Genomic DNA, 122477 nt, shown 5'->3' on the forward strand with positions numbered 1-122477 from the left:
GGATGAATTAGACATAACGTAGATTAAGAGAAAAGATAAATGCAAAACGAATAGAAATAATAATACAAATATACATATGTTTGGTTGGAGGAATATAAATATATAATAAATTTATTTCTTGAATAATTTAGTGATTTTTTATTTTTAAAAAACATGAAAAAAACAGAAACACGTTGTCTCTCTCAATTTCAATTGAATTTATTTTTGTGTGTCATGAAATAATAACCCAATGCTGGCTATTAATTATTTTTCGAATTTTAGAAGCATGAACAATCACACTTTGCAAATGATCCACTCAGAAAGACACCAAATACATGGTAGAGATGAGAATAGCATCTTTTCCGGTAGATAAGCAATGAAAAAAAAAATTCCTCTTGCCCTGTACTTTTGGTTAATTAACAAAAAAACTAATTCTTGTGGTGATTTTATTGTATCAACTTTTTGCTTTTTACGTGGATTGGAATAGTTTGGATTTTTTTATTTTTCATTTTGGTTTTCAAATATTTTTTTTCTTTCAATTTACTTTTTTTAAAGCCAAATTAAAGTTCAATTGCTTTTAATTTGTTAAAGAAAGGGAAGATTAAAAAATAGAGGATCAAAATAAAAAAATAGGTAAAATAAGTGGCATCTTTGAATTTTTTTTGGGAGTTCAATTTAATCCCTCTTCTTTTCAATATATAAAAGATCAGTCATTTTAGTTGTTAAAAATTCAATTTTAATATTAAACTTTATTTTCTTCATTTTTAGTCTCTTACTTTTAGTTCTTTTTGCTAGAGAAGAGAAAGAGAGTTGTCAAATTATAGTATAGAGAAAGATTATCATTATTTACACTAATTACAACTATAAAAATGATTAATTTTAACGTCAATTAATTCCATTTGATATACAATTAAAGTTTCATCTAGATACTATTTTTCTTTTTTCTTTTTTATTTTAGAAGGTAAATTTGTCTATGAGAAGATTTTTTATTTAAGGTTTTAAGTTGTTTTTTTGATTTTTTAAGTCTATAAAAAAGTTTATGATATGGTTTTGAGTATCTTGGGTAAAAAAAAAAAAATAAGTTGAAAAATAATATTTTTAACTAAAAAAACCAAAACCTTGACTACCTAAACCATTCTACAAAGTACAAATAAAAAATAACACATAACCTAATATTTTATATAAAAAAATACATGTCATTTATCTTTTTAAAAAATATATAAAACTAGACGTTGACAAGCGAGCTTCCCATCAAACTAGTAAAAGGGTATTTGAGAGTATAACATCGGTTATTTTTTAAAGTGATTTTTACTTAGAAATGCATCAAAATAATATTATTTTATTTTTAAAAAATTATTTTTGACATCAGCATATCAAAATAATTTAAAAACATTAAAAATTTATTAATTTAAAATAAAAAAAATTAAAAAATAATTTGTTTTTAAAATACTTTTAAATAGTAAAGACAAACATTCTCTGAGAGTAAAACCTGTTGTTGGTGCGCTTAATGAAAAGTAGCCCAAACTATGCATGGTCCACAGTCCACACAACACTTCAGTTTCTCATCAAAGCTAAGCTTCATTTGTTTTTCTTTTCAAAGCAGTTATGATGACGAACCAAACAAGTCCTTCACCTAAACAGTAGAAGCTGACTCAGACAAACCTTGGAGGAAATTCTTCGAGCCAATAAGACACAGCCAGGTAACCAGTGACCGGATTAGGATTCACCTCCGCCACATGTTTGTTGAATGTACAGACAGCTATTCTGATCCCTTCATGCGTGGCCTATGGGTCCACACATGAAAAGTCACACAATCACTTGCTGCTAAGAATGATGTGCTGCTGTCCTTCGCCCTGACCATTAGTACTTGGCCTCAGATTGTTCAGCTCCACTCGCTGCCCTGTGTCCTTGTCAATTTCTTGTCATGATTGAGCAACACTAAGATGTGGGCTCACGAGAGTGAGAGAGACACAACCAGTCCTGATGAGTTCAAAGATTCAACATGTTTAGTAATAAGAATGATTTTGTTGGATAATTAATTAATTTATTATTTTCAGTAATCTGATTTAACATTTTTTAGTTAGAGTGTTTAGTGATTTAATATAAAAAGCCTAAAAAGTTGGTAATCGATAGCAAGTAATTACCTGGGAAGCCATGTGATCAATAGTTGTTACTTGTAAAACCTTTTTTTTAATGAATATAAGGATTCTTTGATGGTAAAATTAGTAATTTTATAAAGAGATAAAATGTAATGATATTTTAGAAAAATAAACTCTGAAAATACATATATTGAAAATATTAAGAATGAAGAAATTGTAAACCTTTGACTTGAAGGATTTATGGTGTATTTATAACCCATGAATCTTGTCATTTTGTTAAGAGGAGAAGCTGAAGTGTAATTTTACTCTTGTGACATTTTGAATTGTATTCTAACTAAAAAAAACATATGTATTAGATCAGTATAAAATATTGAGTGACCCGTGTAGGGTTTCAGAAAAATTTATCGTGAGTGTTGAACTTGAGCTCATTATAGATGAAAAATTGATTCAGGTGCGCTGCTTGGACCCAAACATATTGGGCTTGGGGTGTACTCTTGAACTTGAGTATGTTGGTCTCAGGCATGGAAGCCCGAGCCCACAAGGGTGCTAGGGTGCACACCCAACAAGGTGTGCTCTATTTTGGGTGTAGTACACTATGCATGCCCAACATGGGCTCGAGCTTCTTGCCCAAGCCCATACCCTTTAGAGAGTTGGGCTTGGGCTACCACGTCTAAGCCCACTTTTCTTGGGCCCCTGCTGTATATTGGGCTTAGGCTACCAAGCCTGGGCTCAAGGGTTGTCTTTTTTTCCATATCTTGGCATATTTTTTTGGTCCATTTTATTTGGATCCATCAACTCTAAATTTAATTACTCCAAAATCATAATCAAACATTCTAAATCACGTAGTGTGTATATCATAAGGGAAAAAAACATTTTATCAAATTTTAAAATTAGTCTTACATTATAGAGAATTATTTCATTTGATGAAAACTAGATATCAATAATTCTTAACTTGTTCAAAAAATAAAACATGAAATTGTTATAGTAGTAGTTAAACCAAACGAACTCTAGTTAACCTGAAAAACCTGCGACATAGATCATGAGACCATGATACTCCTATAAAAAGCAAAAAAAAAAAAAAACTAAGTTCACAATAAATCAACTATTTAAGGATGAAAAAAAAAGATATTAAACTAAAAAAAGACAAATAAAAACACCTTGAGTTAACCAATCAAACTTATGACATTAATAATAAGAACATGATTACTTATACAGAGAAAGTTAAAAAAAAAAGGCAAAACCAAAAAAGAAAATTTTCCAAAGAAAATGAAAAAAAACACTTTAAGTCAACTAAGGTTAACCCGACAAATTTATGACCTAAATCGTGAGACTAAAATAATTTAATAAAGAGAAAATTAAAAAAAAATCATGAAGCATAATTAATAACCAACTAAATGTTTATGGTTGAAAATGATTAAAAAAATAAAAAAAATATAAAAAAATAACTCAAGTTAATTCAAGCTAACCCTCAAAACTCGTAATTCGGGTTATGAGAACAGAATTACCTTAAAAACAAATGAAAAAAAATATAAAAGATTAATGATTGAAATTGATAATAAGAAAAAAAAAATGATAAGACATGGCACAAAACTTGAGAGAAAGAAAGAGAAAAGAGATGGTTGCTAGCAACACACCATCTATTTATTGTCGACAACTCACCACATCACTATGTAGCACTCACCATGCCGCTTCAATTAACACTACATAACATCATTTTTTGTGGTGGAATGAGGCCAAACACGCCTCCTTATCTTGACAGTTATTTTCTATATGCAATACACTTTTTTTTTAAAATTTTTTATATATTAAAATATCAAATTATCCCTAGCACCGGCTAGGTAAAATATTTTCTTGCATTTAAAGACAATGTAATTGATGTACTATGTAAAAAAATATAAAATAACCAGTTGGCTTAGATAATTCTAGAATAAACAATGAATCCTGTAAAAATATTTTTTTATCACTGCTTGGCAACCTGATTTTTTTGTCCAAAAAAGTAAATTTATTATTTTACTATTGTAATTTACAGTAAATTACAACTTGTCTATAATTTGCCACACCAAATTAGGTTGTGTATATACAAGGCCAAAGCCTCGAATTCCCAACCAAACTTTATAAGGATGTTCAATTGAGTTTCCAAACAACGTTTCTGTCTTAATGTAATTCCCAAATGTTCAGAAAATTCTCAATTGAGTCCTTTCATTCACATTTTTAATAGCTTGTATCCAAATTTTACGTTTATGTATATAAAAAAACTATTCTTTTTTGGTGAGATCTAAATGTAATCTCTTAAAAACTTTTTACCCATTTGGATGAAAAACTTTGTTGTGAATTATTGGAAACTTTGGAGATCAATTAAGACAAAAAAAAATGTTTTGGGAATCTGATTATGATATGCATAGCCAGCCATTTGAGGCCTAACTTTAAGGTTTTCCAAAAAAGGGAAGTAGGCCCTTGGGAATCGAGTGATGCATCATGTAAAAGTGAGGGGAAATAACGTCTGTATACATCTTACCTCAGGAGCACGTATGGCAGCGAATATGCCTAGCCATTGACATGGCAAAGCTTATTACTGAATTGAAAACTCAGCTTTGAGCATGCAATTGCCAATTTGTAGTGGTAGGCGATAAGCATTGAGGGAAAATGTCTGGTTATGCATAAAAGATTGATCACATCCATTGTGATCTTCTGATTTTGATGCGTGGAAATGGAGAGGAAAAGAGAAATACGGCCATTCGAAAATGGATAGGTTTGATTTTGATATGTCATTTCATGGAAGAACTTGCCGGAAAATCTTGTTGGATAAGCTCGGAGAGATTGAATCTTGAAGATTTTTCTAGTTCTTCATGATGTTTATTTTCTTGCCTGGTCCGACCCCAGGAACAAGATGGTTAGATCATTTGTTCTATTTGATTCAAATCAATTTATGTGGAGTCTACTTGTTTATATATATATATATATATATATATATATATATATATATATATATATATATATATATATATCTCTTTGTCTGTTATATCCAAATCTATCAAATAAATTTCTTTTCAAAACCTTTTCTCTTTCAAACTCAATTCTCTTGAAGTATTTCTTTAGTTGAAATAATTTGATTTCTAATCATGAATGAATTCTTGGTTTAGTTTATTGTTTTACTTTAAGTGATGGTTTTGGGTTAAGATTAAACAAGAAAATTTTTAATATAAAAAATCTTAAACTCCTTTAAATAAATGTTAAAAATATATTATTAAATGATTTTATCATGAGAAATATTTTTATATACCTATATTAACATTTATGAATGTCCTATATATTGGTGAATTTAAGCAGGTAATACACAAGTCAGTGGCAAGCATGTTGCTGCGAAGATATTTTTTTGACAATATTATTAAATTCAATCAAATTCATAAGATCAACATGATGATTCATAGTGATTCATAGACTTAACATTTAGATGAAGCCAGGTTTCAAAGTAAAGTGAGTAAGTAGGATCTTGTCTAGTGTAATCCTAGCTCACATACCGACCAAGTCAATTTAACCAAAACTTTGTTTGATCTTTTGGGTTAAAAAATAAAATGATGTTGATTTAATGTTTTGTTTTATAAAAAATATTGAAAAATAATGTTTTGGATAAACCTGTGTTAAATCAAGTTAATCCACCCAATTCATAACGTGAATTATGACCCTGACCAATTTTATTAACCATGTTATTTGAAATCTATTTTGTATTTACTTAAATGATTATAAAAATATATATTTATAGGAAAGACAATAAATAAAATTATCAAGGAAGAATATATTTTATCAACCTAAACTCTATTTTCTTATTAATGCCCCTCTTGATTGTGTGAAAGAAAGTGTGTGTGTTATATTGTAAGCATTTTTTTTTTAAAAATAAAAATTTATAATGATTTTAAAAGTAGGTTTTCAAAAACAAATCTCAATATTTAGTATGTAATTGAGGAAAAAAATTACCAAATGTGATAAAATATTGTAAGAAATAATAAAAGATTAAAGAAAAAAAATTATTTTCAACGAACATTTGTCAACAATCTTTTATTTTTTACTTTTCCATATTAGGCACATAGTATTTGAAAAGAATTATTAACATTCCCATAAAACCTATAACATCATCTAAGAATCATGGTAAAATCGACAGTAATTTTAACATCATGGTACGCCTTTTTTTCTTTCACAATGTGTTCCAATGGAAAAAAGAATGGTGAGTGCACGTAGACTTAGTTTTTTTTTATCTCTCTCAAGAGCAGACAAAATGTCATTGCACTTTTATTTTTTATTTTTAAAACAAAATAAATGATGTCTCGTCAACCGTGTACGAAAAATAACACATCATCTGTTAAGATAAATAATATATGAGCAAAAGATAAATAATATATGAGCAAAAAAATAAGTTGGGTTTTTTTTTTGACAAAATACATGAAAAAAAAATTTCTTACTTTTTCAACAATATAAAAATTAAAAAAAATCTCCATGATATTTTTTTTATGAAAAGAAATCTTGACAACCGATCATTTTTTTTTCTTCGTTGTTTTTCAACGTCTCTCTCTCCTCTCTTAATCTCAAAGGCTTAAATGTAAATAAAATGAAGTTTTGGATCAAATTATAAAAGTTTTAAAAAGGGATCAAAATTAAAATTCAAAAAATTCTATAAGTTTTTTTTTTAAAAAAAGAAGGTGTTGGATGGATAGTATCAAAAAAGAAAAAACCCTGATTTATTTCCTAATTGTCAATACTGGTACTGAATTTTCAATTTCTAACTAGCAATAAAATCAATTTTTTTAATGTAAAATTGAGTATCAACTCAAAGTCAAGATGTTTGATAATATCGTGATTATCATATAGAAAGAAAATCAAACTAAATTATCTAATTCAATTCTAAATCAATACAACATGAAAAAAAAATTAATTCATAAATTTAAAAAAAATAAAAAATTAAAGAAATAACAACATGTTGGATTAACCAGAAACACGCTGTTTGCTTCTTTTTTTTTAAAAAATCAACAAGCAACATGTCGCGTGTTGCTGTTTGGAATTCAACAACCGTTGTGATGATTGAAAAATCGAGGGAGTTTTGACCTAAAAATCTACTTTTACATCAATTTTCACCAAAATACCTTAAAAATACCCTTAGAACCCAAAACAAGCTAATTTAATCACTAAAACATCTCAAAACAATCCAAAAATACAAAATCAAATCGATAAATAATTTCCTCTCTTGATGCTTATCTACTTTTTTACACAAGATCAAGGTTAAAAACCACCACCATCAAGCTCATCTCATCTAATAGAATCCATTGATATAAAAAATGAAGAGTTCTATCCCTAAAAATGGAGAAATTGATAACTTTATCTCTCATCGCTCGAATTAAGAGACTTAAATGAAAAAAAACTTTTTTTCCTAAATTTTGTTTTATACTTTTTTCATTTAAAAAAAAATTCATATCTAGCTAACAAATTTTGAAAATTTTGTCATGAAATTGTGCAGGAAAAAAAAAACTAAATGTAAAAAATAAAGTTTGTTGACGGAATTAAAAATAAAGCATACTGCTCACTGAGTCACTGGTATAGTGAATTCCTTGACCACATTAGTTTTTGCTATGATATAATTATAATATAATATTATCACTGATTTTTCTTCCGCCTTATTTATCATTATCATTTATAGATTTTGAAGCTTAAAATTAGAGGCAAAAGCTATCACTCAATCAATTTACTACCATATATAATTGTTATTAAGATGCTAGATTTACATCCGCATACTAAAAAGATATAAATGAAACACCATTTTAATCCCTAATGTTTAACCTTATTTATAGTTTCATCCTAAAAATCAATTAATTTTATCAATTCCATTCCAAATTTGTTCGATTGTGGACAATGTTGTGCTTCTTCAACCACAACACTAGCCAAGAAGGCAAAAACAAATGGTGGTTCTTAATGGAGGGGCAACATTAGCTAAATTCGTATCAAATTAGGATGAAAGTAAAAAAAAAAAAATTTGTCTAGGATGAGTTTGAAAAATACATAATATGTGAGGGAAGAAAATAGATTCTTTTAAAAGGATACAACCAAGTTCCAAAATTATAATAATTTTTCGGACATAAAACATCGATAAGAGGTGTACTAGATAAATGTCACTCTATGATGCTAGCTGAGTTAATTTTTTGTCAATGTAAAAAAAAATGTTCATGCAATATCAATGTTTAAAAAAAAATAAAAAAAATCTAAAAATTTAGTAACTGAAAGAAGTCGAACATGCTGTTAAAGTAGTAATCTAGAAAACAAACAAAAATAAAACAATATGAATCGAGCATTTCATGCTTACTCTCATGCAAATAATTTAATTTAATTAAAAAAAAATTCCTTTCTAAAAAGCTAGATTCAACAAAGATAAAAAAAAATTGAGTTGACTACTTTTACTTTCAAAACCACAGAAAAATCCCATAGATATCAAATAAAAAAAATTACAAAATGTACTCTTGTTACTTTCATAACCATAGAAAAATCCCATAGAAATCAAATAAAAAATAACAAAAATATTAGTGGATGAAACAAAAAAAATAAATTTTAAAAAAAGAAAAAAACCAAATAAACCTAGGTGAACCGTATAAACCGAGATTAATCTTTCAAACTCGTAATCCGTTAAATTATAGATCTGAAATAAACTAACAAGCTCAACACCCACTACATTAAATGATGGAGGATTAAATCAATAAATTTAATTTAATTTTTTTATAATCCTTTTAAAAAAGCTAAACTTAACAAAGACAAAAAAAAAAAAAAAAAAACTCGAGGCAATCATTGTTATTTTAAAAATAAAGATAAATCTCATAGAAAGCGAATAAAAAGAATCTTGAAAGATGAAATCGTAAAAAAAAAGATTAAAAAAGGGAAAAAAACTAAGAAAGCTTAAATGAACCTTGTAAACTTAGGTTAAACTTTTAAAGCTGCAATCTGTTAAATTCTCAACCCCAACTTAACCCAGAAGTGCAACACTAGAAGAATTAAATGTTGGAGAATGAAATTAATTAATTTAATTTAATTTAAAAACAAAAATCCTTTAAAAAACTAAATTTGATAAAGATAAAAAAACGAGCTAACTTGAGTTATTTTTAAAAAAACTAAAATATCTTATAAAAAGTGAATAAAATATGATAAAAAGCTGCAGGATGAAAAATGTAACAATCTTAGTAATTTTCCTAGAATAAAAACATAAATTCTTTTATATTAATATAAATTTAATGCTCTGCCATAATTTCTATTGAACTTTCGATAAAATTTCCTTTATAATAAGAGGTTTCAAGTTATAACTTACACTTATTTAACATCTACACAAAAACTAAATCATTGATCCCTTTTTCCTGAAACGTAAATCACATAAAATAATGTTTTCCAATCATTTATATTCATTCAAAAAAATCAAATAAGGTCATATAATGCAATAAATTCAATCCTTAAGAATTCAATATAATATTCAACATATATAGATATTATAGAAATTTTAGTTTAAGTAACTACAACAATAAAAGATGAACATTTATGTTTACGTACTAAAATAAAATAATATTACAAATCAAAATACAAATATTAAGCATAGTCTATATGATCAAAAGATGTAAAGTGAATCTACTACTAGCATGATTGTAATGATCTTGAAATCAAATACAACATTTAATATATCATCTAAGAAATAAACAAGTGAATAGTTAAATATAATTAATATTATAAATAAATTCCTTTTTATTTAATGTGATTTCTATTTCCTTGGTTACATCAATCATCACAATACCATTAATTCTACAATTACATAGGCCTACTAAGTAGGGCTAATATCAATTTCAAATTGATATTTCTAATCATTATTTTGAAAATAATTAGATTAGAATATGTCAATATCAATACCTATTATTAATATCATTAGTCTTCCATTTTAGGAATGACTAAACAAATTTAGTTAATGCCAATATGACTATCATTGATATGATTAATTTTTCAATTCCGGAAATAACTAATCAAGTTTAGGTAATCCTAACATCAATGACTATCATTAACTAATCAAATTCAAATAATGTCAATATCAATGATTCTTCTTGATATCATTAGTTTTTCAATTCTAGAAATAACTAATCAAATTCAGGTAATACCAATATCAATAACTCTCATTGATATTATTAGTCTCTCACTTCCAAGAATAACTAATCAAATTTATAATTTATAATTTCATTTCTTTCTTTATCCACCAACTCATTTATGATTTCACACACATTTTATATAATTTTCCTCCCCGTCCTTTTTATGGTCCAATGTAGCTTAAATATGCAATAAAAGAACCATAAGTTCCCTTTTGTTTTTCTTCAACCTTTTGCATTAATTTATCATTGTTAGGTACTAGAACAACCTACACTACAATTTATTTTTCAATTTAGAAAACTATTCTCCCCTTCCCATTATATTTCCTTGGCTGAACCTATGACTAATAAGGGAGGCAAGATTTTTTCTTCATTTTGCCTCAAATTGATACTATACCCATTATTTATTTACTCTAATAAACATGTTTCAAGCATTAAATTAGTCATTAAAACAATCAATTCATATAATTAAATTTTTCTATAATGCAAAACAATACATAATCCCATAAATTCATGCTAAAACTTTAAGTTAAGCTTTGATTAGGATTCTCACCTTTTAACCACAATTTCTTAGGAAGAACATGACAAGAAAACAAGTTTTTTTTCTTCCCCTCTCTCCTCCTTCCTTTTCTTCTCCAAACCGTCTCCTCTCAAGCAATCATTCCTATAGTTTTTCCTTCGCTTTCCTAAATAAATCTCCTTCTAAACTCTTCTGATCTTTTATTTCAAGTATTTGCTTTGGATTTTTAAAGAAAAATTAAAGAAATTTCTCCCCGATAACTGGCCACTCTTGGCTTCTTTAAGAAGCCAAGAGTTTATTTATATCACCTATATACTATGATTTACAAACCTTTTCTTTTAAATTTAGGTGTTTTTCTTTTAACTAGTTATCTTATCTTGTTGATGTTCTTAAAAATAAATCACGTTCAAAAGTTTTAATCCTTAAAACCTCATTTCTAAATTAACTATTCTATTATCATTTTATTTGTTTTTTTATTTTAATCGGGCATATACAAAACAAAAAAGCTTAAAAAATGAGAAAAAACCAAGGAAGCTCGTGTCAACTTCGTAAACCAAGGTAAATCTCTTAAATCTACAATCCGTTAAATTTTAGATTTAGACTGAACTAAAAAGCTAAACACTCGGTCAATTAAATGTTGGAGGATGGAATAATAATAAAAAAATCAATCTAAAAAATCTTGCAAGGTCAAAAATAACAATAAAAAAGGATTTGATTTGATAGGAAAAAAACTTAAGAATGATGAAATTGTAAGAAAAAAAAAATTTTAAAAATCATATAAAATAAAACAAATAGTAATAAAAAGAAAGAATCAAATCTAACAAATAAAAAATTATATTGGGGTGAAATTGATTTTTTTTTAATTTCATAAATTATTTTAAATAAAAAATTATATTAAAGAGAATAGGGACTAGATCTTAAGAACAACAAACTTAAGGGTTTAATTAATTTTTTTTAAGGTCAGCATTAAAAAGAAAAAAAAAACAAAAAGCCACATATACTAATCCACAACAATTAAACCACACACGCTGCTTGTACGTGGAGGGGAGACCAAGATGCTTTGGTCACAACCTTGGAAGTAAGGTTTTGGTCATTGAAAAGCGATGCGTAGGCCGTCTAAACTTGACAAACATTGTTCATCCGCTTCCGGTTGTTTTTTTATTTTTTTTTCTTACTTATGAAATTATCTTTTTTGTTTTAATGATATACAATGACTATCAAATAATCAAATGGAAAAGATAAAATAACCCTAAATCAAAGGTAATTTTTTTTAAAATTTTTAAAGGCAATGATGTAATCTAACTGATTTAAAATTAAATCAAAGAAAAAAAAACTCATTTAAAAGTTTAATGTTATTTTGACGTCAACAGTAATAAAATAATTATACGATACAATACTTTTTATAAAAAAACTATTTAACCCTAATTATTATTATAATGATTAATGGGTTCCATAAAAAATACCTATTTCTCTTGAAACAAAAAAGCTAAATAATTTTGCGAACTAAGGGCAAAATAGTAGTTTACAGTTGACAATGCATAGTAAAACCTGAGCTCTTGTTATAATTTTGGATCGATGCCATATTTTTAGACGGAAAACCCCTCTCTTGAACACGGGTCCACACTCTGGCATACAGACAGAAACAAGGACGCTATTGCAATCCTGTGGACACCATCTCCGGTCACCATCTTCTTACAAGGGTGACATCTCAATCTTCTCTTCTCTTCTCGTTTTATGGTTAAAAAAATATGCTTATTGGCTAAATTTTAGTTTCTTGATTTAGTAAGATGAAATCGTGTCGCTGTTGTATTGAGTTTTGATAGATAAGGAAGCTAAAAGTTTGTGTTTTGATCATCTGTTTAATTGGCTTGAGCTTGAATTTGATTTTGTGGAAGAATTGTAGGAAAGACTGTTTGTTTGTTAAGGAAACGAAGGAAAATAAATGGGCTGTGATATTTGGAGTTTTTATCATAAATTTTTGCTTTGTTTCAAGTAACAAGATCATTTGCATAAATAGAACCAAAAGGCAAACAATCTAGGTTTTCCTCTGAAATCTAAAATAATCTGAATTTGTTTCTTTTTATCTGCTCGCTTTTTAGTGATTTGCCAATAAATTTGAAACCCCATGAAGCTTCTCTATGCTTGTGAACTGGCAAGAGAACACCAGTGATAATGGTATTGGTTGCGGTAGTTGCATACCAGTAATGCATTAATACAGGTGCGGTCAGTCTCATACATTGATGCACCACACATGTATGCAATTCATGCACTATTGGGATGCCAAGCAAAATGCGTGATGGTCCCCAGCGTTGGTCTAAATCGACTGCCGCTTGTTTGGTTGTTTTTTATATTACCCCTCGAAGAGTTATGTTTTTTCCTTGTTTGGTCCCTATGGAGAGAAGTTACCTTATGCAGCAAGTGTGTTGTTTCAAATTCCTTTTTGGGGTTTAGTTTTATGGATTATGGATTGTTGAGGTAAAATGGTATTTTAATTAGGATAAATGTGATAAACCAGCTCAGATGTGTCCTAGTATGAGTTTCAAGAATTTTGCAACCATGCGATTCAACAAAGGCGGTATGTTTATTTTCTCTTTATCTGCTCATCATTTAGTAATTTACCGATTACATGGAAACTCCAAGAATCTCCTCTGTGCTTATGAACTGATTGGAGAACACCAGTGATAGAGGTGCTTGTTGCCATTGTTGCATCCCAGCTATGGATGTAATACAATTGCTGTGCGTTTGTATGTTGACATACTACACATGTATGCAACGCATGTATGTCTGGGATGTGAAGCAAATCAGTTGTTTATCCCCTGCATTGGTTTTAATTGATTGCCGGTTGTTCAGTTCTTTTTAAATCCCCCCCCTAAAAAAAAGGGGTTTTGTTTCTTCCTTGTTTGGTCCTCCTGACCAGCAATTACTTTGTGTTTTTTAAGTGTGATGTTTCTGCTTTCATTACTTAAGGTACTTCGGGTTTGGTTCTATGGATCACAGATTACATTGCTAGGTGAAATAGCCTATTAATTAGGATAAATGTGATAAACCAGCTCAGATGTGTCCTGGCATGAGTTTCAAGAATTTTTTGATTTTGTTTTTCTGCAGAGATATATGTGATCAAAGACTTTCTCAATTGATCTCACTTACAATTTCCTGCCATTATTTTTCCCTAGATGACATGTAAATAAATTTTTTATGAAGATAGTTATGATGATTGTTGGTTATTGTCACTGAGATGTTAAACATACAATACAACTTTATCGGTGAGTATTTAGACATTTTCGGAGGTAAAAAATCTCTTATTTTTTTTTAAAATAAATTTGTGCGCGCGCGCGCGCGTGCCTTTGGAAGATTATGTTTTTAGCTGATACAAATTGAGTAATTTTCATTTTTGTTCTATTAATCTACACTTACAACTTACAGCTCTTGGTTGAGAATGTATTCTACAATCTATAGATGATACTGATATAGTATTTATTTATGTAACCAAGTGAATTTCACGTGCTTCCTCCTAGGCGCATGCTAGCTGCTAGCACATGTGATTTAATGAAGGGTGTTTTTTTCCTGCTTAGATCAGTTATTTCTGTTTAAACTTCATAATTTACCTATTAATAGTGATGTTATCATTCTTATTATATTTCTGTTACCTAATCAGTTTGGCTTTATTTGTTGCTATGTTTGTGGTGATTTTAATGCACATGTGTTTTGCAGGTTATCATGCTCATTGTTAGATATGTTAAATTTAGCTGAAGAACTTACAAAAAAGATAATGAAGAAACATGAGAATCTTGCTGAGACGGAAAAGCAACTAGAGATTGATAGGATCAGCAATCTGCCATGGGATGTATTGGATACCATCCTTGTGTGCTTGCCTCTTAGAGATGCTGCAAGGACTAGTATACTATCCAGTAAGTGGAGATATAAGTGGACTAATCTTTCACAGTTCATTTTGGATGATAAATGCATCCACTATTCTATATCAGACAAAACATCCAGATGGATAGAGATTAGGAAAATCATCGATCATGTTCACTCCAATCACAATGGACCAATAGAGAAGTTCAAGCTTGCGGCTTATTGCTGTCCAAACTATTCCGATTTAGACCAATGGATAAGGTTTTTAACAGAGAAAGGTATCAAGGAGTTAATTATCCAGGAGTTCAGTGTCATTAAGCATTTTAAGCTGCCTGATTCTGTTTTCTGTGGTCCAAAACTCAGTCACTTGGAGCTATATGGTTGCATATTAAGGCTTCCTTCATCATTCAAAGGATTTGATTGCCTTAAAATCCTTCAGCTCAATCATGTTTTCATAATAAGCGATACACTGGAACATTTAATCCGTAACTGCCCTGTTCTTGAGAAGCTGACACTGTTGAACCTTCATCATCTGGCTTGCGTAAGGATATATAACCCAAACCTGAAATATGTGAAAATAGATTCTGCATTTGAAGATATCTGTCTGGGAGATAGCTTGCTTCTAGCCAGTGTTGATATTCGTATGTTACCTATGAATGGGGGGATCACACGTCAGCCTCCCGAACAAGGGAAAGTTTGCACTTTATTCAGAGTTTTTGGTTATCTGCATGGTATAAACAGGCTAAGCTTATCCAATCAATTTCTTGAGGTATGCAGTTCTCTGTTTTTTTTCTAGAACTTGAAGTGGACAAACAGTTTTAAGCTTATCTGTTGTTTTCTCATGCATTTTTTTCCCAGTTTCTTGCCAATAAAGATGTGCCAGAAAGACTCCCTGCTCCATTCAACAGCCTCTTGGCCCTTGAACTAAAAGAAATAAGATTTGCTAGTTTAAAAGGCATAGCGGCTTCCATTTCTATACTCAGAAGCTCCCCAAATTTGGAAGATCTTCTTGTTACTGTGAGTTACTTGACAAAATAATTGTAAACATTTATATACCAATTTTTCAGTCTATGGAATAGAAAATCGAGTTACTTAAATTGATATTCTTATAGGAATTCTCTTGTTGGCATGCTTAGGTTTACCCATGTGATGATATTTCCAAACCTGTCATGGATTTGGTGACAGCACAGCTCCAGAGTGACTTTTATTTTAACCAACTCAAAGTGGTGAAGATCCGAGGCATTATTGGCACAAGAATCGAGTGGGAATTTCTCAGACTCATACTTGCTCATTCACCGGTGCTCGAGTCAATGACTATTGTAAAATTCAAAGGTGAGAGAATTTCTGAATCATTCTTGCAGGAAGTTGAGCGAGCTTCAAAACATGTCAAGTTTATTAGTTTAGCTCTATAAGTTTTTTTTCTCATGATGGCATTGCCAAGTTTGCTGTTGATGTTGTGTTCTTCACATTTTCCATTGTAAATTTTAATGTAAAGGTTATTAAACTAGTTAAACTTATCCACGGTTCTGAACTTGGTTATAGTCATCTTTCCTTTGAATACAAAATTTACAGACTTGGTTCAAGGTACATTTTTGTTATTTTGGACGTGGGCTTTTCATGCTGAAGGGGCTAAGGCATGTCAGCTCTTGATCCTTTAATTGCAGGTAAAAATATTTTGCTAACAGTGAACAGGTCAATTCTGTGAGCTATAACCAGGAGATTTTGGTTGCGTTCTGCATTTTCCACTGTGAAATGTAATATTTTCCTCAGCATATTGCTGGTATACATCTTAGTTGTGAATACGAATGGTCTGCAAAATAAGTTTTTTGAGTGTTGGGTTTTGATAGATGATTTCTACTGGTAAGAACATGTACACCTGGGAAAGGGGAAGGCAGAGATAGATCAGACTTCGACAATATGCTAGAAGGTGAAGAACCTACCCCCATTTATAACACTAGTGTGGTACAGCAATTGAACCTATGGATTTAAAGTGGATTTGGGCCAAGAAAATGTAGCTAAGTTTCTCTATAGCTCAACGCTTGCTTGCTCTAACAATGTGTCAGTGACAATACGAAAAGCTAATTGGAGAGGCATTTTTACTTGGCTCACGAGTGAAATCACTATTTATTGGAAGTGATGATTTCACGGTGTTGTTTCTTCACTTAAAAAACTTAACACTAGTTTTTAAAAATATTTTAATTTTTTTACAAGGTATATTAGTTATTAATTAACCAAAAAAAATATTTTTTTTTCATTTTAAATGAACAATAAAAAAATTAAAATATCATTGGAAAAAAAAAACTAAAATTGATGTCAATGGGCAGATTTTTTTTTTCATTTTGTTCAATTAATTTTTCTTTTTAATTTCATCTTTTAATTAAAAATAATATTTATTTTATATTTTAATTTTGATCCATAATTTTTTAATTGTTATTTTTTGTTTTGGATTTTTTTATGTAATTTATATTATTTTTTCAAATTAATCCTTCAATATTTAAAATTCACAAATTTCTCAACCAATAACGGTGCTATTGATAAAAAAAAAAAAAGAGAGTGCTCATGTGTGATTAATAAGAAAAGTTGATGTACTCTAAGAATATAGGTTAATGGAAGATAACCATTTCTCAAGAAAAGTAATGTTGTATTGACAATTCATGTGTAAATATCTTAATTTTGCATTGTGAACTGTGTCAATTGCTAGACCTCTAGGAATTTGCACGGAATTGGGATTCGGTCTGAGGATTGTTGGTTTGAGTCTACTTGAACCGGAGAGCAGTCCGCTTGATGATTTGTTGTCGCCGGCCAAAAATTTAACGGACAGCGCCTCTGTGCAAAAAGGGGACAGATTGCTTTAAGTTTGGGCCTCAAACGGACAGCCCTTATGTTTTTTTCATCATCATCATAGCCATGCACAAATTTCTTCTATCCACTTGTTCAACTAACCTGTTTCATTTTTTAATTATTATTATTTTACGCAATCAAGGTGGAGAATTTCCCATTTCGAACTCCAACAACTGCTGCTGTGGAAGAAGCAGACCATTGCTTGAAGGCTCTGCAAGCACTTGATTGCACAGGAAAACCGACACTCCTGGGAAAGGCCATGATTCGTTATCCCATGAGTCCTCGCCACTCTCGATTTCTCCTTACTGTTATCCAAATGATGAGGAAACAGAATAAGAAAAATCATGCGAGACCAACTGTTACTCTAGGACATGCAGTTGCAACAGCTGCAGCAGCGAAGCTTGCCTAATCCTTTTCTCATGTGTTTTGGAGGAGTTTGAGATGGACCGAAAATCTGCTACATATACTTCTTCGAGTAGACTTTATAAAAGATGTAAATTTGTCTGAGTAGGATTAATTATGGACTCATGGAACCATGGAGGATCTAGAGCAAGCTTGGAGGGATTTGTCCCGTGAGAGCTCTTCGAAAAGAATCTAAAAGACAACGAGGAAGGGTCTAACGTGAAGCTCTCTGTGCTGGCTGGATAGATAGGGTTGCCAAACGCATCAGAGGAAATTCAAGGTCAATGGAAGGACATAGGAAAGCAAAGGCAGTTCGGTATCAAGCTTGCATGGTTGATGAAATTGTATTTCTCAACCGTCGGTCCTCTCTTTATCATGCAGCTCCTGAGTTTTTAGTGTGCTCTGAATTGCTGCATACAAAATGGCCATACATTCATGGACCAAAAAGGGGTGAAACCTGAATGGCTTGCCAATTATGGCGAGTCTTCGTGTGATTTTTCTGAAGTAGAACACCATAAACCTTTTTATCATCCTAAACTGACCAAGCATTTCATGCGATTGTTCCATTTTTTACGCTTCGTCTGTGGGAGCTTCTGCAATGTTATTTGCCATTTAGAAGGTTAAACTTTTGAAGGTATTTGCAAATTTCCAGAACTGATCCAATCTTTGTTCTCGGCAAAAGAATCGGACATGGAGTGCTACGACTTCTACAAAGGACGTGGACTTTTTTGTAGGCTAGAAAGGTTTTTTTTCTTTCTTAATCCTCTTTAGAATTGTTGTTCTCTAGTTTGCTTGCTACTATACCAAAGTTTTAGCTGAAGAACACTTCTTGACACACCAACACATACTGCTCATATTATTTCGAAGTCAATGATTTGGCTCAGAAAATAGTAGTCCACGATCATCAAGGCTAAGGAGCATTATTTTTACAGGAGATGTGATCACTTCGAATTGCGAAAACTGAAGTCTAAGTATATCGAACACATTGGCTCTCAAAGTAAATTGGATCCTCATAGAATTGTCACTCAGTAGGAATACAAATAAAAGGATTTTTAAGTACTGTCAGTTTCTCAAAACAGGATCTGTACAATTTGATGAAAACATCAAGTCCTTTGGAGCCTAGATTATACCACTATTATACATCAAAAGAAACCTCAATCATGAAAACACTATCACAAAACAGCTTCACCTATAATGATTTTCTATTATTCTAAATCTCTTTAAATGAAGAAAAAAAGAAGAGAAAATATATTGAATTTTTGTAAGGAAATTCACCTTGGGCCAGAGAGCTCCATTGCTTGGACTAGTAATGATGAGTCATCGGTGAGATCAGAATATCGATCTGACGAGGAGAACTCGTGGGGTTTGGACTTGGTTGCTTCTGCTCTTTGAGAAGCTTCCCAGCTTTCCGCTAGCCCATCTCCTTCAAGCATTTTAACTACTTCATACATTTTAGGTCTTTGGCTTGGAAGGTATTGGGTGCACAAGAGGGCAACTTGTACCATCTCCTCAAGCTCAATTCTATCATAATTTCCCTTTAGATCCTTGTCTACAAGCATTTCAAGCTTTTTCTCTTGATGAATCTTCTTTACCTGCAATTATAATCAACAGATATCAGAGAACTGAACTGCAGACTATAGAGCAAAGATTTCTAAAGCATTTATAGGCAGAATTGATATAAAGTAGATTGTAATCACCCAATCTAGCATGGCTCCTTTCTGATTGGCTGCCTTGCCAAACTCTAGTGCTCTTTGGCCTGTGATTAATTCAAGAAGCAGGATACCAAATCCAAAAACATCTGTTTTATCTGAGGATTGACCAGTTGAAAGATATTCAGGTGCTATATGCCCGACAGTGCCTCTCACGGCAGTAGTGACATGTGAATCTTGATGATCCAAAAGCTTTGCCAACCCAAAATCACCAACCACAGCTTCACAATAATCATCAAGCAATATATTTGCAGCCTTAACATCCCTGTGGATTATCTTTGGATCACACTGCTCATGGAGGTACAATAGTCCCCTCGCAGCTCCTAAGGCAATTCTCTTCCTGGTGCCCCAATCCAAGACTGGTTTCCCTTCCAAAAATAATACAGGATCATCAGTTTAGCTACTCAAAATATGCATTTTGCCATTTTAGGCTAACGATACTGACAATCATAGCAATAGAAATCAAACTCGACTACCTTTGAGACGTGAAGCGACGCTGCCATTGGACATGTATGGATAAACTAGAAGTCTTTCTGTTGGTGTCATACAAAATCCATAGAGCCTAAGGAGGTTCCGGTGCACTGCTAAGCTGATCATCTCAACTTCTGTTTGGAATTGAATCTCTCCTCCACTGGCACTGCCATCTTTAAGCCTCTTGACAGCTACAACAGTCCCATCATGGAGAATCCCTTTGTACACATTGCCAAAACCTCCTTTTCCTAGTATGTTCTTATTGCTGAAGTTGTTTGTCGAAATCTGAAGTTCTCTAAACTGAAATTTCCTCAAGTTTCCAAGAGAAACTTCCTCGTGTTGGCGATCTGACGAGTCACAGAATTGCACCATCATATTTACTATAAGATTAGCTACCATAGCAAGTATTTAGTAAAATTAAAGGGTTATATATGTTACACACCTTTAACATCAAAAAATGTAGGTTGATTGTTCCTTTGTCTCCACCACAAAAATAATCCAAACACAAGAATAAGAAGTGAGACAGAACCAACGCTTGAGCCAAATGCAAGAGCTATTTGGTGACTCTTCGGTCTTTCTGCAGGTTGGGCTGCTAAAGATGTGATGAGATTACTATCATTATCAATCCAAAGCAAGTTGTAAATTGTGAATCGAATTATTAAATTAGGATAGCACATTCCATTTTCCTTACTTGGTGTGTTATTCAAGTTCATGGATATTGGCATTAGGGTTGTCCCATAGCATTCTGGTTCAGAACCTGTTGGACAGATTAGAGGGTTTCCAGAAATGCTGCAAGAATAAGAAATGCAACAGAAGATTCATTTAAAGTTGGCCTTCCAATTCACTATTCAGAGAAAGAGAGAGGAAGAGGAGAGAGATTTACCTGAATGTTTTGGTAGGAAATCTTGGTACAGGGCCACTCAGGTTATTGAATGACAAGTCACTGAAATCCACAGACAAAAAATCTTTTAATAACACATTTTAATCAGGTTATAAATCTTTGATTTACAAGAATAGGATCAAGAGACATACAGTAACACAAGCTGGGTCATGTTAGCCAATGACATTGGGAATTCTCCAGAGAGACTGTTATTATTTAGCCTCCTAATCCAGATCAAAGAACCCAAGTCAAAATTAGACCCAAAGGAGAGAGATTCTTTAGGATGCAACAACAAAGTACTTCGAGCTTAATATTGTAACTGCAAAATTTCAAGCTCACATGTATTCTAGATTCCTCAGATGGCCTAAAGAGGAAGGAATTTTCCCAGTAAAGAAGTTATTAGAAAGATCAAGTGTGTGAAGCTTTGAGAGCTTTCCTATCTCCGCAGGAATTGGTCCTGTAATATTATTGCTCTGCAGGAGCCTGAAAATACATGTAACATCCCAAATGTTAAGACTTAATACAAGTAACATAGAAGGAACTTTCTCTCTTCAAAACTGTAGAACTGTCCGTTTGTTTCTTGAATACTTACACAGTCTGAAGATTTGTCAAGTTGCCAATAGTTGGAGAAAGAGTTCCAGATAAATTCTGGCTAGGAGTTCCCCTGCAACAAGGCCATTTCAGCATCCTCAATAAATGATCATTTCTTGTTCCTAAATTACTAGCAATCCATATCGGTTTCATGACATGCAGTCTATGTTTTGAGATTTTTGTCCATGAAATATGAGATTGTAGAAGACTTACAGGCCGATGACAAGACTCTCAGAAGAGCAAGTGACCATAGTCCAGCTACATGGATCAACAGCATCTCCATCCCAATTCTCAAGAACCCCATGAGGGTCATCTAAAGAAGCTTTTATTCCCATTAAAGCTTGAACTGAAAAATGAACACCCATGTCAGAAAAGGCCTTCCATTTTTCTTCATATTAATTTGAAGCCAAGGGAAAGGAAAGAATTTTGAAGTTACCTTCATAGTTTACTCCTTTAGGAGTCAGCAATCCATTTACAGTAGTCAGAAGCCACAAGCAAGCCACAAAATAGAGACCAACTTCTCTTCTCCTCATTGCCATTGCAGTCATGAAGTGTACAAGAACCACAGAACAAAACAAGAAATGCTAAATTTTTCTGCAAATGGCAACTGTTTTAGCTACTAGAGAAATCACCTTTGAAATGGATTACTTTTGTATAACGTAATACTTAGATTTGAACCCACGTCTTGCCTTACAGGCCAGAAATCCATTCACCAAAATCTTTTCTGTGTCAGACCCAAGAAAAGAACCAATGTTTTGGCTGTATAATAAAGGGAACTAGCATTAGCATGCCTGTCATTTAGTCAGTATAGGTTAAAGAAAAGAATAATATATATAGCCATACTATATTGTATACGGACTTAATCTTAAAAGCACCAAAAGTAAATAAATCTAGGCAATATTCTTAATCCAAGGAGAGAATTGGAAATTCCCATTTCTGAGTTAATCATGCATTGCCCCAGAAAGCATATTTTTTACCTGTAGCTGTGAATTTTATATTACTCGCCACAGTAGTGACAAACAAAAGGCAACTAGGCATGAAAATTATAATAATTACAAAATATTAAGATAGTTTAAATTATCTGTATGCATAGAGTGAATCAAAATTCTTTCTGGGTTTGTGAGTCATCAGTCTTCTTGTTATAGACATGGAGATAGGTTATGCATATGTTGTTGTTGTTGTACTACTTTGTACCAAAAAAAAATACAACAACATGAGGATTATTGTCATGTCTGTGTGTACTTTTCCAGGATGTGCATGGTTATCACTAAAGGTAGTGTCTCTGTGATGAGATCAAAATGCATTGCTTGAGGCAGAGGAATCCAACATTCTCTTGAGTTTGGCCATACAGCAAAAAGACCCAAACCCCATTTTTCTAAATTTTAATTTTTAACCTTTTACTCTTTATTTTTTTGAGAATGTGAGGATCTCGAGGCAGAAAAACTTGAGGCTCGAGATTGATGATGGTGGATTTGGTCACCCACTATCTTAGGACCATGACACCATGAGTATCTTTGTTGGCATTAAACATTTTTATATTACTATATGCTCTTGCCATTGTTTGTATATGTAGTCACTTTTGTGCTGTAAAATGTTGGGGGATTGCTTTTATAGATTCCATACAGCCAACCACTACCAGCTAACTGTCACACACAGAGAGTCTTCTTTTCTTCGACAGACAGTCGTTCCAACCCAAAAAGAAAAACTTTTAAAAGCAAAAGCTGCAGTATAATAGCGTGTTTTTACATGAAATAATAATGGTTGCAATTTCAAATAAATTTTTATTTTAAAATATATCAAATTAACAACCGCGTTCCTCTCTCTCAAATTACTAAAGCACTTCGATACATAACGGTATCATCGAGCATGAGCAGTTCAAAAGAAGAAAGAAAGAAGGAAGAAAGCATCATTGGCTGCGTGCATTACAGCATGCTTGTAAAAATGGTGGAATTAAAGGCTTTTGTAGGACTGCTAGAGATCTGTGATCATTTGGGAATCCAGACTTTGAGCATGTTCATCTGTCTTGTTGCAATAATTATGTGAACTTATGACAGATTAATTAAAAACCCACATCCAAAACAAGCTGATTTTCAGCCCTAGAAGAAGCCTTAATTAATGTGGTCGTTGTTGTTGCTTCTGGTAAGAAAAGGGGCTGTCATGTATTTGATTGTGCCATAAGTATCGAAATTTGTCATATGTCAATGTCACATGCATCAAATTAAGCACTTGGCCGAATAAATAATGTCTAGTGGCATTTAGCTCTCATTAGATGTGTAGCTGCTAGCGAGAGGCGGGGTTATTTTTTTTATTTTATAAATAAAATAAAATAAAACCAAGTAGATTAAATAAATTAGTTTTATTTTAATCAAATAATTAAAAAAATAAACAATAATAGATAGGTTAAATAAAAAAAATGATCATAATGATATGGGAAAAAACTTTTTTTTAATAAATATAATTTAATTCTTAGTCAATTAAATACGTAGGACAAAATTAGATTAAAAAAAACAAAATAAGAGCTCGAGTTTACCTGAGTTAGCATTACAAACCTATAACCTAAGCAATAAATGGCAAGCTAACCCAAGTTAGCATGCAAACCTACAACCCAGGTCATGAGATCGGGATAATCTGATAGAAAAGAAAACAAAGAAAATCACAAAGCAATTCTTTTTTAAAAAGCCAATATCGAATGATGAAATCGTAAAAGAAAATAAGTAAAAGAAATTGATGTTAACCTGTGTTAACTTTTCAAACTTATAACCCGGGTCATTAGACTAAAAACACCATATATGAAAAAAAATCACAAAACTCAATCCTTAAGCAATCAAATATTAAATGATAAAATTAAAAAAAAAATTATACAAAAGGATCCAAAACCAAAAATAGCAATAAAAACAATGAGGATCAAAATATAAATAAAAAACAAATTAGAGGACATCAATAATTTTTTTTATTAAAGGGTGAAATTGAAAAAATGAGGACCATATTGAAAAAAATATCATAGATTGAGTTTAAAGGATGAAATTAAAAATAAATAAAAAAATTACAAGAGGGTTAAGAATAAGAATTAGAAATAAAAAAAAATAATGATCAAAATTGAAATATAAATAGCTATAAGGAAAACTCCGAGTTTTTGAATGGCCAGTAAGAATTTCAAAGGAAAAAAAGAGACAAGAGAGGGGGAAAAAAGAAAAGAGACCACCAAGGACAAACCATCTCACCTCCCTAACACGTGCAACTCCAGTACAAAAAAAGATGTTGTGATGATTCCAACGACTAATGGAAGGGAGATTTTGGCTGCCAAGAGAAGCTGCATGCACCACCAAAAGATCATAAGTATCTCCCACTAGTGTGTGTGCTATACGCGCTAGCCACTTTGTCATTTAAATAATATTTTATTTTTAGCAAAAAACAAACTGTCCTCGTTCATGTTAATGATAACAAAAAGGCCATAATAAAAGGAGAAAAAACCCTTAAATACAAGTTTTAAAAATTTCACTTTTAATAGCGACTAAGTCATTGTATTGTGCATTACAATATGAAAAAATAAAAAAGACCAAACATGTCAGTTTTAATTTTTTTAAAGGGTAAATTAATAATTTTATCGTGCTTTACAGAATGAAAAGAATATTATGATAATGATCGATAAGCCTTGAAAAAGACCAAAATACCCCTAAAATAAAGGCCATTCAATTTTTTTTTGGAAAGAGAAAAATAATAATTATACCATCTAGTTAATGAATCGTGGAATATGTGCAGGTGTACAGTGAATCTCCCTATAGTTTTGGCTTTCTTTTGATTTTAATTGTCATAAATTTCAGGCGAATACAAAGATTCTAGCTAGCAACCATAAGATGTGCTTTGAATTGTATGTTGGCTGAGATTGCATTTAGTTTTGGACTAATCGACCATTATAGAAGATAAAGACAACAAATATTTATCTGAACAGGATTAATTGAACATCTAATGATAGCCAAATTAAAAAATAAAACAGTACTCACGAGTGATTTTTGAGCTCATGTGAGGGTGAAATAACTTGAATCCAGACAAAATTTAGGCAGTCTAGACAATATTGGATAATTAGGAAGGCCAAGACGACGACCCAGGCAATCATAGCACGAAAAAAGAAACTGGAATTTGACCAAGAATGCAGAAGAAATTAAAGATTGTAGCAATTTAATGTCATAAAATGACAAATATGTCCAGAGATTAGGGACCAAAAAGATTACAGCATGAAGGGCAATATATATATATATATATATATATATATATATATATATATATATATAATTGTCTCTTTCCCTAAACAAATTTATTATAAAGGAAGGGCTCCCTCCTTAGATTTTGATTCCAATTATCCAAGGTTTAGTTTTCCCCTTCTTTTGTCTTCATTGCATGTCTTCACTGCTTCGTTTGTCCTTGGAAAACTAACGATAATAATAAGGTCACAGCACCACAGTGCTGGTGTGGCATGGAACTCTACAGCCTAGTAGCTAGGATCTTGACAAGTGGCAAGCCTTTATACTTTCATGCCACATGTCTTACTGTGATTGGTTTTCAAAGTGGTCCCAGCGTCTCGTATAATTGCAAGATGACAAGAGCGGAGGAGATCACTAGGGTACATGTAAAATAAGGGCAGGAAGTGGGAATAATATATATATATATATATATATATATATATATATATATATATATATATATTATTGGATGTTTGAGTTAGTTGGTATTTACTTCAATTAATTTTTACAAATTCTGAAATTAATAATTATATATATTTTTAGTAATTCTGAAAAAACTCCAACTCGTGATTGTAAAAAAACAAATTTAAAATTTAATTAATTGAGTTATCCTTTAATATTGTTATTTATATATACCTATGTAGTGATGTTGTGTTAACGTGTATGTTAAAATATTAAATAAAAAATATTTTAAAAAACACTTATTATCTAAATATGATATCACTGTGGCAGCAGTGAGCACTTCCAGATTAGTTAAATGAGTAAGAAATAATTATGCTCGGCTAAGTTGTTGAGGCTTTAATGGAGGAGGGAAGATCCATTTACTTCTACGTTGTTGATTATTAATAGTAAGTACAAACCCACATTGGTATATGCCCTAAGACAGTGGCAATCCAGCAGAAGTTGAGATTTTCAGGCCGTTCAAACCAAAGTTCAGAAATCCCTAGAGACCCCATCTTGATGTCCCCATATCTCACAACCCTCTGCCTGATAGTCTTCTCAGCTTGTCCACTGTAATAGAGGGTCATTTCTCATCAAAGAACCGTATAAAAGGTTGACCATGCATGCTGCATCGTGGGATCCAATGGCTGATGATCAGAAAAAGCTCATTTGAAGTACCATTAGCTTAGTTGGTGATATCAAAAGTTTTTCAAACGTCTTAATAACTTTTGTAGATTGTTCATAATAGTGGCAGCAATTCTTTTTTCTCAATAATACTACTTGTAATGTGCGTGATGATTTGAAAAAAGCTTTCCAAGGGACAGCGGGCATCATTCGTGCGACCCCAAGTGGAGAGCCACTGGTCTGGCCTTCCTTTAAAGCTTTAGAATGAATTAGCACTTTTCTTAAAAAGAAGATTATTATCAATGCATACCCCAATATTCAAACAGAGAGCCAATGAAAGTGAAAGAAAGGGAGATGAGGAGGGTGAAGATCAGAGCTCACACATGGCCTTGTGATTTCCTAGTTAGTTCTCAATTCAAAAGCGCAAGTAGCTAGCTAGATGTCCAGTGTAAACTCCCTTATTCAAGGATTCAAGCTATGAGCAAGGCCCCAACCACATGATTCCTCTCACTCTCCCCAGCAGCATACAAAAGAACATTAGTTATTACATCTCTTTAACAGTTCAAGTTTATTTCAGCGAATATGAAGTCCATCAAAAAGTACACGCCCTAATACATGGTGGCCATTATTCTTGTGTTCTTGTCGGCCAGATTGAAGGAAGGTGAGGGGAAAAAAATATTCAAGTGATATTTGTATCTCTTTTGGGACATGAAGGAGGGTGGATCATTGACAGGAAAGTGAAAGTAAAACGTTCACAAGATGAAAGACAGTAATGGTACCAATATCAATAGCATGGTGGAGGGAAAGCAAATATTAGGAAACACTAGGGTCCCATCATTTCTTCTTTTTTTCACTTGCCATGGATGGAATTATTTGGTTTACAGGACCTTTTTTTAACAGCTACAAAAGAACCCCCAAAGTCTAGAAACTTGCTTTACAGGACCTCTTCTAGTCCCTCCTGCCCACGAAATTATTTGGTTCCATGGTCCCATGCTCTTCTTTTTACAATGTGTTGCCTGTGGAACAATAATAGCACACCCCCCCCCCCCCCCCCTCTCTTTGTACTCGTCTTTAGAGAAAATTCTGATTCTTTTCATTTGAAAGAGAAGAGTAGAAGTTCAAATCATTTCTCGGCCTTGTAAAGTAGCTAGTATTGTACAGTCGAAGAGATATTTCTTGTAAGAAATAGTTGAAGAGAAGTTTCAAATTTCTCATGGTATTATCCACAATTTTCAAAAGATGAAATTTGGTTCATGTATGCATGCTAAACTTTTTGGAGGCCAATGGCCGAACGATGCTAATGTGTAATTACCGCACTGCATGCATTACATGCAATTGTGATGAGATAAGTGTTAAAATAGCCTGAAATCTAGAATTTTAGTGGCAAATAGGAATGTTGGATTTGAATAAAAATAGCAGAAATACCCACTAAATTCAAATCCAATAGCCTGTATAACATATATATGAATCCAAACCATCCTTGATTTTCTTTCCTTTCTTTCCTTTCAACTGTGTAAGCTTTGCCCCACTAAAAATCACCTCAAGATTCACTTACACATATGCATACAGACATATATAATAATAGTCACATGAATCCAAACTATCCTTCCACATAACAGAAGTCTAGGGAACATGAACCATTCCTGCGAATCTTGTCAGAGCAATCTGAAATCTTCCTTGTAAGTGTATATATAATATAAGCCTCGAACCTCACACAGTGGCACCACCAACTCGTAAATTTATTGCAGCACTAGTTTGATTTTTGGGGTGGATAAACAACCCAGCAAAGTTAGACTGCAATGGTCCGGTTTTTGGTCCCCTACACAATTAGATTCACTGGTTCAACTGTGACACTCTTTGTATAGAAGTAATAGCTACTAATCATCACAGAATGATGGCAATTTTTGTCATACTTGTTGTAAGAACATCAGTTGTCATGTTGTCCAAGCCTGAAACTCCAGAACTCGTCACATGAATTCAAGATATATGAATACTAGGCTCCAAGAAGAAGCTTCCACTGTTGATCTCCCATTATAAATTCAATTTCAATATTCCATCAGCATAGTGAAGAATGGTTACGATCATTTGTTTGGTCACTCTCATCACGTTTTGCTAATTGATGGGTCTTATTCGATCCATTTGGCTTGAAAATTTTAATGGGAATATATACAACAGAATCTTATAATTTTGAATGGAAATAAAAAAAAGGGCAACTGATGTATCATTTTCCTCCAACTGGACAAGGTGAACATTCAATCCTGCATATTCTCTGAATAAACAATGCCAAAAACACAGAATTAGAAAGCACGCTAAGGTTTAATATTAACTTAATGACCTCATTAAGAGTAGAAAATTAAGTTTGCAATCAAGAACAATTTACAGCAAATCATTGCTTTCGGTTTGCAGTAAGCCATCTTGCAATCAAAAGATGAATGTGGATTTTTTCTTCTAGTTTCTTTCCTGAAAGGCGTTCTGTAGAAAGCCTGCGTTGTTTTACCTACTCTAGAAACATATTTTGAACCCTACGCTGATCTAGAGAATCCACATCTCCAGTGAGAAAAAAAGCTCAAGGTTTGGTGCCCCCACGCACCTCAATTATTCAAAAAGACAAATACGGGAAATTACATCAAGAAAACAAGTTCTTGCTTTCCTAATCAAAGTCTAAATCATACCAGTTATTTTTATTGAGAGTTACTATTTATGAATTTGTTTGCAAATTTTGAAATGCTTAGGAATGACAGAAAATAAACTTTATATGATAAGATAGGTCCTTGTAACCAAAATAAAGCAATTATTAAATGATTCTTTGATTGTTGTGCAAACAAAATGAAGAGATTAACAAGCTAATCAAATACAAAAGTCGGTGGCTTCAGATGAAGGTGGACCTGAAATTTCCGACTTCCCTTTAAAGCGAAGAAAGGCATGTGCCGGTGTGTCCGCACCCTTTTTGGCCTGCATACACATACAACAAAAGTACTCAACGTTTTTCTGTCGTGGAATATATGTAACATGGAAATGAAAATGACAAAATGTTAAAAAAAATTACTCAACCTAATTGATGGATCAGTAAATTCAATATCCTATCCGTTTGTTTAAACACCTCATCTAGAAAAGGGCTAAAGGGAGGGTACCAACTTAATATACTCGGGTTTGACAGAGTACTAAACTCAGATGACATAGGTCAGACTTGCTTTCAGACACAACGTTTTTGGATTCAGTTACGCACAGAATCTAAGTGCTTGAAGGTGTGGCAAGATGCCAGAGCCATTTTCTTTGGCTCAGCTATGTACGGAGCCTAAATATTCGTGAGTCTGCTAAGATGTCGAACCCAACACCGTTGGGCTTAACTACATATTGAGTTCAAGTACATGAGATTTGATAAGACATTAGACCTAGACACCCTTGGGGTCAGCTACTCGCTGAGCCCAAGTGCATATGGGTTTGGTAAGATGCCAGACACACATACACCTGGGCTCAGCGCGTTGCTAGACCCAATACCCTTGGATCCAGCTACGCGCTAATCCCAAGTGCTTGTGGGTCTTGCATCGACATCCTTGGGTTTGAAATCAGTCAAGGTCTGAATATTCCAGGAATTAAAAGTCTTTATAGGCCTCATACCAGGTCATAAGGCTATTTTATTGTCCTTAACACAAAATATTAAGAATTCAGGGTAGTTATTTCTTTATACTCCTAGGCATATAAAAGTATTTGAGAAGCCTATTTTTATCCAATCATCATTAATATTGATAAAGGGCTACTATCATCAACATTAATGTTGCATATAAAATAAATATAAAATCTACCACTGATCCTTTTAATATTGATGTTAGGGTTATTTCCATCAACAATAATGTTGTGTAAGAGATATTTCTTCTCATCTATGTTTTCAAGAGGAAATGACTCCACCCCTTCAACAAAATAAAATATTTCAGAGGTTATAAATATCCTTGAATTCATCCAAGTAAAGGGTTCATACTTTTTCTATTCTCTAAAGTATATATACTTTTATTTTCAAAGCATTTATTATACATAAATAAGAATAAACACTTTTGTTCTTCAATTTAAAGCTCATCCCATCATGTATTGCAATCCTTTATAAAAAATTATTGACTTTATCATCAGATGGTTCTTAAATCTTATAAATAGGATTGTCTTTGGAGGTGTCAGGACTTTTATCACCAACTATCAATTTTATGAACTCTAGAGGAAAGCATGAAAATGAACGTGTGATCATCCTTTATCCATACATTCAAGATTCTCATCCCTAAGCATAATGGATTTTAAGAACATCATCAATTGGTGTTATTTATGAAAAACTAATAAAAAAGCCATCAATTATTCTTATAGAGCTGGTTTTTTGACATCCCTTATCGCTATTAACAACAAATAATCAAGATACTCCTAGGGTGAGACATGTCACGAAACTCTCTACAATAGTAGACATGTCTACGCCAACAAAGATGCAGCAACTCATCCATTAGGTACAAACCCTTTCTCAAGCTGTATTGGCAACTCAAGGACAACACAAAACCTTACCACCTTAGCAAGTCTCGGCACACGATATAGCTCCTTCGATCCCAACTTCTCAACCATAAATTGCCCCCTCAGTTAGGAGACAATTGTCTCCTGAAAAGGCTGGACTAAACGACTTGGAGAGCTTTCCATTATGACAACCTTTATCCCCCCTAAATGTCATTCCTATCGACGTGAAACTCTTCCAATCAGCATTCACTCTAAACATAATCTATCTTGCCACTGCAAGAAAAAAAATCATTTATCAATCCTGTCATTCCATGCAAGAATCCTTCAGCTTCTCGAAGCCTGTTAGAAAAAAATCTGGGAGAAGTATAGTTGGTCAATACCTCCAGGATGAGACTTACAACCCTCATGAGATTAAATGATCTCCTTTAACTAGAAGAATCTTATATACCCATATCCTCAAGGACTACATCTCTACAAAGATGACCTTGGACAACTATAATGGTGTGACAGATCCACGAAAACATGTTCAAAATGCACATAGAAACCTTGAGCTAACCATCTAAGAATGTGATGATATGTACAAAATACTCCTTCCAACCTTTAGAGAGTTAGCACAAGGCTGGTATAATAATATAGAGCCAGGGTCTATTCTAGGTTTCAATAATCTCTGTGCCAAACTTGTGTCATGATTTAGTACCAGTATACCCGCCAAGAGGAGCTCTGTTGAACACTTTGATGTTACTCAATCAAAAAAGGAATCTACTCAAGCATATTTAAAGAGGTTCAATGGATAGATGTTCAAAATGGAAGAATTAATTAAGGCAATAGCCTCAAACGCGTTGATAAGTGGAGTAAGGGAATACTTTATATAGAAGGACTTGTATGCTATACTTGATCGAAGTCTGTTGAAGGTAAAAAAAAGTTATGAAAAAAGCATAGAAATCAATCCAAAAATAGTTGTTTATAAACTTTAGGTTAACCTAACCTACCCTTTTTGATAGAAAAAGAGGAATTTTAGGGGGGAAATAGTAGGCAATAAATATAGAAATGGATAAATTGTTGATGATTGAGTTCATCCATGAAGTCATTTATCCGGATTAGCTAGATAATATGGTAATGGTGAAGAAAAGCATTGAAAAGTGGAGAATATATATGGACTTCACTGACCTGAACAAGGCATGTCTAAAGGATATTTCCCTCTCCCAAAGATTGATAAATTGATGAATTCCACAGTTGATTTTGAGTTCTTAAGCTCTTTGGATGCTAATTTAAGTACTATAAAATCCTTATTCATCTAAAAGATGAGGAGAAGATGTCTTTCATCATAGAAAGAGGAACCTTTTACTACCATGCAATTCCATTCAACCTTAAAAATATAGAGGCTATATACTAGCAGATGGTCAACAAAGTATTTAAGCATCAAATTAGAAAGAAATGGAAGCTTATGTGGATGATATGTTAGTAAAAAGGATGACTTCTGACCATCTAAAGGACTCGAAAAAGGTTTCTTATGTCCTCGACGGTTGTAAGATGAAGTTTAATCCTGCGAAGTGTGTATTTGTCATCAGATGAGGAAAATTTCTAAGTTTCCTAGTAAGTAGCAAGGGAATAGAACCTAACCCTGAAGAGATTTATAAAATCTTGGATGTGACTCCTCAGAAGATTAAAGATGTTTAGCATCTCACATGAAGATTGGTTGCCCTGAATAGATTCATATCTAGGTTGGGGGAACAAAGCCTGCCTTTCTTTAAAATCTTAAAAAATATTACAAACTTTGAATGCACACTAGAATGTCAAAAAGCTTTTGAGAAGCTCAAAGTATATTTCTCCTCCCTAGGATTTTATCACAACCAAGAGAAAATTATAGACTACTCTTTTACTTTAATGTTTTTCATTAGGTCGTCAATTTAATATTGGTCAGAGAGGAAGAGGGTGCGCAGTGCCAAACCCAACACTCTTGGGTTAAGCTACGCATTGATCCTAAGTGCTTGCGAGTCTGACAAGATGCCAGACTCAATATCCTTGGGCTTAGCTATATTTTGAGTCTAAGTACTTGGGGTCTGACAAAACTCTAGACCTAAATGTTCTCGGGCTCAACAACACACTGAGCCCAAGTGTGTGTGAGTTTGGCTAAATATGAGCTCAACACTCTTAGGATTAACTACACGCAGAGCTCAAGTGTTTGGGGTCTAACCCAACTACGTGTTGAGTCCAAGTGCTTGTGGGTCTGGCATCCTTGTGGGTCTGGCAGGATGCCAGACCCAACATCCTTGGGTTTGAAATCAATCCAAGTCTGAATATATTAGGAATTGAAAGTCTTTATAGGCCCCATGATAGGTCACAAGGCTACTTTATTGTCCTTAACATAAAATGTTAAAAATTTAGGATGATCATTTCTATTTACTACAGGACATATAAAAGTCTTTTAAAAGCCTATCTTAGTCCAACCATTATTAATGTTAATCAAAAGCTATTCTCATCAGCATTAATGTTGTGTAGAAAATAATACATAAAATCTATTACGAATCCTTTGCATTTCTTTTAAGGGTTATTTTTATCAACATTAATATTATGTAAAAGATGTTTCTTCTCATCTACATTTTCATGAGTCCACCCCTTTAACAAAATAAAATAATTCAGGGGCTATAAATATCCTCATAAGATAAAGGGTTCACACTTTTCATATTCTTTAAGGTATTTATATTATTATTTTCATAGCATTTATCATACATAAATAAGAACAAAAACTTATGTTCTTGAATTTAAATCTCATTCCCTTATTTATTATAATTTCTTATAAAAAAATATTGATTTTATTATTTAAATTCTCTAAATCTCATAAAAAAATAACTACTCTTATAGGTGTTAAGACTTTTATCATCAATTATCAATTTCATAAACTCTGGAGGAGTAAGTATGTAAGTGAACGTGTGCTCATCCTTTATCCAAACAATCAAGACTCGCATCCTGAGCATAGTATATTTTGGTAACATCATCACTAAAGTTTAGGTTACTGGTTTTAACTTGACGTAGGAGAACCTTTTTCAAACTACTGTAACAATTGGATGGATCTAACAGATCATAAGATGAAACACAATTACATACTGAATAATGTTGCATCATCCACAACATAAGCAGACTTGCAGGCTACGTACCCTCTGATTGTGAAACACAAACTACTGTAACAAAAGCATTTATATAGACAGATTTCATCAGAGCCAAGTGCTGAGCCTGGGCTCCAATCTGTATGCAGTGGCGTTGGAACATTAATTTTCAAGAAACAATCTCTACCCCCATAATCTGCTGTTTAAGTTGTTTATATATATAAAAAGGTTTGGCAGTGGTACATTTTGCCAAGAATACTCAGTTCGCAAGTAAAAATATCTAGTGTCCTTCAGAGAAAATGTGCCATTTCCAGTTGAGATTCTGCGCCGTAGGCTTTCATTACAACCATCTAAAACCTATATTTGGGTTCTAAAAACTTTCGTCATGCGACTTTTGTGCATTATATTTCGATTGATTTGTCCTGTAACAAGCAGACAGCAGTATTTTACCTGAAAATAACCCAAATATAGAATTTCTCAATTCCGTCAGTCTGTTACTGCTAGATCACAGCAGTGAGTAAAAAATCATTTCCTAGCTAGCCTATGAATGAAACACATCTTGACTTACCTGACATTTTCGTGCATGGCTGATTGATTTCTAAGTTAAATGTAATGGAACTTGGGAAACACGTTCTTGACTGGCTGAAAAGAGACATATCATATAGAAGTTCCACTCAACAGACTTGAAACACAAAAAGCATAACAGCACCATTATGATGCTTGAAAAGAACGGCTACGAGGTATAAGCATGGAGTAGGTGAAGGATCGATTGATTTCAAAACAAAAGCATTGTATAGCATATATTATATCATATTAAATTTTTAACATAATGGTTTATATCATTATAATCGTTCATTTGTCAAAAATATTAATATCTAATGCAAGCTATTAAATGAAGTTATCAGACAAGTAGAAAAAATCCTGTTGCAAATAATTTCTCAAATAATTTCTTGATGACTTTATATATATATATGCAAGCTAGAATGAGCAGTGACAGATTCAGAATAATTTTAGTTAAACCAAAACGTTAATCATCCTAAAAGCAAAACATATTTAAGCCAGCAGGCAGTAGACATCATATCAAATCTAAAATTTAGGTTCATACTTCCTAGCTCCTGTCAACCAATGCCAAAAGAAATGGGTATTTATTTATTTCAAGATAAATTCATCCTAAAAAGTCTCCTACACGTAAAAGTTTTAGGATGTGGCCAACAATTTAATATAGAAGGTTCAATATATATATATATATATATATATATATATATATATATAAGAAAAAAACATGGTAAGATTCAAACAAACACCGCATTGCACTTATCACAACCAGTTCCACAGGTTCTTTGGCCTTATTCCTCATTATTTCAAATAACTATAAGAAACTCTTAACAATCTTTCTACCACATTGAACCCATAGCACCTTAGCAGTGAATGATTGCAGTGTGAGCAGGCAATCCTGCTTTAACCTCAAAAATTGCATGTTCGACGAAATTGGGGAACCTGCTGATAATCTTTTCCAGAATTTATAAATCACCTGCATAAAGGTTACTTGCTTCCATTCCAAGCCTAGGTCGGATGGGATTCCCATCTTTCTTAACATGCCTTCACCACTGAGTAACTTTCATACGATCGATTATGTTACTCATTGATCATCCAAACATCTAAGTCTTACAGTGGAAAGTGGAACATCATACTGAATCTGTGTAGTAGCTATGTTGTAATGAAAGTCATAATCGAAGACTTGAACTTTCATAATTTCCCACCTGATAGATGCACATTAGACTCAATATTCTCCACTTCTGCACCGATACTCCCAAGGAGTACAGAAAAAGTTAATGTGGTGACAAAGAATGTACCATTGGCATCATCACATCCTATGGTAGCTCGAGGACAGCAGAACATCTCCCAGTGTATAGCATATGAACTCAACCTCATAATTAAAAATAAACTTGCAGGTGAACTACAATATATTTACGGCTTTAGGAAATGAAGAGCATCAATCAAACAAGTAGAAATGTAGAAACAAAATTATTTCAAGATAATAAACTTACTTAGCATACCACATGGCAGACAGGGTCACAAAAATTTCCATCTGGACATTGCTAAAAAATCAAGGAAGCTTTATTTTGGGGATATATCTTACAATCTGACATCATCAAGGCTAACAGCAAAGTTATTTACAAAGTTTAATAAAAGTAATAATTGTATGCCATAATTTCAGATGCATAATAGGAATATACCGAACAAACTTATATCTTTCGGTAGCACAACTAACAATCACACAGCAATGTCAGATGCATAATAGGAATATACCGAACAAATTTATATCTTCCGGTAGCACAACTAACAATCACACAGCACATCAAGCGCAAGAAAAATTTAAAAACCAAACTACATGACTTTAAGTTCAGATGCATAGCACAGTTCATGCTATATACAAGCATGAAACCAAAACAGCAAGATAAGAAAAGGCAAGAAATACTTCAGAAACATGAATCACTAAATCTTATTTTCTACTTGACAAAGGTAATCATTCGCCTAAGATAAGTTTTCAAGCAGTGTAGAAAATGTTTGTACTAAGATTTTTGAAACAATGCCATTCTACATTGACGTCACAGAATACACTTCATCATACACTCCAACAAAAACCTACACAGATACAGTTGCAGCAGCAGTATCTTTGCTAGACTTCATGGAACAGAAAAGAGTCAAAACATCAGCATGATTCCGAATGAAAACTGGACATTTAGACAGGAAATCTTGTGCTTCGCTATGCCGTTTGGCATTGAAAAAGGCTTCAAACAAACGAAGAGAAACAGATATAGATGGAAACTTCTTAGTGGTCATAGCATTCATAAAAGCAATGGCATCATCTCCAGTTCCAGACTTTGATACGAACTCAAAAAATGGATCTATGTAAGGTGGAATTCCATGACTTTGCATCAACCCCAACAGATTTAAGGCGTCCTTAAATCCACCCTGCGCTAGCAACTTACTTATCAATACTTTGTATGTAGTCCGCCAAGGGTGTAACTGATTTTGACAGACATAATCACACAGAAGATTGCATGCATCTCCTGCTCTGTTCTTGAGGCAATATGCATTTACCAACAACTCAACAGCATAACCAGCACCAGTAACTCCCTTTTTCTCAACCATTTTTTTGAAACAATCAGATGCCTTTTCAAGATCCCCAGATACACAATGTCCTTCAATTAAAGATGCCCAAGCCTTGTAATCCAAATCGCTGCCAGATGATTCCATATGATCCACAAATTCACTTGCTTCATAATTCTTACCAGCACTAGTAAGCCCAAAAGCAATCTTTCTCTGCAAATTACCACTAGCTACAAAACCAGCAACCATCATTTCTCTTAAAATCTTATTGCACTCTTTAAATCTACCAACACTTCTTAGAGCTTTAAGAACTGCATCAAGCATAGAATCTGTCAGCACATTCCCATTTTCAGTAAAGACCTTCACAATTCTTGAAAACAAACCAATATCCAACTGTTTACAAACCACTATGTTCCTCAACAAATAGGTGCAATATTTAGATGAAGGCTTATTTGCACCATTCATTGCAAACTCATATAAGTCTACAGCCTCCTTAATCATTTTCCTCCTCATAAACCAGGCCAACACTGTATCAAATGTCTCCACCTCCATTTCAAACCCGTTACTTCTCATTTCATCAATAACCTTCCAAAACCTGTCAATACAATCCTTGCTCCCCAAAACCCTAGCCATGGCATTATAACTCCCCCCATCATGCTTACACAACTCACTCTCCTCAACCCACCTAAAAAATATCAATGCTTTCATTGGCTCCATCGCTAAATGCTCCAAGACAATCTTCACCAAACCACTAGAAAACTCAGCACTCAAACCCTTAATTTCCCCTTCAACATCCTCTCCCCAAAACTTACTCCTAACAATCCTACTCATTCTCAACCCAATCTTTTCCACCGAATTATCAATGGATCCCGTCGCAAAAACCCCTTTTAATTTCTCTATATCACCCTTTAACCCTTCATTCTCAAATTTCTCCAACACTCTATCTCGAGTAACCCCTGAGACACCATAACCCTTTGTCTTCATTTTATCAACCAATTCCCAAAATTCCGCAACCAACCCATTTACCCCCAAAATCCCTAACATCCAGTTATAACTTTTCGAGCTCAATCTCTCACTATCCTTCTTCAAAACCCAATCAAAAAACCTCTTAGCCACACCCGGTTTCGATCCCAATGACTTCAAAACTTTCAAAACCAAGTCATGACTAATAACAACACTACTCAATTCCAATTCTTTATTAATATCATCAGAATCATCAAACTTGGTAAAAACATCACAAACTAGCAAAACAAGATCTGGGTCTTTTGTGGGCTCAACTAATGATGCTTCAGATGATAAATTACGTGCAAATAATGGGTTTTTGTTATAAATATTGGGTGTTTGTGGGGTTTTAGAGAAATGAGAGTCTTGCAGCGAAAGTGTGTGAAGAGAAGAAGACAGAGAGCGAAGTGGAGGAGGAGAGTATTGCTGTAGTACCTGGAAATGATTCGAAAATTTGAGAGATGAACGAGGGTAGCTTCGGTAGAGAAGAATTCTCCATGAGTGTCTCATTTCTACAGTGTAAAGTTAGGGTTTTTGAGGAGCCTGAGACAGATTTGGGGTTTGTGTGTGCTAAGCAGAGTGTGGGTGGTGATCTAACTTTTTAGGGTTTAAGAGGGGATTTGGGTGGTTTGTGTTTATTTTATTTATCTTTTTACTTTTTTGGGAAAGCAACAAGTTGGTCCCTTCTCTATATATGAATTTACACTAAAGTCCTAACTTGAAACTATTTCTTCAATTGGATTTCTAAGGATTTGGACATTTTTTGAAAAGAAAAAAAGAAATTTAGACTTGGACATTTTCAGCTATTCCTTCCCTTTGAAATTATAACCATCTACAAGCAACAATGTCAAACTTTGCTTGGATTTGGATTTTAGAAAAAATACTTATTTAAAGAGTAATGCTGACATTTTAAAAAATTAAAATGAAAAATTCAAGGACATATATGGCCATTGGATTGGATCATTGATTAAGTAGCTCCTAATATTTTTTATTTTTTATTTTTTTTGTAATTTTTATTTGATATTTTAATAATCTTAATTAAGTAATATTTTTTATTAGTCTTGACTTATACCAATGTTATAAATTAATAATTCACTAAGTTTATAGAAATAATACATTAAAAATAAATATTTTCCATTTGATATATAAATTCCATTTGATACATTTAAAATAAACAATGTCAAATAAATATTGTTGCTTGGTGCTGTTGTTTCCTGTTGTAGTGTTGCTGTTGTATAATTGTTAATATTCAGAATTATCAAATTCTTTAGACTCATGTACATTAGATATTATATATATATATATATATATATATAAAAGTTTTGGTTTGACTTAAAAGTATATAAATTATTTATTGTAAAAATGGATATATCCATGTAAGACTAATTAATATATAAGTTATTGATTAAATAATATTTGATTAATAAAATTGTATGGTCATAAGGGTATCAATTTACATATAAATTGAGATAAAATGTTTATCTTAAATTTTCTTTGATGTCAAAAATCAAAAGAGAAAGAAAATATTATTGATCTTTGCACCAACTCTTTCGGGTTAGCATTTTTGTATTTCAAAATAGCAAACTATTTCAAAATAATGTCAGATTCAATTGTATAAAAGATGATGATTGAGGAAAAGTGAATACTTTGATGACTCAATTGAAAATGTAGCTGAATTATAGCGATGGAGGATTTCAGATCCCGCAAAGTATATCAGTTTGTGTAGGGTTTTGTTGAGGAAAAGTGCATATTAGTCCCTATGTATAAGTAGATTCACAGATAAGCCCTTAATTCCTACAGAAACTTAACTTTGTCATAAGGATTAATCAGAAAATATGAAAAATAAGAGAATTAAAAAATGAGATGAATTCTATTATTTTCTAAAAATAAATTACAAAAAAAGTCTACTCTTTCTCACCCATAAAATATTAAAGATATTTTTTCTTATTAAATATAAAATCTCAAATTAAAATATTGGATTCATCCTCGATATCTATCACTTGTTTATATATGTATGGTATTGCAGTATAAGATGTTTTTTTAAGTATTTTTTTGCTAAAAATATATCGAAATAATTTTTTCATATATTTTTTATTTTTTATATGAACCATCAAAACAATAAAGAAAACATAAATTTAATTTTTTAAAATAAAATATACTTTTAAAAAATATCTTAAAATAAAAACTATTACAATTCTAAACACTATTTATAGCCAATCTAGCTCACATCAGTATAATGTGATCCATTTTATTTTTTTAGGAATAAGTTTAACGTCGACTATTATTAACCCACAACTAAGATCATACACATACCTTTTCCATGTGATCTCAGGTTTGAGCCATGTGGTTGCTTATATGATAGCTACTGGAGGTTTACATGATCATTAATTTCAGGGCCCGTAGGATTAATTGAAATGCACGTAAACTGGCCCAAACACCCACGTTAAACTAAAAAAAAACGAGAATGATGGCGAATGGCTTCCCAGTAAAATTTCTCAAATTCAAGAGTTATTATTGTTGCAGTAAAGATTGATTTTTAAAATATTTTTTATTTTAAAATTTATTTAAATTTTTTATTTTAAAAAAAATACAGTTAAACCATGATAGAAAACATTACCTTCTTCTATACAAAGTTTGTAAAGTTTGCTTTCGCATGCAAAACTTCTGCTAACAAAAGAGGAAAAGTTTGGAGGGCTGTTTTTGGGAATCAACGAGAGACAAGTTTTTTTTTTAATGAGTATTTATATTTAAGTAGATTCCATATAGGTTTAACAAGTTAATTTGATGTAATTCATTCAATTGATTTTAGATTTTTAAAATCAAAATAAAAATAAATTCTTTTGGGTTTTTTAATAATTAAATCAGTTTTTTTCTTTATTGGTTAATTTTTCTAGTATTTTATTTTTTCAGTTTTCTTGATTTAATTGATTTTTTTTGTGTTTTATGATTTGTTTCACATAAATAAATAAAAATAACAATATTTATGATTTAAAATATATCCCAAGAAATATATAAAAGTATAATAAAAGTAGAGAGAGAGAGAGAGTCTCCGTATTGAAAAACTTAAAAATATAGGTGTTGGATTAAGAAATTATTTTGATGAGGGACCAGTTGTATACAATGTAAGAAATACAAGGACCTTGAGTTATGACATTATTGCCTAACTACTTTTTTTATTTTTCTTTAAGAAAATAAAAAATATATATAGAAGGATAGCCCAGGTCTGAATTCACCGCCATTGTTTGAAATCCTAGTTCTAAGAAGAAGCATATAGAGCTTGATAAGGAGTAACAAGGAAGGAAATCGAAGAGAAGCGGAAACCTAAATAGTAATAATAATAAAAATAAATAAATAAAAATCCGAGTACTTGTCTGATTCCATAAACAACACGTAAAAGGAACAAGAGACTTGTATATAAACACCAGTGGTATTGACATTAATTCACATTCAAAAGATTTGCTCTTTCTTTGGGTTAATAATGAGAGACCAGGCAGGCACAAACAAAAGAAAGAGAGATTTTAGTGATTCAATTATGGGGCGCAATAAGAAGGCACCCAACAATCTTCTTGTTGATGAAGCCATTAACGATGACAACTCTGTCATCACGCTCAATCCAGCTACAATGGAGCAACTTGATATTTTCCGCGGGGATAACTTGTTGATCAAGGGAAAGAAGAGGAGGGATACAGTTTGTATTGCCCTAGCTGATGATCGTTGCGATCAGCCCAAGATTCTGATGAATAAGGTTGTGAGGTCAAACTTAAGGGTCAGGCTTGGCGATATGGTTTCGGTGCAGCTATGTCATAACTTGCAGTATGGCAAGAGGGTTCACATTCTGCCTTTGGATGACACAGTTGATGGCCTTAGTGGTAGTCTGTTTGATGCCTACTTGAAGCCTTACTTTAAGGATTCTCATCGTCCTGTCCGGAAAGGAGATCTTTTCCTTGTCAGAGGAGGAATGAGGAGTGTGGAGTTTAAGGTCATTGAGACCGATCCTGCTGAGTACTGTGTGGTTGAGCCTGATACGGAAATCTTCTGTGAAGGGGAAGCTGTGAAGAGGGAAGATGAGGAAAGGCTTGATGGGATTGGCTATGATGATCTTGGTGGCGTTAGGAAACAATTGGCACTAATCAGGGAGATGGTCGAACTGCCATTAAGGTTTCCACAACTTTTCAAGACCATTGGTGTGAAGCCACCGAGAGGAATTCTGCTTTATGGTCCTCCTGGAACAGGTAAAACATTGATAGCAAGGGCTATTGCTAATGAAACTGGGGCTTTCTTCTTTTGTATCAATGGACCAGAAATCATGTCCAAGATGGCAGGAGAGAGTGAGCAAAATCTGAGAAAAGCTTTTGAAGAAGCTGAAAAGAATGCTCCTGCAATTGTATTTATTGATGAGATTGATTCAATTGCTCCCAAACGTGAGAAAACTGGTGGGGAAGTAGAGAGACGAATCGTTTCACAACTACTGACTCTTATGGATGGGCTAAAGGCTCGTGCCCATGTTATTGTTATAGGAGCTACAAACAGGCCTAACAGTCTAGACCCTGCATTGAGGAGGTTTGGAAGGTTTGACAAAGAAATAGATATTGGTGTTCCAGATGAAGTTGGTCGCCTTGAGGTTCTTCGTGTCCATACAAAGAAAATGAAGCTCTCTGAAGATGTAGACTTGGAAAAAGTAGCCAAAGGAACTCAGGGGTATGTTGGTGCAGATCTTGCAGCTCTTTGCAGCGAATCTGCCCTACAATGCATTAGGGAAAAGATGGGCATCATTGATTTGGAAGATGATACCATTGATGCTGAGGTTCTTAATTCCATGGCCGTTACAAATGAGCACTTCAGCATTGCTCTCGGAACCAGCAATCCTTCTGCTCTTCGTGAAACCATTGTAGAAGTTCCCAATGTTAGATGGGAGGATATTGGTGGTCTTGAGAAGGTCAAGATGGAGCTTCAAGAGACTGTTCAATATCCGGTGGAGCATCCTGAGAAGTTTGAGAAGTTCGGCATGTCACCTTCTAAAGGAGTTCTTTTCTATGGTCCTCCTGGTTGTGGCAAAACATTGCTGGCTAAGGCTATTGCCAACGAATGTCAAGCTAATTTCATCAGTATCAAGGGTCCTGAGCTTCTAACCATGTGGTTTGGTGAGAGTGAAGCCAATGTCAGGGATGTTTTCGACAAGGCACGCCAGTCTGCTCCTTGTGTCATATTCTTCGATGAACTTGACTCCATTGCTATTCAAAGAGGAAACAGTGTAGGAGATGCTGGTGGTGCAGCTGATAGAGTTTTGAACCAACTCCTAACTGAGATGGATGGTTTATCAGCCAAGAAAACCGTCTTTATAATTGGTGCTACCAACAGGCCTGATATAATCGACCCTGCACTTATGAGGCCAGGTCGCCTTGACCAGCTAATTTATATCCCTCTGCCAGACGAAGGTTCTCGACTACAGATCTTTAAGGCTTGCTTGAGAAAATCACCCGTCTCAAAAGATGTTGACCTTCATGTTCTTGCCAAGCACACTGAAGGCTTTAGTGGTGCTGATATCACAGAAATCTGTCAGAGGGCTTGCAAATATGCTGTCAGGGAGGACATCGAAAAGGATATCAAGAGGAAGATCGAGGGCCTGGAAGACAGCATGGAAGAAGGAATGACTTGGCTTAAGGTTTCTCACTTTGAAGAGTCCATGAGGTACGCTAGGAGGAGTGTGAGTGACTCTGATATTCTCAAGTACCAGATGTTTTCTCAAACTTTGCAACATCAGCTGATGGTCTAAATCCAGTTGTCACTTCAGCTGGTGGGGATGATGAACTATATTAATTAGGTGTTTGTATTTTTCCTCTATTTGTTTACTTCAGCTAATTTTGTTTCTTCATAATAATTGCAATGGATTAAAATTCATTAAGAGTGATGATCGCAATGTAAGTGGAGCAATGTTATGGAAATTCTAAGCTGCTCTTGAACTCATACTTCAGGGACTTTAGACTTGTCAGATTCATAGACACCAAATATTCAAGGAGTGAATTAATAATAGGGCCATCTGGACATGCAGGATGCCATGAAGATGAAGCAATGTTGGGCTCTCATAAACCGAGACAGAAGATCTTTAAACAAGTACGAAACTGAAGTAAAATTTCACTAATTAGGGCAACATCTGCCTGCGAACATCACGAGAGAGCTACAGAGAGAGCTCTCTTCTTTATACAAAAGGAAATGACAGAAACAAAACAATAGATGAACATTGCATTCAATTTCTAAATTGCTATAGACAATTATTGGACTGATCCATTCAGCTACTTCATTTGTTCAAGCCAGTTGCATTCTTCACTCCTTCAACAGCTCCCTGTGCCTTAGACATCACCTGCTGACCAGCCTACACGAAGAACAAGTATCATAATTAAATTATACATTTGTTCATTGTATTCTTGAGCACAAGCTATTGTAGTGGCGAGGATGAATTCTCTAAAAAAAACATAGAAAAGGAGATTGAAGGAAAAGATTTGAACCTCTTGCACTGATTCCTTTGCAGATTGAGCAGCATTACCAGCTCTGTCCATCAAGGTACTGGCCTTCTCCTGAAACAAACAAAATCCATACCTTATAATGTATTGGAAGAGAAATATCATGCATGAACATTCATAAATAAAAAGGAAGAAATAAACAAAATTCATAGGCTGACCTGAGCTTGGCCCTTGGCCTCACCAGCTTGGAAGCTCATCTTCTGGGTATTGTCAGCCATCTTTGGTTTCTGATTTCTTTAAAAGATTTGGAGAACTCAAATAAATTGAAAGCTCAAGTGCTTGAAAAAATTAACAAAACTCTTGGTAGTAAAGGTATGCCATGGCAGCCATAATTTATACTGATTAAAACCAGGCCATTTCTGGACACGTGCAATGCCACGTGTCAAGCTATAGATGGCTTGAAATAACATCCGTTATTGAGGTTGAGATTTTGGGGGCCTTTGACCAGGGGGGTTTTGAATTTTGTTAATAATTCATGTGCTAACTTTCTTTGTTCGTTTTAAAAATTAAAATATTATTTAAAAAAAAAATATAATGTCGAGTTACGGGTTTTCAAGTTTGATTTACTGAATCAGATTTAATAATAATATATAAAAAATTAATCGTGACATAAATACATTTTTATTTTTTATTTAATTTGATTTATAGTGTAACGAAAGAAGTTACTTACTAGGTCCATTTTATATGTTGTCTATTTCTAGAATTAAAAATTTTAGGTAGCTTATAGGGGAGGTGCTATCGATTTTTTTAAAAATAGAAATTGTCCCCCCCCCTCCACCCCTAAATCTGTATAGATGCCCAGAAAAAAAATTAATTGTACATCATGAGAACAAGATCACTGCTAGTTCTTCTAACAACAATAATGACAACCACGAGTCATTAGGTGTCGATCAAAAAGAGACACTTGAGGTGCAGGAATCGACTCACGACTTTGCCTTGTTGAGTGCAATGCCGCAATGTAGAGTGGGGTCTCTTCATAGTGGGATCCATTCACTCGCAAGTACAAGGCTTAATAGAGGAACGACCTTTCAATGTAAGTTTGTTTTAGTTTAACAATGACATTTTTAATAATACCATAAAAATAATATTTCATTAAATTTATTCAATTTCAAGTTTACAAACATTGAGGCTGCCCGAACAATAACTCGACATCTAAATCGTCAATGAAAAATTCATTGTTTCAATGAAGTCAGGTTTCCAAACATCCTGAATAAAAAAGGCAAGTCGATGCATGGTTTTCAAGGTTTAAGATTAGTATTAACTTAATATTTTTTTTATTATGTTAATTCATTTACTTTATTGAAATTACTAAAATTTTTCTTTTTATAAATGTTTATTGCAAAGGAAAATTTGAATTGGATAGAGCTAATGATAATGTTGCGAGGAGGGTTTAGAAGAATTACGTTACAATTAGGTAACATCGAAATCAAGATAATTATTTTATTCAAAATATTAAAATTTTATTTGTTATTTACTTATAGATAATTTGTTTGTATCATATAGATTGCATGATTTTTTATACAAAGTGCAAAAGAAATCCAAAGAATATGCGAAAGAAAGTGATCTACCAAGCTGAATGACATGGCAGTTTGGAAGGATTTCAGACTGTCATACATCTTGGAGATTAGATGGGCGGAATACATTCAGCATGTGATGTCTGCACGTATCAAACGACGGTCACAATTTGGTACCGAGAACCGGAGCTGACAAATTCACTATTCTGTTATCACGTACATCAACAGCTCCGTTCCGTTCATTTTCACATGCAAAGAGGATAGTAAGATTTTTTTTTAATTGCATCCATTTTTTGATTTGTTGTTTTTTATAAACATATTTAATTGACAACTTTTTTTTTTTATCTTGTAGGTTACTAATCTTGGACATGAGTCAAGCCCAATGGAGCTATTTATGGAAACGCACATCTGAAGTGATGACCGCCAAAAAAAATGCAATAGTTCGTAGATAACCAAGCTCAACGCTTTGTGGTATGTTGGTTTTCAACCATTTTTTTCTCAAGTTATTATTTACTTGAATTTGATGAATTTATTTTTTATTTCTAGGAGACATATAACAATCAGTTGAATGAGAGATACATGAACAATCTTTTGACCCACCCGGATATCGATCTAGATTAATGCTTGGAGGTAAGATCGTCTGGTGGACTCGATAGAAATTGGGTATACAGATTCTCTTACACTATGGCCGAGAACTTGCGAACAACCTGTAGTGTTTCAACTGTTGGATGCTCACAATCGGTTTCGAGCACTTAATCAACCGTTGGATACAAGAACGCACAACCTATCTCAATAAAAAATATGTATGACTCTCTGTGGATCATGAAAAACTCCATCGATTGGTAATGAAGATAAGATCACAGATCGGTGATACATGTGCACCCTTTTATTGTCTTCATGGTCCCAGCGACGACTAGCCTTCTCCTTCTCCTCTAGTGTCGCCGTTATTATAGTTTTATTATGTTTGAACGTGCAAATGTTTAAATTTATAATAAATATTTATTTTGTATATTAAGATAATTTATTTTTAAATATTTGAATTTTATATTAATTTAATTTTTTAGATTATTTTTTAAATTATTATTGATGAGGTTACCTACAGACTTATTTCATCAATATATTCCAGTATGTCAGTATATTCTAGAAAGTTGAAAAAGAATTACTGCAAACAATTAACTCACTGACGGAATAAGTTCGTCGATATATTACAGAGAGTTGGAAAAGAAATACTGCAAATGCTACAACAACTGTATCTTTTGTTAATGATATGCTAAATCGTATCGAGGGAATGACCGATGGAATGAAGCGGGTAATTATTTTTTTTGCACACATGTTCCATCTATAAAGCAATCGATAAATTTATTAATGACGGACTTACTAACATACCAGAAATTATCTACGAATATTTTTTCAACGGACATTTTCCATCCATGATCTCATTAATAAAATAATCATAGATAAACTATTAATTTAATTATTAATAAAATAAATTTATTGATAAAATTGTTAAATTTGATGGTGAAAAGCATGAAATGATTCATCAATGTTAATGCAACCTCTGAGGAGACCAAGCTAAATCAAGACAGATTGACCAACTCTGTATTTACAATGCTCGATTAAATCCTGCAAACAAAAGAAAAAAAATTTGTTAGGTGGGCTTGCTTTATTTTGTTAATTAAAAGGTAATAGATACATAAAAAAACACAAATTAAAACCTACTTATAATTTAAAAAACAAATCCTCCTGTCTTCCATTTTTAACAACACAGAAATTGCACCACCACTGTCGCAGTGTATTTTAAAAAGGAGAGAGAGGCCACTTTGTTCACGAATGTAGCCATCCTCTCAACTCCTCTCCCAGAAACAGCCCCTCCCTTCTCGCCACCTCCCTGTTCCCGAATCTACCAACCTTCTCCACCTCGTCTCAGAAACTGCTCCCTTTTTTTCATCGACTCCGCCGCAGTACCCTCTCTAGTCCTCTATAAAAAAACAGCTCCTCCTTTCTCGCTTCCCTCATTCCCGAATCTAGCCATCCTTAATTTCCATCCCCCTCTCGAAAAAGGCTTCTCTCTTTTCGCTGCCCCTTGTTTCTCATGTTAGAAAAATTTGTAACGAATATAATTATCCGAAGCAACGTTGCATAAAAAAACTAGTTAATTTGTTAGAGAAACGCCGCTTGCCTTCCTTGACATCTTATTGCCAGAATCTCAAGCATTTTTTATGAACATGAATTCACCTTCTTACGTCTGCCTGTGAATTGTAATGTGGGAAGGCTAAACGTTAACTATAATAATCAAATACATTTAGCAGTGAATTAATTGCAAAGTATAGATATATAGGGCCATCTGGACATGCAGGATGCCATGAAGATGAAGCAATGTTGTGCTCTCATAAACCGAGACAAAAGATCTGTAAACAAGTACGAAACTGAAGTAAAATTTCACTAATTAGGGCAACATCTGCCTGCAAACATCACGAGAGAGCTACAGAGAGAGCTCTCTTCTTTATACAAAAGGAAATGACAGAAACAAAACAATAGATGAACATTGCATTCAATTTCTAAATTGCTATAGACAATTATTGGACTGCTCCATTCAGCTACTTCATTTGTTCATGCCAGTTGCATTCTTCACTCCTTCAACAGCTCCCTGTGCCTTAGACATCACCTGCTGACCAGCCTACACGAAGAACAAGTATCCTAATTAAATTATACATTAACTCATTGTATTCTTGAGCACAAGCTATTGTAGTGGCGAGGATGAATTCTCTAAAAAAAAACATAGAAAATGAGGCTGAAGGAAAAGATTTGAACCTCTTGCACTGATTCCTTTGCAGATTGAGCAGCATTACCAGCTCTGTCCATCAAGGTACTGGCCTTCTCCTGAAACAAACAAAATCCATACCTTATCATGTATTGGAAGAGAAATATCATGCATGAACATTCATAAATAAAAAGGAAGAAATAAACAAAATTCATAGGCTGACCTGAGCTTGGCCCTTGGCCTCACCAGCTTGGAAGCTCATCTTCTGGGTATTGTCAGCCATCTTTGGTTTCTGATTTCTTTAAAAGATTTTGGAGAACTCAAATAAATTGAAAGCTCAAGTGCTTGAAAAAATTAACAAAACTCTTGGTAGTAAAGGTATGCCATGGCAGCCATAATTTATACTGATTAAAACCAGGCCATTTCTGGACACGTGCAATGCCACGTGTCAAGCTATAGATGGCTTGAAATAACATCCGTTATTGAGGTTGAGATTTTGGGGGCCTTTGACCAGGGGGGTTTTGAATTTTGTTAATAATTCATGTGCTTACATTCTCTGTTTGTTTTTTTTAAAAAAAGAAATTATTTCGGTTTTTTCTTAAGACATTCAATTAAGAAAGGATCATGATTGAGGGATCCAAAATCTTGAACCCAACTTAACAGACACCAACATTTTCATATATACATGTAGTACTGTTGTCCACATTTTATTAGACAAGTGAGAAAAAATATGTTTAGTTTATGTGACTAATATGGAAAAAAAAAACTCTTTTAAATTTGATATCAAAATACCGAGATTTTATTTGAATGTTTCATTTAAAATATGCTTTAAAGACAATAATATAATTTCGAGTTAAGAGTTTTCAAGTTTGATTTACTAAATTGAATTTAATAATAATATAAAATTTTTTATGGTGACTTGAATACATTTTAAATTTTTTTAAATTTGATCTTTAGTGTACAGAGAAAAAAGTTACTTACTAAGTCCCACTATATATGTTGTCTATTTGCCGGATTAAAAATTTTGGATAGCTTCTCGTATACGGGAGGTGCTGCTAATTTTTTTTAAAAAATAAAAATTGTCCCCCCAACTCTAAATATGTGTAGATGCCTAGGGGAAAATCAATTGTACATCATGAGGACAAGATCACTGCTACTTCTTCTAACAACGATAATGATAACCACAAGTCATTAGGTATCGATAAAAAAGAGACACTTGAAGTGTAGGCATCGACTCACGACTTTGCCTCATCGAGTGTAATGTCGCAATGTAGAGGGGGTCCCCTCACAATGAGATCCCTTCATAGTGGGATCCATTCACCTATAAGTACAAGACTCAATGGAAGGACGATCTTTTAATGGAAGTGTGTTTTGCTTTCACAATGACATGTTTAATAATACCATAAATGTAATATTTCATTAAATTTATTCAATTTCAAGTTTACAAATATTGAGGTTGCCCGAATAATAACTCAATATTTAAATCGTCGATGAAAATTCTATTATTTTAATGGAGTCAGGTTTTTAAACATCCTGAATAAAAACTGCATATCGGTACATGGTTTTCAAGGTTTAAGGTTAGTATTAACTTAATATTTTTTTTATTATGTTAATTCATTTACTTTATTGAAATTATTAAAAATTTCTTTTTATAAATGTTTATTGCAAGGGAAAATTTGAATTCAATATAACTAATGATAATATTGCAAGAAAGGTTTGAAAGAATTACGCTTCAATTACGTAACATTGAAATCAAGATAATTTTTTTATTCAAAATATTAAAATTTTATTTGTCATTTACTTATAAATAATTTGTTTGTATCATATAAGTTGCATGATTTTTTATACAGGCCGCCATACATCTTGGAGACTATATGGGCAGAATACATTCAACGTGTGATGTCTACGTGTATCACGCGACGGTCACAGTTCTATTATCATGCATATCGGCGGCTACGTTCCATTCATTTTCACATGCGAAGAGGATACTAAGATTTTTTTAATTGCATCTATTTTTTAATTTGTTGTTTTTTATAAATATATTTAACTGACAATATTTTTATCTTGTATGCTACGGTTCTTGGACATGAGTCAAGCCCAATGAAACTTTATGTGGAACCACATGTGTGTAGTGATGACCGCAAAAAAAAAAATGCAACAGTTCGTAGATAGTCAAGCTCAACGTTTTATGGTATGTTGGTTTTCAACTATTTTTTTCTTAAGTTATTATTTACTTGAATTTGATGAATTTATTTTTTATTTTTAGAAGACATAGAACAGCCGGTTGAAGGAGAGATATAAAGATGATCTTTCAACCTATCTAAATATCAATCCAGATTTATGGTTGAAGGTAAAATTACCTAATGAACTCGACAAAAATTAAGTATACAAACTCTCGAAGACCATAATCAAGAACTTGTTCTCACTCGTAAACCGAGACAGAAGCTCTTTAAACAAGTACGAAACTGAAGTAAAATTAATTTCACTAATTATAAGGGCAACATCTGCCTGCAAACATCGATCACGAGAGAGCTACAGAGAGAGCTCTCTTCTTTATACAAAAGGAAATGACAGAAACAAAACAATAGATGAACATTGCATTCAATTTCTAAATTGCTATAGACAATTATTGGACAGCTCCATTAAGCTAATTCATTTGTTCATGCCAGTTGCATTCTTCACTCCTTCAACAGCTCCCTGTGCCGTAGACATCACCTGTTGACCAGCCTACACCAAGAACAAGTATCGTAATTAAATTATACATTTGTTCATTGTATTCTTGAGCACAAGCTATTGTAGTGGCGAGGATGAATTCTCTAAAAAAAAACATTAGAAAAGGAGATTGAAGGAAAAGATTTGAACCTCTTGCACTGATTCCTTTGCAGATTGAGCAGCATTACCAGCTCTGTCCATCAAGGTACTGGCCTTCTCCTGAAACAAACAAAATCCATACCTCATCATGTATTGGAAGAGAAATATCATGCATGAAAATTCATAAATAAAAAGGAAGAAATAAAAAAAAAATCATAGGCTGACCTGAGCTTGGCCCTTGGCCTCACCAACTTGGAAGCTCATCTTCTGGGTATTGTCAGCCATCTTTGGTTTCTGATTTCTTTAAAAGATTTGGAGAACTCAAATAAATTGAAAGCTCAAGTGCTTGAAAAAACAAAACTCTTGGTAGTAAAGATACGCCATGGCAGCCATAATTTATACTGATTAAAACCAGTCCATTGCTGGACACGTGGAGTGCCACGTGTCAAGCTAGAGATTGCTTGGAATAACATCTGTTATTGAGGTTGAGATTTTTGGGGCCTTTGACCAGGTGGTTGGGAATTTTGTGAATAATTTGTGTGCTAACTTTCTTTCTTTGTTTTTTAAAAATAAATAAAAAATAAAAAATCCAATTAGGAAAAGATCCAAAATCTTGAACCCAACTCTTAACAGACACCAACATTTCATACATGTAATTAAGTGTTGTCCAAATTTTATTCGACAAGAGAGAATTAAAAATATGTATTAGTTTATGTGCTTAATATGAAAAAACCTCTTGAATATTTATTTAATATAAACTTTATTTTTTTTAGATTTATCTACCATATTTTTCAATATTTTTTAATTATATACAAATTACCGAGATTTTATTTGAATGTTTCATTTAAAATTTGCTTTCAAAACCATAATATATTTTTGTTTAAAAAAATAGTATTTGCAATTTATAAAATATCCTGGTAATAGATTTATCATGGGTTATAATTATTTTTTTATTGTACTATTAAATAAAATATAATTCTAAAAAATATAAAGTCTAAAAAAATCAAAACCATAATAGATTTTTGTTTAGGAAATTGTGATTGTAATTTATAAAATATCTCAACCAATTTTATAATTGTTTTTAAGTCTGGTTAAGAGTTTCTAAGTTTAAATTACGGAATTAGATTGAATAATAATTTTAAAAAATTTCAGATATTTTTTTAATTTGATGTAGCCTAAAAGTGACGTACTAGGTCCCACGAAACACAAAGCGTGTAGGAATGAATATTACGTGGGCCTTGAGTTGTCAGAAATCAGATAAGGCTGAATATTTACTTCTCAGAGGACTGTCTGAGTTGTCCATTGATGTGAGCTATTATTGGCCACATATCTACTCTCTTTATTATTATTATTATTTATCTTTTGACTTGATTGCTATATTTTATTTATCTTTTGATCACGATAATAAAAGTTAATTATAATACATTTTTTATTATGAAAAAAAATCCATAAAAAGGAACCATATTAATAATATTAATATTAAAAAATAAAAAAGGAAACATTCCTTAAAATAAATCTTTAGCAAAAAAAACTCAAAATTAAAACAGCTGTTACAAAAATAATCTAAATAAAAAAATAAACTTTTTACCTGTTTGTTTTCCAAGTCGGTGTTCGGGAGGGGTTCTATTGTGTTTTTAAAAAAAATTCCAACTTTTTTACTTTAATTTTTTATTTTTAGATTATTATTATTTTTAATATATTTTTAAATAAAAAATATTTTAAAACATAGTTTTTTTTATTCTTTCAGATAGCACCCAATAACACGTGCTTAAGGGAGTTTACAAGTCGAAATTTAAATAAAATTAAGAAATAAAAGTGGTCTTTTTTGAAAAAGAAGCTCAAAAGTTGGGAACCATCATCAAGAGCTAGACCTACCGACGCCAAAACAAGATAATTACAAAAATAGAGAATTAAATAATAAATCTGACTTTTATTATTATTATTATTATTTAATTTTTAACTAGATTACAAGTATTTCTTATAAGTTTGTCTTGGCCACTAACCAACACTTTATTAATAAATTTTAGAATTTATTAAACATCCATCCTTTTAGGAAAATCTGATTTTTGTTTCCACAAATTAAATTATAATTTCGTTAAAATACTATAGTTGGCATAAAAATTGAGTTAATTTGGTGATTAGAAAATAAAAATGTTTGAAAAAAAATAAATAATATAAAGATATAATTATCCGAAGTAGCAACTTCTCATAAAAGACTAGTTTGTTAAGAAATTTGTCAGAGAGAGGCCGCTTCCCTTCCTTGAGCATCTTAAGGCCTCATTCTCAAGCATTTTTTATGAACATGGGAAGGCAAAACGTTAACTCTAACCAAATACATTTAGCAGTGAATTAAGAGCAAAGTGTGTGGCCATCTGGACATGAAGATGAAACAATGTTGGGCTCTCATAAACCTAGCCAGAAGATCTTTAAACAAGTACGAAACTGCAAGTACATTTCACTAATTAGGGCAAACATCTGCCTGCAAACATCGATCACGGGAGAGCTACAGAGAGAGATCTCTTGTTTATGCAAAAGGAAATGACAGAAACACAACAATAGATGAACATTGAATTTAATTTCTAATTTGCTCCATTCAGCTAATTCATTTGTTCATGCCAGTTGCCTTCTTAATTCCTTCAACAGCTCCCTGTGCCGTAGACATCACCTGTTGACCAGCCTACACGAAGAACAAGTATCATAATTAAATTACACATCTGTTCGTTATATTCTAGAACACAAGCTACTGTAGTGGTGAGGATGAACTCTCTAAAACAAAACATAGGAAATATTGAGATTGAAGGAAAATATTTGAATACCCCTTGCACTGATTCCTTTGCATATTGAGCAGCAGTACCAGCTTTGTCCATCATGGTAGGACTGGTCTTCTCCTGAAACAAACAAAATCCATTCCTTATCATGTATCGGAAGAGAAATATCATTGTATTCTAGAGCACAAGCTACTGTAGTGGTGAGGATGAACTCTCTAAAAAAAACATAGAAAATGAGATTGAAGGAAAGTATTTCAATACCCCTACGACTGCTTCCTTTGCAGATTGAGCAGCATTACCAGCTTTGTTCACCAAGGTACTGGCCTTCTCCTGAAACAAACAAAATCCATGCCTTCTCATGTATTAGAAGAGAAAAATCAAGCAGCTTCATAAATAAAAAGGAAGAAATTAAAAAAAAAATTCATAGGCCGACCTCAGCTTGGCCCTTGGCCTCGCCAGCTTGGAAGCTCATCTTATTGGTATTGTCAGCCATCTTTGGTTTCTGATTTCTTTAAGAGATTTGGAAGAACTCAAATAAATTGAAAGCTCAAATGCTTGAAAAACGAAAACTCTTGGTGCTAAAGCAACACCATAGCAGCCATTATTTATACTGGTTTAAACCAATCCATTGCTGACACGTGCAATGCAACGTGTCAAGCTATAGATGGCTCGGAATAATATCTGTTATTGAGGTTGAGATAATGGGGCCTTCGACCAGGGGGGTTGTGAATAATTCATGTGCTGATTTTCTTTGTTTGTTAAAAAAAATAATAAAAAATTATTTCGGTTATTTTTTAACAGATTCAATTGAGAAAGGATCATGATTGAGGGATCCAAGATCTTGAGCCCAAGACACCCACATTTTATACATACAATGTTGTCCAAATCTTATGACAATGATCGAGAAAAAAACATGTTTATTTTATAATTTAAATATTATGAGTATGTTTGATGGTGTGGTAGTGGTTGCTTTTCAAATAACTTTTCATATCAAAATGCATGTCAATGATATTTTTTTATTTTTAAAAAATTATTTTTTACACTAACACATCAAAACGATCCAAAACATATAAACTATATTAAATTTTAGTAAAAAAAATTAAATTTTTTAAGAACACGGTTTGCACCGATTCCCCAAACGGTTTCTACATCTTGTAATTATGGTGTAAAAAAATTATATATATATATATTCTAGCAAGCATGTTCAAATTGAATATATATTAAACTTATAATTGATATCTAAATAAAATTTTAGTATGTATATTAATTAATCATATAATATATCTTTAAATAAAACTAAAAGAATGTATTTACAAGAACCAAACCAAAGCTCTAAAGTATAAGAAAAGAATAGAAAACGAGTCTTTTTATGATCTTTGTTTGTTTGCCAAAATAATTAAAGTAATAATTTTTTTTTTTAGCATCAGCCTGTAAAAATTATAAAAAAATAAAAAATATTAATTTAATATTTTTTCAAGTCAAATATATTTTTAAAATGGATAAAAAACCGTTGTTCCAAACTCGACACCAAACAGACACAGACACAGACACGTACACAGACACTTGCTTTAACTAAGAACTGATTGTTTGTCAATTAATTTATTATCTAAAATGTAAATCCCAATTAGGTTACAAAGAAAGCTTGCTTTGATCATCCTAGGTGTGAAATCTATTGAAGATCAATCCAGAATTTTATCACCACCTGATATCTTTGGATTATGTAGAAATATCTGGCCATAACTCCACCAGAAAATATCTTAGCTCAATTATGGCCGGTGGTGTGTTTATTATTACGTTTTAAAAATATTTTTTAAAAAATATAAATTTGTTTTATTTTTTATATTTAAAAATAATTTTAACATCACGTTAAAAATAATTTTTAAAAAATAAAAAATATTATTTTAAAATAAAAAACACATCTACAAAAAAAATTACCACACGCGCAAAGACAAGACACGTAACAAATAATGCAAGCTGGGAATTTCTCCTACCGACATCGCAAAGCCATGTGTGGGTGTGTGTGTGGTTCCTTCATTTTGTGTGGTGGGCAGCGAGTGAGAAGAAAGAAGAATAAGTGAAAGACTGTGTCAGAAAAAAGACAGATAATAATGAAAGGAGAGAACACAGTGTGTGTCCTTCGTGAGCGTTTTGAAAACGCGTTGCGCCGCGTTTTTTAAAAAAATTTAATTTTTTTATTAAAAATTAATTTTTTTTATATTATTTTGATGTATTAATTATAAAAATAATTTTTTAAAAATAAAAACTCATAATATAAAACTTTACACTAAATGTGATTAATATAAATGAGCTTTTAATTTTTTTAGTTCTTTTAGTTGATATATATGAGTTTTATTTTACCGCATCTTGAAGTCGGCTGGGATGGACCTTGCAAGGTGATTGTGGGTTGTCTGGGGACTGCCGGAGCATGCGGAATCAATTGGAATAGTGGGGTTGTCTGGGGACTTGTGCCCATGAATTCCTCTATTCACATTCTTCTTCCTCGCATTTCTTCCCCCAAATTATTTCTTCTTCTTCCTCGATTACTCGCAATTGTGTCCAATGATCTTCATGAGTAGAAAATGCAATATTTGTGGATATGATATGCAGGTTAAGATATGCATGCCATGATCCTTGCATCTTAATTGTCTCCTTCGCTGCTGAGACCTTCTACTTACTTGTCTTTAGACTCTCGATCTTCTGTTTTTTATATAGGAATAAAACAGGACTGTGATCATGAGATTTCAGTTTGATCGATTGGGGGCTGATTTAATGGTGAAAACCACCGCTAAAGATGGCTTGGGGAAGACTAGAAATCAGCATGTTTTTTCATTGAACAATGTTGTTTTTCCATCTACCTAATTAGAATTGGGTTTTATCAAAGTCACGGACCATGAATTGAGACGACCACCAGATTTAATAGTTTTATTAATAGAAATTTTTCTTTATACTTACACTAATAGTCCGTATGTGAATTTTTGAATGGAAATTATTTTACCGACAGGATCACCACGAATAGAAAATATTAATTGAAAAAAAGTTTATTGGTAATTTTTGATTTTTCAGTAAGTTCATCGTTAATAAATTTACTGATGGTTTTACAAACGAATCATGAGCACCAAAAAAACATTATTAGCTTTATTTCATTGGTAGTAATATTTAGCATATCACCGATAAGAGAATCGTATGTAATTTCATCAGTAAGTTAACAGTTGCAGTGGTATTTACAATAATTTTTTCCAACTCTATGGCATATACTGACGAACTAATTTCATCGGTAAGTTATCAGTAGCATTGACATTTGTTGTAATTCTTTTCCAACTTTCTAAAATTACCAACAGAATAAATCTATCGGCAACCCCGTCAGTAATAATTTTAAAATATTTTTTTAAAAAAATATATTAAATAGAAATAGAAAATAATTAAAAAAAATTAAATTAATAGAAAATTCAAATATTTAAAAATAAATTATTTTAATATAAAAATCAAATATTTATTACAAATTTAAATATTTATTCGTTCAGACACAATAAAAGTATAATAGAGGCGATGCTAAAGAAGGAGGAGGAGGCTAGTCATCCTTGGGATCGTTAGGCCAATAAAAGTTGTATATGTACCACTCATCTGTGATCTCATATCTATTACAACTAGGTGGAGTTTTTCATAATCTGTAGAGAGTTGTTCATATTTTTCATTGAGAAAGATCGTACGTTCTTGTACTCCTTAATCTAACCAAGTCGTGAACTCCGAAGATTGAGTGCTCAGGACTGATTGTGAGGATCCAACATACAAGTCATTTGCAAGTTCTCAGTCGTAATGTTAAAGAGTCCATACACCTGATTTCTATTGGGTCCACTAAACGATCTTATCTTCAACCACAAATCCGAATTAATATCTAGGTAGGTCATAGGATCATCTCAGTATCTCTCCTTCAACTGGCTGTTATATGACTCTTGGAAATAAAATATAAATTCATCAAATTTAAGTAAAATAATAACTTAAGAAAAAAATGATTGAAAACCAATATACCATAAAATATTGAGCTAAGCTATCCATAAATTAATGCACTCATTTTTTACGATCATCACTTCACATGTGCATTTCCATAAAAAGCTTTATTTGGCTTGGTTCATATCCAAGAATCATAGTCAGCAAAATATAAATATTATCAGTTAAATATATTTATAAAAAACAATAAATTTACATATAAGTTTAGCAACGAACAATGAGGGATCACTATGGAGGAAACTGATTTATTAGCAAGATCAAATAAGAAAAAGGAGCCGATGATCGATGGAAGGCAAAATGAACAAGGGAGACTCATTGTTGGGTTCTACTTTTTTGGAACAACAATTAATGGAAATAGCCAACTGGAACACTGTGTTCGAGGAAGATGAGGAAGAGGAAAGTGTGGAGGAAGACTGCTCGGTCATAAAACCATCAATGGAGGGAGAAAAAAAAACGTACAAGGGCACCTTGGCGTCAAACAAGCATCATGAAAGTTATGGGTAGACGAGGAGGCTACATTTATCTTTTGCGACGCCCTCGACGAATAACCTAAGGGGCTGCATCTGATATGCTTCCGGCGTGGCCAATATGGGCACGAAAGAGAGAATTGTCCTTCTAGTGAAAAGCATGGGGAGACCAGTACTGATAGACAACGATATATTTGTGAGTCTTTAACAAAACTAAGGTATTTGTTTAAAGTAAATAGATAGATTTCTTATTGAGCTTATCAATGATGGGGTAATGATTCTCTCAAAATCGAAGATCATAATACCATTTTGATATTGTATGATCTTTAGTTTTACAACTCTCGTTAAGGAATCAATCCGTAAAAGACTGATTTATTTAGTAGCTTCATTTGAAATAAAAGTGGAAAACAATAAATATAAATGATTACACCATTTATAATTAATAATCTAAGAAAATAAATATGTGTGTGTGAAAACTCTGCAAGTCTAATAAAAATTAACAGAAGTACGAATTTTCAAAAACAAATTTACCAGCACACAAAAGCTTACTGTACATGTTTTATATACACAGCAACTCTTTTGAACAATCTCACTCGACAACATAGAAATGTCTAAACTTACAACTCTCACATTTGCAATGAGAAGGGACATATCTGAAAGCTAAAACATTTACAAGGATCAAATAAAATAGTCTTAAGAAAGTAAAGGGGTATGAAAAGCTTTCGAAAACTTTGAGGTGCCATGGTCTCTCCTATATACTCGATCCGATGACACCACGCACAAAATTGATATAGAATTTCGATCCCTTGAAAAGAAAGGAGAATTGCATGGATGTTTGAATGACGTTTTAGCCTGTATTCTTGTTTATTTTGAAAATGATACTTTGTAAACAGCACTGAGATATGAATCACAATAGATACAATTGGCAAGAAAAGCGAAGGCATTGGACAAAGTTTACAGCCTACCTCTAACAAAAATTGCAGTTCTCTAGCAACTGTATGAATAACACCAAAAGATGCAAAACAGCTCCACATGCTCCCCAAAATTCTGCAGTGAACAATAACACCAAAACTCATAAATGAGGAAACAAAGGGATTTAGTGACCAAGATAGGAGGTTTCAGAAGTGACCATGGAAACGTTGGATATCTTTTTTAATCATAGTGCGGTGTGTGTGCTAGAGGGGGAGTGCATGGAATGTAGGCTCGTGCCCTGTATCAAGAGGAGGGCTTCTTATTTGAGACAATACAAAGGAAAACCATGGAATGCTCAATCAGCTCTGGGAAATGCCATTCAAAATCAGCATTTTATAAATTGGTTACGAACTTAAGTTAAATAGCATCTAATAAAATATCTGCAAGTGAAAGACATAATGAAACGACAGGGAAATAATTTGTATGGTTAAATTTTATTAGAAGGCATAATGGTTACATAAAAGAAACAGGAACTCTAGCTTTCAATATTTTATATAATGACACAGGTGTTGTTGATGTATAGTTTATGTGTAGATGCATTTAAAGAAACACCCATTAACCATGCTCAGTTGAGGGGCAAAATGCAAATACAAACTGGTGTCAATTTGATAATATAAACTTCCACAAAGTATTGGGTAAACTAACAATTTTGTGCATGCAATTGCTTATTCATGTGTTGTAACTGATGTTTATCTGATTTTAAGAGACTAACATGCCTTTAGAGTTTGCCATGGCAAAAGAATTTCGCTACAAATTAACTAAATTTAGCTGTAGTTTACTGAAGTACATTTCTTGCACTAATAATTGTTGAAGATGAGCTACAAAGTGTTTATAGGTCGAAGAAAAATTAGAGGGGCCACATGTGCTTAAATCCATTGTCTAAAATCATTTCAAATGATAAAGATTACATATGCCTGTTTAAGTGCAACTTGCTGTACCATTATGTACTTTGTTTTCACAGTATAAAAAGGGTTGGCGATGATATGCCCAGACATTTGCATTTAATTATTCAACATCATAATGGTATTATTCTCCGCTAAGAGCATGTGAAGATCAGCCATAACACACATATACTATAAGTGGTGGTGATCTAAGAAACAAAAGGAAGGTATTTAAGAGCTGTTTCGGATTAATACATGCAACTTCCAGTTCAAGACCAAAAAAGGTTCACTTGAATTAGTCTGTATCCTTGTGAACTCCATCCACAGAAGAACTGTGCTAAGAAAAGACTGTACTGCCTCCTTTACATCTTTACATCAAAAGAAGCAAATTAATCTTAATATCAAATCATACATACATAATTATATCCAAGATTAATTAATATATAATCAACTCATTATGAAAAGATGAATAGCTACAAAGCATTGAGTAATTTACAAGTTAGTGCATCCAAGTGCTTATTAATTGCTTTTACCAAAGTACATTTCTCGCACTAAAATATTCAAGAATGCATGTGTACATAAAACTAGTGGTTCTATATGTGCTTAATCCACTGTCAAATTATTTTCAATGTTAAAGATACCCTTTGTTTGTCTAGTGAGACTTTTTGCCTCGAGTTTTACTTCCCAAATAAGAAAGAGACTAGCAAAATTATGTTCCCATTTTCATTTAACTATTGAGATCACATTTAACAAGTCAGTCTAAGTCTCACCTGTATCTGACCCCAACTTGCTTAGTTCCATCCATAAAGAGAACTGAGTTAAGAAAAGCTCATGGTATGTTCTGAGAGAAAACAGCTGTCTAGCAAAACATGAATGGGCTAGTGTATTTCTTCTACAGGGTCAAACCACTTCTGCAAATCTACATGAAGCTTCAAACATATCATAAGGTTACAGAATAACTCTGATAATGGCCTGCAAGAATGCTTGATGGAATCATTTTACTTGTTAGCCCAATCAACATACGCTGTTATGGCCTGAAATGACAAAGGATTGAGTGCAAGGCATTTGGAGTTCAAATTGGTAACTGCAGTCGATTCCAAGATTCCATTAAGAGCCCAATTTTTCATCTACGGCATATCTTTTAATATGTTCTTTGACATTAGGCGCCTCTCAAGCACATGATTCCAGAAGAGACTTAAGATGCTGTTGTCACTGGCATAAGAAGCATTAAAAGATCTATAAATTTTGAGAGTGATCATCAGCCTTTTCTTGTACATTTCATCTAAAATATCTGAAGTAACATTGACTTTTCCAACTTTCCAGTAACCATACGCCAAACTTGTGTATATGACACTATCTCCAAATATACCCTTATCTTTCATAAGACCAAGTACTCTTTGAGCACAATCAATCTTTTCTATTTTACAAAACCTCCTTATTAGCGCCCTGTACACTGATACATCAACACACAAACCTCTTCTCACCAACTCATCTGGAAGTTTGATGACTGCCTCTTCATTTTGTTGCTTGCAATAACTATCTACAAGCCATGAATAGGTGCAATAACTAGGAGAAAATCCTGCATCCATCATACCAAACAAGAGCTCTTTAGCCTTATCAATCTCTTTTGCCTTGCAGAATCCATGGATCAATGCCTTGTAAGTAAACTGGTCTAGCTTTAACCCAGCCCCCACCATCTTGTCCTTCACTTTTAAAGCAGATCGCATATCACCTATCTTGCAGTAGGCATTGATCAACGTGTTACAAGTGACATTATCTGGTTCAATTTTCCTCTCACTCATCTCATTCAACAGTATATTTGCATCTCTTAACCTGCCTCCCTCACACAACTTGCGCAGAATTGAATTGTAAGTAATAACAGTTGGATACAGCCCCTTTTCCGACATCACCTCCTTCAATCTCAAAGCTTCATCAAGGTCATTTACTCTACAATAGCCATCAATCAAACTAGTATAAGTCACATGGTTAGGAGTAACATCCTTGATATCCCTAAAAAGCTGCACAGCCTCTCTCATTCTACCTTCTCTACAAAACCCATAAATAAGTGAATTATAAGTAAAAATGTCAGGACTAATCCCTGCCATTTCCATCCTATCTTGAACAGATAAGGCTTCATAATGCATGCCCTTTTTACAGTACAACGAAATTAACGTATTGTACGTGAAAAGATCCGGAAAAACACACTTCAATTCCATTTCACTCAAAACCTTCTCTGCCTTCTCCACATCCCCAGACTTACAACAAGCATGAAGCAGCACATTATACACATGAATATTAGCTACAACCCCTAGTTTAATCATCTTCTTATAAATTTTCCACACTGTATCCGTCAACCTGTCCTTAGCCAACGAATTCAATAGCACAGTACAAGCATGTAAATGGGGCCTAAACCCATTCACTCTCATGTGCTCAAAAACCTGAATAGCCTCGTGGGTCATCTTGGAATTCCCATAAACTATCACAAGCCAACTCAAAACATGAGAATTCACATCTGGGTCATCATGAATTTTCACCAATGAACTCAAAACAGATTGAGTTGACAAGAAGTCCTTGAAAGCAATATTTTCAAGAAAAGCATGAGCAGTCTTGAAATGCTTATGCTTCGTCAAAATATAAAGCATGGTCCATGAAGATTGTAATGAGTGTTTATAGTTAGGAATAGAAGATTCAATCCATTTAAAGAGAGCCCATGAAAGACAAGGACTTTGGTCATATAAAGAGAGTTGCAAAAGTACCTGATGAACTGTTGCTGTTGTTGTAATGAGATGGTAATCGTTAGAGCCAAATTTGGGTCTCAAAAGATTTTTCCAGCTACCCTTTATCACGGATGCACAAATACTTTGAATAAGCAACTGGGTTTCATTGCTTATAGGAGTCAAAGTTGCCATTTTTATGGGGTTTTCTCACTCACTCTGACAATCTGCAAAGTGTTTTGATTTTCTGGTTCTGTATAGAAAAAACCGAGGGGAAAGAAAGCTGTTCGCTGTGCTCTTGAAGTGGGGGTTAATTATGAATAATATTTTAGGAAGTGGCTATGAAATTTCTATGTGACATAAATAAGGAAACGGATTTTATAAGTTGTTTCAATTAGGTTCTGAATTTTCGAAGTCTTGTTCAAAATTCCCTTTTACTTTAGTACCTTTGATTTCGTAGGGAACTCTAAAAACCTCTAAAAAATAGAAAATCAATGAATTGAATCAGTTTTTCAACATAAAATAAAAAAAAAAAGCTTAGGCTTGTTACATTAAAACCTCTAAAAACCTAATTAAAAGACACGTGGAATAATTTATTTTCTTAAATAAAAAAACAAATCAAGATAACAAACCAAATTCAACCATTTGGGTTGAATTAATTTTTTTTTGGTTCAGTTCAATTTAATATGATTTTTAAAAATAATATCTAGGGACTAACATAACTATTAATTGAAACATGAGGGGCTATCTTTTCCACCATTACAGAGGGAGGTAAATAAAGTGGTGGCACCCTGGTTGTCGCGTTCTTCTCGAGCAGCGACGCTCTAAAAGAAAGCGGGAGAGAGAGATGGGGAGCTTGAAAGAAATAGTAGACAAGAAGCAGAAGAAGAAAAGGAACAAGAAGGCTAACGATAGCGATTTCAGTGAAAAGGGTATCTCTTGGTTCCAACTTCCCTGCTTTTAATAGCTTACCATCTTTCAAGTTCTTGCTTTTTTAATTTTTACTTGATTCTAACTCGTGGGTCTTGCTGTGGAAAATCTTTTATGTCATTTGTTTTTGTTTTTTTTAATTGATACATGTAGGAAGGAATGAGTTTTTATTATGAACGATTGGTTTTGAGAAAGAGCAAGTTTTAGTCTTTAATGGAGATTAGAAATATCAGATTTTTAGGTATCCTCTTAATGAGGACGACTACAGGATGGTGTTTCCAGAAAGAGAATTAGGCAATGCTATTGCTTCTCACAAGTTTTTTTGCTACTAAATAATCAGCTGTGAAATTCTGGCATGGTAACAACACACACAAAAATGGGTAGTTCAAGTAGTTTTAAAAACATCTGTAACGTTTGTTAATTTTCCGGTTCTTTGGCTTTGTTGTCATTATTGAACTTTTGGTTAAAGATGGAGCTGTAATCGATAGAGATTCCCAAGTTCAAACTAGTTTCTGCAAGCCCCTTTTTTTTCTTTGTATCCAAGGATTTAGAATTTCACAAATAAATATATGGGAGTTAAGAAGTCAATGCGTATGTCTTTTTTTCTTTTGTTGGTGGTGAATGAGGTGATTCTCGTAGAGTGGTAAAAACTGTAGCAGTGGGAGAAGTATAGGTCCATAACTAGGTAATGAGTAGAATTTTTAGTGTTTTGCAGTATGTGTTAGGTTCTTTGCTCGGCATGGTTTATCAGTAGATATTCCACTGTTCCTTTCTTCCATTCGATGCTTCAACCAAGGATTTACATCCTTTGACTGAAGGGGAACTACTGTGCTAAATGGGTAAAACAGCCAGTGATCTATTTTTCGCCATAATCTGGTTGTCAATTAAACTTTTGATATTCCTGTTACATTACTTGTATGGAATACCTGCTTTTTCTTGAAGAATGAAAAATAGCTGCTGGTTTTTCAAAAGATTAAGGGACAAAAGAAGCCCTTTAGATCCAAGAATATCATTGCAGCTTCTTTTCTTACAATAGTGGTTTTATAGAATGAATTAAACTTCGCAAAGTGTAGTGTTTGAGCAAGGGACATATAAGATAATTACATAATCACCCTACTTCAGGGACTGTTTAGGGTTGTTGCGGCAAACCAGCGGGCACCATGGCACTCCTAGACAGGGACTGAATCATTTCACTTCAGAGATATAAATTGGTAGACTTCTAACCATCAGTTGAGGTCCAGATAAGTAGTATGAAATTAATGAAGAATTCTTGGTTTTGGCCATGGTTATCTACTAACTTGTCATGAATAGATTATGCCAAATTGCTGCTATATTTGAAACTGTAAATACTGAAATTAATTGCTGGTAGCAGTGCCTGATCATTTTTTATTTCAGATGTAATGATAAAAACAGAGGATGGAAGGAATAAAGTGAACAAGTCTGCCGAGAAGAAGAAGAAGAGGAAAAGGGAAAAGGGAAATAACGTTGATGGTAGTGATACTATTTGGATCAGTAAAGGTTTAAAAGTTTTAGACATAGCAAACTTTTTTCCTATCTAGATTTCTATTAATCTTTGTCTCATTCACTTGTTTTTGTTGTTTCAGAAGATGATGAGACTAAAGCAGAAGGAGAAAAGAAAAGGAACAAACTAAGAAAAAAGACAAAAAGAAGTGGGGAGCAAAATAATGCTGTGGTTGGGAAATCTGATCAGCTTGGTGCTGAGTCTGAAGATGGTTTTAATGAACTAAAAGGTAAGTCAATAGGATTTTAGCTTGGTGGAATTTGTATTGACATGCATATCTCTTGACATTATGTAACTAAGATATTGTTATTTTTTTTATCCATGTTGTCTAGACAGATTACATCAGTGCATGCTTGGGTGCTTTGACTCAATCTCATAATTGATAAATGCTATATTTGGAAAAATGGGAGTTTTGTGATTTCGTTAACAATGTCCTTTTTTCTAAAACTCTCGTTGCATATGCACACCAAAGTGCTGGCACGTTTTGTTTTCTCTCTTTTTTCATTTTGCTGTGTTTCTTTCTCTTGAACTTGAGATCACTCTAATCCACATTAAGCAATATAGTAATGAATTGCCGTTTAGTTTTCATACTATACTCTTTGTTTGTCATGCTATTGTTTTCTGCCTTACAACTTGATTGAGCCAAGGGGTGATATTAAAAATCCAAAGGGCAAAGTGAAGATGTTATCGGAAGATGAGACATATGACAGAATTTCTTTGTTTGGTTATGCAGAATTTCTCTTGAAAACATTACATTGCTTTCTTAGTGTGTTGTCTCATGGTGTACTTCTCATTCTTCAGGTAAATCCGAGAAATCTAAGAAAAAGAAAAGGGAGCATGACACATCAAAGGAGGATGAGAATATGCTGGAAAAGAGGGGAGGGACCAATCAGGATGAGGCTTGTTGTATTTCTTCTGGGGATGAGGACTCCTCAAAAGGAATGAAAAGTATGTATGAATCATATCGTGTGCTATGTTTTAGCATTTCAATTTCATAAAATCGTATTAACTAGTAAAAATCTCTAATAATCAAATAAAACTAAATGGTCAAATATTCTCCTTGAAGTTTTGTTTTGTAATGTACACCATCGGATGGCCATAAGTAGAAGTAGTGTATGGTAGTAAAACTGTACGCCCTTTTTATTCTGTGTTGATTGTGTAGCATTTAAGCATCCATTTCTATTTCATGGCTCTCCTGGAACGTGACATTAAGGATTTGCATGTCATGAATGGGGCCAGGGTATTATCTAAAATTTTCTTTATTCAATTGTCTGACTGATTTCACCATGCACAATATTAGTTTAATTTCTGAATGTTGATTTTATATATATGAATGATGCTTCATTATTTAGGTTCTTGACTGTAAACTTGCATTACAGAGTGGCTTACAGAATATCATCAAAGTAGACCAGGTCTGAAAGTGCTGCAACAAAGATTAGATGAGTTCATAATTGTCCATGAGGAAAAACTTGAACAGGTATTGTCTCTCATGCACCTCTGAGACTGGATCATAATGCGGTGGGACCCTTTTCATTTTTGTTTCTCAGTACTTCTATTGTTTCTCTTAGAGTGATCACAGACCTGAACACTTCGCTTTGAGTTTGTACAGAAACATGCTTGCTGGAAAAGCATGTTTTTCGCAGTTATCTTTTGACAGAGGTAGATGAGTGATATAGCTGTTTGCCCCGCCAAACATATTTGGAAGAATCTGTAAAGTAGATGTTTTGCTATCGTGCTGCATATTTCAGCATTCAGTTTATATCATCCTGTCTCTTCTCTCATTTTCTGCTCACTTCAGTTGAAAATTAATTTGTATGTTTCTATTGGCGAATTATGTGGTCAATGTGTTCTTTTGTCATGGTAGATTTAGGCTTCCATCATGTCTTGTGGTCTTTCTTCCTAGTGTACAGTTTCTCATTTGTCTTGATATGGCGTGTACAGGAAAGAAAAGAAAGAGAAGCCCAAGCTGCGGAAGGGGGATGGACAGTTGTTAAACATCACAAAGGAAGGAAAAAGACAACAGATTCTGAAAGTGGAATTACCGTGGGCTCTGTTGCTCCAGCTGCTGTGGAGAATCAGATGACCAAGAAAAAGCCCAAGGAAGTTGGGCTAGAATTCTATCGGTTTCAGAAAAGAGAAGCTCAGAGGAGTGGTATGATGAATCTTACAGATAGCAAATTAGCGTACTGTTGGTTTGTGCAATTTGCTATACTAACTAGTTACAGTAACTATGAGGAGATACCTGATGTATAATAAGCATTTAAAGATCCACATGCATTTGTTTGGAACATGAAAGATGGTATTTTTCTCTTCATCTAAGAAACAACAGCTCGTGCTGTTGCTTCTCGATGAATTTGGGATGAGTTGAGTTTTACATGAAAAATATTTTCAGATCAAACATGCATCCTTATCATTTCATTGATTGTTGTGAAGCAAGGTATTGATAGTTAAATATCCTTGCAGAAATTATGGCACTTCGAAGCAAATTTGAGGAGGACAGAAAGCGGATTCAACAATTGAGAGCTGCTAGGAAGTTTCGACCTTACTGAGTGCTGCAGAGGCCATACAGATAGATACAAATCGCAATGTGAAGCATCTAGGGGTTTGATTTTAAGCGCCTAAAATTTTTGCATCTGTTAAATTAATTAGAGATCATTTTCTGTATTCTTGAGTTATCAACACTCTCGACGACTTGTCATGCAATTTTGAGGTGATCAACTGAAATGTCAAATTTTACAATGTTGCTGAAGCAACCTTTGTCATGTTATATGATACTTTCTTCTTGTAAATCCTTTCAGTAGAGAGTTCTAGTGGCCCAAACTGCAATAATGGAGGCAGGGCTACATTTTTATTTTTATTTAGAACATGAAGGAGAATGCATTGAGCTACACAGGTTATGGCTATTCCTGTGCGCAAGCATCAGCAATGCAACATCGCAGTGGATGTTATAGCTCTGGCTAGTTTGACCTTACACATGAATGATGATAAAATGATGCAGCAATGAATAATGAGATGTAAAACACCAGTGCTGCATTCTGTCCTCAAATAGGTTGAGATTGCCTTTGCTGGTATAGTTTTACCTGCAGTCCCATCGTTGTCACTTGTGCATTTGCTTCTTTACCATTTTCATGATTTTTGAGATCATATGGAATTGCTTCAACTCCAATGATAGGTTAACGAAAGACCACGAAGCTGATAATCATAGTCCATCCGCCATCTAGTACCAACTACGTATTTCAGCACACTTCGCTAGGTCATGTCTTGGGTAGTGTTTGCTCAAAATATTGCAAGAAGATATGCCTGATTCTTGATGACACGTGCTCTCCTGCCTTTCTCTGGTGTTTTCTCGTGGATTGGAAGTGTTTGTGTATCTGTCTTTATATGCAGAGCATACGGTTCATGTACACTCCTGGTTATATTTTGAACTTGTTTTCTAGTAGTTACCGGTTTGAGTTCTATAAATTTCAAGGTTATTGAAGGATTGCATGGTTGTTAATTTCAGGACACATAATATTAGTTAAAATATGCACAAACTGACCTCAATACTTATGTTAATTTGAAAAAATGCAAAATGTCTGGGGTGCATATTCATTTAAGTATATTTTAAAAATATTTTTGAAATATTAAATTGATGTTTTATTAATGATATTTAATAGTATTTAAAAATTAAAAATATATTATTTTTAATATATTAAAAAAAAAACACTTTAAAAAATAATAATCTTAATCTCTGTTTCTCTCGTCTTTCTTTCTTCACTGTAAACTGCGCATGTCATTTTATAATTTTATAATTTGAACTCTCTAAGGTTTTTTTGTTTCTAGCGATAGAGTACAAAAACACTAAACACAGCTTTGAACAGTTTGCCAGTCTCTAGTCAATTCCTCGAAAAAAGCACAAGTTTTGTGACTAGCTAGGGCTCCATTGAAGAACATGCCCACTGCAGTCTACGGTACAGATTTGCTTTGATGGCTCCCTGCTCTCCACGCCACAAATCCACAATGGCCTTTGAAAATTCATATCAATTGAGAGGCTGAGAATCTCTTCGTTGAATATGTTCTTCCCAGCTGCAAACAACCGTGAAAGGGTCCGGAGGTGACAGGCGGGTCGAATATTCCAAGACCCGGTTTTTCCATTCACGTGCGAAAAGAATTTATTCTGTGGTCAGAATGTCAGATCCTTGAAAGGCACTCGTGTCAACTTGTCCAATGCATGCTTGCCACTCCTTTTATTCTCCCATTCTACGCTCCTCAAATGTTATCCTCTTCTTTTTTTCTTTCCGAATTTCCACTTTGCACCAAAAATATTCTGTACAATGGGAGAAAATATCACATTTTAGTATATAGAGTCGGGGATTTTTTTATTTTTTATTTAATTTCAGATTTTTTGCTTAATTTAATGATTTTTTATTTAATTTCTTTTAGTACAGTTGGATAACAAAATTATCAACACAGTATTATAATAAAACTCAAACCTTTTGATTTTCTTTTTTTAAAATTTCAACGGTTGAGCGCTACTCCCAAGCTTGGCAGAGCTTTTTTGTCCTCTCTCTGCCTATCAATGTCGCAAGCAATCAACTCTTAATGATATGCTTTTGCACTTTAATTACTTTTACGCGCAGAATTTGGAACCACAACGTCAAAAGCAGCAAGGCCCCCTTTTTTTCCAGCTTTCCTTCATCCAAGGGACTCGGAGCAATCAGCACACACCCTCCGATCGAGAAAGGAAAAAGGCTCACAATTTAAAGCAGAAGAAAACTAAAGATGATGAATGGATGCGGGGGTTATTTTTCAAAGTGTTTATATTATATATATCATCAAGCAATCAGGATGAACAGAAGGAGAAGGCACTCGAACAAATATAGCATGCATTTGAATGATAAAATACAGGTTTTACACTTGCAAGATCTGATAACACAAACCCCTTTATTAATCCAAAGTCAAAACTAAATCGATAATGGAAGACACGAGGCATGGACAAATGCCTCAAGAACTCAGAATCATAACCCCATGACATTTATTCAAGGAAAAAATAAAAGGAAAAACAAACAGCTGAAAAGAATTATTTCTCTTCAGCTTCCTCGTCCTTCTCATCCTCACTCCAACAACATTTCAGGATAGACCTGGGAGATGCACTGCCTCCAGTCCTTGCAAAGCTGTGGTAGATGATCGATCCACCTTTCCCGAGCATTTCATAGTTCCCTCCTCCGCCAGAGTAACCTTCCACATCCAGGGGAAACTTTGCTCGAAGTTCGGCACCCTTGATATTAGAATGCAAGGCAACGGAGAACGTGGTCGGTTCAAAGCAAGCCAAGACCCTTTCAAGCAGCCGACTCAAATTCAAATCTTGAAGATCATAGCCCACAGCCTCAAAACTTGCGTAGCTGAAACCATCTTCTGGAGTGACGTGGATTGTGGAAATTGCACTCCCTTCAATGGCATTCATAGAGTAACCACAAGGGTCAAAATCAAAATCACAGATCTCAGACCGTGGAAGGATTTTCCTTATACCGGAATCCTCAGTCATCGCAGCAGCTGAACTGGAATGTGTTTTGTAGAAAACAGATGCTTGTTTCCTGCCCAAACCAGTCATGCACATTTCCAGAGTGTAAACAGGGCCAGAATGGCTATCTATATCGGCAGAGGCAGAGTAAACATGCCATTTCTGAGTTTTGTCAAGACCACCCATCACATATGCCACACTGTTTAAGCCAAGTTTACTGAAGTGATCGTCAAGGACAGCTACCTCCTCACAGAAGTTGCGGTGTGGAAATGGCTGAGCCCCAGGGCATAGAAAGCTCCCACGAGTATACCTCACAGAACATACAGTGAGTGAAAGGGCATCAGCGAGCTTAAGAATCACCGGTATCGAGAGAAGCAGTTTGGTAGTCCCACATGTTTTGATAATAACTTTGTAAGGGTACACAAAGAGACTGGATTCCGACAGGACATAAGAATCAACCTGGTCATTTGATAGCAAATCAACAATAGTACATTCAGCTGGTCTGAGAATCTCGTCCAATTGAGCCTTGGACAAAGACCTCAGGCCCTTCCCTTCAGGGTCAGAAAAGAAGCCAGGCTCTAGGAAAGATATTTCAAGCCTTTTTTCGTAACCTTCAAATCCGATTGCAGAGACTGGCAGCGCCATCTGCCCTCACAGTCAACAAATGAAAAGTGCAGCAAAGAGTACAAGAGAACGAGGAAAGCAGAACAGAAAAACAGACTAAAGACAATTGAGCGTGCGAAATAGCTAAAATGGGGTTATGTCAACACTTGGAAAATCTCAGGATGGTTTTCGAACGCACTGCACAAATAAACATGACACAAGATTAGGAAACCAGTCGCACAATGAAATGCCAAAGGAAAAACAGATCGATTAACTTCAAACTCACGTTGGAGTATGCAGCAGATCTGAACTTCTTGATTCCACCAGCAGGTCTAAGGTCTTCAATGCTGTAACCGAGGGGAGCTTCGTAACATAAGGATTTACTACTACTACTACTACTAGACTTCTTCTTGCCACCTTTAGACTCCATTAGATCATTCAGTCTTCTCTGTAAGAATCACACAAGAAGGATTGCAATTAGCACAAAACTCAAAGCAAACTAGTCTACAATCTTTAAAATAATAGCAAATTGAAAAAAACTGAGAAGTAAGACAAGGAGATCAAAGAAGCAATTAAAAAAAAATGATAAAAAGGGCAAAACAAAACAAAACAAAGGGCATAAGCAGAAAACTTCTCATGTATTCAAAATAGAGACATATTGGAGATTAAAAATCAACAGACAATACAAGCTACAAAAATCACTAATCAATCACCAAATCATAAGTACAATAAAAAAAAATATTGAATTTAAAAGACTAAACAGATTCACAAGGATAGAAAAAATACCAAAGAGAAAGAATTCAAATTCCCAAACACCATTTAATTTTAAATAATAAAATAAGTAATTCTCAGAAGAAAACTTGCTAAGCCTTTTTTTTTTTTCAAGACCAAAATCATAAACCAAGTCCATACACCTTAACGAATCCATAAAAATAAAAGGCTCAGATTTACATTATATCAAGGATCAGAACAATTAACATACACATAAAACATAAAGGACAACAATACAAAAACAAGTCCAAATCAACATCCACACCAAGAATCCATGCAACTATTACCAAAAAACGGGGAAAAAAAAAACTTACCAATAAAATATATCCAAGCTAGTCTCCTTTGAAAACCCCCTCTTTCTCAAGTTCAAAAAAAAAAAACCCTACAAACCAAAGCCACAAAGAATTAAACAAAACCAAATCAACAAACAGCCATCAGATTACAAAACCAAAGCAAGCAAAACAAACAATGTATATATTACCTATTCAAAAAGCATAAAAGAAACAGGTCAAGATTGAATTTTGAAAGCAAAGACGGCGAAAGCAGCCACCAAATCAACAAACCCTATATTTGTTTGTGATGATAGAGATTTTTATGACCCTAAACTTGCAATATTTTTTATGTGAGTTCTGAGAGAAATATAGGGTTTATATAGGAGTGGCTGGATGGCTGTGGATGTTTTGAAATAACCATGGGATTGGTATTTAATTACGCCCATGCCACTACCAAAAACTTTCTTTCTTATTAGTTATTTCACGTGAATTTCCTCGAAGACCGGATAGCCACATCTTTTGGTAGGTAATGACTATATTACCCTTTACGAGTTTGCAAGATAAGCGGTGTAACGACAACGCATTTTAGGTGGGCGAGTCGATAGAATTATAGAATAATAGAAGTGTGTGGCTCATTTATCCGATAGCTGAAGGCCACGTGTGAGGCTAAATTTGCAAGAATTGAGGCGTGCCCTTAGGAAGAGTCTAACAGGCCAATAACTTTTATTTATTTTTTTCAGAAAAAATAATTTAATTAATTAAATAGTTTATAGTTTATGCTTTGAGTTATTTTGAATTTTAGTTTTTTATCCATGAAGAGTTGCATTACATTTATTTTATATATGTGTGAAAATCTATTCCATAATATTTTTAACTAAATATATATTTTAAAAATTTGTTTTTATAAATTAAAATTAAAATTATTTTTCTTAAGTTTTTTTCAAATCGTAGCAAAAAATAAAATAATAAAACACGCCAGTTCAAGTACGTATGTGTTGTGTTGTGTGGTGCTGCGCTGACGTGTCTGTTGATGATGATAAGTTGCAGCAGCCAGCTAGCTTTTCTTGGAGGGCTGACACGACACATCACTATTCCCACCCCATACGTTAACTGCCTGCCTCTTTGTCTCTTCCTTCTTTGCCCTTTTCATGCTTGTCTTGTTTGCTGGTTTGGGTCCCACAGCATCTATTGGGCTCACATCCAAATCTGTGGCGACCCAAAATAATCCTTTCACTTTCCAAAAAAAAAAAAAAACCTAGTTACGGGTTAACTTTGAATTTGATTTTGTTTTCATGTTTTAAATATATTTTAAAAAAATTAAATTCTTTTTATTTTTTTTAAATTAATAATTTTTTAGATTATTTTGATGAATTGAAGTTAAAAATATTTTTTTAAAATAAAAAAATATTATTTTAAAAATATCTTTTGAAAAGCAACTACTTAATCTCGACTGGATTGCACAATAAATAAAAAGAATTAATCCAATTACAAATTTAGGTCAACTTATGTTCCGATAAAAAAAACCCTTTGATTTTTAGAAAAAAAATTAAAAAAAATATTATTTTAATTTTAAAAAAAAATTAGTTTAACTCACTACATAAGTTTATACAGGGTAAAGTCAGGTTTAATAACTTTAACTGGAGGAATAGTTAGCTAATACATTTTATTGACCTTTCATGGTCATGGGTTCACACAAACCAGAACCATAATGGCACTATTTGTTTTTGTAGTTCCGTTATGCATTTTAATAATTTTAACTTTTTTTATTTTAAATTAATTTTTTTTTGTTTTTCTGTTTTTTTGATCCTTTTGATATGTTAATATTAAAATTAAATTAAAAATAAAAATATATTATTTTGATGTATTTTGAAACAAAAAACATTTTGAAAAGTAACATCTACCACAATATTAAATACTAACAACAAGAGAAATTTTGAGGTGTAATTAATTGTGTTTCTGATATAGATTTAAAATTTGAATTAGAAAACAAAATTCCTTTTTTGCACTAATTTTTAAAGGAATGCATTAATTGGATTTTAAAATTTGAATTAGAAAACAAAATTCCTTTTTTGCACTACTTTTTAAAGGAATGCATTAATTGGATTTCTAATTTTTAAAGGAATGCATTAATTGGATTTAAAATTTGAATTAGAAAAAAAAAATCCTTCTTTGCACTAATTTTTTAAGGGAATATATTAATTGTATTTTTATATAACTTAAAGTGCATGAAAAGGAGAAAATTAAAAAGGTAAGTCAATACATCTTTTATAGTAATATGATAAATATATCAATCAAATTCAATGAGATGATTTATTATTATTAGCTTTCACAAATTAGATATGACAAATGTAAATATAGGCCCACTACAACATTAATTAAAGAATTAATTATAAAAATTTATAGTAAAGAGATTTGCTTTTCTATAATCTCATGTTGAGATTGGTAATTGGTAATATAATAATCACTGAAGTTTATATAGTCATTAATTTTATAAATCATGAGATTAATCGAGATACACACAAGCTAATCCGGATACTCATGTTAATAATAATAATAATAAAAGAGAATAATTTCCTTTTGAAAAGGAATCAAATTCTTATATTTTCCAAGTTAATCTTTTGGTTAATATCTCAAACCAGAAAAATTAAAATTAAAATAAAATACTTGGGATAAAAGGTTATATCTTTGTATTTTAAAATGACAGAATTTGTATCTCTATTTTTTTAGGTTTCTGTTCTATCATTCTAACCATCATATTTATGATTCTTCTAGATATATCTTACACTTCTATCTTGAAACTCTAACCAAATTTAACCTTAATGGTTGCCAGCACCATTATTAAAGGGAAGATATGCCGACACTTCTGTCAAATTGCACGGGCATCCACTGCTTAGGAATAAATTCTGTCGAGACATTAGCTTCATTAGAGCCTATGCTTTTGCATGTTAGGCGGAAAGTTAACCACTAGACATGATGCAGCAAATGCATGGAACTTATCAAAAAGGCGATTCTTCAATGGTGCTCTTGATATCTATCTTCTTACTGAAAAACTAATCATGATGCTTCCAAGCAATGTGTATCTGCAGGCTTAGCACAGGGGACCAAACAACATATATCTTCAACTATTCAACAGGTGCTTAAGGATGCTCAAGAACAATTTTGCAACTGCACGTTTTCTCGATGATGACACATATGAAGCATTTCTGTTGCCCTAATTCTGTGATAATGTCCCACTACCAACCCAATCTGGCTGGATAAGAATTCTGTGTCAACCAAAATCTTTATGAGCTGGTTAGCACAATAAACTTCTGTTGGCTTGCAATCTTTAACTAGGAACAAGAAGCAAAAAGAAATGAAGTGAATCAACTCTCCTTCTAAGAAGTAGCAAGTGTAATTATTACCTATCAAGCAAGGTAAACAGACGAGCATGTCATTTTAGTTGATTTACTCCAGCAGTTATAAGATAGAAAACAGATTTTAAGGTTAACAAGGTGAGAGGCATATCCAGGGCAGGAGAGGCGTTTAAAAATAATTATTGAGCTATTATACCGAAATTACACACCTCCCATGCAATCATTGCTGAAAAGACACAATCTAGTCATCATCTTTATCACTATCGTATTCAATGTATTACAATCAAGAAGAGAATCCCATCCTAGTAGGAGATGACTAGATCTGACCACTAATGTCCCACTACTTTCTCTAGTCCGTATGCATCACATGTTTCATGGACATTTTCAACTCCACCAAACAACTATGGAGCATCAGGCCATCACGGAAGTAAATGCTTTATATACATTTTTCATACTATAAGATAGTTCATGACAAAAGAATAAAAGAATCAGAATGTATGGAATAACTAAAGGCTTAGCTCCATTGAAAGAAGAGAAAAACCTTCATTGTAACTGTCCCTGATTCCTGTTAATTTCTGTGGAATGACTAAGCTTTCCATTCTTCTTGTCATACTCCTGTTTCAGCTCTTCCAAACGTCTGGACACCTGATAACAAATCCACTCCTTTTTCATGAATAATGAATAAAGTTTTACTTCAAAAACTAAGACGGTTCAATATGCAGGAACGCTAACACATATTAATTACATTGCTAGGGGTGTGTGTCTAAGCATAATTTAAGCAACTATCCAAAATACAGCCAAATTGCTTGAATATCCAACAACATTATAAAATGTGCACACACAGACATGATACATATGGCTCCCCTTATAAATCATCAAAAATACAATATGGTTCCGCTTATATTTATGGCTCCAAATATTAATAATTCTCACCGATTCATGATTTTAGGAGGAACCATATTTTTTCTCGGGGTTATATTTCATATTTTTCACTATTCTGTGTCAAGAATACAAAACAAAACATACACAGGAAAAGTGGTCGTATCAAATCAACCAAAACAGACCTAAGAATATCAGAATTTTTGGCAGCTTAAACAGAGATTGCTACTGAATGACAGCAAACTTTTATTAAATATCACCGTAAAATACAACATGTTTACTGGCTCAAAAGATTAAAATCCAAAGATCATCATAGAAGCACAAGACTGTCTACAATTATAATTTGAATAAACTGACACAACATACAAAAAATGGATGGAGATAATCAGAGCAACCATGATATATAATAAGTGTGATAGGATGGTAGAATGTAGAGTTCAAATAAAACTCAAATTTTTGCTTTTGCTTAAACACACGCCAGCCACACACACACAGAAAGAGAGAACCTTGATGGAGTTAGCCATAGGCAGTACTGTATCTGGATCCATTGCACCCTCAGGGAAATTACGCAAAGCATGTACAAGCTTCTCAAAGGGCAATTTGACCTGAAAACAAAAAGAAAACCAATTATAATCCAGGGATGTGCGGCTATTTCTTTCAGAGTAGACAAAAAAATCTTGGATCCTCACCAAGTCATCATGGCAATATTTTAGCAGTGCCAGACCCACTTTGAAAACAATTTTTACACCCTGGCAAAGAAGAAATTGCAGAGACATATTAACACCCAGACCATATGTAATGATCCTTCCTAGAAAAACCATAAAAAATGATTAATAACTGACCTCGTAAAGGAAGACATCCCAAATCCGAAGGGCCAAGTGGAATGGAAAAGAGTATGAGAAAACAGTTATAAACCACTGGCTTGCGTACATGCTAGGATTTATTATTTCTTGGGTGAAATGCTCTCCCAGTTTCGGCATATGCTCCTTCATCAAGCAGTCAAACTGAAACAGATATTGTTGAACAAGAGGCAGACCCACCTGACACAAGTATAAAATATAACTTCTCACAGGATGAAACTGTTTTCAAAGCCCAAGAAGAGTGGATGAGGTGCTGTTCCCTCAGACTCCAGTTCAAAATAGTAAAAGAGGCTACAGGTGGTTCATATGCTCATATCATACCAATAAATGGTTGATGGGGTTTTGAGATGGTAATAAATCTTCGCAGTTTACTGACCATTACATTCCTTTTTCTCTGTCAAGTATGAAGCAGCTCATTTACATGAAGCATGCGGTGAACCTACCATTGAACGTACAAAGATCAATCTAACTCTAAGAAAGCTTGAAGGAGCCACAAAACTCAGAGTAGGATGCCACCATAACTAGGTGGAAAAAGATTCTCTCACCTTTTGGTATCACATGAAATAAACAAATTTCAAATGGTCATGATACTGTGGATGACTAGTGGATTCATAATTTTGGTAACTACAGAAAACTTGTCTCCACAAAACGTAATTCAAAACTACTAGACTATTTTTTCTTTCCTTAACAAGGTGTATGGAATCAAAGTCAAAACTCCATAGTGGCTGGCCTTTTCCTAAGTTTGAGGAAGCGGTAAGCCACCCCTCTAGGTTATGGTATTTGAAATTGTAACGTAGATAAATATGCATCTTGTAATTCTGAACTTGGCTAAACAAATTATCAAGAAGCGGTCCCAGCTCCTTATCAAGGCATTCCAAGTGTAAGTGTGCACGAGTGGTGTGCGTGGGAGAGAAACAGAGGAAATTCAAGCCTGATTTCATCAGCAGAGGGCATCCTTCAAATTTTTTTAATGCTAACAGAGGATATAATTCTATAAGCTACTATTAAGTGAAAAGTTGCAAGTGATACCACCATTATATGGTGTATGTATTGTCAAGGAAGTTGATGGATGATAACACTTCCTTTCAGCACTCTCCCTGAAACACCAAGCCACCACAACAAAGCCACATGAAAACTTGTTGAGATGTATAAATGCAAATCTTATCGCATTGTGTTGCTTTATCTCGCCCAGTTTGTGCTGACTTGATAGTGATCTATATCTATGATTGTAGGGAATTAGCATCTCACAGCCAATAATCTAAGCTAACCACAACTTTACAAATGTGAACAAAAAGCTCTTTGTATCAATGAATTACCTGATATAATCCCTCCATTGGAGCATGGACCGCTCCTTTCAGCAATGCAACCAACAACCAAAAAGCATCCTCTTCACTCATATAAAGAAGTAGTAAACCAGCTAAAAATCCCATCCCCTGCATTTTTTAACAATTGAACTGTCATTCTCCAGTCAGTGAATTAAGTCAATTTAAGATCCATAAATCACACAAGTCTCAGACCTGAACATATCCAACATCTCTATCATACACAGAGTAAGCCTTCAAAACATTGTACAGCGACCTTTGACCAGGACCATGTCTCTGCTGGAAGAAAACATGCGATGGGAAGGTCCGAGAAATATCTCTAATTATATCCAGCTCCGATGCTGATGTCTCATAAATAACTAGTTGCTGCAGTAAATATATAGTTTCATCATCATGACACAAACTAATCTATGTGTGGCTGTGTGCACATGCAAGCAGAGGGAAAGGAGCATGAAAAGCTAAAATTAACATCAGAAACCAAGAACTGTGCATTCATTTATTCTTTTTAGGATATAATTCCCCAGCCACTTATGATCTTTTCACAGATAATGTACTGGTTATGTAGTAGTAAATTTCTCTAAGAATAAATCCCATGTCAATACTTGTAAAAACTCTTTGCACGTCAACAGTGAAAACAATCACTCCTGTCTTTCTCTCATATGAAGGCACGTCACAAACACGCATCAGAAGACAGAGCCTTATTTGGTCTCTTACGTGCAAAAGCTCATTAGCGTCTACCCTATTAAGGTGCCCTAAACAAAAGTTTTATCTCATAAAGCAATTTATCCTTCCAAATTTGGTTCAAAGCGAGTAAGGATAATAGCATTGGGGTATTGGAAAGGATTAGCAAAAGAGCTTCTCAAAACCCTCAAGAGGTCTAAAACCCTCTTAGCTACCCTGATGGAAAACTAAAATTGTCAAACATAGGTAAAGAAGAACGAAATCCTTTGTCTAGCTTAGATTCCTTACAAAGAACAAAAGAAAGAAAAGCACTGAAGGACACATGATTGGATGCCAGTAAGGGCTAAAGAAAAGAAATATCCCTTCTCCATGTCTTCAAAGAAGAATATGATTTGTTTTACTTTACCGATTGTACTAACAAAATGATCTACAGATATTTTTGGAATAAAGCTTCATTGTATGTAATCTGCAATAATTTCAGCACCGATCCATTAATTTTTATGCGAGAGTTGTAGAGCCCTTGTCAGAGCCAAAAATTTCATACATGTATATACCAAAGCAGCCCCCTGGATAATGTCCATATGTACTGTTCCTACAGATACCATGTTATCCCCTTCTGCTTTCAATTTCAACTCCAGAACAAATCACCATTTATCTATGTACAAAAAAACCTTAAATTTCCCATGTACATTGATCAAACAATTGCCCTGAATCTAAATTATAAGGCAGTCACACATCACTACAAGGCAATGCTATTTGAATGTTAAATGTCTTTACAAAAAGAAAAAAAAAATATGTGAGATAATGTGTACAAACTAAACAAGCAACGTAGTATATGTCGATGCACACTTTATTTTTTCATCTTCTTACATACAACTTTAACATTAATAAGCATGGCAAGACACAATTGCTCATCAAGTTTTCCTAGCTAATCCCTTCCCTGACATGCTACATAGCTTCCCTAGGGAAGGGGATTATAGAGACATAACTGTCAAGTAGATGGGAAATATAGGCATTTTTTTACGATCTTTGTTAAGGGAAAAGGCCCATGGTGCTTAAATGTCTGTAATGATTGTTCTTGAAATTGGAGATTGCTAAAGTTCAGAAATTTAATTCAGGACTATATAGAGCATTCAGTAGGCAATGGAAAGAATTATCCATCTCTGGTGGGACTCTTGGCATCCTCATGGACCCTTGGTCAAACAATATGGTCAGAGGATCATTTTTTAATTTGGACCGCCTTCTATAGCAAGGCTTTTACAGGTGATAAACAGCAATGAAAGTAAATGGCTAGCTCAGATGCCATGGAAGCGCCATTCAATGTGCTATTTGTGGCTTTCTCTTCCCTTATCCTTTGCAAAGCGATGGTGTTATATGGAAACTCACTAATGATGGGCAATTCTCTACTAGAGTGCTTGGGAGTTGATCAAGAAAAAATGAAGCGGAGTGGACAGGTTTAAGTTGATTTGAGGCCTATATGTATTCCAAGGCACAGCTTTATTTTCTGGCTAGCTATTCTGGGCAGGTTAACTATAAAGATAAGGCACATCAAAATGGACAGGGTCATGGCTTCAGTTTCCGTGTTAAGCAGAGGATGATGAAGACAGAAATCACCTATTCCTCACTTGTGTGTTCTCTAAAAGAGTCTGGCAGCCAATTCTCCAAATTTGTGGGAATAATAGGGTCGTTTCTGTTTGGAACTCTGAGTTGTACTCGGCAAAAATCTTTATTCAGAAAAGGTCTTTTCAATCTATTGTTATGAGGCTTCATTGGTGTTTTTTTCCTACTGTATTTGGAAGGAAAAGAACCAAAAGATTTATAATACTGTTGCAGTAGATGAAGGTAGCACTGTAAAGAACATTGTTCAGCCAGTCCAGATAAGGCTTCAAGATACTAGGATTTTGCAGGAAGCAACTAGTAACCCAAACATTTCCAGATTTTGTGACTTCTGGAATTTTTTTAAGATAAATTTTCTTTCTTATTTAGATGTAAATAACTCTGGTAAACCGGGAAATTTCTGGTTTTTGTTCAATGAAATTCACCATTCATATAAAAAAATAAAAAATTCTTAAGGCCTTTCTGCCCAAGCAAAGTTCGGAAATTCATACATCTAAATCATCCGGATGAGTATATCAGGCCATCACAAACTAAGCCCTAGAATTTTAGGCACTGCCACCATCAAATGCTCTTTTTAGCATACCGATATACCATCCACTAAAAGGGAGCCAAAGTTGATTTTAATCCTCTGAATCAGATATATTGACTAATTGTTGAAAACATTAAGATGGATAACAAATGCATGATTTAATCAATCAACATGGACTTTGATTTTAAATTTTATTATCTGATAGCTTTAAATCTTGTGCCTTTAACACCTACGTGTTGAAGTGAACAAACCAATGTGCAAAATATTCAGAAAAAGGAAGAAGTGAGGGGAGTCTGGTAACATCTGAAGAACTAAAAATGAATGATTTTAAGGCTCAGAGATAATATGAGCAAAGCCACTACATATTACAAATAGAATCTCATTACCAAAATGATAAGCAAAAGATCTCAGGTTATATATCTCAATCAAGACAAGTGAAGGAGTACCTCATAAACCCCAGGGTTCATCAGCAAAAGGTCTCGACTTCCGGAGATCAACTGCCAAACAAGACCCCTTAAACAGTCAGGGATTCCTTTCCTTATGCGCCTCTTAACAACATGAGGTTTTCTTCGAACATAATGCTTCCAATCACTCCCTCCAACCCCAATCATCTTCCTCCATTTTCTTACCCTTCTTTCCTCCCTGAAATTTTTTTATGTCCACAATCACTAATCAAGATTATTATCTATTAGTATCAAGGAAGATCCATCAATGAGCCTTTGGCATTAACTCATTTGGAATATTGGAAGTGACCTCCTGAAGAAACACCATACCTCTCAAATTCATAAGCTGACCTTCCTTTGGTTAAACCATGTGGTGAATTATTAACCTCTTGCTTCACAAAGCCAAACCTATCCAGTGGTCTTGGTGAAGGAAGCGGTCCTGGTTCATATTCATCTATTTTTTTCTTCTCCATGCTACTATTTGAAAGAAACTTTAGTACGTCACAAGGCAGAGGGCCTAACTCTCCCTGACATGGCAATCCACTAACCAATCTCAAATCACCTGCAAAACCAAAATTGAATTAGCTGAAAATCATACAACTAATACTGTTAGTTATTACACATTGAACACATAAAAAAAATGAAAATAAAAAGGAATCAAACCTCATTCTTAACTGGAGTGTTAGTAAACAATGAGAGTATCAAAATTAACCAAAACATTCTAAACATGCAAGTAACCGTTCTGCTTAGTTAAAGAAAATGAAAACAAGTATAGTAATTTTAGAGTTAATTTCAAGTATATAGGTATACAAGAAAGTTCCATAACTGGTGAAGATACCTAATTAGAAGTAAACATATCCAAGCACAATGACGGCAACTAATATCGTTCAATAAAACTGAAGACACGGCAGCAGCATAGCTGTTTAGAAATGACAAGAACAATAACGAGCATAAACTAAAGCAAAGGAAACCACCTTGAAAAGAAGCATGGCAATGGATAACAGCTACAAGTACAGATGAGCAGATAAGTTAAATGCAAGAAAAAAAACCAAATAAGGAGAGTTTATCAATGCTAAACTGAACATGTACAGTTCATAATACTATACACTAAACAACAAACAATGGAGCTTTCTCTCAAGCCTAAATGAATTCAAACACAACTTCTACCAGCCAAAAAAAAATCAGCCAACAGGATCTCAAATGCCCGCAACAGTGAATGTATCTAAAAGAGAACTCGCAGACAAGAAAAAAAGAAAGCACTGAACTTGATCATGACAATATGAACCAATAAGGCTGAAAAATAAAACCCATAAATCTTTTTCATTGACATCAAATTGGTTAATCTCAAAAACGTGAATTTATCACTACATTAAGCCAACACAAACCTTGGTTTTTAATGTTTTTTTAGCCTGGAAATGATTAGCCTACCTCCCCCTCCTCCCCCTCCCTCTCCCCCTCCTGTTCAATCTATCAATAATATATCTGCAGATATTTTGTATAATTGAGAGAGAGAAAAGTGGATATATATTGGACAAGACTGGTACGTTTTGCAAGCCAATTGGAGCTTAATGCGTGTGTTGTTGCAATAAAAACTGCACTAACAGTGGAACCGACAATGACAGGCAAGATTATATCGAAAGGAAGACAAAAAAAACAACGACGTGTCGTTTATGTTTGTTATTTTCCAAGTTGAGGCTTTAGCATTTTAAAACGGCAGCACATCGCATAGACAAAGGCCAAGCGTGAAGAAACAAGCAGTAGCGATAAGGTAATCGCAGAAAAAACATGGAATAAGGTAGCATTTGTTTACTCTACGAGATGGAAGAAATAGAAATAATAGACAAAAGAAAAATAAAATAAAATTGTGTTAGTTAATAAAGTATAAAATAAAATAATTATTTTTATATCTCATTTGGTTATACTATAATAAAATATGAAAAAATTTATTTTATTCTTGATATATATATTATTATTAAACTTGTATATTTATAAAATATATATATATATATATATATATATTTTCCTTTAGTTTATATTAAGTTTTAAAATTAATAATATTATAATAACTTTAATTATATAACTAAGACTAATTTAATAGGTTAGGCTGAGGCTTAGATTGATTCGAGTGTAAGAAAACATAGAGGAATGTTGACTCAACCTGACTTGGTCAAAAACTTAGGTTAACTCAAGATAAAACACGAGTTAAAAACTCGTTAATATTTTTGAAAAATAAAATTTAAAAACAATTAGGTCAGTCAAGGTGACCCTCTCGACGTGTGACTTGAACCTTGTCTTAGGTCGACTTCCGAGTCTAGTTTTAAAATTATTATAATAATTATTTTTATATACACGATGATTGGGTCAACCTGTGTTGACCCTCTCGACGTGTAACTTGGGTCTTACCTTGAATTTGACCCATGAATTAAGTTTTTAAACTATGATAATAATCATTTTTATTTTATATTGATCCAAGTCAACCTGGGTCGATCCTCCTGACATGTGACCTGAGTCTTACCCCGTGTCAATACTTGAGTCGAGCTTTAAAATTATGATAATAACCATTTTATCCTTATGCTGACCCAAATCAACAGTCAATCCCACTCATGATTCAGGCTTTACCTCAGATCGACCCTCAAATTAGGTTTATAAACTATGATAATAACTACTTTTATTTTTGTATTGACTCGGGTCAACCTAACATGTGACTGAGGCCTCGACTAGTGACTCGGACTTTGCTCTGAATCGACTCCTCAATTGGTTTTTAAAACTATGATAATAACTATTTTTATACTTCCATGTCTTAGTTAAACAATTTTGAAATTGAGAGTTTTTTACAGAGATATTTTAGGAACAAAAATAATAAGTATTGTCTCTAGAGATTATCACATCTATATCTCTTGTTTTGAAAATATAGAAATTCATTCGAAAATTACTCATAAATGATTTATTTTTATGTCTTTATTTTTGTTTTTTTAACCAAATATATTCATATCTTTACTGTCTCTATCCCTTCTATCTCATGATAATAACCAAACATTATCTTAGATAATGTTTTGGTATTATCCTGAAATAGAAATGATAAAAACAGAAAAAATAGAAATGTATTTTGTTAAAGAGACAAAGGTATAAAAAACCAATTTTTATACTTCTACAACAGGAGGTACATTTCAGACATGTCTCAAAAAATAATATTTACTATTTTTTTAAAACTCAACTCAATGGTCGATTCGGGGCATGACTCAGGTCTCATATATAACTAGTTGCTGCAGTAAATATATATTTAATGTAAGAATAAATTTTTTTTATTATTATAGTTTTAAAATTTAACTTGGAGGTCAACTCGGAGCAAGACTCAAATCACAAGTCGGATTAACCATTGATCGAGATCAACATAAGGATAAAAGTGATTATTATTATAGTTTTAAAACTCGACTCGATGATCGACACTAAGGAAGGCCTGAGTTATGGGTTGAAAGGGTCAACATAAGGACCAAAAGTAATTATTATTATATTTTTAAAACTCAACTTGGTGGTCGATTAGAGGCAATGTCTAGACCACAAGTTGGGAGGGTCAACTTAGATTGATACGAGTCAATGTATGGACAAAAAATATTATTATTATAATCTTAAAATCCAATTCGAGAGTCGATATAAGACGGGGTCTAAATCATGAATTGAGATGGTCAACCCGTGTTTACCAAAAAAAACTAAAAAAGAAATCAAAGCAATCTTGTTTCCACCAAAAAAAGATCCAAACAAAAATCAACGAGGTTTTGGCTCATTGGGTTAACTATAATTTTTTATCGAGTTAGATTATGTCAATCATTTCTCAAATTTTGTTTAACTCAAACCTATTCAAGTCCCGAGCCAACAGGATACTAGATCAACTTGTTAAGTTAGCTTTGATTTTATATCTATAGTTATTATAAAATTATTAATTTCAAGACTCATTAATATAAATTAAAGTAAAATAAATATTTAATTATTTTTTAACATAAAATAAAAGAATCAATTTCACCGTATTTAAAATAATATATATATATATATATATATATATATATATATATATATATATATATATAAAGAACAATACAGAAACAACCAAGGATGGTGTGAACGTTGATGATGATGAATTCTGCAACGAATTTATAATAATGAAAAAGCTGGTTCAGAACGCCATTTTCAGGTTGTTGTGATCATCCAAAGTACTTTCGAAGACCATAGTTTTATGCTAATTACCCTGTTTATCTGCAATCTGTCTGTCTGTCTGTCTGTCTCTGTATATTTTTACAATGTCCTTGGTTGCTCTACTACATATCTTTTATATCAGTTTTCTAAAACAAACCATCCGTGTCTTCAATTCGTTTCTTTTCGTCTGTAAACCCTACCCTTTGATTTTTACTCTGTTAATGTTAACACCCTACTCCTAACTCCTATTTCGTTGTTGTCGGTCTTCTTCAGAGGGATAATTGTTTGCTGTGCTGCTAATTTTCATTCCTTACATAAATATCTTAGCCCGCCTGTGTCTTTTGCAATCTTTTGGAACATTCATTGTTTGGGTGACAAGGCATCTGATCATCTGCTATCTCTGTCTGTGAATATGATGAAATCTTTGATTTGCTTGAGTGAATAGGTGATTTGTTCTGTTTTGCATTCCTTTCCAGCCTCGCTTGACATTTAATTTATGGATTGAATGAAGGAGAAATAGTTCAGCTGGACTTGAAATTATAGGCTGAATTTCTTGAAGCAAGCGTGCTTTGAGAATAGATCCTACATGTTTTCCTTGTACAATTCGAGGGTTGAATAAAGGCTGTTGGATTATGCATCTTCCAGGCACCAGACAGAGGTCCTGCAGGACTACATGCCATGGATATGTTTCTTCATGATTATGCGTGTGTAGGGGAAGCTTTGCGTCGAGCTACAAGCTAGGGCATCTGGAAAGAAAGCTAGAAGCAAAGATCTAAGAGTTGCTTTCTTTAGTTATAAACCAATTTTCTCTCCATTTTCTATCATTGATTTGAATTAATCAAAAATATTTTATATTACTTCTTGATCTAATTTCCAAATTCAGCTAATTTTGTTTTAAAAAATTGCATCAACCGCAAAGAATTCAGTGACACTCAACCAAGCACAGAGCTTACATGCAGTTGATGCTGGTAACTATTAATAATAAAGTAACACAGACATGGTGTCTAATTTATTAGTTTACTTAACTATATATTGGAAAAAAGTTCATTTGTTGAAAGTCATAATTCCCACCTCTTGTTTTATCTATTTTACACAAATTTTGACAAAAAGGCCATATATATATATATATATATATATATTCCAGATGATTTACCTAAAAGAAGAATTTCAAATTTCTTGGTAGCCAAATGTTTTTATATAGTTTTTAAGAATTATCATTTTTAATTTTTAGGGAAACAAGCACCTTTGTTTAAAATAATGTATAGTTTGAATGAAGAAATGAATGAAAGTTTTTGACTGAGAACTCCTAAGCATGGTTTTGAAGCCCGGTCCGGCCCGGCGGGTCCACCCAGGACTGGAACCGGGTTGGGTTGAAAAAAAATAAAATAAGAAAAAACCTGGTGTGACCCGGTTTATCCGGTAAAACCCGATCAAAAACCCGGTTACAACTTGTTGACTTTTGTTTTTTTTTTACTAAAATGATATCGTTTTAATTTTTTAAAAAAATTAACCTGGGCAACCCGATGACCTAGTCAAAACCCGAAACCTTGGATCATATTTTACCTTTTCAAGAATATTATTTTGTTTTTATTGTTCTATAATTACTTAATACATCTAGTTGTGCGGCAAACTCATGTCAAAACAATGACAGTGATGACTTTTTTTTTTAATTTTATTTTTTAATATTTATAAATAATTTAAAATTTAATTTTATAAATTATTTTAGTTTACTTTTTATAAAATTATCTTAATATTAAAAAATTATCATGTTATTTAATTGATACTCAATTTTACAAGTGTTTATATTTGTTATTTTATAACTAAGAAAAAAATCATTTTAAAAAACAAAATTTTAAACATAATAGAGTGATTGTGAATTTGACAGATTGAATTGTGAAGTCTAAGTTTGTGAATTTCACATATTAAATTCTGAAATTTAAATCAATCTAATATGTCAAATCTTTTTTAAAAAATTATATTAAATTTTTCTTAAAGCTAACCCATGTTTTTTTTTACAAATTATTTAAGTTGTCTTAAAACCTACTAAGTTGACTAACTTATATTGAGTTAATTTCTACACAGTTTAATTTTAAATTCAAATTATATAAAGAATTTAACCAAAAATATTTAAAATTAACTCACTAAACCAAATTTAATAACAATAATAATCGTATTTTTATGTCCTGAATATTTATTTTACGTTCAAAGAATCCTGATTCGAGAGCATGATGGTGTAAGCTAGCCTCTGAGATGTGGCAATTTCCATAGAGAAGAATTGCTTGGTGAAATTATTATGCCACATTAAACCTCACATACCTAATTTTAAGCCTAATTCATCTTGTTTGGTTACATCAAAGCTGGCTTCCCTTTCTCCAGAAATTTCTTGCGAACTGAGAAATTGAGTATGGATTGCATTTTGGATCTTTTTCCCACATCATCTAGTCTTCAGATACAATTCTTATCCTTTTGACCTAACACAAAAATTAATTGAAGGATTTGATCTCCCCCTCACTCCACCATCAGCTCTTGCCCATTATTTTAGGACAAAATATGGAACATAATAAACACCAAGGAAAAGATGGATGCTACAAAGATTTGTTACCACACAACATAAAACTGGAAACCCTCATCATCTAGGGTTCAAGATCATTAAAATAAGTTGACTAGCAACTACTCCTAGCTGGACTTTAATGGCAGCCATCCATATCATGGAAACAATGTCATTTTCTAATGGCCGTGTTTTAAGATTCTGTCCTGGTAATTTCGACAGTGTAAACGGCTCAGATTGGGGCAGAGGCAAGTTGATATTCGATTGCTGATTACCTAGCATGTGAATTTGAATGCTTGCAGTAAGGCAAAGAACCATTCAAGTCTCTTTCAAGCTTTGATGTACAAGAACTTTGCTGAACTCATGAAAGCTCTATTTGATTACAGTTTGCTTTCACAGTTTACATCCATATCAACATGCTTGTCCCTTTGAGGGTAAGAAAAGAATGACTTCAACTTTTCAGGTTGTAGTGAAGCAGAAGGGAAGATCTAATTAAATCTGTCGCAGGACATTACCATTCAATAATTCTACGAACAGTTTTCTTTTTGTAATACAGCATGAATTACTTTGTATTAACGAGTAATTTGCTTTTGATTACATATTTACATTACATCTAAATTTTATTTTTAACTTTCTTTATTTGTAGAGATTGTTATCAGCTTGTCATTGAAAGCTTTGAACTTCACTTCAAAATATAGCAGCTTTAAGCCTTCTCTTCAACTCCTTCCTGCAGAAAAACAAAAATGAAGCGTATGGCGTGTTAAAGTGACTCTTGGGACCTTTTTCCAAAACCCTCCTTTGGTTTTAGATTCTTGAGTCTGTGTTAAAGTTTGTTTACCTCGTGAGTTCCCTATCAATGCTTGAAGCAGATAACAGTCCCCTATTCTCTTCAGCCCTCCTTAGAAGGTAAGGGATAACCATCTCAATAGACCCGTATGGCGTGTATTTGCTAACCAGAAAACCTGCATTGCTTAAACCAAATGAAAGCGCATCTGACATTCCATATAGCTGTGCAAACTCAAGCTTTTGGTTCCTCTTCTCAATCCCCAAGTCTATTGCCTTCGTCGCTGCCAATCTTCCTATACAATGTACACAGAACCCTGTATCAAATCCAAAGGCAATGCCGATGGCTATAATTAATCACACATGAGTCTCCTTCATCTCTTTACCTGATTCAACATTATGTGTTGCAAGAATGACTGCATTTGAGCTATTAGCGATCTTTTCAAGCATGAAAGAAGCACAATCATTGTAGCAAGCATGTGTCTCTTGAATACTATTGTGAATTGGAGATTCATAGCCTAACGAAGAGGCTATTTTTCTTTCACTTGACATATAAGCACCCCTCACTAACTTAATCCCCATAGGAACTCCCATCTTGTCAGCGGCTTTTGTTGCAAGTAACAACCTCTCTTTTGCGTCTTTCAAGTAGGCTTGAATTGTACCATACACAATGCAATTACCATTTTTGTTGTACTTGATTGCTGTCAAATACGTCAAGTAATCAATGGCAGGTTGAACTGATATATGCTCTGCATCCACCGTCAACGGGATATTGACCTGGACACATTTTTCACATAGTTTCCACAATCTCTCCTGGCCTAATTGGAGATCATTCTCTTCTTGTGGAGTTAATGGTTCTGGTTTTTTAAGTGTATGATACAAAGGGCTAGAATCAGAAAAAATTGGAAAACTGTTCTGTTTCCATGGAAGGTTGAAGGAAGGGTCTCTTTGTTGCCACCTTAACAAATCACTAACTCTCTCTAACAAGCTTAAGGGGCAGATTGCTGTGACCTTTGCCACCACACTGCTCACCTGATGCAAGTAAAAAAAACATAAAATTAGCCTACAATATTTGAGTTGGTTTCTTTCTGCCAACATCAAAGAAAGACAAAACAAACTCGATAAGATCCGCGAAAGCTTGCCCGAGGACACCCCACTCCTAAAACCAAAGGAAAGAAGTGTTCTTGAGCTAGTGTGTTCAATTTCTGATGGGGCACCTCAACCATGAAAAGGACAGTCCTTGTTTCTCATTCTGTCACTTTCCGTGATGCATATATTGCCAAACTCTTATGGTCAATGGTGTGCAATATGACCAATGGAGTCCAATTGGACACGACTGCTTGCACATGATCAACTTGATCAAGGATTCTACTCGCATCCTAAGCTGTAAAACTAACATACACAGCAGGATCCATATCTAATTTCTAAAGCAATTTCAAGAGAAACAGAAAAGAGACCCGAGATCCTTGAAAACAAATTAAAGAAAGAGCAAAATTAACTTGATAAACAGAAAAAAAAAATGGGGCTAGTTATGGCTAATTGAGGAAGACATAAATCTTACAGAAGATGGAGGAAGAGACATGGCTAATTGAACAGAATCAAGAAACCCTTTCAGATTCTGATCACAAGCATCATTATTACTTGTATATTCAACAGCAAAATCCAACATTACTCTCAAACCGGTTTCATTAACTCTCTCAATACACCTTCTGGCCTCAACAGCATCTTCTCCAGCACAAAAGTGTTTAAAGAACGTATGCCTTACCGTCTTTAACACAACATCACGTACAATATTATCTGTCTCCATAATCCTGGAATTCATAACCCACATCCCAAAGTCAACCAGAGGACCTATAGAAACCAAGTGAAGAATTGAAGATGCGTGCAATAGTTTGGTGGTTGGCAAATTTGAGAAAAGTTTTTGATGGTCATTAAAGTCTAGAATGGATGGTTTTGCATGTTCTTGAATGATAGTGGGAGGTTCTTGGATAGGGGGTTCGGGTTTTTCAGCCAAATTTAGAGGAGAGGCGGCGGCGGCGGCGGCTTTGGAGGAGGAGGAGGTGTTAAGAGACCTTGTGATGAAGAAACGGAGGTTTTGGAGTTGTTTTGGCGGGAGAACTTTGGTGGCCATGAAACTTGAAAGGTGGGAGAGATCTCAGGCTTTCTTTTTTCCAAGTCTTGGGATACGGAGGATTATATTGGAATTGTATTTTTACTGCAATTTATGACTTTATAAAAAAGGTGAAAATTGATTTAAAAAATAAATATTTCCAGTTTTTTTTATTTTAATAAATATTTTTACATTTTTACTGCAAGAGTCATTGGTAGATCTATAATCTTAATTTTCACAGATTAGTTTTTAAATTAAGAAATAATTTGATTTTATTATGTTGTGTTGGATATTAGTTTTACTTCTTAGTATTTCTTCATTGTGATTATTTTAAGTAACATCATTTTTGTTTCCTTTTTGCTATATTGTTCAAGTTAATCCAAGTAAATCAATTCTTTTTATTTTATATAAAATAATATTATTTAAAAAAATAAAGAAAAATAACTAGTTATTTTTTAAAATTACTCTTTTTTTTATTTTTTTATATAAAATAAAAAAATAATGCTGCAAAATATTAAAAGAGAATATACCATACATTCAGATTATAAATAATGTTTTTTTCTTCAGTTTTATTTAGATTCTGCTTTCAAATACATCTTTACTAGTGACAAAGCCTCTTTTTTTTCTTCAACAAATATTTACTTAGAGAGCAAGTTATTCTTCTAATAATATACCTAAACGTATTTAGTAGATGTGATATAGATTTAAAATTTGAATTAGAAAACAACATTCCTTTTTTGCACTAATTTTTAAGGGAATGCATTAATTGGATTTAATACTTGAATTAGAAAAAAAACATTCCTTTTTTGCACTAATTTTTTAAAGGAATGTATTAATTGTGTTTCTGATATAGATTTAAAATTTGAATTAGAAAATAAAATTCCTTTTTTGCACTAATTTTTAAGGGAATGTATTAATTGGATTTAATACTTGAATTAGAAAAAAAAAACATTCCTTTTTTGCACTAATTTTTTAAAGGAATGTATTAATTGTGTTTCTGATATAGATTTAAAATTTGAATTAGAAAATAAAATTCCTTTTTTGCACTAATTTTTAAGGGAATGTATTAATTGGATTTAATACTTGAATTAGAAAAAAAAACATTCCTTTTTTGCACTAATTTTTTAAAGGAATGTATTAATTGTGTTTCTGATATAGATTTAAAATTTGAATTAGAAAATAAAATTCCTTTTTTGCACTAATTTTTAACGGAATGTATTAATTGGATTTAATACTTGAATTAGAAAAAAAAACATTCCTTTTTTACACTAATTTTTTAAAGGAATGTATTAATTGTGTTTCTGATATAGATTTAAAATTTGAATTAGAAAATAAAATCCTTTATTGCACTAATTTTTTAAAGGAATGTATTAATTGTGTTTCTATATAAGTTAAAGTGCATGAAAACGAGAAAATTAAAAAGTTAAGTCAATACATCTTTTACATAATACTAGATACATGATCCGTGTGTTGCCGCGAGTTATTTTTTTTGTATAAAAAATATTTTAAAAATTAAAAATTAAAAATTAAAAATCTTGGGGTTTTCTTCAAAGTTATACCCAAAAATCTTGGTTTGGCTGCAACGCTTGACCTAAGAGTAATATTTATAATATTAATAATAAAATTAAACTTGCATGACCCAAGTTTAAGTGAGCCTGACTACAATACCGGACCCAAGAATATTGGATGTGGGTCTGGCTATAAGGTCGTGTCATAAAAGTGTGATAATTAAATAGATTAATGAAAAAAACAAAGAAAAAAAATCAACAGGAAGGAAAAAACTAATGAAGAAAAGGAAAAAAATTGAATTAATTGGGTTAACCTTTAAAACCAGGTTATTCTGTAAAACCTGGGATTCGCGTCATGAAAGTTTGATAACTAAATAGAAAAAAAATGACGGGTTTACCCAGAATTAACCGGGTTAACCCATCAAACCAAGTTAACCCGTCATGCCCAGGATACGTGTCATGAAAGTATGAAAGTATGATAATTAAATAGAAAAAAAATTAACTTTAACAAACTAAACTAAATGAAAAAAATAACTCATCAAAAATTAAAAAGAAAAAACAAAAGAAAAAAACAGTAATATAATATAATAATAATAATAATTATTATTATTATAATTATAATTATAATAATTATAATTATAATGAAAAAACATGGGGAAAATTTTAAAAAATAAAAAAAACGTGGGGAAAGCTAAAGCTAAAGCTAAATTCTCAACTAACTCAATATTGAAAAAATAAATTTAACAAAGATAATTTAAAAAAAAAACATGTGAGGGAAACACTGCAGCCAAACAAAAACCATGTAAGGGAAACATTGTAGTAATCTATAGTGTTTTTTTTTTTTAAAAAAAAGCTACAGAGCTAAGTTCTCAACCAGCTCAATATATAAAAAAAACCGACAAAGGCTATTTAAAAAAACAAAAAATCAATTTTGGGTAAAAGATATGAAAAAAAAACATGTAAAAAAAAGGAAACAAAAGCGGAAAAAAAACACGTAGGGGAAGTTACAGTGTTTTAAAAAAAAGATAAAAAAACTAAATTTTCAACCAGCTTAATAGTAAAAAAATAAAATCAACAAAAATAATTCTGAAAAAAACAAAACAAAAAAAAAGAAAATATGTAAAAAATGACAATTTTGGGAAAAAAGAAAAACAAATAAAAAAATAAAAAAAACATGTGGGAAAAGTTAAAGCTAGATTATCAGTCAGCTTAATATTGAAAAAATAAATTTGATAAAGATAATTTTTTAAAAAAATATATGGAAAAACACTGCAGCAAAACAAAAATTATATAGGGGAAACACTATAGCAATCCATATTTTTTTTAAAAAAAAAACTACAAAGATAAATTTTCAACCAACTTAATATAAAAAAAAATAAAATCTACAAAGACTATTTTGAAAAAAAAATAAAGAAATCATAAAAACAAGAGAAAACAATGTATGAGAATATTATAGCAATCCACAATGTTTTAAAGAAAAAAACTGCATAGTTAAATTTTCAACCAGCTCAATATTTAAAAACAATTAGCAAAGATAATTTTGAAACAATTTTTTTTTTAATTTTTTTGAAGAAATCAATTTTGGGTAAAAAAAAAAGAAAAAAAAACATGTAAAAAAAAAAAACAAAACCTGCTGCTACAGTGAAAAACCTACGTGTTTTAGAGTTCTTATTAATGATAAATATAACAATCAAACTCAATGACATGATTTATTTATTATTATTAGCTTTCACAAATTAGCAATATGACAAATATAAATATAGGCCCATTATAGCCTTAATTAAAGAATAATTTCATTAACTATCTAGGCTTAGTTGTAAGAGTTTGAGATCAAGAGATTTGCTTCCTTTATGATCTCATATTCGAGTCCTGTAGTTACTAATATAATGGTCACTGGAAGTTTACATGGTCGTTAACTTTAGAGCCCGTAGAATTTGTCGAAATGCACACAAGCTGCCCCGGACACCCACGTTAATAATAATAATAATAAAAAAGAATAATTTCCTTTTGAAAAGGAATCAAATTCTTATATTTTCCAAGTTAATCTTTTGATTAATGTATCAAAACAGAAAAATTAAAATTAAAATAAAATACTAGGGATAAAAGGTTATATCTTTGAATTTTAAAATGACAAGAATTTATATCTTTATTTTTTTAGGTTTCTGTTCTATCATTCTAACCATCATATTTATGATTCTTCTAGAACTTCTATCTTGAAACCCTAATCAAATTTAACCTTAATGGTTGCCAGCACCATTATTAAAGGGAAGATATGCCGACACTTCCGTCAAATTGCACGGGCATCCACTGCTTAGGAATAAATTCTGACGAGACATTAGCTTCATTAGAGCCTATGCTTTTGCGTGTGGGGCGGAAAGTAAACTACTATACAAGATGCAGCAAATGCATGGAACTTATCAAAAAAAGGCGATTCTTCAATGGTGCTCTTGATATCTATCTTCTTATTGAAAAACTAATCATGATGCTTCCAAGAAATGTGTATCTGCAGGCTTAGCACAGGGGACCAGACAACATATATCTTCAACTATTCTACAGGTGTTTAAGGATGCTCATGAACAATTTTGCAACTGCACGTTTTCTCGATGATGACACAGATGAAGCATTTCTGTTGCCCTAATTCTGTGATGATGTCCCACTACCAACCCAATCTGGCTGGATAAGAATTCTGTGTCAGCCAAAATCTTTATGAGCTGGTTAGCACAAGAAACTTCTGTTGGCTTGCAATCTTTAACTAGGAACAAGAAGCAAAAAGAAATGAAGTGAATCAACTCTCCTTCTAAGAAGTACCAAGTGTAATTATTACCAAGGTAAACAGACCTGAACATATCCAAATAACAAGGAGTACGGAATCAAAGTTAAAACTCCATAGTGGCTGGCCTTTTCCTAAGTTTGAGGAAGCGGTAAGCCACCCCTCTAGGTTATGGTATTTGAAATTGTAATGTAGATAAATATGCATCTTGTAATTCTGAACTTGGCTAAACAAATTATCAAGAAGCGGTCCCAGCTCCTTATCAAGGCATTCCAAGTGTAAGTGTGCACGAGTGGTGTGCGTGGGAGAGAAACAGAGGAAATTCAAGCCTGATTTCATCAGCAGAGGGCATCCTTCAATTTTTTTTAACGCTAACAGAGGATATAATTCTTTAAGCTACTATTTAAGTGAAAAGTTGCAAGTGACACCACCATTATATGGTGTATGCACTGTCAAGGAAGTTGATGGGTGATGATAACGCTTCCTTTCAGCACTCTCCCTGAAACACCAAGCCACCACAACAAAGCCACATGAAAACTTGTTGAGATGTATAAATGCAAATCTTATCGCATCGTGTTGCTTTATCTAGCCCAGTTTGTGCTGACTTGACAGTGATCTATATCTATGATTGTAGGGAATTAGCATCTCACAGCCAATAATCTGCGCTAACCACAACTTTACAAATGTGAACAAGAAGCTCTTCGTATAAATGAATTACCTGATATAATCCCTCCATTGGAGCATGGACCGCTCCTTTCAGCAATGCAACCAGCAACCAAAAAGCATCCTCTTCACTCATATAAAGAAGCAGCAAACCAGCTAAAAATCCCATCCCCTGCATTTTTTAACAATTGAACTGTCATTCTCCAGTCAGTGAATTAAGTCAATTTAAGATCCATAAATCACACAAGTCTCAGACCTGAACATATCCAACATCTCTATCATACACAGAGTAAGCCTTCAAAACATTGTACAGCGACCTTTGACCAGGACCATGTCTCTGCTGGAAGAGAACATGAGATGGGAAGGTCCGAGAAATATCTCTAATTATATCCAGCTCCGATGCTGATGTCTCATATATAACTAGTTGCTGCAGTAAATATATAGTTTCATCATTATGACACAAACTAATCTATGTGTGGCTGTGTGCACATGCAAGCAGAGGGAAAAGCGCATGAAAAGCTAAAATTAACATCAGAAACCAAGAACTGTGCATTCATTTATTCTTTTTAGGATATAATTCCCCAGCCACTTATGATCTTTTCACAGATAATGTACTGGTTATGTACTAGTAAATTTCTCTAAGAATAAATCCCAAGTCAATACTTGTAAAATCTCTTTGCACGTCAACAGTGAAAACAAATCACTCCTGTGTTTCTCTCATATGAAGGCACATCACAAACACACATCAGAAGACTGAGCCTTATTTGGTCTATTACATGCAAAAGCTCATTAGTGTCTACCCTATTAAGGTGCCCTAAACAAAAGTTTTATCTCCTCATAAAGCAATTTATCCTTCCAAATTTGGTTCAAAGCGAGTAAGGATAATAGCCTTGGGGTATTAGAAAGGATTAGCAAAAGAGCTTCTCAAAACCCTCAAGAGGTCCAAAACCCTCTTAGCTACCCTGATGGAAAACTAAAATTGTCAAAAATAGGTAAAGAAGAACGAAATCCTTTGTCTAGCTTAGATTCCTTACAAAGAACAAAAGAAAGAAAAGCACTGAAGGACACATGATTGGATGCCAGTAAGGACTATAGAAAAGCACTGAAGAATATGATTTGTTTTACTTTACCGATTGTACTAGCAAAATGATCTACAGATGTTTTTGGAATAAAGCTTCATTGTATGTAATCTGCAATAATCAGCACCGATCCATTAATTTTTATGCGAGAGTTGTAGAGCCCTTGTCAGAGCCAAAACTTTCATACATGTATATACCAAAGCAGCTCCCTGGATAATGTTCATAGGTACTGTTCCTACAGATACCATGTTATCCCCTTCTGCTTTAACATTTATAAGCATGGCAAGACACAATTGCTCATCAAGTTTTCCCAGCTAATCCCTTCCCTGACATGCTACTTAGCTTCGCTGCTTCCTATCCTGCTTAGTCAAGCTTTGATTTGAAGCTAGCAGAGAGATTGAATTTCCTATATTACTAGTTAGGCCTTCTCTCCCTAGGGAAGGGGATTATAGAGACATAACTGTCAAGTAGATGGGAAATAGAGGCATTTTTTTACAATCTTTCTCAAGGGAAAAGGCCCACGGTGCAATTTATGACTTGGGAGAAATATACGGAGGATTATATAGGAATTGTATTTTTACTGCAATTTATGACTTTATAAAAAAGGTGAAAATTGATTTTAAAAATAAATATTTCCAGTTTTTTATTTTAATAAATATTTTTACTGTAAGAGTCATATTGGTAGATCTATAATCTTAATTTTTACAGATATTATTTTTTAAATTAAGAAATAATTTGATTTTATTATGTTGTGTTGGATATTAGATTTACTGATTAGTATTTCTTCCTTGATTTGATTATTTTGAGTACCATCATTTTTGTTTTCTTTTTACTACGTAAATTAACCAAAGTAAACCAATTTTTTTTATTTTATTAAAAAATTAAAATAATATTATTTTAAAAAAATTTAAACAAAGAAAAATACTCAGCGAGTTTTGATATGGTTTTAACTAAATTTGCCTCGGGTTGATCAAGTCACAGTCAATCCAAGTATTTTTTTATCATTTCACGTCAGGTTAATTCTCTTTTAATTTTTTTTAGAACCCTGCCCGATTTAAACTCCTGAGTTATGAGTCAACTTGTCCGATCAAGATGATTTTAAAATAGTAGTTTCTACACGTTTTAGGTTTTACCTTTTATTTTCTCTTAGTTTACACCAACCCATTTCTTTTTTTTTCTTCTTCTATCATTGGATCTGCTTCTACTGGGATCTGCATAATTTTATACAGCTTGACCTTGCTATCTTTATTTTATTTTATGTTTTTTTTTTGTGTGAAGGGATATGCATTTCTATACACATTTTATGGAAAAATTTAGAGAGAGAATATCCTAATCATTTGGCTCAGCTTTTATTCTAGCATTTTAAGCTGACCCAAACAATTAATTAAGATTGTTTTATTTTTTATTTTTTTTAATGCCGTAAACAAAAACTCTAGGATCTTGATCATGCGTAAATCTTGGAAGAGACAAATCTGAGAGCAGAGCACGAATATCCAGATAACCAACCACACCCCTCAAGTGGCAATTCAGTTAATTTACCAAACATAATAAGAGATAAACGTAAATACACAATTTATTATTTATTTAAATCTATTTGCCTGGAATTTTGATGCTCTTTCAGTTTTAGCCCTTCCAAGCCAGAGCAAGAACAGAGCAAAAAGGTGACACTGACCCTGATATTCATCTTTTAAAGATTCTCCTTTGTTAAACAATCAAAACCCTACTCGTCAGTGGGTTCATTAGAGACCAAATAAACTAAATTGAAATCACCATTGAAGGTTCTTCTTTTTTTGGTCTTTTGAGGCAAGAGTTCTGTAATCATACTGCCATTAATTAGTAGTTAATTCCTTAATTGTTATTGTTTTATTCCTTAATTAACATGAAATTGTTAATTTCTTAAGATTTCATCGGAGAATCATTGAAAGTAAAGTTTTTTTTTGGTAAGTTATGACTGGAGGAATTGAAGCACTTGATTTTTGCTTTCTTTTTGTTGTTGTTGATTAATACTTTATTGGGCTATTCTTTGATTGATTTTAGGCCGTTTTGGTCGGTTTTTTTACTGTGTTTTAGCTATAATGTGAGAAACCCATTTTGTGTTTTGCTGTTAATTTGAAGAAATCAGTCTCTGCCACAGTGAAGTTATTATGGATTTTCAATTTAGAAAGCAACTTGATTGAATTTGATATGTATATCACCATTGTATCACTACTTTAATGATTTACTTGTTGAAGTCACTGGCTTTTTGAGTTTATGATAATTCTAATCACTGTGTGATTTACCACTGACTTGCACGCCATAACTGAAATCAGTACATTTTAAGGAACATGAGCTCAAAGCAGTTTGTTTTGATATTTGATGTAGCTTTAAATTGTCTTCTGACTCAGCTCGGAAACTCTTTGCTTTGAATTAACCTATAATTAAAATTTTCATTTCATGTTGTTTTTGCACAGCCACTTGTAATTTAACTACGAGGCAGAATTAGACGTGACATATAGAAGCATGGTTACTGCCCAGCATCCAAAGAGGAGAGTGGCATTTATCCTGATTGATGGGTTGGGTGATGTATCATTGCCAAGGCTTGGATACAAGACTCCTTTGCAAGCAGCAAACGTGCCTAACTTAGATGCTATTGCATCTGCCGGAGTTAATGGCCTTATGGACCCTGTTGAAGTAGGCTTGGGTTGTGGAAGTGACACTGCTCACCTTTCTTTATTAGGTTATGACCCACGAGTGTACTACAAGGGTCGAGGAGCCTTTGAGTCCATGGGTGCTGGATTGGCAATGTCTCCTGGCGATATTGCATTCAAAGTGAGTATACATCTTTGCTTACTTCAACCACTTTTCAAGGTTTATTTTATTTTGGTCTTGCCCTTTGGATGATTACTACCTTGTTTTGTATTAAGCATGTGGGATGTTGTCGTAGTAAATAGAGTTATTATATTCCATACTTAAAGAATGAACTTTGTCATTTACTCATGAACCTTTACTCACTGCATGCACAACTGAACAAAGAAACTATATTTAATACCCTAGAAACAGGGATTCTTTATCAAGAGAAATTGTACATGATTACAACATATGTGCTTAGATCTTGAATTTAATCCCATGTGCTTCTTCCTTTTTTCTTGTGATGCATTTTTAAATCAGAGAAGAGCATTCTTGAATTATCTTGCTATTGTTTTTTATTTATTAATGGGATTATGCTCTCCAAATTAAAACTCTTCTGCCTGTCAGAGAGTGAGAACATTTAAAACGTTTGTTACTCACTTTCATGGCCTTAACGTGAATCTCTTTCCCCCAATAGTCCCTTATGTTTTACCTATATATTAATACAGAGAGTTGTGTCAACTTGGTGGGTAGAAAAAGCCCTGCAGTCTGTGAAGTAGACAATTTTCCAGCTCTAACATAGCTCAATGGTTTTTTCCTTTCCATCCCTTTCTAATTTTTTTTATTCATATTTTATGCTTCCAGTTACATTTTTTGCACACTAAATTTTAACATTGGAGAAACTACAATTTGTTGTTGTTGGTTTACCCATTTAATGCCATTTCTGTTTGCTTTTTATCTGCAGTCAAATTTTGCAACATTAGATGAGGAAACTGGAATAGTCACCAGTAGAAGGGCTGACAGGCATTTTGATAAAGAAGGGCCAATTCTCTGTGCAGCTCTGGATGGAATGAAGTTGCCGTCTTTCCCGGAATATGAAGTCAGAGTCAGGTGCAGATTCTTTGCAAATGCAGTAACTTCTTGATTAATCAAGACAACAAGAATGCACTCAAATAAACTGGATATTCTAAAAAAATTAACTGGCCACCCTTCTTTTTTTTGCAGTCACCCTTCTTTATCTGAAATTTATGGACCCTCAAATAAACCGATTAGATGAACTTGCTTAGACTAGGTTAGTCACAAACTCTTTGCAAACTTCTTCACGTCAATGAACAATTTGAGTTAATCTTGCTCTTGTTGGCTGCAAACAAACTCGAAAAATCAAACTCACATACTGATGTGAAGGAGCTCTTACCAAGGTTTTTTTTTAGGTGTTTGAGAATGGCTTAATTCAACTTGTTGCTTTAGAAAATTGCATCAACGATCTTCTCGTTTAAAAGTTTGATTGGAACCTTCAAGTTTCAAATTTTATTATATATATGCTAATTACCCTTTTCTGCTATTATTGTCTGGTTATTTGGGGGTGTTTGTGTCTTCTATATTGGTAACATCTAATGACTTTAAGATAAGGTTAGAGGAGAAAAAAAGCATGCCTAACTAAGCAAGTTCAACATGGTAAATGTGCTTGGCCAACTGTCTTTTTTCACTATACCACTCCAATTATCCAGTATAAACCCATGTAAATTCTCTGAAACCTATAATATGAAACATTTTTTGTCCTTTGGTTGATGAAGTTCAAGGTTCTTGTGTATGACAAGAAACCACTTCCTACAGGTATGCCACAGAACATAGATGTGGAGTGGTGGTGAAAGGGCCAAGACTGAGTTGTAATATATCAGGAACAGATCCACTGAAGGACAACCGCTTACTTCTTCAAGCTGAAGCCTTAGATGACACTGATGAGGCAAGACATACAGCTGCAGTTGTTAATGAGTTATCCAGGGAGATATCTCGTATTCTGGTTTCTCACCCATTAAACGCAAAACGAGCAGCAGAAGGAAAGAATATTGCTAATGTTGTCCTCTTACGAGGATGTGGCATTCGAATTGAGGTGCATTGTCTCAATCCTTCAATGAATCATGGCCATTTTTTCCAGATAAGGCAGTGAGAAATCTAGGAAACGAAATCTCAATTTCTTATTCATTTTAGTCATCAGGAGATGGGAATTGCTTTATCAATTGAAAAACCTCATTGATACTGTTCCCTTGATGTTTACTTTTTTGATGAACAATAACTGAGCCAACATGAGAAACTTCTAGATTATTCAAGTATTGATTTGGTCCTGGGCTTGGTTGGGTGGTCTGGCTTTTCGTTGTGAATGTCTCATTGTTTGGATGAAAAATTGTATGGGAGGTAAAATTTCACATCTAGCAACACTAAACATCACTGGCGGCATGAGAGGGGCAGGACTGTTGCATTCTGCTGCCATGTCTGTGCAATAATTAAGGTTGCAACAAAAAATTGATGGATTTTAATGTTCTTATTTGAAGATTATTGGGTATAAAAGGAACAAAGAATCTGAAATTTTCAATGAAGAGTTGTATCATATGAGATGTTTTATATATAATCTTTTTATGCTGTACAGATTTGAGTATATTTCTTATTATTATTGTGCAGGTTCCTTCTTTTGAAAATAAACATGGTTTATGGCCATGCATGGTAGCTCCCACTAAAATCATAGCTGGTTTAGGGCTATCATTAGATATTGATATCCTAGAAGCTCCTGGAGCAACTGGAGATTATCAAACACTTTTGACTTCCAAAGCAACGGTCATAGCTAAGGCACTCTCAGCTCCATTGGCGCCTTCTCCCAATGTATTTGTACCAGGGGAGGACGAGCACAAACCAGGACAACCAGATGGCTATGATTTTGGGTTTCTCCACATTAAGGTCTTAACCTTCTAAGTCCATGTATTATCTTTATCTTTTTGCCATTTTCACATCAACTGCACAATTAAAACAATGCTGCCTTTTGTAGCAGAATGAGATTTTTTATTGTATAGCCTCATTCATTCTTTTCTGTTCTTTAATTAAAACTTTCATTTAATCATTGTTAGATAGAAAATACTATCAGGAGCTTGCTAGCATTTTAGGCAGAAATTGTAAATTATGCTGTCTAGTCCCAGACCAAAGACTTTCTAGGAGATAGATCCTTTCCAGGATTCAATGCCCTCAAAAAAAGAACTAGACTGATTGAGCATAGACTGTAAGAGTTCAGGACATATTCAGCATTTTGTTTGGAAAAATAGCTCATTTTATTTCTTGACAAGGCTAAATTGAAGGCTCTAAAAATCATTTTATTGCTTGGAGGCTTTTTTTTTTCTCCCTAATTGCTTTACCAGTTTATTTTGTTCCCTTGTGACTTAACTGGTTTAGATAGAAAATTGTTTGAAAGGTTGAATGCCTGACCTCTATGCTTAGATTACAAGGTCTCAATGTCTGATTGGTGATTTATTTACTTGATTTTTGGTATCTCAGGCAATAGATGATGCAGGCCATGACAAGGCAAGCATTTTGAAAGTTAAAGCATTGGAAGCTGTGGATCGAGCTATAGGCCAGCTGGCCAAGCTCCTCTTGCAGGCAGAATCAACTGGAAAGTTCCAGTACTTCCTTTGTGTCACTGGAGATCACTCTACACCAGTTGAATACGGAGACCATAGTTTTGAACCAGTTCCATTTTCCATGTGCCGGTTGAGAGATTTTGTGGGTGCGGTAGGTGGAGAGTCTATCATAATGGAAACTTCCCTTGATCCATTTCCTCTTCCAGTTGTTAAGGCTGGTGAAAACCTAGTGGAAACTGAGAGCGCAGAAAAGGAGAGGAGCAGCAAACAGCTTAAAGCTTTCAGTGGTGATTCAGTTTGTGAACTTAGTGAGATAGCAGCAGCAAGAGGATGCCTTGGACGGTTTCCTGGGGGACAAATGATGGGTATTATCAAGGCATTTCTTGAACTAAATGCTTGAGCTGCTTCTCTACAAACTTCCAGCGGGCCTGGGGTTCTGAATAAGGTGATTTTTTGGCTGAAAAGTGATAAAGAAAAAGCCACGATCTGATGTTTCAAAATAATTGAAATTTGAAGGCTTCTGCTTTACAAAAATATGAACAATCTGTTCTAACGTGCAAAATTAACGTAAATCAAAATTACTACCGCTATGATCCTTCTTTCTTAGATCCTCAGATGCCCATGGTCAGTCCCCGCCAGTGGTCACACATATTGTCCAGTTTTGTGCAATCCATAATTTTGAAGACACCAAGATTCTTGTTTCCCTGCTCATTAACTGATGTGATTTGCCTGACCCTTTACAATTTTTTTTTTTATTCCAAAAGGCAAAAGCACTTGGTGATTCTCTTTTGAAAACTTGAATCATGATTTATTTTCTGTGCTCAAGTCTATCTCCTTGGTTAGTCATTCATGTCTGTCAAATATTGAATTTACTGAGCTGCTTGTTTTTGTTGCTGTAGTAAAAGCATTTATTGTCCAAAGGCTTACATGTTTTATGATGTGGTTATGCAGATTTAATAAAGCTGCTGGGAGTTGTACGATTGAGAAGCAACATTGGCACGAGAGGAGTTTTCACATTGTAATTTACTAATTTGATTAGTTCTAATAAAACAATGTGCGACTAGCAAATGATTTTTTCTTTCTCTGTTTTTGGGGAGGTCCAAATGGTCTTCGATATATAGAAGAGTCGTCATTTTCGCCATCGCTCTTAAAACGTACCATCCACCATTTTCTGTTTACATATACTATGCCAGAGTAAACACAGAAGAAGTGCTTGAGTATGCAATTTGCAATACATTCTGGGATCTATTCAAGTAAAGCTCTGATACTGACAACTTTTCTTCTCAAGCTGGTGCTCGAACGCAGTTTATATGCCCGGACGCTCCCAATCCAGACATAGGCAAACAGAGAGCTGGGGTTGGCCTGATTCCTATAAGTAACAGCATCCCCAGAGCCTGTTGTTAGTTGCATGCATTTGGTTGATGGGTGTGGAAGGGTTGGCCTGATTCCTATAAGTAACAGCATCCCCAGAGCCTGTTGTTAGTTGCGTGCATTTGGTTGATGGGTGTGGAATGTGGTATAGTTGAATTTAATTCTCATTTTTAGGTTGTAATAGTTGACAAGGATTCACTAGAGCCATCTATATTGAAAACACAATCTACTTTCAGGGGATGTTTGAGAGTGCAGTAAGAGTTATATCTCCCACTTCCACTCCACTGACTGGGGCAGAAACTTATATGTGACAAGGCCTCTTTCCCTGTACAGGAATTTCCCAGGTGCTCTTTCAAGAGAGCCACCGGGAGGTCCGCACACTGGTTACCTGGTAGTTACTGGTGAAGAAGAAGAAGCACAAAAAGTATTTGATGAATGTGTATAATGAAAATTGCATGAAAATTGAAGAAAATATTTTAGTTTTTTTTTTAGGGATAAAAACCTCATCTTCAGCCGAAACTTGTATTTAAAAATGAGAGAAAAACTTGCTTGAAATGTATGATTTAAATAGGTGTTTGATGACAGAATACATGTTGGTGTATGAGAGGTCGCAGAATCTTGGTCTAGGAACAAGAAATTACAATATGAGTACAGGCATTAAGTAGGTATCCTTACCTTCGCTATTTATAATAAACTTCTAGAATTATATAACTGCAATTTTTTTTTTAAAATGCATGCTGTAAATACAGGGGATAATTTATTAGACTAATTTATTGAAAAGAGCTAGTAATATCTGTATTTAGATGACCAGAATAATTTATTAAACTAGCTGATCAAGAAGAATTAGTAACATCAATATGTCTAATTATTGAGATATTAAACCTATCTTAAAATTAAAGTATATGCTTATATTTTATGTGAATTGAAGATGATAAAGTAAAATTAAATACAAAAATCCAACTCAAAATTTTTCAATGATAAATTTATTTTCATGTTCTGTATTTTCAATTCAATATATTTATAACTTAATTGTTTTTATTTTTTATTTTTTTACACGGCTACTTCTACTTCCAGGCAAATGTTCCTGTCTTCCTAGGTTAGTCAATTGAAATTCAGTGCATACACTACAAAAAAAAGAAAGAAAAAAGAAAGCAGTGCAGTTCATAGCACTCCAACGTTCAACCAAACAATGCTTCGTTTCCTACATGATCGCGTATCTTTAATTAATGCACATTAAATTAGGCGTCTACTCATCTTTCATGTGCCAAAAACTTGAATAACATATTAGTACTAGGTCTATACTTTGACTATCATTTCCAAGGTCTAAGACTGAACAACTTGGAAGTGAGAAAACCACAAGCTGGATATGGCCATTCAAGCAACTTTCATAGCAGATCCAGTTCTCATTTCAAGCCCATCAAGAATCTCCATCAGAGGTAAAATTTCTTTTTTCATCTTTCTTTTCTTGCGATCTTCTTTTTCTTTTATGATCTTGTACTTGTTAGGTTGTTGTGTTTGAGCTTCTATGGATATTTGATTTGATACAGACCACATTTGCACTTTCTTTAATCATGTGAAAAATTTTGATTACTGGATTGTCTGCTGAAGAATTTGGTAACCTGAAGTTAACTTGCCTGCATCTTTCTTGAACTTGGAAAGTCCAAGAAGATTGGTCAATAAAGCTTTTATATAACTCAAAAACCACTACTGTGTCATATACAGCATATAAGGCAGCTCAATTTTCGTGCAAAATGTTGTTGGTTGCGGTAATAACTGTAGATGTTTCCTGTCCAGAGGTGTTCAGAACGGTTTCCCTTAATACTATTCTGCAAAGGATTAGGCAAAAGGCTCCTGCTACTGCATAAGATTGCATATGTGAATTAGTAGTTACAGAATTGTTCAGTTTTCCATTTCTGCATCTTTTAATTTGTCAAGGCTACTCAGACTGAAGCAGTTCTCCATTACTTACCAAATACTCTCCTGTATTGATTTGTAGTGGACAGATTTATTCACAACATGATTGCTCAATATGTTGTCAATGACTTGTCTTCCTTGTTTCTGTTTCTCTCGAAAGGTTGGGAGCAATGTATTGGGTCTTTTATGTTGAAAACGAGGCCTAGGCATCTGAGGCTTTCAAATGGAGGCAGAGTCAGAGCAAGAGCTTCTCTGAACACTGATTTGAAAGCGGTTGGCATTCCTCATCAGTGGTACAATGTTGTTGCAGATCTTTCAGTGAAACCTCCTCCCCCACTGCATCCTAAAACATTTGAACCAGTCAAACCTGAAGATTTATCTCCTCTATTTCCTGATGAGTTGATTAAGCAGGAGGCAAGCACTGACAAGTTCATTGATATCCCGGAAGAAGTTCTTGATATTTACAGTCTCTGGCGCCCAACTCCATTGATCAGGTTTATTATGATATTACAATCATAGACTATGCGTTAAGGTGTTTTTGTACCTGGCCCCTGGTCAGAGGTATCTTACATGATTTTTGTTGCATTTAGAGCAAAGAGGTTGGAAAAGCTTCTCGATACACCTGCCAGAATTTACTACAAGTATGAAGGTGGCAGCCCAGCCGGATCCCATAAACCCAACACTGCAGTCCCACAAGTTTTTTACAATGCGCAGCAAGGCATCAAGAATGTTGTGACAGAAACTGGTGCTGGCCAATGGGGATGTTCATTGGCCTTTGCGTGCAGCTTATTTGGTCTTGACTGTGAGGTAGACAATGTTTAAGTTATTCATCAATCTCAACAAGTATTTTCACGCATTGAAATAGGCTGAATCAAATCGGGTTTACTCATAGTTCGGTTAACTAAAGAGCTATTGTATCATGAACTTCGCGACTTCAATTCCTCATTTCTATAGCAACGAGGACAGTGTATTGCATGGTCAGTAAAATATTCTTCCTTTAACGAGGGGATGGCTAGATTAAATCTAATTATATATGAAAGGGTCGTCTAGGCAAAGTAGCCACAGCCCTGCTATTTTATTTCAGAGGATCACCTTCCTAGTGCCTATCGAAGCTTTTGGTTTTAAAATACACTGATCCTGCACTTAAATTTTGTTACTATTCCTAACTTGAACCATTGGCATCTTCTTCTAAATCCTTGTACAGGTGTGGCAGGTTCGCGCTTCTTATGATCAGAAACCATATCGTAGATTAATGATGGAGACCTGGGGTGCAAAGGTACACCCATCTCCATCAAGCATTACCGAGACTGGGAGGAGAATTCTCCAGATGGATCCGTCAAGTCCAGGAAGTTTAGGAATAGCTATATCAGAAGCTGTAGAGGTTGCAGCTAAAAATGCTGACACCAAGTACTGCTTGGGGAGTGTGCTGAATCATGTTTTGTTGCATCAGACAGTCATAGGTGAGGAGTGCATAAAACAAATGGAGGCTATTGGTGAAACCCCTGATGTGATAATAGGATGTACTGGTGGAGGGTCCAATTTTGCAGGACTCAGTTTCCCATTCATCCGAGAGAAGCTCAATGGGAAAATCAACCCTGTCATAAAAGCTGTTGAACCTGCAGCATGTCCTTCACTGACAAAAGGTGTATACGCATATGATTATGGAGATACAGCAGGAATGACTCCATTAATGAAGATGCACACTCTAGGACATGACTTCATTCCTGACCCTATTCATGCTGGTAATGTGATGTTTCTATTAAAGACTCAGATATGTTTAAAGTTTCATTTTCTTCTTCTTCTAATCCTATATTGCAATACATTTTCTACACTGTAGGTGGATTGCGTTACCATGGCATGGCTCCATTAATTTCTCATGTGTATGAATTGGGTTTCATGGAAGCAATGGCAATCCCTCAGATCGAGTGCTTTCGAGGTAACTGTCTTCCTTCTTATGGACCAGCACCGATACAAGTTTCATTCATGTTGATAGCAGAATTATTAATGAACTGTGAAATTTACAGTCAGATTGTAGAAGTGGGGATCCATCATCCATGCATAATTAAATTGTCTTGGAGGCAATAAATAAAACGCTAAGCTTACAATTCTATTTCAATGCAGGTGCCATACAATTTGCTCGGTCGGAAGGACTAATACCAGCACCGGAGCCAACTCATGCAATCGCTGCTACCATAAGGGAAGCACTGCATTGTAAAGAGACTGGAGAAGCAAAGGTTATTCTCATGGCAATGTGTGGACATGGCCATTTTGACCTGAAATCTTATGAGAAGTATTTGCAAGGAAAGATGGTTGACTTGTCATTCGATGAGGAGAAAATAAGAGCATCATTGGACAAAGTTCCTCAGGTGACAAGAAATTGAGCCGGTACAGGTGGTGCTATGGAGGATGGACATTTTAGATTAAAAGGAGAAAATATTTATTGTTTGGTGAACAAGAGATTTTTTGCTATTAGATGCTTTTTATTGAAATTTAGTTGTTGCAATTAGGCTTTCAATAAAATACAAGACACAGACAACAGCATTTGCCTTGGTCTGAATCAGTGGTTCTGTCTTCTGCCACCACAATTACTTGTTTTCTTGTTATAAAACGTCACTCTTTGTTATATCGATGTCTTAAGTTTATACGCTTTGATTTTATCTTTCTTTGTTGCAAACCCTTGGCGTCGAATCAACAATATATATATATATATATATATATATATATATATATATATATATATATATATATATATATATATATAAGAAATCAAACATGCACTAGTGGCTTATACAGCTTCCTTCGGTGATGGAACACTGTCAACAGTGGTTGTGTTGGAAGCAGCGTGACGAGCTCTTGCTAATGGTCTGATGCATGGTTTATGGCTTATGCGGCTTCCTTCGGTGATGGAACACTGTCATCAGTGGTTGTGTTGGAAGCAGCGTGATGAGCTCTTGCTGATGGACCGATGCATGTTGATTGGGGAGCGACAACGAGGCTCTGACAATTTTTGTCTTCTTCTCCTTTCTTTTTTCGTTTTTCTTTTTATTGAGTCCCGCATGGGTCTCCCAACATTCAAAGGTTTTGTTGTATTAAATTTGATTTTTATTTTTTATTAGTGATTTTTGTTCTGAATTCTTTTTTAAATTCATTTTTTTAATTTTATTTTTAAATATTGAGTTGATTAAGAATTAAATTTTATAGTTTTTTTTTCAATAAAATAATTCCTTTTTCATGATTTAAGTCACAGACTTGGAAGGTTAATACAAGTTGAGATCGATTCTTTTTTATATTGTTTTTTATATTGATTTTTTTTTAATTTTATCTTTAAAAAATAAGTTTGTTGGAAGTTAGATTTCATGATTTTTTTTTATGGTGTGATTCATTCTTATGACCCGGGTAACAGATTTGAAAGGTTAACTTAAGTTACTATTGGTCTTTTTTTAAGGTTCTTTTTTTTTTACATTGATCTTCTCTTTAATTTTATCATTTAATGGTAGATTTGTAGGGAGTTGAGCTTCATGATTTTCTTTGTTTTTATTTCTATGAAGTTATCTCACTTTCATGACCTTGGTCGTGGATATGACGGGTTAACTAGGATTAACTTAGGACTTTTTGGTTTTTTTAAATTGAATATTTTTCTAATTTTATCATTTAATATTGAGTTAGGTCGAGAACTGGGCTTCATAATTTTTCATGCTTTTCCTTCTATTAGGTTATCTCGTTCGCATAATCTAGGGTTTGGTGGACTTGCTCGGCTTTGGTGATGTTTCTTTTTTTTGGGTTATTTTTCTAAATTAATTTTTTTTCCTAATTTCATTCATTTATATTGAACTTTTTGGAAATTAGGTATCATATTTTTTTTAATTTGCTTTCGATATGGTTATATCAGCCTCACGATAACTCAGATTGACTTAGATCACTTTTATGTTCTCATCTTTTTTATTTTTTTTTTTGTTTCAATATTGTTTTTCAACATTGAGTTGGGTAGGAAATTATGAGCTACACAATTTTTTTCTTTTGGCAAACATTTGTTTTTACAAGTTATCATGATCATTTTTTTAATCCGATCCATTTACTATTATTATTTTTTTATCATATAATAAAATGAAACTAGCTTATTGGACCAGTTAGATCTATAACCTGAATCATGTATTTCTCTTACTTATTTAAAACACACAACCATAATATGTACATCTTTTTTTTTTAACATTACAAATTATAATTATATATATATAATTCATCTAATCCCTCAATCATTAATGTTTACTATTGACCTCATATTTAGATCATGATTGAATTTAATAAGTTAATTCAAAATTGGTTATCTATAAATCAAATTGGATTGGAGTTTTAGTTGAATCGTCTAAGTTATTAACTTGGTTAAATATGAATGATTTAATCAAAACCTAATTGATCAAGTTGATTCAATTAAACTTAATTAAAACTCGACAAATTAAGAAAGAAAGTAAGCAGAATAATTTTGATATGGTGGAGAAAACCTAACCCCTTATTTTAAACAGGTTTTGCATCATTTTACTTAATATAAAAAAACATTTTGCAAATAATATTAAGTAAGATACTAGTTTATAGTTTTGCGTTATGCTGCAAGTCAGATTAATTTTTTTTTTTACATAAAAAAATCCAGTTCGTAGATAACTATTTGACATTGTTATTATACATGGTATAACAGACAATCTTGAAACCTTATGATCTGATTCATTGTCTATCTCGGATTTAAAATTAAACCGTGTGAACGTTATCCCAACATGACCTAGTCTACTTGATCAATTCAAAAGCTATTTGGTTGACCGATATAAAAAGTCTGAGGAGTTGAGATAAAAAGGATGAAATTGATTGAAAAAACCTTTATGATCCAACTTTTTGTTTAGACCAGATTTAAAATTAAACCATAAAGAACTTACTTTGATGTGATTTAGTTGACTTGGTTGATTTATAAGCAACTCGATTAACCAATAAAAAAATTCAAGGATGATATTGAGACAAAAAGGATGAAATTAATAGAAAAAAACTTCTCGATCTGATTTCTTACCTAACTTGAATTTAATTTTAAACTATATGAAAATTGTCTCGATGTGACCCAATCGACTCTAAAAACAATCTGAATAATTGTTAAAAAGAGTTTGAAGATGAAATTGAGAGAGAACAGGACTCGATTCCTTATCTAGCTCGATTTTAATATTAAACCATGTAAGAGTTGTCTCAACATAAAATGTAATTCAGTTAACTCGGTCAACTTAAAGGTAACTTGAACGGATATTAAAAAAAGTTTGAGGATGGAATTGAGAAAAAGAGATGAAACAAAAATAAAAAAGAAAAGAGAATTGAAAAATAAAAGGTGCTAAATTGTGGGGGGGGGGGGCAAATTTTCTAATATAGAAGGGTAATAAATAGTTAGGTTTTTGAAATTTAACCAGCATCCTTTCCAGTCAAGAATATCAAAAAAAAAACCTAACTCCTTATTTTAAACAGGTTTAACATCATTTTACTTAATATAAAAAACATTTTGCAAATAATATCAGGAAAATACTAGTTTATAGTTTTGCGTTATGCTGCAAGTCAAACCAATTTTTTTAACATAAAAAAATCTAGTTTATATATAACTATTTAACATTATTATTAGACATGGTCTAATATACAATCTTGAAACTTTATGATCTAACTTCTTGTCTATTTTGGATTTAAAATTAAACAATGTGAGGGTTGTCCTAACATGACCTAGTCTACTTGGCTAATCCAAAAGCTACTTGGTTGACCGGTATAAAAAGTCTAGAGGTGAAGATGAGATAAAAAAGATGAAATTGACCGAAAAAACCTTTATGATCCAACTTTTTGTTTAGTCCAGATTTAAAATTAAATCTTGAAGAAGTTATTTTGATGTGATCTAGTCGACGTAGCTGGTCTATAGGCAACTTAATTAATCAATAAAAAAAATATGAGGACGATATTGTGATAAAAAGCATGAAATTGATAGGAAAAAACTTCTCGACCTGATTTCTTACCTAAATCGAGTTTAATTTTAAACTATATAAAAGTTATCTTGATGTGTTCCAGTTGACTTGGTCTATCTAAAGACAATCTGAATGATTGTTAAAAAGAGTTTAAGAATGAAATTAAGAGAAAAAAGAAAGACAATACTTGATTTCCTGTCCAACTTGATTTTGATATTAAATCATGTAGAAATTATCTTAATATAAAATGTAAATTAGTCGGTCAACTTAAAAGCAACATGAATAAATGTTAAAAAAAATTAAAAATAAAATTAAAAAAAATAGAATAAAAAAAAAGGGGGAATTGAAAAAATAAAGAAGGCGGGCTCGTTGTTACGAACGTAGGGTAATAAATAGTTTGGTTTTGGAAATTTAACCAGTATATATATATAAAGAATATCCACGAGCATATGCCATAAAAATATATTTTCAAGAGATTATATTATCAATGAGTTGATGGAGTCTGGATGAGAGAGATTGCCTCGACAATTAAAATATTGGGACCATAATTTAGAAAAAAAATATTAAATTCTTAAACCGATATGGAGGTGCGGTTTTTGTTTATGATTCTTAAAAAGACCTTTTGGTCTGATTAATATGCAAATTAATTAAAAAATATCCCTACCCGGGGGTAGAAAAAGAAGAAGAAGTAATTTTAGGGACTCGAACCATTAGTTAGATCAACTTATAGGGTGGAATATTGTAATAACTCAACCACGTCACCAAAATATCTTTTTTATATTTCGGATTTTTTTTTTCATTTGAATAATCATAAGCATTTTTGCTATCTTCCAAGGCTTAACTTTTATCACGAAGCCTGGCATTTCGTATTATTATTTAGAATTGATTTTAAAAAAAAAATAATAAAAAAAAGATACATGCACACACATATACATGCATGCATGCATAAAAGTACACCTCAATTCAGTCCTGATGATAACCCATTTTTAATTTACGTCCCAGAACTTTTGATTTTTATCAATTTCACTCAAAATAGTATTTAATTAATATTAGACATTTAATGTTGGTTGCATTTGAGGGTAAATGGATAAAATTAAAAGAATGGAAACTCAACTGATACTTAGGGTAATAAGCTAGAAGCGAGAACCCCTCGCACAAAACAAATGTAGAAACGTCGTCGTAACAGCAAGTCCTGGTCCCTGGTTGTAAATATTGTAGCTGTGAGTGATTAACGTGAGAGCTCCCCCCCTCCCCCCTCTCTCTTCTGTATCAGCAAATCGCTGGTGCTGTATTTTTTTCTCATCATCCGTTATCGCGCAATTGCAGCCTCTCCTTTCAGGTAATCCTCAGCAACTTCACCGTCTTGTTCCATTTATCTTCGATTTTCATCTTCTTGTTTTTCTTTTTCTATTTATTTCGTTTCAGTTTATGTTTTAATAATATAACACACCAGTAAATTCTTTTTTAAAAAACGATTACCGGATATTAGCTCAATTCCATGGAATTAAACAAATGGGATTTTGTTTTAACATTTTAATTTTTTGATGGTATTAAATTTGATGATATTAGATTATGAACTGGGATTAATTTTAAGAGGTGGGTTTTGCAGATAAATACATTTTATTCTGAATTTTGAGGTCTTGAATTGCATGAGACTGTGTTATTGTTTCTGTATAAAATGGGTACTGATTGAATTTGAATAAATATGATGTAACATGGAATTTATGATTCTAGAAGGAGGTTTTTTTTTGGTTTTGCTGTCACACGAATTCTATATGTTGTGTTATTCCAGCTTTTGATGTGTTTTTAACCATGATGCTTGACCGTGAATAGAATTGAGGAACTGATTTTAAACGGAAATTTTATGATTTCACTTTGGCGCATTGCTCTTCCTGTAATTATTTACTGTTTTTGAATGCAGAATGTGGAGAAAGTAACTCTAGTGTTTCTTGGTAATGCTGCTTTGATTATTTCATATGATTTTATCAGTATGGTTTCTTGATACAGGTTAGAGTTAGTTAAGTTAAAATGGCGAGTAAAGGTCGAATTCCACCTCCTCATTTAAGGCGTCCTCTTCCAGGATCTGGTATAGTTCATCCTGATTCATTTGGCTCAGGACTACGTCTGCCGCAAGGCCCTTTTCCTCCTTTTGAGATGTTGCCTCCCCCGGAAGTTATGGAACAGAAGATTGCTGCACAACATGGAGAGATGCAAAGACTTGCAACGGAGAACCAGAGACTTGCAGCAACTCATGGAACCTTGAGACAAGAACTTGCTGCTGCTCAACATGAGTTGCAGTTATTACATGCTCACATTGGAGCTGTCAAGGCTGAAAGAGAGCAACAAATGAGGGGACTTGTGGATAATATAGGCAAGATGGAAACTGAATTGAAAGACGCAGAGCCTGTAAGGTTGGAATTGCAGCAGGCACGGGTAGAGGCTGAGAATTTGCTTGTAACGAGGCAGGAACTTGTGTCTAAAATTCATCAGTTGAGTCAGGATCTTCACAGGGCCCAGGTAGATGTGCAGCAGATTCCTGCTCTGATGTCAGAACTCGAGGGTCTCAGACAGGAATATCAACGATGCAGGTATTGGTTCTATTTTATCTTGTTGATTCTTAATTTACCTTGGTAAAAATTAATTTTAAATGTTTGAACATTTGTCTTTAAAAAATGCTCCATTCTAAAGCATTGTTATACCCAAGTCTGCTCTGCCAACTTAATGCTTCCTTTAATTGATGGTGTGCACTTTTCCTGAGTAATTTTACCCGCAAATCATTCTGTTGGACTCATTTTTCCTCAGTGTTACAGTTTTCATTTCTAAGCTGAACATGCTTGTGTGTTAACTCTTATGAATGATTTGGTTTCACTTATGAAAATTCCATCATCTTTTATCGTGTTGACTGTGTAGGGTTTCATATGATTACGAGAAGAAATTATTTCATGACCACCTTGAGCAACTTCAGACGATGGAGAAGAACTATATCACAATGTCTAGGGAATTGGAAAAGCTTAGATCAGAATTGACTAAAACAGCGAATGTTGATATAAGAAATGGTAATCTTGTTGTTTCTTTTGCTCATTTAGAGCTCCTTTTTTTACTAGATTTTGTTGAATATTATACGAGGTTCATTTTCTGTATATAGTTGCAGGAGGGCCTTATGGTGGCCCCGCTGGGAACGAGAGTGAGGCATCTGGGCATCCGGCAGGAAAAAATATATACGAAGATGGCTATGGCATTCCGCAAAGCCAGGTGAGTCAAATTCCACTTTGACAGTTGTCATAGTTACTATGTCTCGGTCTCTTTGATACTCTAATCCTATCAGTTTTTATTATTAACATGTAATGTACTTACGAAGGGATGGTGAACTATACTATAGATATGCATTAGAAAATGTGTTGTTGATTCCTCTTTCTGTCTTCACTTGCCTTATTAGTAAATATAGTTGATGCAATAAGGTTAATCTCAATGAGATGATTATGCCTGAACAACATTCTAACTTCTTGATTTTTGATTTCATTGCTCCATCATGACATTAGGCTGGACATTAAAATTTTGTTTTCTTTTTTTCCCTGGAAACTAAATCTAGGGCTTATTAGGTTATCATCATTGTCATCATCATCATCATTATTGTGGTTGTGGTTGTTGTGCTTGTGTGTCAAATGAGTATTGCTGAATTGTGAATGGCTTATCAGTGGGTTCTTCTTTGGTAAATTATTTAGAATCCCTTAATTGTAAGAATTGGCGTGGGTTCTTTATACATTTAAAGACAGTTTAAAATGCATGCAAGTTTTCTGGTGGATGCAAAAAATCCTTGACATGCATATTAGTGAACTGGCGCTGTATATTTCTTGGCAAGTATGCAAGTTGCATTTTCATCTTACATTGAGATTTGGAATAAATTATATGCTTATGTGTGTAGCTTCAGAAACGTGAGGGAATGATACTAAACTAGAGAAACACGTGTAAACTGCTTCTGCAATGATGATAAAACATGGAGGTGGTTTCTGGATGTCAGGAACTTGATTGCTTCTGAAATTGAATTAATCAAAGGGAAAGAAACAATACAGCAAAAAAAAAATAGGCAACTATTCCTGAGAGAATATCTTGATATTCTTTCGACTGCTTCTTTGAAGATTTTCCTAGGTATTTGAGGCAGAGTAATTATCTCAAGTATGAATGAGTAAGAGCTTATAACTAGAAACAAGGCAGATATTTGGTGATCATAAAAATCAAAAACTGGTTTCCAAAGTGTTCTTTCTGGTGTGACTCATTTTAAGTTCTGGCCAGATATAATTGTAATTGAAGTTATGATTGTAATCGGAGTTATGGTATCAGATGGCTAATTTTTTTTGGTTACTGCTACTTAAGACTTGCCTGCCAAAGAATCGAGGTTGTTATAATTTAGACGCTCTAGTAGTCTCTTTCAGGTTGGACATGGAGCGCATCTATATAGTGAAGCTGGTAATGTAGCTAATGTTTGCAATTGATGGCTATTATACGGTAGGAATTAGTTGGTACAAAATTGGCTCCGGAGTGGTTCCCAATTAAAGCCTGTTTTTGGGACACAGATGGAAAATAATCAATTTGATAGTGGTGACTTTTTGAAGAAATATAACTGCTTGACATAAGTGAATTGTAAACTTACAATCGGTTAACCAAAAGCAAGCCTGAAGAAACCAAAATACATTTTGGGGCACGCATTACGCTTGCTATAGTTAACTATGTTTGCAACACAGATTTTGCCATGTAAAATCAACACAAAAGGCTGTTGATGGGGCAAAACTAACCATATGCTATTACAAGGCTCAAACAATTGGTCAGGGCCAACTCTGTTGGGCATGGGAGTCTTCATTGCTGTTGTCTTTGTTGTTTCCTTTGATGGCTCAATTTTCTGTCAGCTTCTGGAAATAAAAATGAATTGATAGAATTGTGGTTTATGTAACAGGGACATCCTGCTCTTCATAACTCTGGTGCTGCAAATATTGGTGCTGTTGGTAATGCTAGTACTGGTACTGCGACACCTTATGCTGGGGCTCAATCTGGTGCTGCGCCCTCAAAACCTGGTTATGAGGCACCAAGAGGCCCTGCCTATGAGCCACCAAAAGTACCTGGTTATGATGCATCAAGATTGCCTGGCTATGATATGCAAAGGGGACACGGATATGATGCTCAGAGAGGGCCTGGATATGATGCTCAGAGAATACCTGGTTATGATCCACAGAGACTTGCTGTTTATGACATTCAGAGAGGACATGCATATGATGCACAAAGAGGACAAGGTTATGATGCGCAGAGACTACCTAATTATCATGCATCCAGGGGTGCTGGCTATGATGCAGCAGCATCCAGGGGTGCTGCTGGGCCACAAGGGCATGTGGCACCACCTGCAAACAATATGCCATACGGGTCTGCAACTACACCAACTCATTCTGGAAGTGGGTACGAAGCACCAGCTAGAGGTGTCGCCGGGCCACATGGGCAAATGGCAGCTGGAAACAACATGCCTTACGGGTCTGCAACGCCACCAACTCGTTCTGGTAGTGTGTATGAGGCATCGGCTAGAGCTCCAAACCCTGCCAGGAGATGAGCTTAAGATAATGTACTTGCAGTGAAATATCAGCTAACATCCCTCCTTTCTCAAACCCTCGTTCTCCCGGTTTTTTGGTTTATAAGCCTAGCTATTGTTTTACAGTGCACCATCCAGTAGAAATTCTGCATTGGTCGAGCAGCTGCGCGTTTTCCTGTCTTGTTTCTCAAGGTTCACTAATTTCCCAATAGTTCTCGTATGTTGATCCCCTGTTTTGAAGGGTTATATTGCAACAATGTATTTCAATCTTTGAGCAATTCTATCTCTGCACCTCTCTCTTCTATTTGCGGTGTCTAGTGTGATGGTTAGGGGAGATTTTCCCTGGCAGTTTGCTGTTAGATGCCCCTCATTAATTCAGGTCTAGTATGGATATGAATTTCTTTCTTTTCTCTTGGAACTGGAGTTTTTTTTTTGCAACCATTGTTAATTTGATGCCTGAAATATGAATTGCTGTACTTAACAAATCGAAGTACCCCGGATTAATGAAAGTGAGGATCATTTCTATAATGTAGCCATAAACTACATAAAAATAATTATATCAATTCGTTGTAGTTTTATGTAAGGATGAAGAATGAATTTATCTCAATGTAGTTCGTAGAATTTCTCGCAATTTTATTTATTTATTTATCTTCTTACAATCTAACTTGCGCTATTAACAAAATCTAATTGGTCTTGGAAAATTAATGTATCTCAACACCCATTGGCACTGTTTATTGAAACAATATAGTAATTTTGCTATTCTACATAAAAAAAAATTGCACATGCTTTTAAGGGTATTGAAATCTTTTTACGGAGTTCATTTGCATTTCTAAATTGATCAGGGACAAATAAGTATTTTTTAATCTTGATTATATAGTAAAACAATCATAATATCATTGGAAGAAAAAAAATTAAACTTGGTGTTAAAGGATATTTTTGTATTTTCACAATGAATTTTTTGTTATTAAAACTTAGATTGAGAGACAGTTTGGTATTTGATCAAATATAAAAAATAAAATGCACATAAAAAAAAATACAAAGATACTCTTAAAATAAATAAATAAAAAATTCAAGTTGAGGTTAAGGGGTGTTTTGGGTTTTTCACAATAATTTTTTTTTGTAATTAGAAAGTAAGCTTATGAGCACTTTTGTATTTAGTTAAATAAAAAAACCAAAAAGAACATGCGAGTGTGGCATACTTGGAGGCACGTGGGAGACACTCACGGCCTTCACAGAACGCATGAGACACCTTCCGACATCCAAAAAGGCCCTTCCATCGTGTTGTTGGAAGTGCCTCCATCTCTTCTTTTTTTGTGCGGCGCATGTCTCCAGAGGTGGTTTGGTTTGTTGCCAGTGGACTTTTTTTTTTCACTCTTCTCTCTCTCCTCCCCAAAAAATTATAATTTGGTTATCTTTGTTGTTGGTATCTCAACTTCAGTTCTTATTCTCAGCTTTACTGTTAATATAAAGAATCCAGTTGAATATAAAAGACAATAACATATCCCTACCTCATTACCTTTATCATTAACACAAAAGGAATATATTGATACTATTTTGGATACACAAGTTGCTTTTTGCGGTGATGATGATGTTTAGCGAATCTTTGGAAGTATTATTGGAGCCACCTGGAGCTATACTTGACAATGTCGAGTTTTTCCAACACTAAAAAAGTTTGTGCGGATACCAAACTTATGATACAGTTCGCTTACGTAGATAATTGAATAACAACATAGGATTGTACAGTTTCTCACTTTTTGGTTAAGAGATTGAGCACATCCAAGTTAACGAATTTTATTTAGGTTTGTTATTGAGCTTAATTTATATTATTTTGTTGGATATTTTATTTAGTAAATTATAAGTCTCATTTTTAGTTGTGATGAAAGTTTTGGTATTTATATGTAATTTTCATATTATAGAGAGTTTTGATGAATTAATAAAAATTTAAATATTCTTCTCCTATGTCTTTCTTTTCTCTTCTCAGGTTCTTTTCCTCTTTTTCCTAATGTTCCTCTTCTTCCTTTATTTCTCTCCTCTTTTTTTTTTCTTTAAATCATATTATTTTGCATCATCATATAACTTGTATGAGTTTTTGTAAACCTGGACACATTTACAAAAGAATGTTGAGTCCTCAAGAGTAATATTGTTCTTGTAGAACCTATAATACTAATAGCCAAAAAAATAAAAATATGTAATATTATCTATTAATTTTTTTTATAATTTTTTTAAATTGATAATGAGTATTTATTGTTTTGTTGAATTCTAAAAAATGTAATTTTTTTTTATGGAACAACACAATTTACAAATAGTTCGCCCATAGAGATCATAGGGCATAGATTTAGATTATTCGCAATGTATTTACAAATAGTTGTCTTGTTTAATTATATAATTCATGAAGATTCTAACCATTTAATTTGTTTCACAAATTGTTTTGCAATACATTCATTATCTCAATGAGCTTTTATTCCAAAAAAATAAATGGTATATGATATGTTATCCCTCTCTATAATAAAATAAATAAATTCAAGGCTAAGCGCACAAGCGTAGTATGTTACGGATGGGCTAGGTATTATGCCTTTGTTTTTTTTT

General features: G+C 33.4%; 15 protein-coding genes and 2 long non-coding RNA genes across 39 annotated transcripts; 6 read left to right on the forward strand and 11 right to left on the reverse strand.

The window, feature by feature from the left end:
- Positions 1 to 12328: 12328 nt before the first annotated feature.
- Positions 12329 to 16187, forward strand: LOC133671649 (F-box/FBD/LRR-repeat protein At1g13570-like). Of its 3 annotated transcripts, XM_062092461.1 has the most exons (5): positions 12329 to 12445; positions 13242 to 13320; positions 14457 to 15369; positions 15459 to 15617; positions 15737 to 16187. In XM_062092461.1, exons 3-5 carry the CDS (start codon positions 14479 to 14481, stop codon positions 16010 to 16012), a joined length of 1326 nt encoding a protein of 441 aa, XP_061948445.1. In that variant the 5' UTR covers positions 12329 to 12445; positions 13242 to 13320; positions 14457 to 14478; the 3' UTR covers positions 16013 to 16187. The 3 variants fall into 3 exon arrangements, with proteins under 3 accessions (XP_061948445.1, XP_061948443.1, XP_061948444.1); XM_062092459.1 differs by lacking the exon at positions 13242 to 13320; XM_062092460.1 differs by lacking the exon at positions 12329 to 12445 and having other exon boundaries at positions 12457 to 13320.
- Positions 16188 to 18835: 2648 nt separating this feature from the next.
- Positions 18836 to 22313, reverse strand: LOC133671617 (protein NSP-INTERACTING KINASE 1-like). 2 transcript variants are annotated; one of them, XM_062092424.1, is made up of 11 exons: positions 21931 to 22313; positions 21708 to 21840; positions 21496 to 21567; positions 21243 to 21386; positions 21056 to 21127; positions 20907 to 20966; positions 20715 to 20812; positions 20466 to 20612; positions 20029 to 20370; positions 19541 to 19920; positions 18836 to 19435 (listed from the first exon to the last, which is right to left on the reverse strand). In XM_062092424.1, exons 1-11 carry the CDS (start codon positions 22040 to 22042, stop codon positions 19115 to 19117), a joined length of 1881 nt encoding a protein of 626 aa, XP_061948408.1. In that variant the 5' UTR covers positions 22043 to 22313; the 3' UTR covers positions 18836 to 19114. The 2 variants fall into 2 exon arrangements, with proteins under 2 accessions (XP_061948408.1, XP_061948407.1); XM_062092423.1 differs by having other exon boundaries at positions 20466 to 20615; positions 21931 to 22312.
- A 14566-nt stretch (positions 22314 to 36879) lies between these two features.
- On the forward strand, positions 36880 to 44272 carry LOC133670813 (cell division cycle protein 48 homolog). The gene is made up of 2 exons (XM_062091417.1): positions 36880 to 37296; positions 42007 to 44272. The coding sequence occupies exons 1-2, from the start codon at positions 37112 to 37114 to the stop codon at positions 44270 to 44272; spliced, it is 2451 nt and encodes an 816-aa protein (XP_061947401.1). The 5' UTR covers positions 36880 to 37111.
- A 329-nt stretch (positions 44273 to 44601) lies between these two features.
- Positions 44602 to 45334, reverse strand: LOC133671636 (stress-induced protein KIN2-like). The gene is made up of 3 exons (XM_062092444.1): positions 45176 to 45334; positions 45003 to 45071; positions 44602 to 44869 (listed from the first exon to the last, which is right to left on the reverse strand). Exons 1-3 carry the CDS (start codon positions 45233 to 45235, stop codon positions 44795 to 44797), a joined length of 204 nt encoding a protein of 67 aa, XP_061948428.1. The 5' UTR covers positions 45236 to 45334; the 3' UTR covers positions 44602 to 44794.
- A 3608-nt stretch (positions 45335 to 48942) lies between these two features.
- LOC133671637 (stress-induced protein KIN2-like) lies at positions 48943 to 49651 on the reverse strand. The gene is made up of 3 exons (XM_062092445.1): positions 49516 to 49651; positions 49343 to 49411; positions 48943 to 49208 (listed from the first exon to the last, which is right to left on the reverse strand). Exons 1-3 carry the CDS (start codon positions 49573 to 49575, stop codon positions 49134 to 49136), a joined length of 204 nt encoding a protein of 67 aa, XP_061948429.1. The 5' UTR covers positions 49576 to 49651; the 3' UTR covers positions 48943 to 49133.
- A 2089-nt stretch (positions 49652 to 51740) lies between these two features.
- Positions 51741 to 52456, reverse strand: LOC133670916 (stress-induced protein KIN2-like). Its single transcript, XM_062091519.1, has 3 exons — positions 52329 to 52456; positions 52155 to 52223; positions 51741 to 52019 (listed from the first exon to the last, which is right to left on the reverse strand). Exons 1-3 carry the CDS (start codon positions 52386 to 52388, stop codon positions 51945 to 51947), a joined length of 204 nt encoding a protein of 67 aa, XP_061947503.1. The 5' UTR covers positions 52389 to 52456; the 3' UTR covers positions 51741 to 51944.
- A 2032-nt stretch (positions 52457 to 54488) lies between these two features.
- LOC133670915 (stress-induced protein KIN2-like) lies at positions 54489 to 55464 on the reverse strand. The gene is made up of 4 exons (XM_062091518.1): positions 55305 to 55464; positions 55133 to 55201; positions 54920 to 54991; positions 54489 to 54780 (listed from the first exon to the last, which is right to left on the reverse strand). The coding sequence occupies exons 1-4, from the start codon at positions 55362 to 55364 to the stop codon at positions 54706 to 54708; spliced, it is 276 nt and encodes a 91-aa protein (XP_061947502.1). The 5' UTR covers positions 55365 to 55464; the 3' UTR covers positions 54489 to 54705.
- Positions 55465 to 61386: 5922 nt separating this feature from the next.
- Positions 61387 to 64234, reverse strand: LOC133671195 (pentatricopeptide repeat-containing protein At5g38730). The gene has a single exon (XM_062091854.1). The coding sequence runs from the start codon at positions 64103 to 64105 to the stop codon at positions 62324 to 62326; it is 1782 nt and encodes a 593-aa protein (XP_061947838.1). The 5' UTR covers positions 64106 to 64234; the 3' UTR covers positions 61387 to 62323.
- A 456-nt stretch (positions 64235 to 64690) lies between these two features.
- LOC133671197 (uncharacterized) lies at positions 64691 to 69151 on the forward strand. Of its 7 annotated transcripts, none has more exons than XM_062091865.1 (8): positions 64727 to 64842; positions 65963 to 66051; positions 66236 to 66358; positions 66445 to 66591; positions 67164 to 67310; positions 67742 to 67839; positions 68304 to 68514; positions 68826 to 69151. In XM_062091865.1, exons 3-8 carry the CDS (start codon positions 66241 to 66243, stop codon positions 68909 to 68911), a joined length of 807 nt encoding a protein of 268 aa, XP_061947849.1. In that variant the 5' UTR covers positions 64727 to 64842; positions 65963 to 66051; positions 66236 to 66240; the 3' UTR covers positions 68912 to 69151. The 7 variants fall into 7 exon arrangements, with proteins under 7 accessions (XP_061947845.1, XP_061947846.1, XP_061947847.1 ...); XM_062091866.1 differs by having other exon boundaries at positions 66236 to 66331; XM_062091867.1 differs by having other exon boundaries at positions 66236 to 66331; positions 66448 to 66591.
- Positions 69152 to 71266: 2115 nt separating this feature from the next.
- Positions 71267 to 72649, reverse strand: LOC133670529 (S-adenosylmethionine decarboxylase proenzyme-like). Its single transcript, XM_062091038.1, has one exon. It carries the CDS (start codon positions 72505 to 72507, stop codon positions 71422 to 71424), a length of 1086 nt encoding a protein of 361 aa, XP_061947022.1. The 5' UTR covers positions 72508 to 72649; the 3' UTR covers positions 71267 to 71421.
- Positions 72650 to 73583: 934 nt separating this feature from the next.
- Positions 73584 to 74013, reverse strand: LOC133670530 (uncharacterized). The gene is made up of 2 exons (XR_009834106.1): positions 73718 to 74013; positions 73584 to 73618 (listed from the first exon to the last, which is right to left on the reverse strand). It is a non-coding gene; the product is annotated as an uncharacterized LOC133670530 (long non-coding RNA).
- Positions 74014 to 76158: 2145 nt separating this feature from the next.
- LOC133671196 (uncharacterized) lies at positions 76159 to 84743 on the reverse strand. Of its 5 annotated transcripts, none has more exons than XM_062091859.1 (10): positions 84578 to 84743; positions 83523 to 83777; positions 83196 to 83391; positions 80118 to 80288; positions 79917 to 80033; positions 78583 to 78780; positions 78430 to 78489; positions 78247 to 78345; positions 77403 to 77506; positions 76159 to 76837 (listed from the first exon to the last, which is right to left on the reverse strand). In XM_062091859.1, exons 2-9 carry the CDS (start codon positions 83663 to 83665, stop codon positions 77405 to 77407), a joined length of 1086 nt encoding a protein of 361 aa, XP_061947843.1. In that variant the 5' UTR covers positions 83666 to 83777; positions 84578 to 84743; the 3' UTR covers positions 76159 to 76837; positions 77403 to 77404. The 5 variants fall into 5 exon arrangements, with proteins under 5 accessions (XP_061947843.1, XP_061947841.1, XP_061947839.1 ...); XM_062091857.1 differs by having other exon boundaries at positions 76159 to 76831; positions 83523 to 83754; positions 84578 to 84742; XM_062091855.1 differs by having other exon boundaries at positions 83523 to 83754; positions 84578 to 84742.
- Positions 84744 to 90417: 5674 nt separating this feature from the next.
- Positions 90418 to 92866, reverse strand: LOC133671034 (proline dehydrogenase 2, mitochondrial-like). Of its 3 annotated transcripts, none has more exons than XM_062091650.1 (4): positions 92477 to 92866; positions 91098 to 91743; positions 90767 to 91007; positions 90418 to 90655 (listed from the first exon to the last, which is right to left on the reverse strand). In XM_062091650.1, exons 1-4 carry the CDS (start codon positions 92840 to 92842, stop codon positions 90616 to 90618), a joined length of 1293 nt encoding a protein of 430 aa, XP_061947634.1. In that variant the 5' UTR covers positions 92843 to 92866; the 3' UTR covers positions 90418 to 90615. The 3 variants fall into 3 exon arrangements, with proteins under 3 accessions (XP_061947634.1, XP_061947633.1, XP_061947635.1); XM_062091649.1 differs by having other exon boundaries at positions 92273 to 92866; XM_062091651.1 differs by lacking the exon at positions 90418 to 90655 and having other exon boundaries at positions 90866 to 91003; positions 92273 to 92866.
- A 3894-nt stretch (positions 92867 to 96760) lies between these two features.
- LOC133671165 (uncharacterized) lies at positions 96761 to 99338 on the reverse strand. Of its 3 annotated transcripts, none has more exons than XR_009834218.1 (5): positions 99039 to 99338; positions 98893 to 98952; positions 98019 to 98189; positions 97818 to 97934; positions 96761 to 97081 (listed from the first exon to the last, which is right to left on the reverse strand). It is a non-coding gene; the product is annotated as an uncharacterized LOC133671165 (long non-coding RNA). The 3 variants fall into 3 exon arrangements; XR_009834217.1 differs by having other exon boundaries at positions 99029 to 99338; XR_009834216.1 differs by having other exon boundaries at positions 98893 to 99334.
- Positions 99339 to 100408: 1070 nt separating this feature from the next.
- On the forward strand, positions 100409 to 106209 carry LOC133671467 (uncharacterized). Of its 4 annotated transcripts, none has more exons than XM_062092236.1 (7): positions 100409 to 100502; positions 101292 to 101649; positions 102413 to 102558; positions 103282 to 103558; positions 104125 to 104397; positions 104986 to 105513; positions 106020 to 106209. In XM_062092236.1, exons 2-6 carry the CDS (start codon positions 101341 to 101343, stop codon positions 105466 to 105468), a joined length of 1488 nt encoding a protein of 495 aa, XP_061948220.1. In that variant the 5' UTR covers positions 100409 to 100502; positions 101292 to 101340; the 3' UTR covers positions 105469 to 105513; positions 106020 to 106209. The 4 variants fall into 4 exon arrangements, with proteins under 4 accessions (XP_061948220.1, XP_061948219.1, XP_061948221.1 ...); XM_062092235.1 differs by having other exon boundaries at positions 100455 to 100644; XM_062092237.1 differs by having other exon boundaries at positions 100455 to 100619.
- Positions 106210 to 107601: 1392 nt separating this feature from the next.
- Positions 107602 to 110976, forward strand: LOC133670518 (uncharacterized). Its single transcript, XM_062091028.1, has 6 exons — positions 107602 to 107875; positions 108514 to 108847; positions 108944 to 109160; positions 109558 to 110095; positions 110191 to 110289; positions 110475 to 110976. The coding sequence occupies exons 1-6, from the start codon at positions 107806 to 107808 to the stop codon at positions 110732 to 110734; spliced, it is 1518 nt and encodes a 505-aa protein (XP_061947012.1). The 5' UTR covers positions 107602 to 107805; the 3' UTR covers positions 110735 to 110976.
- A 4538-nt stretch (positions 110977 to 115514) lies between these two features.
- LOC133671661 (protein FLX-like 2) lies at positions 115515 to 120195 on the forward strand. 3 transcript variants are annotated; one of them, XM_062092474.1, is made up of 5 exons: positions 115515 to 115661; positions 116330 to 116910; positions 117233 to 117378; positions 117468 to 117574; positions 119271 to 120195. In XM_062092474.1, exons 2-5 carry the CDS (start codon positions 116351 to 116353, stop codon positions 119910 to 119912), a joined length of 1455 nt encoding a protein of 484 aa, XP_061948458.1. In that variant the 5' UTR covers positions 115515 to 115661; positions 116330 to 116350; the 3' UTR covers positions 119913 to 120195. The 3 variants fall into 3 exon arrangements, with proteins under 3 accessions (XP_061948458.1, XP_061948460.1, XP_061948459.1); XM_062092476.1 differs by having other exon boundaries at positions 117474 to 117574; XM_062092475.1 differs by having other exon boundaries at positions 115525 to 115661; positions 116312 to 116910.
- The last annotated feature ends 2282 nt before the right edge of the window (positions 120196 to 122477 follow it).

Source organism: Populus nigra, chromosome 13, assembly GCF_951802175.1.
Source record: "Populus nigra chromosome 13, ddPopNigr1.1, whole genome shotgun sequence".
NCBI lineage: Eukaryota > Viridiplantae > Streptophyta > Magnoliopsida > Malpighiales > Salicaceae > Populus > Populus nigra.

What these genes read in the sequence shown, in the direction of transcription:
- LOC133671649 (XM_062092461.1), top strand. Translation starts at nt 14,479, where the DNA reads ATGTTAAATTTAGCTGAAGAACTTACAAAAAAGATAATGAAGAAACAT. An exon ending in TATCCAATCAATTTCTTGAG is followed by an intron (nt 15,370 to 15,458) that starts GTATGCAGTTCT and finishes TTTTTTTCCCAG; the next exon opens with TTTCTTGCCAATAAAGATGT. An exon ending in TGGAAGATCTTCTTGTTACT is followed by an intron (nt 15,618 to 15,736) that starts GTGAGTTACTTG and finishes TGGCATGCTTAG; the next exon opens with GTTTACCCATGTGATGATAT.
- LOC133671617 (XM_062092423.1), bottom strand. Translation starts at nt 22,042, where the DNA reads ATGACTGCAATGGCAATGAGGAGAAGAGAAGTTGGTCTCTATTTTGTG. An exon ending in TTGACAAATCTTCAGACTGT is followed by an intron (nt 21,387 to 21,495) that starts GTAAGTATTCAA and finishes ATGTATTTTCAG; the next exon opens with GCTCCTGCAGAGCAATAATA. An exon ending in TACATTTTTTGATGTTAAAG is followed by an intron (nt 20,371 to 20,465) that starts GTGTGTAACATA and finishes GTGACTCGTCAG; the next exon opens with ATCGCCAACACGAGGAAGTT.
- LOC133670813 (XM_062091417.1), top strand. Translation starts at nt 37,112, where the DNA reads ATGAAAACTGGACATTTAGACAGGAAATCTTGTGCTTCGCTATGCCGT. An exon ending in AACTCAAAAAATGGATCTAT is followed by an intron (nt 37,297 to 42,006) that starts GTAAGGTGGAAT and finishes CACAAACAAAAG; the next exon opens with AAAGAGAGATTTTAGTGATT.
- LOC133671636 (XM_062092444.1), bottom strand. Translation starts at nt 45,235, where the DNA reads ATGGCTGACAATACCCAGAAGATGAGCTTCCAAGCTGGTGAGGCCAAG. An exon ending in AGGCCAAGGGCCAAGCTCAG is followed by an intron (nt 45,072 to 45,175) that starts GTCAGCCTATGA and finishes TGTTTGTTTCAG; the next exon opens with GAGAAGGCCAGTACCTTGAT. An exon ending in CAAAGGAATCAGTGCAAGAG is followed by an intron (nt 44,870 to 45,002) that starts GTTCAAATCTTT and finishes TTCTTCGTGTAG; the next exon opens with GCTGGTCAGCAGGTGATGTC.
- LOC133671637 (XM_062092445.1), bottom strand. Translation starts at nt 49,575, where the DNA reads ATGGCTGACAATACCCAGAAGATGAGCTTCCAAGCTGGTGAGGCCAAG. An exon ending in AGGCCAAGGGCCAAGCTCAG is followed by an intron (nt 49,412 to 49,515) that starts GTCAGCCTATGA and finishes TGTTTGTTTCAG; the next exon opens with GAGAAGGCCAGTACCTTGAT. An exon ending in CAAAGGAATCAGTGCAAGAG is followed by an intron (nt 49,209 to 49,342) that starts GTTCAAATCTTT and finishes TTCTTCGTGTAG; the next exon opens with GCTGGTCAGCAGGTGATGTC.
- LOC133670916 (XM_062091519.1), bottom strand. Translation starts at nt 52,388, where the DNA reads ATGGCTGACAATACCCAGAAGATGAGCTTCCAAGTTGGTGAGGCCAAG. An exon ending in AGGCCAAGGGCCAAGCTCAG is followed by an intron (nt 52,224 to 52,328) that starts GTCAGCCTATGA and finishes TGTTTGTTTCAG; the next exon opens with GAGAAGGCCAGTACCTTGAT. An exon ending in CAAAGGAATCAGTGCAAGAG is followed by an intron (nt 52,020 to 52,154) that starts GTTCAAATCTTT and finishes TTCTTGGTGTAG; the next exon opens with GCTGGTCAACAGGTGATGTC.
- LOC133670915 (XM_062091518.1), bottom strand. Translation starts at nt 55,364, where the DNA reads ATGGCTGACAATACCAATAAGATGAGCTTCCAAGCTGGCGAGGCCAAG. An exon ending in CAAAGGAAGCAGTCGTAGGG is followed by an intron (nt 54,992 to 55,132) that starts GTATTGAAATAC and finishes TGTTTGTTTCAG; the next exon opens with GAGAAGACCAGTCCTACCAT. An exon ending in CAAAGGAATCAGTGCAAGGG is followed by an intron (nt 54,781 to 54,919) that starts GTATTCAAATAT and finishes TTCTTCGTGTAG; the next exon opens with GCTGGTCAACAGGTGATGTC.
- LOC133671195 (XM_062091854.1), bottom strand. Translation starts at nt 64,105, where the DNA reads ATGGCAACTTTGACTCCTATAAGCAATGAAACCCAGTTGCTTATTCAA.
- LOC133671197 (XM_062091861.1), top strand. Translation starts at nt 64,758, where the DNA reads ATGGGGAGCTTGAAAGAAATAGTAGACAAGAAGCAGAAGAAGAAAAGG. An exon ending in TAGCGATTTCAGTGAAAAGG is followed by an intron (nt 64,843 to 66,235) that starts GTATCTCTTGGT and finishes TTTTTATTTCAG; the next exon opens with ATGTAATGATAAAAACAGAG. An exon ending in TACTATTTGGATCAGTAAAG is followed by an intron (nt 66,359 to 66,444) that starts GTTTAAAAGTTT and finishes TTGTTGTTTCAG; the next exon opens with AAGATGATGAGACTAAAGCA.
- LOC133670529 (XM_062091038.1), bottom strand. Translation starts at nt 72,507, where the DNA reads ATGGCGCTGCCAGTCTCTGCAATCGGATTTGAAGGTTACGAAAAAAGG.
- LOC133671196 (XM_062091859.1), bottom strand. Translation starts at nt 83,665, where the DNA reads ATGGAGAAGAAAAAAATAGATGAATATGAACCAGGACCGCTTCCTTCA. An exon ending in TGAACCCTGGGGTTTATGAG is followed by an intron (nt 80,289 to 83,195) that starts GTACTCCTTCAC and finishes TATTTACTGCAG; the next exon opens with CAACTAGTTATTTATGAGAC. An exon ending in CAATGGAGGGATTATATCAG is followed by an intron (nt 78,781 to 79,916) that starts GTAATTCATTGA and finishes TACTTGTGTCAG; the next exon opens with GTGGGTCTGCCTCTTGTTCA.
- LOC133671034 (XM_062091649.1), bottom strand. Translation starts at nt 92,842, where the DNA reads ATGGCCACCAAAGTTCTCCCGCCAAAACAACTCCAAAACCTCCGTTTC. An exon ending in TGTCTCTTCCTCCATCTTCT is followed by an intron (nt 91,744 to 92,272) that starts GTAAGATTTATG and finishes TACTTGCATCAG; the next exon opens with GTGAGCAGTGTGGTGGCAAA. An exon ending in ATTGATAGGGAACTCACGAG is followed by an intron (nt 90,656 to 90,766) that starts GTAAACAAACTT and finishes GTTTTTCTGCAG; the next exon opens with GAAGGAGTTGAAGAGAAGGC.
- LOC133671467 (XM_062092236.1), top strand. Translation starts at nt 101,341, where the DNA reads ATGGTTACTGCCCAGCATCCAAAGAGGAGAGTGGCATTTATCCTGATT. An exon ending in CTGGCGATATTGCATTCAAA is followed by an intron (nt 101,650 to 102,412) that starts GTGAGTATACAT and finishes TTTTATCTGCAG; the next exon opens with TCAAATTTTGCAACATTAGA. An exon ending in GATGTGGCATTCGAATTGAG is followed by an intron (nt 103,559 to 104,124) that starts GTGCATTGTCTC and finishes ATTATTGTGCAG; the next exon opens with GTTCCTTCTTTTGAAAATAA.
- LOC133670518 (XM_062091028.1), top strand. Translation starts at nt 107,806, where the DNA reads ATGGCCATTCAAGCAACTTTCATAGCAGATCCAGTTCTCATTTCAAGC. An exon ending in ATCAAGAATCTCCATCAGAG is followed by an intron (nt 107,876 to 108,513) that starts GTAAAATTTCTT and finishes TTCTCTCGAAAG; the next exon opens with GTTGGGAGCAATGTATTGGG. An exon ending in TCAGATCGAGTGCTTTCGAG is followed by an intron (nt 110,290 to 110,474) that starts GTAACTGTCTTC and finishes ATTTCAATGCAG; the next exon opens with GTGCCATACAATTTGCTCGG.
- LOC133671661 (XM_062092474.1), top strand. Translation starts at nt 116,351, where the DNA reads ATGGCGAGTAAAGGTCGAATTCCACCTCCTCATTTAAGGCGTCCTCTT. An exon ending in CAGGAATATCAACGATGCAG is followed by an intron (nt 116,911 to 117,232) that starts GTATTGGTTCTA and finishes TTGACTGTGTAG; the next exon opens with GGTTTCATATGATTACGAGA. An exon ending in ATGGCATTCCGCAAAGCCAG is followed by an intron (nt 117,575 to 119,270) that starts GTGAGTCAAATT and finishes TTTATGTAACAG; the next exon opens with GGACATCCTGCTCTTCATAA.